Consider the following 121,896-nt stretch of genomic DNA (forward strand, 5'->3'; position numbering starts at 1 on the left):
TCGCAGGCCCTCTCTCCTCTACCATTATCTGCATGTATGGTTGCATTCAGGCGCTACTTCATGGCCATACGTGGCTCCAAGTCAGTTGGTGCATCTTAAAGAAAGGAGAAAGGCCTGCCATCTGCTCTGCGCTGCTGCTGCCAGAACTCCACAGAATACTAACAGCAAGACAAAGCTGAGCTGCCAGCAGTCTCCATCCAGGAAGCGCCAGGGAGTGCGAGTGAAAAGATGCGAATACAAAAACTGACTGTCTGCAAATTGGTTCCAGGAACAAAAAGCTGGAAGAGCCGGGGTTTTGAGGTGCTCAGGAAAGTATGGGTAAAATAAATGTATGCAAGGTTCGCATACAGGTGTGGTAATTCAGTCTATGTAAGGGAACGTGTAGTTAAGTGCAAAGTATATTACTGTTGATATTTAAAGACACAGGTCAAAACTAGAGTTCAGTTGCTGTTTTTTCATAACATCAGCCTTGCTTTTTCTTTCATTATCTTCACCAGAGTTTTCCTCAGCAAACGATTTAGGCATGCAGGCCTGCACATTGTCAAATCTTAGACACGTGCCAGAAAAATCGGTCAATGAGGATGTTCTCTAAAATTGCAATTTAAGTGGCAAAGGGGTGTGTTCGACTTCTATTACTCGTTACTACCAAGCAAGTAAGCTCAATACATCAAACAATTTTTTGTGCATGACAGATAAACTATCAAACAGGGAGAGCATCTGTAGACAGCAGTGGGCCATTCAAGTCTCCAGAATCAGTTCCAGTTGGTAAGGGAGCAAGTAACTCCTGTACTGCTGAGAAATTTTGAAACCTGAAATGCAGAGGTTTGCATAAAGCTCTGGGAGCAGCAACAGTACTGGCAGCAGATTTACATTGACATTCCTAAGGTGGCTGATCTTGTGCGAAAGGAGGAGGTGCCTCAGAACTCCTGACTGCTCGTCCTACTCTAAGCAGCTACAGCATACTGGTATTTTTTTTACTGTATGTTTTCTTATGAAAACAGGTCTTCCGGCCATGGTGCTGTAGTTGGTTTGACACCTCCTCCGGCTCCCCTGTGGCTGTGTGTGCAGCTGAGCATGTTCGTTATGCAGCATTATGCAGGTGATTTTTCTAGTTATGCTCTGTTCCTTTGTAGGGAGAGCAGCGTGGAAGAACAGGGTGGGAAGATCCCTTAAGAAGTAATTTTCTCTACCATCTTTTTCCAAGTTAGGATCAACTAAATCTAAACTTTTCCTAACAGAACAGCTGGCCAAGTTTCCCTAGAATAGTGTGTGGAAAAAATGCCATGGGTTCACACAATGAAGGAATTAAAGATATATCAATGTGAAAATAATAGTGTAAATCAAGATGGATTCCTGCTTCTTGCCATCATTCAGCGGTAGTTTTTTGGAGTGTTTTTCAGTCTGTTTTTCAGAGTGGCAGTGTGTAAGAAGGGTTATATTCCAGCTGTAGCCTTCAGGGACACACCTGCTGTGGGGCAGGAGCAGCTAAGCTGCTTAATGCAGAGAGGATGCTCAATTATCCTTGAAAAATGATCCAAAGAAACTCCTGAAAGAAAGAACATTTCTTTTTCTCTCTGGAAGGGGTTTGTTCTTGTGTAGGCAGGATCAGAATGTGTGCAGAAATCACTGCTGGTTTTATTTGTGCACATGCAATAAGCTAACAAAGAACAAGCTAATCGGACAGAACTGATAAAAACATTGGTAATAATTCCCTGAAAGCTCTGATAAGTGGTTGATGCAAAACTGGAAAGTTTCTTCTTCTTAGGGGCGTTTCCTGTTTGTTTGCAGTCTTACACTTTTTTCTGGTTCCTCCTAGCTTTTCTTTTTGGTTTTGTTTTGGTTTTTTTTAACTTCAATTGAAAGGGTGGCAGCAAGGACAAGGTAAAGAAAGAACAAAGAAGGTGGAGTCCTTTTATGCCTGAGTTCAGGATAAGAGCAGATTTTTTTTTTTTTTCTGTAGACAGTCCATACTTTTCCATTCTTACTTTGCTAGGAAACCTATCGCTCATTTTTAAAGGCCAGTTCTGGGGACAGAAAAGCTTCAGTGAGTTTCCCAGTTAGCTCTACAACCGCAGTTCCATCTGTGCAGCCTGGGATTTCCCAACTGTAACACCCTACAGCTCACATTGCTACATGTGATCTGGTATGCAGGAATCCATTCAGGTCACAGTATTACCTTATTTGTGTGATGTTACATGTTTATATGTCTGAAGTGTAATTGCATAGGGAGGAGTTTTGCATAAGCTTTCTGCTGTCAGAGATTTATTTATCATGAATATTGGCGCACATATAAACAGATCATTAATATTGCCTTTAAACAGAACCCTAATCATGGTGTGCAATGTTTAGAAGAGGAAAACAGGTAAGACGTTATGGCTCCCGAGCTGTCACTCCAGAGTGTGCCAGAGCCATTCCAGTGATTGTTGACAGCTTCAAAGGTACTCACTGGTGAGCGGTTGACTCGATCTTTCATTAAAAATTAAATCAACCTAGGAAAGTTAAACCTGAATGCCTAAACTCAAAAATTTCAAGAGGTCTTGGAGAGCAAGAGAGAAATTCTGAACCTATTGCTTTGAGTGGATTCTGAGCGGATTCTTTAAAGCGGCTTCAGAAATAGGGACAACTACTTCCCATCTAATTGAGGACGAAAATTGCTGGGCAGCTTTTAGAATCTAGCCTTCCTTTACTTTTCAGAGTCAGTGAACTGCTTTATCTTGATGCAGTGAAGGGATGGCAGATGGACTGCACAGAGTCTGTCTGTCCCTGAGAGAAACACACTAAGCCCAATCAGTAGCAGGTTCAATCTGAAGATTGCTGGGAATCATTTTCACTGCAGATTTCTGTCTGGTAGGCCTCAATGATTCAGTAGCCCACACATTGCCAAAAAGGACTCCTGGAAAACTCAGTAAAAAAACCTTGTCCCTGATCATAACTTCCATCAGAAAGATATGAAAGTCAACACTGATGAGCAGCTTAGGGGGGAAGCCTGGACAGAGATCACAGGGTACAGCAATTGTAATAAAATTCTTTGCCGAATGTGCAATAAGAAAGCAGACAAGTTTTTACAGCTAGCAAGAAAAACAACACAAACAGATATCTCATTGCTCTGTAATTCTGATGGGGCTAATCCTGAAGACATTGCTTTTCACAAGGAAAATAAAATATTTCATTGGCTGCCAAGGAAAGGCCTGATCTAGTGGATCCTTGGCAAAATAAATTACAGAAGTATTTTGTTCCTTTTAAGGTAGTAGAGTTAGTAAATCTAGATAATTCTTGTACAATTATGTGTGATACTCTGAGGCCTAAGAAATTGAGGAGAAAGCTAATAAGAGAAATAAGAAGCCCCAGAATCAGTAGTTTTTTATGGAAAGTCTGGCTAGCATGACCGGGAGCAAGTGTGTCGGGATAGAATGAATGTGTAAAGACTTGAGGACAGAGAAGTGGAGGTCTTGGCCTTCTCCAAAAGTAGAGTGCCTCCAAAGTGTTGCGTTGTTCTTGCTACAGGGGCAGGCGGGAATGTGTTGAAGCAGAAGCATCAGAGTGAGAAGGAGGTCTTCTAAGCCGAAGAGAAACAGAAAGAACCTCTTCCAAAGGAGAGGAAGGATCTGCATACTGAAGTCAGTGAGTTTCGATGCTAGACAATAGAGAGACAGCTTTTCACACTTGGGCACGCCACCTGGGGATAAAGACGAAAACTGTCCAGGAGTGATAAGAAAGTACATAGCTTAGGTACTGGAGCCTCTGTGGGAATGTACAATAGATTGTGAGTCCATTGAATCCCCGGGAAGATTGCTGATATCCTGACCAGTGGTCGCATGGTCTCTGGCACCAACACTGCAGGCAATATAAAGGCAGCATTTGCAGTAAGGGAATAGTCTGTCCACTGCCTGATGAGATCACACAGTAATGGATGGGGCAAATGGAGGGGCACCAGAGAAGGTGAAACTCAACTATGTCCCCTTACTGGAGATGCTGGGGAGATACTTAACAGGCACAGGGAGATACCTGTTCTTCAGATTAGGACAAAATGAGCAGAAGCAGGAACTGGCCCATCTCAGAGCCAAGAAAGAGAGTGTGTCTGCGGAGCAAGCTGGCTACACCCTAGATCCAGCCCCGGATGTCTGCAAGTAGCTAGAGAATGTAGAGGTCAAACCTGCTGCCTTGATGAAAGAACTGGAAATGTTCAGAAGGCGAAGCTGTTTCAACAGGGCAGAATGTCACAGCTGGCAGAACTCAAAAGGTCCCTGTTTCTTTACATACAAATACAGTGCAAAGCAAACCCCAAAGCGAACAACCTGGTGAAAGGAAAAGAAGTTAGGCTCTGCAGAGCAGACTGCAGTGTCTTGTAAGTGTGGAAGTTGGCTGGCAATTCTCTGCAGCTCTGGAGAGATTCGGTTTTGAATAGAGATCCTTCGTTCTGCAGTGTGAGTTTGTCTTGATGTCCGGGGACACTCAAGATTTGAAGAGGCAGGTTTAAAGCTTGATTGCAGAAGGTACTTCTCCAGCTGTATGAAGAGAACAAAATAAAAACCTAGTCTCAGTCCTGTCTCTGGAAGAAGTCACTCCTGGAAAAGGAGGTGTAAAAGAGGTGTTTCTTGCCTCCTGGAAAGCAAGGATGGCATGGACACTCAAAAACTCAGTAGTGTGGGGTATCCATGAGCTCGGTAGAAGCTGTGATGGGAAAAGAGAAGGAAATGGTTCTGGGAAAAAAAAAGTTTGTCTTTCTTTAAGGGCACTGTAGTTCCTGGCAGACAAGAGTCCTTCATCCTCCCTTGTCATAGACATGGAGATGCTGTCAGGAGAAGGACTGAGGTACTCTTCTGTCTCCATGCTGGAGGACTGATGGGTACAGAGTAAACAGGAGGAAGCTGCTGAGAGGCTGAAGAGCCTAAAAGCAGACCTTTGCTTGGGTGGAGGCTAGGGAACTCGCTGGCCTGTGCATCACAGTGAGGGTAGGTAAATAAAACCTTCCAGGGCCTGCGGATTGCTTGCTGTGAGTGTCACTCTTCTGTTAAGATCAGAGGTGAGGGACAGCGTACTTTCCTCCACGGCCATACCGGTGCTGAAGCAGGCTGTACAGTGACGGAGTCCCCTCCTCCCTTTCCTTCTGGTTCGCAGGCTGGTTTTGAACACTCGGCTGTGCATTTCCTTCCCTTCTTGATTGTCATTATCTAGTGAAGGAAAAACATCACTTCCTAAAACTGCTCCCTTTGACAGTAAGATTTGCAGTGAAAGCACGAGCTGTCTACAGCTCTAGAACTGCGAGTGAAAGAAGATTTGTTAATCAGGGACTGACTTTATCTACAGTTAAAATTTAGAGGGGGGCACTGCCAGCTGATGCAGTCAAATTCCCAAGCACATGTCTCCACTGACTTAATGGAGCTACTCTAATACATGCTCCCTATGTAAATGTCTGAAGCTTTTGTAGTAATCAGCCCAGCGTAGGGGTCCCTGTTCAGGCAGAATTTCCACTGAGTTTCATGAGAACTGACTGAGTAAGGATTTTAAACAGGCAAATTTTGATCACTCTTAAATCATCATTTAAGAAACCAGAGTACTGCAACTGATGTGAAATGGCATTTGCTGGTCACAAGCAAATTTTGGGAACTGACCATCTTAACTTACATCTCCAGGGCTAAGTTGGTGAAGTTTACAACCTGGTTGATTTCACACCAGTGAAGATTTGTGCATCAGTACCTAAACTGAGGTTAGATAAAACCACATTGCATCCTTGTATTTGGCTTTATTTGCATTTGATCAGGTTCTGTGTCTGCTAGGCTTCACTTCTCTTTCGTGATGAATTTTTGCTTCGTTGTTCCATGCACTAGGGATGTTATCAGCATGAACATTTTTCATGGGAGATGAAGTGCAGAATTTTTAAAGCATGGGCTTTGCTCACATTGAACTTTTACATTCTGCATAGCTATCCATCCACCCACATTGCTTGCACAGAAACCCTGGCTCATGCAGGCCAGTCTATCCCTATAAAAGTTGTCTGGCGATGCACACGTAATGCACACTGAAATATTTCTGAAGGAGTTCTGGTTTGGACTAATTTTTTAAACATAGACAATTGCACAGGGGAAGGTTGAAACGTTAACACAAAAATACATACATGCTCCTTGCCATTATAAAGCATACCTCAGGAGAATCTGAGAAAGGAAGAAACTTAATATAAAAATAAAATTGCTACCTTACACAAGCTTCCAGTATTTTAGTTGGCAACTCTACATATTTTCTTTGCTCTTCAAACTATAGGTTAGAACCACGGTTGGGAAAATCAGCTTATTTCTGGCAAAGTCAAAGAATTTTTACCACCTAAGTATCTGGCTGTATTTTACATCCAACATGTAGTAATTTTGTTAACGGTGAGCCTCACAGCATCTTGCTGTATATAGATAGCTGCAGATGTAATTTGGCTTATATTTAATGTTAAGTATTTGTGAGAAGTGACAAGGCTATGCTTGTGGCAGTGAGCTCTCTTCTTAAAATAACAGCAGTCATTTGGCAACTAAACCTCACAAGAGATGGCTTTTAATTCACCCTTCTTAAACGTGAGCTGTGTTACTTAAGAAATGTTATCTGTAACTGTGTAAATCATGGCTTGCTCATATCTGAACTTCAATATATTTATATTTTATTTAAAAGACTTAGAAGCATCTTATTAATGACTGAAGCATGAAACCTATGTTTATATTGAAAGATGGAGTGGATGAGCGCAAGCTCTTTCACCCCCAGCAGGCACGGGGACAAGCCTGAAAATGTTCTTTGTCTGGAGGGCATGAACTTTCCAGATTCAGTACTTCACATGGCACAAATAAGTGCTTCAAAGCTTTCCCACTGCAGGGCACAGTGGAGGATGTAGGGGTCATTAAACCTTAGCTAGCGCTTCTGTTTCTCTCCAGTTGGAAAAACTACACAACTACCTGTTACCTTTTTTTTTTTTTCTTTTTTTTGTAAATAGAAGGATGGGAAGAGCGTAGCAGGTTGCAATAAACAGCATGATGCAGTCAGTTTACTGACTGTAAACCAGGCTGAAGTGACTAACTGCCCTGTTAGGAAATATAAATTGAAGCTAGGATGCTCAGTGAGAGTTTATGTCGCTGTAAAATAATAACAATGCAATTATTTCTTACTAAAAGTTGGGAAGCTCCTTCCAGGAAGACCTTATGAAAGCTGTCACCATACACTGACTCAGATATTGCAAATCAAGGGAGAGAGTAAAGCAAGATGGAACGGATGCTTGAAATGCAGATTAACCTTCAGTGTGTACCCTAATGTACAATAGTGAGGAATCTTGAAGCTATGGTCATGCTAAAAAACTGTCAAGTAATAGACAAGAGGTGACCAAAGCTCTTTGAAAAGCAATTTTCTGAATAGAAGTATTACTAATTTGCTATCTTTACTGCTTCCTGAACTTAATCCAGACTAGGTCAGCAAGGGCTAAAAAGAGCTTGGATTTCCAGATGAAATATCTCAACAGCTGACTGCAAAAGGTGTATTAATCTGTGGCTTGCTTTATTGCTGAAATGTGTCTTAGACCTCCTCAGTTTATACTGGGGCATTTCCTGATGTGATTGACTAAGCTCACAGTCTTCCCTAGCATCCTGACGTTAGGAGCCATCAGTCTTGCAGGCTCAACAATGGTATGTTTTGCCTTGTAGAAGTTACAAGTATGAGGAAACAACTTCCTCCTCAGCAAGTACACAGCGTGTTTTCCTATTTTCAGTTCCACCCCTTCATTCCACTACATAATGTCTTTTCCATGAACAGCAATTTACATGTTCTCCGACCTCTCAGTATCTCGAGCGGTTACAGTCCCTTTGCAGCTCAGTAGCTCTTCCCTTGTACCCAGCATTGGGTCCTGGTGTGGGCAGCTTGTTCATGCTTGCAAAAGGACATTGTACTGTACTTTGGAAAAGAAGAAAGGATCAAGTCTAATCTGAACGTGCATGTAAAGGGAACTGCGTATTGGGCATAACTGACAGGCTTTTAGTAGCAGGGGGCTGCAAGGGAGGAGGCCATGAACTCCTCTGTGCCAGTCACAGCTGCTTTCAGCCAGCTTTGAAAGGGATGAAGACAACCCACTGTATGCCAAAACCTCAACTAATGAGAGCAGCACATGGCACCTCTGCTCAAACACATTTAGGAAAGAGCAGCAGCCTCTAAGGCAGGAGGCACTGGAGGAGACGTGAGGAGATGGGGGAGGAGGAAGTGGAGGAGACACGTGGAAGGGAGAGAGACAGTCTTGGAAGGAGGCACTCCGTGCCAGAGCAGGGACACTGCGAAGGGAACTGTGGCCCACAGAGCACCAATGCCAGAAGAACAGGGCATTCCTGGAGGGACTGTGGCCCTTGGAGGACCCACTGTGAAGCAGAGGAACAGTAAGAGGCAAGGAGCAGTGGAGGAAAATGAGTAAGAAGCAAGGAAGAGCAGAAAGAAACCATTTCACACTGGACCCCAACTTCCCACTTTGCCCAGTGCTTTGCAGAAGGGGCTGAGCATAACATCTATTGAAAGCAAGGCATGTTGACACTAGGAAGGGGGTAGGAGAGGTTCTTAACTGGAGCTGAGCTTGGGGAGGGAGGAGAAAAAGTCTTTCCCTAGTTGTTTGATTGCTTATGTCTTCTTTTTCCCTCTGCAATATGTGAATCAGTAGTTGAAATTTTGTGTCAATTAGCAACAAATTAAATTAAGCAGAATTCCCTGACTGAAACGGCTTTGCCTGCAAAGACCTGTCACACTTCCACAGGACACAAAAGCCAACATAATGTTTGCTGTGGCTGTAAGACTTGGGAGGTATAAATATCTTTGAGAAATCTATAGGAGCCGCATGTGCTCATCCACTCTGAAAACTCAAGCCACCCAAATATAAGTATATTCAGTGGAGGAGATTGTTATTCTTAGAAACTATTCCCAGGATGACTATTGACTTTGTGTTTGTACAGCCCGGCTGTTGGATCTAACTGTGCCCCCTTCCCTTGTCATCCTTCTTGTACCATTTGTCAGGGCTTGTCTCCTCCCAGTGACCTGATGCCACTGTCATGCGGTCAGGGGAATGCAAAAGCAGAGAAATGCTATCCAGTGGTGCTCTCCCACCATCCTACAGGTATTTTAACAGAGCAAACTAAATTAAACGCTCCATTTGCTTCTCGTAAACAGCTGTCTTATTGGAAAATGTTGTCCCAGTGCTTTAACAGACACCGATTCCAGAATTTAAAAAATCCGGTCTTGTGATGGTATTGGAAAAACTCACGCCTTCCTTAGAGGAGCCTGGTTTAAGGAGACACCAGGAGCAGGACAATTTTCAGCTCTTTGGTATTCATATAGTGCTGTTCCCACTGATGCCAGGTCACTAATTCTTCTGAAAACCCTATCCGGTATGCCCCACTCTCTTTCAGACTCTTTACTATGTGGGATGAGCCCTAACACTCTGCTGATAGTAAACTAAATGTATTCTTTCTTCCTGTGTTCTGACTAAACATGCTGAAATTATTTATTTTACAATTTAAAATTACAATCCAGTAAATGTTTGGAAATTTGTAAAGATGGAAAGGTCCAGTATATGGTGAAAGATGCACAAATGTATTTATACATTAAAGACCGAATTTTTAGTTCAGTTTTACAACCAGATGAAAGTACAACCCAAGTGAATCCATTTAAGTCAGTGAAGTTATGTAGCAGCTACACTGGAGAAATCAAAATCGGAAGCAGGAGCTCTTTCATTTTGTCTAGTCCTGAGCCTTTCTGCGAGCTGATGACGGAGGGAAGGAGCTTGGGTCTCTGCCGAAATGAACATGTCAGCTTTGATTCAGTGTAGAAGGGTCTGCATTATTAATTTGAATATTTGCTGCTGTCTATGATACTCCAGTTCATAGTATTATTTCAGATCACAATCAGTCTGAGCTCCCTGGATTTTGCTTGCAGGTATTTGTGTTTCTATGCCACTCAAAGAAATACAATGGTGGTAGGCTCAGCATGGAAATACAAGTCAGGAAACTTGGAGATACAGTTCCCTCAGTAACCATGTATCATCCAGATTGCTCATAATAAGGCAAAGCATTAACAGCGAGCATGATAACATCAACCACTTCACTGCAGAAGAGCAATGGCAGTGCATTATTTCTGTAGAAGGAACTGTAATTTAGAGTTGCCTGCCTTTTGTGCGTTGCATGTTTCCATTCTCAGAGCAATTTTATGCCTTCAAAATGAACTGCTACGCTTTCGCAGGTTGCACGGCAGGGCTTTTAAGTGCTCCTGCTGTGTAGCAAGCAAAAAATTTGGACAGGGTTGTGTGATGGGTGATGTTTCTAATGAAGGAGCCCTTTTGGGAGGATGAGGAACTGTGACACCCTCAGCCATCTGGGAATTTAATAATTGCTAAGATCAATAACACAGGCCATTTCTCAGGTAGCTAAAACATGCCATCATTTATGGATTTTGTGTTTGGAGCAAGTCAGGTTGGTCACTGTGAACCTTTAAAAATAAATTGAGGGTTTGTTTTTTTAAAGTTCGTGAAAGGTTGTCAGTTTCTCCAAGAACTGACTCAACTGAATTCATCCTTATTTATGGTAAGCATCAGAGCATTAGCTTTCACGGTTCCTTGCCTTTTCCTTCCCATAAGTGACACAGAGGACAAATTCCGGTGCTGTTGAAGTTGGGTGTTATTGATTTGACTCCTGCTGGGCCAGCGCTCCCGGTACGCTCCGCAGCTGGACAGCTGAGGTTGTATCTGTGCCCAGCTTGTCCCGGCTCAGCCCCGAAGATCGCAGGGAGCTGAGCAGGCGCGGAGCTGCGGGCGGTGGGAGCGCGGTGGCCTCGCAGGTGACTGAGTGCCCCGGGCTTCGGCTCTTTCTGCCCGCGGTCCCCAGGAAGGGACGGGCCGGGGAAGATGCGAGGGGCTGGGATGCTCCTCACGCACCGGGGAGCGCGGAGCCCCGCAAAAAGGAAGGCAGTGAGCCCACGCCACCCGTGTCCCGCGGTGGCGGGGGGGGAAGGGAAAGGCCGAGGGCGACATACGGAGCTTGTTTTGGGTTGCAACGTGCACGCCCACATTCGAGTCGCTGCGTCCCCGCCCACCCCCCCCCAAACAGCAGCCGCTGCGGAGGGAAAACAAAAAAAAGAGGGGGAGAAGAGAAAAGGAGAAAGGAAAAAGAAAAAGGGAACGAGGAAGAAGAGAAGACGAAAAGGAGAGAGGACGCCAGAGGGAAGGGGAAGGGGGGAAGAAGGCTCCTGGGCGGCCCGTCCGTGCGAAGGGCGGGCGGCCCCGCCGCGGGCAGCTCCGCGCCGCCCTATAAGAGGCGCTGCGGGGCGCGGGCGGTGGTAGCGGGGCCGGCGCCGGGGCTGGGAGAGGAGCGGAGGAGCGAGGGGCGAGCAGAGCCCGCAGCGGAGCGGAGGAGCAGGGGCCGGGCTCGGCTGGGCTCCCCGCGGGACCCACGGCGGCTGCCGGCCGCGGAGGTAGGGGCGGCGGTGGGGGGGAGGCGCCGCGGGCAGCTGTCGGGGGAGGCTTCCCCGCTTGTCCGCGCTCCGCCCGGGGCGGGCGCCGCTGCGGTGTGTTATTGGGGTGGGCGGGGGGGGAAGGCAAATAAGTGTGTTTATAGTTTTGGGGTTTTTATTCCTGTTTTTTGATTTGTTTTGTTTCCCGGCGTGGTGCCGCTCGCTGTGCCCGGTGTGTCAGGAGCGTGTCTCGGAGGATGGCTTACGGGGTAGCGGGGGGATCGTGGAAGGGCTAATAGTGTTGGGGGGGTGGGTTTGTGTGTGTGTGCGCTTATTTTTTTTTTTTTTGTTGTTAATTATTTTATTTTAGCTTATCCTGAGCGAGGCGACTCTGACTTGGCAGCGCTCGCGTAGGGTGGCTGACCTTACCGCCGCCTCTGACAGCCCTGGTGGGTGCTAGTAGATAACGGGAGGGTTTTTATTCCCTTCACTCCTGCTCCGACTGCTATAGAGTCGTGGGGGCACAGGGGAGGGGACGCGGGGGAGGGCCTTGGGCTGAGGAGGAGTGTAAAAATAAAAAGATCGATCCCGGCTGCTCCTGTGATGGGCAGGAGGTTCAGTTGCACGCAAAATATCCTGCTTCTGCGTGCCAGACTGTTGTTAAGTCCGGACTGCTACATTACAACCTATCATCAGCCTGTTACAAAATACTGCTGCTTACTTCTGGACGTGCACGACTGCCCAGATGGTTAAAATGTATTGGGAAAGATCCTCCAATTCTAAATTAAAAGTTGGTATTAAACAGTATTTTTGCCTGTTTTAAACATAAACCAGGAGTTCCCCCCACCCTCCCCTACGCCCCCTTCCTCCTGGCTGTTGGCTTTGGAGATTTTAAGGTTGTACAAATAACTAACTTGGAGGATCAAAGTTGATCTTTAGTGTGTTGGAGTAGACCTTACTGAAGCCAGAGGGATGTAAACATGTGCTAAACTGAAGCCTATAGATGAGTTGGACTTTCGTGAAAATTACTAACACGGACTAACACATTAAAATTCATTTTGGAGGTGCCTTCGAAAATGAGTTGGTGCTTGTACTGCAGAGAGCAGCCACGTCCTGGGGATGTTCCATTAATAACAGATGGCCAAGCTTGCAGTCGAAAGGCTTTTGTAATGCATCAGTCTTGCTCAGTTTTGAAAGGGCGTCATGGTAGTAAATATTCCGTGCAAATGCTTTTTGTGTTTGGCCCTTGTGGCACAGCTTGCCTTCCTGACAAGTGGGAATGGCAATATGTGCCGAGACTTTCCCGTAATCAAGATTAGCACGTGATTCTATGATGCCCCTGTAGGCTATTAAACTAAATGGGTACTACCTGGGACTCTGCAGTGTGTTACTGATGTCACAGATACAAATGCTGTTGGTGGGTCTTCACAATCCATTGTGCCAATTTAAACTTTAAGTTATGTAAGAGTGGTGTGATACAGTCTGTATCTGGTAAGGTTTGGACAAGTAAGGGCAGGAGTCTGATGCCTTTAGTCATGACATGGAGCACCTTGTTTCTCATGTGATTGTAATTTGGTAGGGCTGATTATGGTCAGAATTAGAAATCCACTCTTAAAATGTGGATAAAAGTTTGGTAGCATGGAACACAAGAGCTGTATGGTAGAAATTAAGTTTAACTTTTGAAGTTGAGAATGCCTGTCTTTAAAAAAAAAAATTGTTTTTTTAAGCCTCACTGTAGGTGTTCTGAGGAGATACCTGCTGGCCTCTGGGTTGCAAGAGATTGTTATTGCTGCCATCTAGCATTGGAGTGTAATAATCAAGCAGCTAGCTCCAACTGTTCACGGTAACTTTCCCCTGAGAAGTTGCTGCTGAAGTACTTAGCCATATGATATTTATGTGAAACTAACACCTTGGGTGCAGTTATATGTAACGTTTTGGCATTTGTAGGAGTCATGGTAATCTTTTGGGTATCAGTTCCGAATTTCCTGTGAATATAGCTGCATAGCAGTGCAAGCAGGTATGTTGAAAGTTTCTCAGTGGTCTCTTCACCCGGTGAGATTGAGGCATGTTTATCAATCAGTTTGCCGCGGGCAGCTGCTGGCAAACCTTTCTTGTAACGCTGAATTTGTTTTCAAAAACAAGTGTAGCTCAATGCTGTTGGTGGGAGCAGAGACTTGATCCAGCATCAAATTCAACGTGTGCCATCATGGTGTATATAAAGAGTGGCTCCTGGTGAAACACTGAACTACAGAAGACAAAATGCCATAAGATTAAAAAAACCCACAAAAACAACAAAAGAAAGCACCAAAAAACCCAATCCCCCCAGAAAACCCATCCAAAACAGTAGAGTTATTTTGGCCTTTGTTCAAGGAGTAACCTTTTCTCCAGCATTCCTTAGGCTGAACTTCCTGCTGGCAGTGCAAAGATAAAACAGTGTGCTGTGATTCAGGAATAAGCCTCAGTGACATGAGGAAAGTGTCTGTGGACCTCCTGTGCAAATTCTGGGCTGGAGCATTCCCATGTGTTAATCGAGTGTGATATACACAGTTCGGAAAGCAAGTCTTCCCTTGCCTTCATCTCTGCGAGCCTGTCGTCTCGCCAGTGAGCTCACCTGGCAGAGTTATACCCACAAAGACAGAGCGAGAGGAGGATCAGTACTGAACTCATCCATCTGTGGCCAGATGCGATCAGCGCTGCTGGTGTTTATCACATGCGTTGCACCATGCAGGCACAGTATTTCTTAGGGTGTGGTTTCTGCAGGACTTTAATCCAGCATAATTGAAGGTTGGTAGTGAGCTAGTAAAGGACCTTCTGCATTTTACTCCAACTGGCTGTTCTCTTTTCTCTCCCTGGCCATTTCATCCTCCGTGCTGGCACTGGAGTTCACCAACCCAGGCTGAGTAACTGAGAACAGGCTCTCGTCTTTTTGCTTGGTGATTGTTTCTGTTTCCTTTTTTCCCCGAGTCCTGTGTTCACCATCTCCACATGGCTTTGTGAGCACTGGTGCCAGCACAAAGATGATGACAGGAGTGGAGCAGAAAGGGAACCAGCTACCGCTTTGTTTAAGTAACCTTGGAGCAAGCACCCTTGGTGTCCATATAGACCTCTTAGGCTGAGCAACACACCAAATCCTGAAATAAGTCTGGAGGCCATGGCTGACCAAACACTGGTGTGTTTCTGTTAGGCTGGTGATTCTTGATGACTTCTGCTGTGAGAGGGGCTAGAGTCAGGGACCTACTGTTTAGTAAAATGTATTTTATACATATGACATTTTCCTTGTTCATCTGAGGCAGCTAGGGACTCTGCCCTCTTCCTCCAGGTCTGACGTGGTAGAAATTCGGTCTCTCTGAGATTCCCTCATATTTATGCCAGCTGAGGATTTGAGTCTTGAGTACTTGGAAGTTTTCTGTGTAGTTAATGAGCGCACACATCTGCGGTTACTGATATTAAGAGTATAGGTTAAAAATACCATGGAAAGACTACTTACAGTGTTCAAAAGATGATCACAACAAAAAAGTTAAAATATTTCATATTCCGTAGCTACATATCTTGTATTTCTATTGGTCGTACAAAAGTCATACAGAGCAACTCAGAAGAATACCATGATTGGACTACTGACTGGAGTACCCCATTCTCTACTTTTTTTTTGGTCTGTTTCTTTAAAATAGGTGACAGCAAAATTAGTCCTGTTTCTTTTAGCATTTGTCATTGGGGGGGGGAAACCACATGAGCTATCCTCAAGGACCGAGAGTGAGACAGAGTAGGATGAAAAACTGTTGATGCAGCTTTCCTGACACAACAGGCTAACACTGTAAGGAAAAATGGGAGCATTCAGATCTTTATTCATTGGGTTATTAGTGAAAAAGCTTGATCATAAATAATAAGAATGCACATCAGTTTAAATGGTGTAAATATCCACATACAAGCTGACCTTTTTCCTCTTCTGTTATTTTCTGGAGGAGTGTTGCTTAGCAGAGCTCTGTCTAATGCAATGAGATCGGTTTGCATTATGCTAACTTTGTTAGGGAACAATTGGTATAAGACAGAAAAAGGAGAGCAAACGCGCTTTTCCAAGACTGTTCTGGTTTGAGCTAGATAGCAAGGTCATGCTCTGGGAAAGAACAAACAAAGTCAGAGCCTCTGACCACGCAGTTCAGAGATCATTCTGGAGGTCTGGTTTCCTTTTTAGCAAATAGCAGGCAGGGCTGGGTGGAAGATAGAGGTGGCCAAAACCTGTTACCACCCTACTTGCTTGGCTCCCTGAAACAATTTGCAGTTTTACTAGCCCATTTCCGAGTGAATGGTTGTTACCGGGAGCAGGCAAGCAAACCGTGCAACTAATATTAGCATTCTTGGTTGTTAGCTTAGTAAAAGCCAAAATTAAGTCCTGTGGAAGGTCTCAGAGCAGCAGCGGTGGTGGTGTAGGTAACAAGAGCAGGACTAGGGACCAGGAGAACTTGCTTCCCAGCACCTGTGCCCTTCTTCCTGTGATAACTTGCCCCTGTTTTCCTATTACCTGCATTCACCATTGTTACAACAATGACATGACAAAAGTTTGTGCTCTCTGGCAGAAGTGAAAGTGTGTTTTTTTTCTCATCTGAAGCAAGTAACACATCTTTCTAAATAAAGACTGTAGGCTGTGTTGTTAGTGCCAGCAACCCGGGTTTAAGTCACAGCTTTTCAGATGTAGTGGCTGCTTTTCCAGGTGAATTTTTGTGCCTTCAAAAGAAACAAGCAAATTATCATACATGTTCGTTTGTCTGAGAGCCGTACTCATGGGGAATATATTGATACTCTAAGGGATCTATTAATGGCTTTTTTCCTTTTCCCCGTATTGTAATTATGCTGCCATAACAAGAGTTTGGCTATGGCTGTTGATAAAAGCAGATTTAGGACCAAATTTGAATGGATTAAAAAAAACCCAAACCTCTCCTCATCTAAACAATAAAGCAGCACCAACTGTTACTGAGCGTAGGCACACGGACATTTCATTCTGGTAGCAGTACAGGAGTCAAAGTTCAAAATCCACTCCTCCCATAAATGAAATGTTCCTATTTAATAAACTAAATTGATCCTGCATTAGTATTTTTGTTGTACCAATGGGCAATCCGCTTTTTATCTAATTTCTTTGTTTTAAAGTATTTTAGATATCTTAATTATTCTCTATTAAATCAGAGTAGCAATTCTAACTGCTTTATTTTTTTCCCAGCTCTCTCAAATCTATATTTAAATATTCATCCTAAAGTAAGCAATATGAGTTTTTCTACTGTCTTTGGAGAGATCTGGCCTTGCAAACTGATACCATCACCTGTACACAGTCTGTTTTCAGACTTCTTCAGATCTTTTTTCCCAGGTTATTTTTTTGTTCTATTAATTGCCGTATCTTCCAGGGCTTCACTCCCAGTTCTTGTGACTTGCTTTTAATATTTCACACCGCTACATCTGTCTTCCCAATTATGTTTATCTATAAAAGCAGACATAATTACAGTCCTACTGTGCTGTCTGTGGAAGTATGCTCTGACTTCAGTGGAGCTTTCTCAGCACCAATAAGGATATCTTAAGCTCAACAACAACAAAAAAAGAGTGTGGTTTAGATGCTGTATACATTAAAAACTTGCAGAACTTTTGCAAATGTATTGCTTTTCCTTTTGGCATGTCATGCCACTTCTGTGTGATTACCTGAAGTGTTTTCTGTTCTGCGTAATTTGGTTGAAATTGAGTAGACCACAGCTCTTCTACTCTTGTGCATGGTCTCTTGAAACTGTTGGAGCAAACTAATGGATCACTGTCCTGAATTGTTCTGCATTGTGAGATGTAGCTTAGGACATGAACAAATGCTGTCTGCCTTCCCTCTGACGTCTGCCTGTGCACGATGTTAAAATAGACATATGTTAGCCCGCTTTGCATGTCTTAACTGTTACGCTGACCCTAAGGATTGGAGCTTCAGCAGTTGTATGGGTTGTACAACTGGAGCTAAAGAACGTGAACTGTTTCCTCTGTGGATCAGGCAAAACAGGGAAGATTGGCACACACTTTCTGGCAGTGCTCCCAGTGTGCTGCCCTGTGCCACACCTGCCACAGCAGGCACGTGGGCTTCTTATCATGTCTGCCAATTATTTTCATATTCTTCTATGAATAGCTTTAGAGATAAGTGGTTATCGAAGTCTGTACTAGTTGCCAAGATTGATCAGAAATTCAGTCCTCTTCATAGCTGATGCTCCCTGCTTTCAAAAGTACTTGGAGATCTGTTTATCACTTTAGTGAATTACTAGCTTCCAAATACATACAGTTAGGTGGTAGCCATGTGGCAGCCAAAGTCTTGTGGCCCGGTCTGTTGTTGGCTTTAAAGGATCAAGCTCTTCTCAAGCTGACAGTGGCTGCTAGGTACTGCTTTTGCCAGTTTATTGCTTTTTTTGACGATGTCATTTCCTTCCATTGTGCTAGAGGCTTTTTCTTGGCTGATAATTTTCTGCGTAGTTCAGGGGTATGTTTGTTTCATCTGCTGTTACTTATACCTATGCCACAGATATCCGTGCAGTTGTGTAGATACCAAGTTTAACAGCTTATTCTTTATGCTGGTGAATCTCAAAGGCACCACTGGGATGTTTTCTACAGTATGAGCGTGTTGTGTTCTGCTCTGTTACTGAACACGCGCTGTTTTATGGCAGGATGGTCCCAGATGGCAAAGATGAAAATAACAGTAAAGTTTCTTTTGATGTTACAGGTCAGGCATACACCTCAAACTGCAGTTTAATCTTGCACTGGGCGCAGTTTGTGTCCTTGTCTTCTCCCAAGATGAAGAGCAAGGTACAAAAACAAGATGTAGGAGAAGACACTCTTTTCCGAAAGAATCCTTATGAATGTGATGGCAAAGCTGCAGGGTTTGGTAACTTTGCTGAATAGAAGGTACAAGAATGCCAGTGATGCTCCAGCCACTCTGCAGTAGGATCATGGATCACCTGTCAGCGTTACACTTTGTTAAACCAGATCTATGGCTACTTCAGCTGAAGTGATTCAATGGCCAGGGTGTGCTGTGGAACAGGTGGTTGTCAAAAGTTTTCTGTCCTAATGCTCTCTGAGCTTGTTCATTTGTTTTCCTGAAAGTTGATGAGGCTGATGCCTTTCTTGGGGGACCTCTGTCTTCCTTCTCCCCCTGGACATTGCTGCCAAGCAGAAAAGTACCTTTTGCAATGTGAAATGCTTCACCCTTTTTCCTAGTGGCAAAGATAATGTCCTTAAACAGGATGCGTCATCAGCTGGAAAAAGTGACTGAGGCTGTGTAAGACAGCTTTTTGCAGGCTGTGTACTGATGATACTTATAGTTGCGCAGAGATCAAAGCTTAATGGCATGAATTGAGCTCAAATGTCGCAATTATTATTTTAGCAGGATGTTCTATTATTTCTAGATTCTACTAGAGAGGAGCTCATTCTTTGAGAGCCAAAAAAAAAAAATGCGCTAATATGGACTATGGATTTTTGGACATTGGCCGTGATAAAGCAAATCAGCTTTTCTGTTTGTTTTTGCCTGGGTGGAATAGAATTTGGCTTTTTTTTTTGTATGGGGAAAGTAGGGGACGTTCAGTGTAATGTTGAAAGTTGAAAGGCTTCATGTATTTCACAACCTTCCAGTAGAAGCTGGTTTTGTTTTTTTTTTTTATAAAAGAGTTGACTGTGTTTCGTATTGAGTATTATACTTGACATTTAAGCAATTCCTCTTGCCGAAGTGCATGCCACAGTCTCTTGCGTGTCCTTTTCTTTGGGTCCAGCTGTGGTGCATGCAAGCTTGACATCTTCCATTGCACTGGAGCTGCACTTGTTTTCACCAACAAGCCTTTTGAACATGCTAGAGGTAATCAGAACCAGTTGTTGTGGTCATTCTGGTAGATAGACATTGGTTCCCTGTGACCTGGGACAGGTTTTCAAAACAGCTTGGCAAGTTGTGTCACAAGGGAAGCTTATAAGACACCAACTATTTCTGAAAATGTGGCTTTGTGTAAATGTCTGAGGAGGCACTGAGGACTTTGGAAAATGTAGTCCTACTTATATTACGGAGTACTTAGTGCTTGACTCCTTGGGAAATGTTCCCTTATGGCTTATTTCTGTTTGGTAGGGATGGGCCCACCTGTGGCCCAGACGCATGTCTTAAGAGTTTGGCTTTGACAGAAGAAGGAAGACGGATACTCTGAAGAGTTTAGGGCCAGGAATTTCAGTGCTCATTTTGTTAATTCTGGGCCAGGTCTTTCAAAATGACCATCCACTCAGGTGTTCCTAGTGCAGCATTCAGAAAGGCTCAGCACATAATGTACAGAGTCTTGAAAAATCCATTTGCTCAGTCCTAGCGCCAAGGCTAAATACCTTTTAGAAACCTCTTGCCATTTAGCCTAAATAGTTGGGAAGCCAGTTTTCCGCCCCTAACATGACATTATATTAGTTCCAACTCTTGCCAGAGCAAGATCCAGGCTCCCTTCTCTAGTGCAGTAAGCAGAGCTTGGTATTGGGCTCAGGTTTTGTCACTAGTTGTTTTAATAGCAGCAGTTAAAGCAGGTTGTGAATAAGTTTTATTGTCAGCCTGTGTGAGAAGGAGTCCTTTTCCCCTGGTTGTCTCCAGTCTTCTGTGAGGCTGGGCTCCCTTAGATAACAAAGGGAAGTCATTTATTTATTGTTTTGTAGCTGTTGTGTGTGCTGCCTTAAGGATCCTGTGGATGAGTGAGATGCTGTGTTGTCTCAGTTTTGTCTGAGTGAGAGGTGGCGGATTGCTAGAGGGATTCCATGAGGCTGTTTCTTCAGATTTCTGATATTTTAGCACTATCCTTTAATATTAGTTTTACAGAATTTGACGTGCTCGTCAAGGAGGGAAAATTAGTTAAACTGGTTGTGGATTATCATGAAGGTGGATCATAAAGCGTCTGTCATATGAATGATTGCTATTTAGAGGGCCGTGGATGGCCATGTTGAAAGCAATGTTCTAGTTACTAGTATTAATAGGAGCTGGAGAACAAGGCCAGAACCTGTTTACTACCTAGCCTAAGTCCAGGTAATCAGTGTGTGTAAAGTGATGTAAACTAGTAGAGAGTCTTGCCAAGAATTGCCACCCAAATATTGTTGTTTGTGGTCCTAATAAAATTTGTGCCTGATGACCCAGGAGCTCTCCAGTAACATTGTTAGCAACAAGGAGTCAATGTAAACCCTGTGACATGACCTGGATGGTTTTGGAGAGGAAAGCACTTCTCACTGAATGACTTTTTAGATGGCATAGGAGACTTGGTGTCCGATATTCATTTGGCAAATGGGAGAGTAACATCCCCTGTGGGGAGGGTATGAAAGACCTGCTTTCAGTGTCTCTGTGGCTCCACTGATAACGATACTGTGTCCCAGGCAGCAGGCTGCAGGGTCAAAGCTCACACCCCCACTGCTGATCCTGCATTGCCTGTGATTGCTACAGAGCCTAGCAGTGCTTAAACCAGGAAGGCAGACGTGTGGGATCTGGTGGTTATATTCTCATCTCAGCCATTGCTTGGCTTGTGGCCTCGGGTGAGTTGTTCAAACTCTTGTGCTGCTGACAGTTTTCACGGCACTCTTTTATAAATTAGTTAAGGCTCTTTGGGTTAAAAGATTACTTTAAAAGATCAATACTGTTATTCCTATAAAATTATCGTTGTTTGGGTGGCAGTTTCCCGTTTCCTAGAGCTCCAGTAGATGTCATATGTTTTTTGACTTGAAAGTTTTAGAGATTGGTATCTCAGATCTGCACCTATGGGTTTTGCAGGCTTTGTTCGAGTTGTTTTGATCACAGAATGGACATTTCTTCTGATTCTTTATGCACTGGCTGTTTCTGCTGTGGATATTACTTCCAATTAGATCTATGACAGCAGGATAAAAAATTGCTTGCATTTGTCCACAGCTGCTCTTTATCTAGCCTAATCTCAACAGAATTGGGATTAATACTGTTTCCCCCCTCCTTTAGCCTCATTTGAAATTGCATAGTTGCAGAGTGCATTTTGCTTTCTGGGAATTGTGGAATATTTGTGCCTTGAGACCTTGTTATGGCCTTGAGCAGTCGTCGGTTGTAGAAAGTGGATGTAGTTGTGTAAGAGTAAGTCTATTGGTTGTAGCTATTATGCTGGAAGAAGCAAAATCCTGGTGCTCTGCAGAGAAGTGGCCAAGATGTTAGACCTTGACTTGGGAGATGTGGGTCAGTTCTGGGCTCTTGTCTTAATCAGCACCTCGGTTACCCAAATGCCACTAGTTCTCTGATGGTTTGTCTTCTTTGAGTTGGAATGTCAGTTCATGAGGCAGGTGCTTCTGTCCTGCCTTGGTGTTCACAACCCTCATGGGGACTTGCTGTCAGCTGATGGCATATGGAGCACTGGGGGACTTTGACCTTGGATCTGGGCTTTGCAGAGTTGACATGGCTCATGATATTGTTTGCTCCACAAAATGCAGCCGGACACTGCCTAAAGGAAATGAAATGGTAAGACATTTCTCAGTGTTTCCAAAGAGGAATATATTTTTGCTGAAATCTGGTGTTTGTGCTTTATTTGTCCCTTTTCTTCCAAAGTGGGGTCTGGTTTAACTTGATAAATATGTAGGCAAGAGCTGTGGGAGTTAAGCGTATGTACAACTCTTTGTCTGAGGTAGAAAGCATATACCGTGTCTGCCTGTGGGAGAGGAGCACCATTGGCTTTAGTAGCTCAAACCTGTACTGTGTTCAGCAAATAATGCCTTTTTTCCCCTCATAAGGGCATCATCTCTAATACTAGATTGGTACTCTGTATGGCTGCTTGGTCTGTGGAGAGCTGCCAGTGGTGGTAGCTTTTGTGATGTGGAATACCTGACTGAGAGAACAGGACAGAGGCTGCTAACTGATTTCATAGGGGGCCACTAAACCTTCATCAACTAGTAAAAGCTTTTAGCTCTGCCGACCAGGACTGGGTTTAAGTCACTGCTGGAGACATAGAGGGTCCATAGCCTCCTGCCAGAATCCTGAAATGTTTCAGTCTCATAAGGCTTGATAAGTTCACTTTGTTCCCTGACTAAATAGTGATTTCTTCTCTAGGGGAAAGGTTTTTTTGCCCCCAAAAGAAAGCAAACAGCTGCATTGTTTGCAGAAAGCTGCTTTTGAAGGCTGTTTTGTGTTTACTTAGTACAGACACTAGGCATGGGGGTGGGGAATTGATTCTCTGCCACTTGAGCTTTTTTCATCTTAAATCTACAGCTGTAAAAATACATTGCTTTGTATTTAAGACAGATTGGGTCTGGAAACTCTTGGCATACCAGCTAATGGAGTTTTCAACTGCCATTCTACTTCCAAGTAGTGGGTAGCACTGATCTAGAAAGACAGGGTTGGTCAAAGTGTGTATTTCACTGACAGCATTTTCAGTGGTTGCCCTGTAGCCTAACTTTCTCTTAAGAGTAATTTTCTGAATTGCGTACTGAAACGGAATTGCAACCCTGTAGGTCTGGAGGCCATGCAGGGCTTCTGCAGTGGGGGAGGCAGACCACCGGGCATGCATGTGGACCCTGTGTTCTAATTGTGCCGTTGGTTGCTGTGGCTACTGGTCTGGGCAAGTAGACGAGGTCCTGACCTGGTGTTAGAACTTTGCTAAGAGCAAAGCAGGAACCACTGACCAGGTCAGAAGGTACATCCAGGTTCTTTGGCACCTCCTGCCCATCTTCTCACGTCCATTCATTCTGCAGCTAAACTTTCATAATGGTAAGGGTCAGCTTTTACCTAGGAAGAGACGGGGGGAGAAATCTATCAGAAGAGACAGGGAAGTATTTGGGTGTCTTTTACTTGATTCTTTATGTGTATTTGTTGCCAGGAATTGGGAAAACTTGAGAAACCTGACAAATAGGATGGTAAGTGTGCACAAGTCTGAGTGGCATGTTGGTAGAGCGTGCAGGGACTTCTCTATACTGGATCCCCGCCATTTATTTGCTGGCTAAATACAAAGCGGCTTCTTAATCCTTAACTTTCCTTGGCTGGCTGGTTAACTGAATGGTCATTGCTCTGTCTATGTGTGCGTAGGGCATATGCCTGGATTCAGGATGTTATTCCAAATGCGCATTATTTGTTTTGGTTATCAGACAGCCCCTTTATTTGTGGTAAGGTGGCAGTTTGAATTTGCCTCTGAGTTACTAGACAGCTGCCAGGTCCCTGAAGGCATAGGCACTATGAGTCTCCCCTGGTGTGCTCATGTAGTCTTAAGTTTTTGCAGTTGTTTTGTATATGTTGGTGAAGAGGTGGAGAAATGCTGATAGCTAGACAAAAATAGATTTCTGGGTGATGAAGAGAAGTAAGCGTGATGCCTCTAGGCTTAAAATTGATGTATATTGCTATCTATCTCTACTGGAAAACTTGCATCGTACACAATGAAAAGATTGGATGTCTTACACAAAGACCTCTCCACAACTAAGTTGCACCATGTGTTGCAGTTGAGGGACTTCTTCCTACTTCCCATGGAGTAAGTGCTTTATAAAAGCAAGAGATTGCATTTCAAAAAGGAGAGGTCCAGTACTGGCAGGTATATATCCCCATTCTCTTCAGCAGAGCTGTGGTACGTTACATCACAGAAAACTTATTCTATGGTGATGAATTCATGCAGCTTTTGTTATTCTGGACAGAAGCAGTATTGGTGCTTTAGACAGTCCCAGGTTAAGTGCCAGGAGTGATCACTGATACTTACTGTTGGCTCAATGTTCTACTTAAGTGAGACATGAAAGCCTGCGTTGGAAACAAGCTGGTATTTGTGTGTTTTGGCACTGCAATGCTAAACGGCAAGTTGGATTTCCCAGCTATGTTGAATTTAGCAGACTGAGGGGGAGTTACAGGTGGACTTCAGCTCCAACTGAGGCGGGAGTGTTGGTCTATCAGTTTTCTGCCTCTCTGGCTTACGGTTCTTGCCTATTGTAAGCTGGAAGAACATCTGAAAAGGTGCTAACCCATTTTCCTCTGAGACTCTTAGTTTGCAGAGTGTTTTCTGATGCATTAGTAATTCAAGTGGTCCTAGTCAACTTGTATCAGCAGTGAACCAAATATGTCAGCTGCTGTGGATCAAAATCAGACAGTTCTAGGCATCAACAGACCTGTATTACCCAGTCTGTTACAGATACTGGGGCAGAGTATCTCTTTTGAAGTCTTTGAAGAGTATGTCACCCTGGCACAGCTGCAACATCTGGGCACGCTTCACGTTCAGGTTTTGTGCTCTTGGCGATTAGCCCAATGTTAGGCCCTGTCCCCCAGTTTAATGTTGGGACTTAGCTGGTAACACCTGCATCTGGGCCGGGTCTCTCAGTCTTCAGGCACAGTCCTTACAAGTCAGTATTTTTGCTTCATTTCAAGCTTGTGTCCAGGCAAACCGTCCTTATTTGAAGGCCAGAACATTTGCTTTGTCCCTGCTAAAGTTTAGTTAGAATTCAAGCAGACAGCCAGAGATGAGCTTTCCTGGCTGCACAGGCTTCTGCTGATCAGCTGAGATGTGTTAAATGATCAAATATGTGCCCTCATCCTGTTATCTCACTACAGTTTGCTAGTGCAATGTGAACCCTACAACCTCTATAAAGCAGTATTTCTGTGTTCTGGATCCCGCAGACTGACTGCAATTACGAGGGACCAGTGTCTGAATTTTGACTGACATAGATTAAACTAGCTACCCCGTGATTAGCTCAAACATCCCACAGGCTGCTTAGAATTTTATTCTGCCTCTGTGCATGGTATTAAGGCACAGGAGCTGGGTGTATTTCCATTGGTAAAAACGCCAAATGTCTCTTTGGCTCTCCCTGGGATCCTTTGTGCGCTCTTCCTGTGGCACTTTATACTCATGGATTTTGGTATTTAGCTGTAATTGCCAGAAAGCATTGAAAAGTAGTTTGTTGCAGAGAGTTGATATTATTGTAGAGGAAGCAATATGGAGTGGGTACTGTAAACACCCTTCTAGAGGTAAAATCTGTTGTGTAACTACCAGTGATTGTAGAAGGCTGTGCAGTGCCTTTTCTTCCTCTGCTTCTGTATGCTGAACTTGTCCAGTGGCTGCAGGATTGGACTCGGGCAGAAAGGCTTATCATACAGTGTGTTGGGTTGGAAGGGACCTTTAAAGGTCATCCAGTCCAACCCCCCTGCAGGAAGCAGGGTCATCTTCAACTCAGGCAGGTTGCTCAGAGCCTCATCAAGCCTGGCCTTTAATGTCTCCAGGGATGGGGCCACCACCATCTCTCTGGGCAACCTGTTCCAGTGTCTCACCACCCTCATTGTAAAGAACTTCTTCCTAATGTCTAACCTAAACCTACCCTGCTCTAGTTTAAAACCATTGCCCCTCGTCCTATCGCTACATGCCCTTGCAAACAGCCCCTCCTCGTCTCTCCTGTAGGCCCTCTTCAGATACTGGAAGGCCACTATAAGGTCGTCTTTGTTTTGCAGTGTGCTGGAGAGCCCAGCGAAGCAAGTGGTGTAGGTCTGTGATCCACAGACCAGTGCCCTTGTAGAACAATGCTTGAAAAGAGCAGTTCTCCTAGTGTTCTGCGAAAGATTTTTTTTTTTTTTGCATCAAGTTAGTGGTCACAGAGTGCCTGTGCGCTATGTGAGTAGCAATCCAGGTTGCTCAGTAGGACAAGTAAAAGCGTTGTTACCAAATCCACTGAATCCTGAGCAGAAACGGGGCAGTGGAAGGGGTACAAAGATGATATTCCCTATTTAGTTTCATGTCTGGGTTACATGTTAATTGGAGCTTTAGATGTGCCATACTGACAGGCAGTGGAGGTGCTGCAAAGGCCCCTGTATCCAAGCCTGTACGCAAAGGTGTGCTTTGGGTCCATGGGCATGCACAGTCCTCAGCAGCCAGGGTTTGCCCTCTGAGGTGGTCTGCAAAGGGCAGGTTTTCTTCCCGCTGTGGATGTGCTGTTCATCTGTCAAGTCCCTCACTCTGACTGTGTCTAGGAATTCACTGTCTACCAGCCAGATGTGCATGCAGCTGGAACGTGTTCGTGTCGGGATGCTCCAACCAGCAGGAAGCACTGGGCAGGGGAGGGAGGCTCTCCTGTCAGATCAGCTGGGCATCCCTCTGCAAAGGAGCATCTGTAGAGGTCATGTCAGTGAATTACAGCAGTACCTACCAGCAGTTAATGAGCCCATGCTGACTGTACACTCAGCTGCCTGCATGCTGACACGAGGTTCAATTTGTAGGGTTTTGTAGGCATCTGTTGTTTGCTTCCCTGTACTGGCATTAAGAAGCACTGTTGTCCTGTTGTGATACTACAGTGTAATTATCTGTAAAACTCAGTATAATGGGTTTAATTGTTTTTGTTAGTCATGTTAGGGAAAACTTTTTTGTAACACAGACCTATATTATTAGAGACAAGTTTTTAATCTGCAAGTCATTGTAATAATGGAATTTACTTTTGGATGAGACTTAAAGGCCACAAGTGTTCATTAACTGAAAGCTCACATCCAGAATTGGCATTTATCATCTAGTCTTACTCTAGTGTAGGACTGGTCAGAGCATTTCTTGAGAAAGTCTTATGTTTCTAGCACAATTATGGATTTTGGGAACCTTTTCAATGCAGTTTGCAATCAGGCATGCAACTCTGAATCATAGGGCTAGGGTAGTGGTATGTGGGACACTAGAATCAAAAGCATGTGTGTTCCCAGTTTTAACAGATGTCGGAGGGAATGGTTCTCTCACTGGGTGTTTGGATTGGCTGGTGGCTGTCGTGTTCACACTGAGCCTGTCAACAGAGTGTATTCAAATATATAAATCAGAATTAATTTGATGTGGATTAACTAAATTCCTGTGTGGATGCTTACTCAGGATGAAACTACTCTTAATCTGAAGTGGCCTTAAATTCAAAAGTAAGTTAAGCTATGCTAAATTAATTCTGGAAAAAAGTTTAATGAAGTTTAATGTGCTATAAGCTCACCTTTCCATTTGATTGAGTCTTCCTGGAAGTCTGTGTGTGCACAAGGCTATACTGTGCAATTATTAATAACCACCAAAGAGATGAATGTGTTTTTTAGCCGTTTATACTTTCTCATGCTCTCACAAGGTGCATCCTGAATACACCCAATTCACAACAGTGTTGGAGGCCAGGTGGTTGCAGGATCTGAATGCTGACTCAACAGCAATTTTCCATTCATTTTATCCAAATATGAATAGCCGCAGGGTCATTCTTAGTGACTTAAGTTCAAGGAAATGGACTTCTCTCCCTTGACTGTTAAGTGCATAGCATTTTCTCCTACAAGCAATGGTGTTGACTGGGCTTCAAAACAAAGACTTTCCTAATTTGGCAACAGGCTTTTCACCATTTTAAAGTAAACATGGAAAGAATATTTTTGTTTTTTTCTTTAAAGGGTTGAGTTGTACAGTTCAGTCTCATTCAGAGGGGTCTCTAAATCGTCTTTCAAACCTATGATTTTTTCCTTGTTCTGGGCTGTTCTTGCACTTGGAATTTTTGGGCAGGAAGGAAAATTGTTGTCCTGCGGGTATTGCATTCTTTTGTGCCTTGGAGCTCTGAGGTAAGAGACATTGAGTCTAAATCTGAGCTTGCTGAGACCCATGAGACTTGGCTGGAGTGCATGGAGTAAGAAGGCAGTGGTGGGGAGTGCCGTGGGGGGCTGTAGGGTTACATGGAGTCATGGACTGCAGCCTCTGCGTGCCCCTGTCTTGTTGCCCTTTCTGTTCTTAACACACAGCTTCTGTCTTTCAACTGTTTTTTTTCTCTCCCCCCACCCCCCCACCCCCAGTTAATGCCCAGCCACGACACCTCTGCTGTGTACTGCCATTGCTGCTGCACGAAGGGAGTTCCTAGGCTTTGCTGAAGGAAGATGGCTTTCTGGACGCAGCTGGGATTGCTGCTATGGAAGAACTTCACCTACAGAAGAAGACAGACTGTAAGTATTAGCCAAAGGGTTTTTTGAGGTCTAAGTTGTATCCTTGTAGCTTACTTTTCAAGCAAAACAGGGAAACATCCTGTGTCTTAATGTTTTACCTCTGGTGGTCCCTGGCAGAGCAACTGGTCTGCCTTTGGAAAGTCCTACTTTAAATTGAAGAGAGTCGTAGGTGAACAGAAACCAGAGGACTTGAAAGTGCTCAAGACTTCTGTCCTGAATCCCAGCATGAGAGAGTGTGAAAGTAATGAAGCACTCATGTCAGACCAGGCAGAGGGAGTGCATGACTGCTGTGTGCAGCAAGGAAGATGTACAATGGAAACCCGTGCTATGACCTTCTCTGCTCTGCAGGTGGGGCATCGCACGGCTGCAGGGATGTGTGCTTGAGTCTAAGAGCTTTCAAATGCTGCAAGCTGCAACAGCAGCAACAAAATTCTGCCATTTCCTGATGGCAGAAGTGGTGGATGCAATAGCGGGCATCTTGAGTCTCTTTAATCAGGGAGAGAAACCCAAGTCTGTTGTGTGACTTTACAACAGGAGGTATAGATTAAGTGGCTGACATGAGACATGTTCTTACTTTGGCATGGAGGCAAATCCAAGCAACTGATGTTTTTCTACCAAGGTGCGTTCTGATTAGTTTAAGGGCTGACCTCACCGTCTGTTAGCAATATGGGAATGTACCTGTCAGATAAACAATATGCAAAAACAGTTTCTCCTTGTGGTGACTAAAGCATAGAAGCATGAATCCAGTATGGTGTTCTTAAAATTCTTCTGCATTAACGAGACTTCACAGGATGCTGTGTCTCTTGCAGACAGCTAAAAGCCAGAGAAAACGTGCTATTTCCCCTCCAGGGATTTAAGGGATAACCATGTTGGACAAGGACATGTCCCGTACAACAGGCCTGTGCAGAGGATCTGTCCTGTTATATCTGACCTTGAGGAGGTATGAGTAGGGAATGTGAAGGGAACATGAGTTACTGAGGTGGTGAGTGGAAAGTGGTCTCTCTGATAAGCTTTTTCTGCACCCTGCAAATGTCAGGGTTCTTGCCAGCTGGTCGGGGCTGGGTTGTTTTAGAAACTCAGAGTCACAAGGGAGGGGAGGCTATCATATTCACCACTGGAGATGGAGACAGTCTCTGAAGTCTTTGCTCAGGTGTCTGAGGCTTGTTTTCACAGGACTTGTGTCCAGTGAATTCGGAGCTGGAATTGGTCCGTTCTTAAATAAAACCAGACAAAGGGGACTTGTGGCATCTTTGGCTTTTCCGATATACCTCTGTCGTTACAGAGCTGCCAGTGATGGCAGGAATTGCTGTGTGGTCTGCATGTTTTTGTCCTTACCCCAGGAGCCTTGGTCTCCCAGGACAGGAGTTCCCAGCTGAGAGGCTGTGGGCTGTGTCAGCTGCGAGGAGCGAGGCTGGCTGCTCTCTGGATGTATGGGCCAGCACCCTCACCTTGTCAATAGCCTGATAAATTAGAAGAATGTTGCAACAGAGCTGGGGAAGGTAGTCTCAAAACTGGCTACAGCTCCTAAAAAGATAAGCAGTTCTCAGATACTGCCTGGATAACCTAGGCTTTTATAGCTGAAAACAGTCCCTTCCTCTCTTGTCACTGAAGATCTTACTTTTGACCTCTCCCAAACTGCCTGTAGCAACTAGGGGAACTCTAGGACATTGATGGATCCTCTGGAGCAATGCTTAAACTGGTTAAGCCAGGAGGATGTTTCAGAGGAGGAGAGTTTTACACTGAGGCCGATGGCTGCTTTTTTTTTTTTTTTTTTTTTTTTTTGGTCATGGTCTTCAGAAAATAATGCGTCAGGTTTGAAGGTTACTTGAAGAGGTCTGAGTGCATGTCCTGTCACGGTAGCTGTAGGCTAGCTTCCTGGGCAGCAGAGGTGCATTTGTATCCTTTGGTGATGCCACAGAAATGTGGTAGGCTAAGTGTGTGTCAGTGATACAGACCTTCCTGCTTGTTTTGCAATGACCTTGGATCTGCTCAGCTGTTTCTTGGTACCTTCTGGCAGCTTCTGTATCAGTTTCCCATCAAGTATCCCAAAGGGTATGAAACTGCTCGTAGTCACTGTTCCATGCTGATATTATTAGTCAATTCACAATGAAGGCTGGAGACCGCTATTTTTTGTGGGGTTCCTGTACGTGCAAGGTTTTTCTCTTTAAGGGTTCCCATTTGGGCTTTACCTGAAGACGTCGAGAGGGGGAAAGGCCACTTAACAGAAAATGGCAGAAAACTGGCAGAACATCTCTTCTCATTCAGCTCTTATCATAGCTGCACAGTCATTCATCTATTTGCTTTACTCTTAGGAGACCACTGTCCTTGACCGGGGTGTGCTAGTGATGGCACTATCCCATTTGTACTTACTGAAGGTGTAGCCCAGAAAAAGTTTGATTCTTCCCACTGAACCCTCTCCTTGGCTGCTGTGAGTTTGGGATGCATTGCGAAAGCTGGGTTCAAAGCTCAGCCTGACATGTGCAATTCAAGTGTTACTTTGTACTGGGTAACTTCCAACAGCACCAGACTAGGGGGGAAGGAGTTTACCGGGGGAGAGGAGGAAAGAAAAATCATGTTCAGGGGTCACTGCGTAAAAACACTTCTCTCTCCCTGCTGTCTTGCGTATGAGGAGACACCTCAAACTCGCATGGAGGGACTGGTCAGCTGCTGGTAGCTCCCTGCATTGAAACTGAACCGTAAGGGTTGGAGAGGGTGGTTGACAGTAAGACTAGGTGATAGTTTGGTTAGTTCTTGCTCAACAGATTTCCTGTTGACACAGTGTAGATCTCAATATTTAATGGTATCCTTTGTCATCAGCCAACTGGTATAAACTGTGCATGCTTCAGGGACTAGCCTCAGTAAAATTTAGAGCAGCTTGTTTTTGGCCAAGTGCTGCCTCTTGAGTTCACCTGCTGTGTGCAGATGGGATGTTCCTCCTTTAACTCCAGGTGGAGCAGGAGTGGCAGAGTTGGAGGTTTGAAGATTCATTTCAGTATTTACCGGGCTGGTCTAGTAGTTGCAGCACAGAAGTGGGTGATGAGACTTGAGATTTTTTTTTTTTCTTTAGTATCTACTTGTTATGAACCTGAGTGAGACATGTCCCCCTTAGTATCTCTGTGCCATCTTCTGCAAAGGTCACAGTGGATGAAAAGCGCTGTCACAGGAAGGTCAGGAAGCAGGAGGGGAAGAAACCTGCTGACTTTTAGGAGCAAAAGGAAGAGAATTCAGTTTTTGTTGAACATCACAGGAGGCTGGCCAGGGAGCGCAGACCTTCTATTGAAATGCTGCTGACACATTGAGCCTGACCCCATGCAAGCCTCTGGTGCAGCCATTGTCAGCATTTCAGTGGCTGCCATGGTGCAGCAGTCTTCAGCTGTAAAGGTGCAACTCGGTCAGCCCAAGCTGTATCCGTCCTCTCTCCCTCCTCCCGGAGCCTGCGAAGTTACACATGGGGTGTGTGCAGAGGCACACTGTGGTACGCATGCAGCCCATGTGTAGCAACTTTCGTCATTGTGTAATTAACCATAATCAGGCATGCAAAAGAGGAGCTACGTGTGCATGTGGCCAGGCTCCCCCTTCAACAGCAGGGCCATTCAGGCACTACTGTCCACTCCAGCGTGGTGTGGCTGGGGCTGATATTTCTCCAAGCAAGCTAGGACTTGATCTCAAGGGTAGCATTTTCTTGCTGGTTCCGTAGCAGTTGCAGGTCTGCGAGCGTCTATCTGGCCACCTTGGTCACCCTGTGAAGCCTCCACAAGCCCAGTTGACACTGCTCTTCCACAAATAGTGTGTAGCGGCAGTCACTCGGGGTGCCTGCCCCTTCCCTACATCCAGGGTGGCAGGGGACTATGGTGTGTGCCAGGGCATGGCCATTGATGCTGGTGCAGGGATAGCTTGTCTTGGTTTCACAGCCACCTTTATGTCAAAAGGAGGAGAAGTCCTGCTATGCCATCCTGGCAACACCTGCGAGGGAATCCTGAAAAGGGAAGGAGTAGACAATTTGTTGGTGTGCCAGCTCTGAGCGTCTCTGAACCCTCTAGCCAGACCACTGTTAAATGCAGAAGGAAGCAGGCTGTTGCTGTTAATGGCTGTGTGTGTGCTGCCCACTGCATTATTTGTTGTGAAAACAGAGAACAAAGATAGTGAGGCACCTTCCTGGCATGTTTGTTAGCATGGTCTCAATGGGGTTTCTTATCTAGTAGCCATACAGTATGTGCAAGAAAATAATGAGTGGGAAACAATATCCCAAACTTATCCTGCAGAACCTGGCACCGTTACCAGGAGTGCCTGGGAGACTCCGATGCTCAATTTTTGCCTTTCGGATAGATAAGCCTTGCCATTTGGTTGGGTGTCAGCCTAAGGGTATCTGTGAAGAACCATACTAGATGGTTTCCTCTGCTGGATCAAATGGCATCTGTTTTAATGCACTGTTTTTACAGTGTGAAGTTTTTTTGAGGTACAGGAGTCACCTAGAAGTCTCACCTAAAAGTTTTCCTGGAGTGCCTTGTGCTGAGTATCAGGAGCCTAATTATAGCTGTTAATGGTGTAACATGGGAAAACACGTCTGTGTGTGAGGCTTTTGTCTCCCACTGGGGTGCAGGTCTTACCCTATCTGGCCTGTAGTAAAAATGATGTAGAAATCTTACTAGAAAAGGCGGGGTTTTCCAGGAAAGAAGGGGAAAAGATTTCTCTTTATTTGACCAGAAAACACTCTGGTTTCTCTCTCCCAAAGGAGGGAAAATGTAAGAAGCGGCAGCATAAAAAGCTTTCAGTTTTTCCTGGTTTTATGGCTTACCTAAAATGCATGTTTATGCAGCCTTTCCAGAGTGGGAAAGGAGGGGTGTGGCTGGTGAAGCTCAAGCCTGGGAAACCTCAGCTTGTGTCTCAGAAGATCCAGGCTGCAGTGTTGCTTTGCCCACATATTTCTGTGGGATGCGGCACATCTCAGTGACTTCTTCTGTTTCAATTCCCTGTCTAAAAGTGCTCTGTATTTAATAGCAGGCCTTTCTTATATTTTTGTCTAGTTCCTCTAAATAACTGATTTCTTTATATCTTTACCTGACGCTCAGTGCCTGTCTGTAGGAACCCTGAACAAGTGGTTGCCTGCTTTTGGGAACAAACATAAATTAGAACAAAACAATAAGTAGGTATGAACTTAATCTTAGTAGCTCTGTTTTCCTGATACCAATATACTTCTGCAGCACTGAAATGCAAGGATTTGGCATAGCTATGCAGCGGCACAGTTTCCATGCCTGATGTGTTAGGGTAGAAGCTCAGTGGTTTACTGTGAGAATGGGATGCAAGTACTTCCCACTACCTCTGAAATATGGGGCCAAAAATTCAGCTCATTGCTGTGAAAATTCATTGCGAGGTTTCTGTCAGTCAGGAGACAAAAAGAACTATAAAAAGAAGCCAAAAGTAGCCTTTAAGCACATCCAGTTTAGTCCCATAACTGGCACATATCAATGAGAAAAGCTTGTAATTCTTTGCAGATTATCCTCTGAAGCTGGAGGAACAAACTTCTTGGTCCTGGAATGCACAGGCAACACCAAGTGAGGCAGTGCTTGCAAAACTGTCTTGTCTTACCAGTGGACTGTCCTGGAACCTCTGTTCTGTCCTGTGTTTTGAATATGACGTCTTAATACTTTGTCTTTATTGTTTCCAGTTCCAGCTGCTGATCGAAGTTGCCTGGCCTCTGTTTATCTTCTTCATCCTGATCTCTGTAAGACTTTCATATCCGCCCTACGAGCAGCATGAATGTAAGTACCAAACACAGCAGCTGTGCACCCAGAATGGTTGTTGTTTCATGGTTAGAAGGTAATAACACAGCTGGCAAGACACAGGGGCAGCAGTTGCATACTTCAGTCAGAAATCTTCAGGGAAGTTTTAGTGGCTCTTTTCCTTCCACCTTAGGGACTGCAGTGTGTTCTGACACGTTAATGTTGCCCCAGGACTGTACACTGCTGTTGTTTTTCTTGCTGTTTCTCATTTTTTGCATTTATAATGTATTAGCTGAGAATTTGCTGTAGTACTGTGACAAGTCTGCAAAACCCATGCAGAACCCAAGTTTTATTTCTCATTGTTGATCTGCATGTGACTTAGCATAAAAAGAAAGCAGCGCTCAGATCTGCAAGAAAGCAACCTCATTTTCAGGCAGTAATGTGGGTTAATGTATCACATTAAAGAGCACGAGAGCAATTCCATTCTTTCTAACTGTTAGACTGTCAGCTCTGTTCAGTAGATTCAGTAGTCATACATTGTGGGGGAAAACTATTCTACTTTTCTCTTTGCATCCTCAATGGGCATATTTCTGCGGTTCTTTCAAAGAAAGCTTATTCTTGCTCTGCAAATGACAATCTTTAGGTCTCTGCTGGTTGCCATTTGTTTAAGGAAGCATGACTTGTTTATTAGCAACATGCTTCATCTTACTGATCAGTGACAGTTTCGTACTGCAATTAGCTGACTGTGGAAGAGCTCTGTTTATCTTTCCTTTGCCTGATTGCTGCAAGGTAAGGTTTAAAGGTCAGTACAACACGATGCTGGAGGTCACTCTGAAGTGTTTCATTCTTAAAATGGTAAAGAACTAGCCCCTACAGCACTTACCCTGTGGTTCTTTGCAGTGGCTGGGGCATTTTATGCTGCTTGCTAGGCTTTCAAGCTAGCAAGGATCCTTTCAAAGCTGAACTGTTAATGTTTGCAGTTTCCCATTACACTTTGGACACTGATGGTCCTATGTACTGCCTAACAGGGTAATTGGAGCTTCCCTAAATTAAATCTCATACTCAGCTGCATGATGTTTGAATTGCCTTTTCTGACTGAATGTTCCAGTGGCATCAGGAGAGATACCTGTAATGCGGACATGAAGCTGAAGAGAAGCCATAAGCAGTCTACTCAGCTGGTACAAATAACTAGCAGCCTCAGTGGTAATTTGTGTCAGCTGTGGCAGTGCTTGTATATATAAACTCAAACCTAGCAAGAACTGCCTTTTCATAGAGCTGTTTAGATTGGGCTTCTTAGTCATTAGCCTCCTTGTAAATCCTTTGCTCTGGCACCCTGGTGTCACAAACAGAGTTTTGAGTCTTTCCCCTGCAGCCCTTTTTCTTCCCATTTATATTGACTGATGTTGTTTTGTCTGCCTTATCCCTATGCTGTCATCAGGAATTGTAAAGTGTAGGGCATCTGGTAACTCTTTAATTCACTTTTTATGGTTAACTTCTCACCATATTTCTAAAAGCTTCTGAGAATAGGTAACTAAATTATTTCATCTAAGTCTGGATTGGTTTCATTGAACATTCATGTGCTGATGGATATGGATGTGTTGTATCGGGGAACATTTTTTGCTGAACAGTGAGCAGAGATAGAAAGAAAGGAACCTTGAGTTCATAGTGAACTCTGTGGCGGCCCTGTGGATGCCTTAAGGGAAACAGGATTGTTATCTGTAGTGGCAGTACTGTATGCTGCTGTGAAATCACTGGCAGGTAATGCCCAATGGTAGCAGTATCAGAGCTGCATGCAAGGGCTTTGTAGCCTCCAGATAGCCTCAGTACTTCAATGGTATAGCCTTTTTCAACAAACAGATAACGGTTTCAGTTCTTTTTCCTGTTAGAGGAGAAGAACCACCAAGGATTGGGCTGTTTCTGTGATCGGACTTTCCAGTCAGGATTTCTTTATTTCTAGCAGTTTGGCCTAGTGTGAGGAACCTTCTTCTGAAAACATGGGGCAAAATTTTGCTAGTTACATGGCTTTCATCAGGCCAGCCACAGAAGACATCTGGGATGCTATTGAGCAAGATTGGTGACTTCTGTCGTGTAGAGCTTGGCTTTTCTTTTTTGTTCTTGTGACCCTTTAAAGTATTCAAAATGCACTTAATTTGGGGGGTGGGGGGGTGGGGTCTGACAAAATATGACTTTAATATCTACTGAAAAGCTAGATGTTTGCAGCAATGTAATTGAAAATAGTATGCTGTTACAGTTTTTTGTGCAACTCACCTGACTTAAAACTGGCAGATTCCTGCTTTACTCTTCAAGAAACGGCTGTTACATTCATCACTGTATGTAAAAAGTCACCATGATTTCTTGTGAGCCCTTCCTCTTTTCACATTGGTTTTAATCTTTGAGTTCTTAGCCATGTAAAAATAAAAGTCATGGGGAGAGAGAACATGATTCTCTGGGAAGTTTTACAAAAGGAATCTGAAAGTCTTAGCGTTCTTCCTCTTGCCACCCACCCCCCAGGCCCCTCCCTCAACCAAGAAGAACAAAAATGCAAAATGAAACAAAAGCCCAAGAGCTCAGGTAAATAGCTTTTCCTTTTTAAACTGAACTGGGAACAAACAGTCCCCTGGGTACTGGAAACAATGAACCTTCGGTTCCTTCACCTTTCTCCTGGACAGAGTCCTTGGCTTTCTCCAGGGAGGACCAATAAGCTCCCCGTCTTCCTTCAGCCACATACATTAACCAGCCTTGCTGTAATTCAGCAGCTTTGACCTCTCTTCCTCCTGGGCCTTTGGCACATCCGTTATGGCTGTGGAGATAGGGAGCCAGCCCGCTGTGTGATTGCAGGCATGCTGTGAGGATGAGGTGGGCACCAGAGGGGAGACTGCATCTCTTGGTCAAAGCCTTGAGTAGCTGTGAGAGATACTGGGGAAGGGGCATAACCTTCCTCGGCACTCCCCTCCCTTGTGTGGGGGTGAGAGAGTTAGTTTGCAGAAAGTAGCCTGACATCTCATTTAAGGTGCAGGATTATACAAAGGCAGCATTTCTTCCCTGTCGTTGGAGGGTAGGGGGTTCACAAGTGCCAGAGTGGCATACTGGTGAAGATCTGCCATGAGTAGTTTGTCACTACTTTAACTCTTGACCAGAACACAGAAGATAAACAGGATGTAAACTCTGGGCTACAACTTAAGTAGGTCTTTAGTAGCAGGAGTTAGACTTCAGCAAAAAGATCTGAAGTATGTCAGGCAGGTGTCTAAATGTTTTGGGAACTCTAAAGTTTTAAGACTGTCTGGAAATCAAGCCAATAAGGGACAGCAGTGACATGCTTATCTCAGGGAAACCAATGTAGGCACCCACCCCACAATTGCTAACCCTTTGCTTTCCCTTTCCAATCCTGCTTGGTGTTTACAGTGTGTGTGAGGTGACCAGATTTTGAAAACCAAAAGGACTGAATAGAAATATTATGGGTCCTCAGAACCCAGGCCCTGACTGGGGCTGTCTGTGTGGCCTCAAGCCAAATCCTTGCGTTAGTTAAGCATGCCAATCCAGAGAAGCAGTGCTGGTTAGAAAGTATGTGTGTGCATGTGCTCACCACTGCCGGGCTTTCGAGTTGCCTGCTGTTGGGCATTCCTCAGCAAGAAGTACTATATCCCTGTAAGCATGGCCAAAACTGAGGCAAAGACGTGAGTAGCAAAGAGCTTCTCCTCCAGGCTTAACAAGGTGTAGTTTTTCAGTGGAGGAGGCCAGAGCTGTGTGGGGAACTTAACATGAGCTCAGCCTTTCTTAGTGTTGGCTGTTCTGCACTCGTATAAGCAATTTGCAAAATCGCAAACCTGCAATTAACATGACCCTTCAAATGCAATGCTGCGTAGTAGTGGATTGTATCTTGCGTTTCTGTCTCCTAACTCCTGTGTTTCTGTTCTAGGTCACTTCCCAAACAAAGCTATGCCTTCGGCAGGAACCTTGCCATGGATACAGGGGATCATCTGCAATGCCAACAACCCTTGTTTCCGCTACCCAACTCCTGGGGAATCCCCTGGTATTGTTGGAAACTTCAATGCTTCCATGTGAGTCAGCCTGCTTTTTCCTCATCTCTGTTTTTGGGGGAACATGTGGAAAAGGGATATTTGGAAGTTGCCAGCCAGTTGTTTAACCCTACACTATCGAGGGTTTTGCTTTTCCTGCTGTTGCTAATGTACCAAGCTCAGAGGGGCTATCAGAGAGCTGGTAGGTGTGTGGTATCCCTGAGTCTGAGCAGACAAACTCTCAGTGAATGAAAAGCTCTGCCTGGGTGAGGACTGAGTCCATTCTCTTATTGGTCGCTCAGAATTTGGCCCATAAAAAGACAAGGCATAAGATCTTTTTTGAGAGAGGCTCTCTCCATGGTTAATGAACCTCTGAGATAGACAGTGCAGAGTGAGAGGCAGTTGAAGAGCAGGTCTGGGGGATACTGCTGACATTTTGTCATTTATTACTAGCTGATGTGTTGCAGAAAGCTCAATTTGTCGCCGGCTTCCTTATACCCTGCACTGCTTGCTGCATTCACACTGTCAGGCCAGTTAGGCTTAAGGCAGAGTAAAGTGCGTCTGCCACCTGGAGAAGCATTTGAAAAGGAGCAAGGACATACTGAAATTATTGTGCTTCTGTGAGGAAGCAGTTTACAGGCAGCAGGAGGCCCTCTCCATCAGAGTCTTAAATAAATGCTTTCAAATGCATGGAGGTTCCCAGTGTAACTTTGTTTGACCTTGCATTAGCAGTCACCTTTTATGAGGCTCTTTGGATTGTCCCAGGGTGGCCACTGAAGAAAGGGTTTATTGTACTGGAGGGGGCAGTGGCATAACTGAAAGGGACTGAAGTTTGGAACTGGGATGTAAAACTGTATCTGTGGATGCTGGCTCACAGAGCTGATGACTGCTGGTTGTTTTTGTGTTTTCCTGTCACCAGTGTTTCCCGCCTGTTCTCAGATGCCAAGAGGTTACTTTTGTACAGTCAACAGGACACAAGCATAAAAGATGTCCAGAAGGTCTTGGGAAAACTGCGCAAGTTCGGAAACTCCTCTGGTTCAGGTAACAGCATGGTAGAAAGAGCCACCTACATCTGGTACTTCTGGTCTGGTTAATGCTGCATGTGTATAAATTTCTGAAATTAATGGGAATGTGTGGGTTATAATTTACAGTTCGTTAAACCCTGTCCAATCCTGCAGAAGTACCTTAAGCCCCTCCTATGTCAGAGCTTTGTGTGCTCTTCAGCTTATTTGGTGGAAGAGAAAAGGGATGGTCTGTAATGCCAAGAACAGCAGCTGTTTTGGATGTGAAATTACAATCCTTAGCCCACTGAAGTCCGTTAAAATGCTCACTTTCTCAAAGGAGTCCACATAGTGCGTCTTTTTGGAAAACACTAGTTATTTTGCTATTTTGTCAGTGAAGCAATGGATGCATTATAGCTACAATTGAGCGCTCTACCCCCTGAACTCCGGAGGGAAGTGTGCTGGGAGAACGCAGATGAGGAAAAGCTGACGTTGGCCTCCAGTTTACAAACCCTAAGCTGATTATTATCTGACAATGAAGTCTCTATTTCCCTTCTTGGTTTTTTTTTTGTTTCCGTATGACTGTTTGGTGCAGGATACTTCATTCTCTGCTATTGTCTGGCAGGGTTTTGAATGGCAGGGTCCGAAAGAAAATTTTTTTGTCTTGGGGGGCTTACACAGCCCCATTTGCCATGAAAAATGAGAATCCTTCCATTTTTAGCTTGCATGAGAAGATCTGGTGTGCCTTCCTGTCCCATGCAGATGAATAAGTCATTAGTGTGAGATCACACGGGAAGCTTGTGGCAGAGCTGGGACATGAAACAAGCTCTGCCCAGTCTCAGGAAATGTGGCAGGTCTCTCGTTATTGCCAGGTCTCTCTGACATGGCAGCTTGTCAGAGTTTTTTTGGGTGCTCTTCTCCGAAAGACTGTTTATCTCGACTGCTGTGTTAGTGATGCATATATGTGTATTGGAAATGATGGGATGTAAGGGTTTAGAAAGAAATACGTCAGGGAAATAGAGTAGCGAATACAGCCATCGAGCGTCTTCACCAACAGGCACGTAGAGCTCTTTGAAAGTAGGTGCTATTTTAGTGTTTTGTGAAAGTTGTCCCTGTTGTTACAGTTGTTCTTCCTAGCTCTCTTCATTTGAACGTGGCTCAGGCAGGCTCCAGGAAGAAAAATATCTGACCTGGTGTGGATACTTTCATGTCTGTTGTGGCCTGAGCACACTTCTAAAGCAGAGATGGTGTTTTTTGCATCCTTTCCTGTGTTGCTCAGTACATGGCAAGTCACTTTGCAATAATTGTATTGTTAGTGACAGGTTGGCAGATGCGTGCTGGCTGCATGTACGGACTCGAACTGTGCAAAGGGTTTGCCTTGGATATATAACCCTGCTCTCTCCCATCCAGGGCTGTGTGGAATTGTGATGCGATCAGATCTGCAGGTGATAACTGTGGTTTCTGACTCTTTGAACGTTAGTTGATACTTTTACTTAGGTATAAGGGACACCCTTCCTTGCTGGGCTCAATATCCGTACTGCCAGGCTCCTGTCTTTTTACTCTGAGAACTACTAAGTGGCGTCATCATGCTTTTACCTAAACCTGCAGCAATCTTAAGGGGGAGAAGGTGCAGAGCAAACCCTTTGTGCAGAGATGGACATGTTACGAACACAGCCAAAATGAGCTAAGATTACTATTTCCCAAGGAGAGGTTTAACACTGTTTCTCATGGAACTCTTCAAACCCTTGGTTTGACTTGGTGGTCTTGCGGAAACAAGCGTGCTCTGTGAGAATGACGGATGTTAGTGTTACTGGATTTTATACTTTGTGCCTGATGCAGTATCTGTAAGTTAACTCTTCCAAAGAGAGTAGATACTGGTGTTTTGTATTGAAACATGCAGCGAACATCAGGCATGGACATTACAAGAAAACTATCGAACCCATAAGCTGAAGCTCTTACTGCTAGGAAGGTTTGAGAGGGAGAGTGATTCCAAGAAGCATTTCACATAGGGAGTATCATGTAAGTCGAAAGTCAGAAGTCTCATGTTTCTGTACACTATAAAGACTGGTGGACTGACGGCAAAAATAAGCCTCAGACGAGTCGTCAAAGATCATATTTCTATAATAAAATATTTCAAATGTGTAATAAAAAATATCAAGCCTCTGTGTCATTAGAATGACAGGCTGCCCATTGTTGGTAAGGCTCATAGGGAACAAAGCCTATTTGTTCTTCTCATGATATGCTCATTTACAAAGCCTCCAACTTGGGGGTCCTGGCTGCCTGATTCATTCTCTGACAGCGTGCATAAAATGGCAAACTGCAGTCTTACAAGTCCTTGTATATTTATGCTTAGCTGTGCTTAGATTCCTGTGCAAGAAAGGGAACTTCAGCTGCTGTTGACAATGAGTTGTGAGAGATGCTTAAATCCTTTCCTCTCTGGGGCATTTCCTCATGTGACTCTGGGGACCTAAGAAGACTGTAGGAGCGGATGTCAGATGTAAGCACACCTCCGAACCTGAAAGCACTGCCTTTCCCCAGTTAGCAGGAGGGCTAATTACCTGATGAGACAATAATTGAAAACACTTGTAATACCACCTCTGTTCCAGCTCTGGCCTGGACCTGAAGCCATATGAATCAGTGGTGCAGGCAGATGCAGCTTTGCAGCTTGCGTTTCCCTAGTGGGAGGGACTGTGTGCTCCCTACTGTGTGATGTGGGCTCTCTGGGAATCTCTGCGGCTCCCTTATCCCCTCTCACGCTGATGTGATGTCCTGCTTGTGTACACACTTCTGACAGCTGGCTGAGGGCTTTGAAACAAGCTTCAGGAGGTGATCTTCCATTCCTAGCATACAAATTGAGGCTGTGGTAGAGATTTTGTTCTAATGTTAGTCATGCAGAGTGTGCGTGTCTATATGTGGCTTCAGATGTTTGAATCTGTTTAGAGAGCATTTGCCCCAAAGTCCTTTCACTTCAAGCTTCTTTAAAACAACCCTCACACACTAATGTTCAAGGTGTGACTGTTAGTGTTGTCTGGTCTGGCACTTGACCCAGCCTGGCCAACAGGATTATTTCATACCATGAACATCACATTCAATATAAATTAAAAAGTTTGCTGAGAAATTCTCTCTCTCCCTTGATGGCGGCGGTCCAGAGAACTTCTTGCCCTTGTGCTGGACCCCTGAGCCCTTCCCTTCCTCCTGAAGCCGCAGCACTCGCAGTGTCCCACATCTGCTGTCTGCTGCTGGGAGTGCACGGCTTCCTGCTGGCAGAATTGAGTATAATCCTTGTATGTTTTATATTATTACTGTTAATTATTTAGTGTTATCCTATTAAATCTGTTTATATTTCAACCCTTGTGTTTCCATGTTTTACCCAGGTGGAGAGGGATCATTGGGTGGTAGAATAACTGTCTAAATGACAACAAATTGTTACGGGTTTTTCAAACCATAACAGGCATGTGCTGAACCCTGTGGAAGGGACACTTACATCAGATTGCAGGGTGCTTACATAGGTGCCTGAAAGTCAGTGTCTTGGTTAAAGACAAGGTAGGACACTAAGATTTTGTTTGGGCAGTGCTGTTCACTCATGCCAACAGGCTTTGTATCTCGGCTGCTTCTTCATGAGGTGGGAGGTAACCCCTCCTAACAGGGCTGTTTGTCCAGGAGTTTGAGGAGTGGCTCCTGTTCTCTGCTGCTCTGAGCTCCGGAAGAGCTCTCTGGTGGAGAGAGGGGAAGGCGTTATCAGTAGGGAACAGCCCACCCTTGCTTCACGGAGCACCTCTTCTGGCCAGGGTGAGGTACTAACTGGTAGTGTGAGTGCATTCGGCACTGGCAGCTGTCACACTGTATGGGTGCTGCTGTCTATCGCTGCTTGCAGCAAGCCCTGAGCAGTGAAATCTACGTGCAGGCACACACATACCTTAATATAATCAATTTTGCAGGCAGGTGCCAGGTGCCCTCTCCTTCCCAAGTGCTCATTACATCTCTGTCCAGCAATGTCGCCAAGGTCTTCAACACTCATGATAAGGCAGAGTGCAAATCAGAACAGAGACTCAAAGACCTTGGTGACAGCACCTCCAAGAGCATGACATGACTGCCACGATTGCCACCTGCAGTAGGCTTAGCTCCCTGCTTGCAGACACTGGATTTGCAACTGACCTCAATGCCATTTTAGCAGAGGATAAAGCATTTGCAAGAAATAAGCTTTCCGCCTGTTTTGAGAAGTGGAGCTGCTGTTGGCTCTGAGGCACTCCCAAATGCTTTGTTTTGTAGTGCCATGGGGCAATAAATCAGCAGGTAAAATCAAAGCCACCTTCTTTGATTGTTGCTAATAGCTGCACATATGAGCCATTCGAGTTGGTATTTACTTCATTGCTCTTAGTTTTCAGCGATCCCAAAGGGCATGTTTCTATTTTTCTTGAAACCATCCCAACTAAACAAAAATGGAGCAATGAAATAGACAGAGGGAAACAAACATCGCCTAAGAAATTGCATCAGATCTCAGGCTGTTATTCCACGTGTGCCTTGCTTTTCCCAGTTGTTTGTTGGATTAGTATTGCTCGTGGTGTAGGAGAAACATCAGCTGGGTGGCATCCTCTGCTGATGGCACCCTGCTGCACAGCCAGATGTTGGGACTGAAGGAGTTTGCAGCACGTGTGGTCAGTGCTAATAGTGCTACTTTTATTTGACAGGTAAAGGATGATGAAGGGCTTGGGCTGAAAAGCAGCCTTGGGAGAGGCTTTCTGGTGGTGTGTGTCCTGCTGCGTGATTAATAAGGGTGCTCGGGAAAACAGGATGTTGTACATTATCTGCTAGACGATGTTGAGGTGATAGCTAACTCCCTCCTCAGTGTCTTCTCCCTAACAAAAATGACCCCACGCCCTCAAGCTAAACATTCAAATGGATTCTTACACCTGCCTACCTCTCCCTAATTAAGCTGGTTTCCTCCCTGGCCTCCCTTGGCAAGGAACCTAGCAGAAACCAGCCAGGCTAGAATGAGGACTAACAAACCATATGTCCAGGTGGCCTTGACCCCCGGAAACAGCTGCAGACACCAACTGCAGCAGGGTGGCATTCCTGCTATTGCACGTAAATATACAACTGGGTTTCCTGATACCGTGCGCCATAGTGGCGTTGGCGTGCAGGTCCTTGCCTTCCCTTCAGGCCAGGGAAAATGTTGCCAAAAACGCTGCCCTGTGGTATCAGTAGAGAGATCTTGACTTGTGTGGGCGAGTAGAAAGGCTGCTTTACCTTTGTTTTCAGTACAAGTTACTTTGTGTTAGCCCTCAGCAGAAGTCTCCAGCAGGTTCCTGGGCTGCTGCCGCCTCTGAGCCCAAGTCATCCAGCCAGGAAGGAGGCCTGGGACTGTGTGGGAATCGGTGTGATTTCTGCTTTGGTCAGATGTGATCTATGGATAGACCAAGTGGAACAAGCTGCCAATACTGGGTACTTGGATTACACAGAGGGTTTTGTAGTGTGCCATGTTGATTGGGCAGTTTGGAGATTCAGGTACACAGAGCAGTTTTACCACATTTACCTAATGTATTTTTTTTTCTTCAAATCACTGGGTTGCTGAGCAGGCACAAATTGAGTGTCATTAAATATTTTTTTTTTCTAAGTGAACATAAGTTGTGCAGGCAACTGCAGATCTTCTGGAAAAACTATTCCAAAACATTGCGGGAAGGGCACTTTAAGTCCTTTAATACAGGTAGTGGACAAAGTCTCTGTGTGAATCCAATGGACCTGTTATTTTTTCCATCCTAAACTGAAACTGGGAGGCTGAGAGTCAAGAGATACGCAAAGGTAAAGAAGACTTCTTATAGCAGCATGGGTCCCAACTTGTGTGTTGGTCAGTTAGCTATGCAGCTTTTATTAGTGAGGTGGCATGGTATTTGCTGAATTACACATTTGCACAGTTACCACTTTCAATAGAGTCTACTTCTGCTTTCCTTAATATTTTGAAGCCAAAGATGAGATTAAAGTAATAAAACAATGTTGATAGAGCTTTAGACACAAAGGTCTGCTGCAGCACTGAATCTGTTACCAGGAGAATCATACTTGTTTCCCATGGGGCTGTCTGTGAACTTTCAGAGGTTTCTTTGTCTTATTACATGGCTTTGCTTAGAGGCTGAGGCGGGTAAACAGGTACAGCATAATGTGCATCGCTGTTTTCTGATTCTGCAGAACTGGGCTTTGGTGCCTAGTTTTGGTCTGAACTTCCCTTCTGCTGAGATGCTGTTGAAGTGAGAGTCTTAGAATTACGCCAGCTCGGATTCTAGGTGGGTGTGTATGGATGTGGGAGGGGAAGACTGAAACCTCTTTGGAAAAGCATCTCAGAGAATCCTGTTGCGGAAGACTGCGTGAAACCAGTTAAAAACACATGAGGAGAATCACAAGCGTGTCAGCATTGGTCTGCACTAGTGAAGAGCTGCACAGGAAATTTGGTTAAGACCAGCTAACCTGACGGTTCTGGATAATGGTTTGACTGCATGCAGGGAAGCCAACAGTGCCCATATCTACCATTAGCAACACTGCTATTCCAGCAGATACCAAATCACCACACCTTAAAGGCACTGTCTTTATCTTGCTGTTAACTTGTCTAGATAAAGACACAATGGTAAAGAAAACAAGAATTGCTTACTGTGCTTGTCACAGTGTAAGTAATGCTGGCACGTGCTGCTGAAGCAGGACAGTATTAAAGATTCTGGGTGCTTGCTTTAGTCTCCTAAAACTCTTCAACCTGGTCCGTCAACACTGATTTTTATATTGAACCAGTGAATAAAATAGAAAGTGTTAAGTAAACAATTTCACCTTTCATACTCTAGTCCCTATTTTTGTATGCTTATTATCAGTACAGCTTGCTAATACCAGCACTATGTTGCTGAAAACTTATGCTCAGTGTTAACTTCAATTTGCATTTATTTTCTGTGTTTTCCACTCTGACACAGTTTCTGGATTTGTTCTCAGTGACTTCTAATCTCAAAATCCCAATAAATTGCCTGATCTGTTGAAGATTGCATTTGGTTTGTTTAAGCTACAGGCTGAGGTCGGTGGAGAGAGCGGGACAGAGACTTTTCACATTGAGTTTGGTGTTAGTAGTCCCCTAGGAAATTTGTACCACTGTCATCTGGTGAAAAGTTCAGCTTTCTTGGGGGATTTCTGTGGGGCTGAGCTCTCATGAGAGCGGCGATTATGAAATTGCTGCAGTTGGAAAAAGCCCTGTCCGCGTCTGTGTCTGACTTGGTACTGAGGCCAGAGTGCCTGGTTTGGATCTGACTTCCTCTCAAGTTAATATTCACCTTTGGAGCCTTCTCTCGTAACAACAGATTTCATCTTCAGTGTGCATTACGAACTCTTAACTACCTAATTTTTACAGCATTCCTGTAAGCTAAATAAATAAACAGCTGCCAAGGAACTGGAGCCCTCACTCAGAATCGCAGTAGGATGTGGCAGTTTTCAATGTAGTCAGGATGCAGTAAAAGGTGATGGCTTTGAAATACTGTTGATGTTGAATCAAAGTTCATTTTTACCCAGGCAAGAGGACAGAGCACTGCTTGACTGAATTTTTTGAAAATCCATGGAAGTTCAGTTTTTGTAGGCAGCCTTTTTCATGGGAAACAGATGCTGTTCTATTTAAATATTTTTGGTCATAAAATAAGTGAGTGTTAATGCCAGGATCTTGGCTAAAATCAAACAACATATTCTACCACCTGTTGCTAAATTTCTTTGCAGCTTCAACAAACTGCAACATTCTTCACTTCCAACCCTATGTTCTGGTGTTTGGGTTTTTTTTTTTGGTGCTGCTGTGGTTTTATCAAGTACTGGTTGTGTCTTGTTTTGAGATGTGTTTTGAGTTCAGGTTACAGTTTTATGCTTGTATCATACTTTGCATATGTTTGGTTTCCAAAATTCTGGAAAAATCTTTTGAAATTAAATGCAAAAGCTGCAGAATAAAGAAGAAATTATACATATTTTTGTCTTAACTAAGTGTTAATAACAAACTGAGTTTGTTAAAACTGCATATTGCTTATGCCTGCATGGCATGAAATTCTCAGATGATGAAAAATTGGTCTAGCTCTGAAAATTTAGCTGAAGGTAGCTCATCTATTAGCTGAAGATCTTGCCTTAGCTTTTTTTTTTATGCTGACCTGGCAGCATGAAAGCTATATGCGGAGGAGGCTCAGGCTGATCTGTGACACACATCCTCTGTAAACAGCTAAAGTTTCCTTCCCCTTCTAATGCTGTTTTAGTTCTAAGGATGGTGCAATAAAAGACCCTTCTAAGGGATTTTAAATAAAGACACTTCCCTATGGATTTTTTTGTTTGTTTCCCCCTCCCTGAACACTTATGTTCTTCTAAATGTATCTTTTTTAGAGGCAAATACTGCCTGAGTTAGTCTTAGATGCATTTTAGGTTGCCAATGGCGGAAGGTTTGCATGACTACAGACAGCCATAATAACTTAATAAGGGTAAATGATTACATCTCAGGAGATCCTTTCCTTGTAGTTCTCCATCTATTTTAGCAAGTGCAGCTGAAACACAACTGGACCGTATCTGAGACCGACTGCACATACGTATATGCCAGAAGGAGACGCAGACAGCTTATGGCAAAGGTAGCAATATCTCACGCCTGAGTGCTTGTTCTGACTTGTACCAACCAGCTGTTTAGGAAAGCAGCAGCTGGTGTCTGCCCAACAAAATGCTACTTCAGAACCGGGGGGGGGGGGGAGTGGGGGGGGGTGGGGGGGTTGCAAGTGCTTTGCCACTTGAGACAAGATACAGACATGAAAGTGCTTTGTCCCAAAAACTTTCCTCACAGCTGTGGGACAACATGGCCAGCAGCCATCGGATATCCCTGATCACCTATGTTATTACTCTGGTCTGTTCACACACTTGTCCACGACCCAGCAGGAGGGGAAGAGTGTGCTGTAGAGTCACAGAACAGAAATCAAGACAATGGAGCAGCCTTTTAAGACCACAGGTGTCTTCACCTACCTGGTCTCTTTCCTTCCATTTCATGTTGGGGCCTATAAGAAAGCTGGGGAGGGGCTGTTTGCAAGGGCATGTAGCGATAGGAGAAGGGGCAATGGTTTTAAACTAGAGCAGGGTAGGTTTAGGTTAGACATTAGGAAGAAGTTCTTTACAATGAGGGTGGTGAGACACTGGAACAGGTTGCCCAGAGAGATGGTGGTGGCCCCATCCCTGGAGACATTCAAGGCCAGGCTTGATGAGGCCCTGAGCAACCTGCTTGAGTTGAAGATGTCCCTGCTTCCTGCAGGGGGGTTGGACTGGATGACCTTTAAAGGTCCCTTCCAACCCAACACATTCTATGATTCTATGTTCTCTCTCACTGCTACCTGAAGAAAGTGCAAAGAATTTTACCAGTGCATCCATATAATAATGCAGAAGACTTCTCCAGCAGTACACATTCAATTTTCTTCAGGTTAGCTGCATGCTTTGGGACTCTGGTGTGCAGGACCAGGTTCCTAAAGCAACAAGAGGCACTACCCTTTTCTGTGTCTACTGGTAATGTTCCTGTCCTCTGTGTAAAACACAGTGGACACTGATACTGGTGTTAAGTACTCCAAGGTGTATTTTCATCCAGCAAGTTACAACAATACTGGAGGGAAGGAATGATTAGTATATTGACAGTCCAGAAGAACACCAACCTGAAGCATGAGTTTCTCAGCCTACCAAGGCGGGGTCTGTTTGGAGCATGCTGATGTGAACCAGCAGTATAGTGTCGCACGTACGATACAAGAGATATGATCTCTAGCCAAGAATTCATGTGAATTTGGGCCATCCATATCTACTAAGCATCTGCTTTTCAGTCTTTCCCAAAGATTGAGAAAGTTCTTTAGCTATTTGGAAGTGCTGTTGCTCAACAGTCTGATTTATACTCGTGAAGGGGATGAATGGTTGCAAAGGTTGCCCTAAACTAGGCAGAGAAAACATAATCTCTTGTTTCAGTGCTGAAGCTTGATTATTTTTTTTTCCTTTGCTTTGGACTTGAGCAAAACCAAACTACTATCCATAAGGATAACTTTCCAATGACCAACTAAATTGAAACAGGGAGCAATCATGGGAGGTTGAAATAATTTAGCTGTAGGTATGTTTTCAGCATAAGTAGACAGTGTTTCTGCTTGAACTAATTGGACTACAATGGTTGGCTTATCCTTGATAATCTTTAGTGGGTTTTGCTACATCTTGGATTGATCTGATGCTTTGTTCTGGAGGTGGCTTCTGCTGTTTTGTGCTTGATGGAGGGCATTAGGACTTGGCACTAAATCCAGAAGTGACAGGTCTTTTTGAACATAGGGGAAGCAAGAGTCACTATGATCTGCTTGTTTTGGGGCTTAGAAGCGGTTCTGAAATAGGTGTCTTCTGTGTCCGTTTGAACCAGCAGTCTCACAGATGAATGCCCATGTAGCCAGCTCGTGAAAACCCTTCTGCTGTTAGTAATGGTCATTTGATTAAAATGTCCAGTACTGCTTTTTCCTGTGACTTGAATTTCCACTGAGTTTAACGTCACTTGCTCAAGTGCAGGGAATTCTGGATGGGGCCCTCCTTCATCACAGCTTATACTTTCAACTTCTGCTTAGTTCCATTCTTTTTAATAGTATAATGTCATTGCTTGTATGCCCACACCAGTATTTGCCATCAGAACAGTGGTGTGTGGCGGGATGTGACCGAGGCCTTCAGTTTTTAGTCTGTCTATTGATTATTTTTTTTTAAAATGTATTTTACTGTGTCTGAGTTGATGTTTTGAAATATCTAAAATCTGTGTTTTATCTAGGGCATGATGTTCCTTGTACGGTCAAAATCCAATCTTAATAGCAAACCCTTACTTTGTGCCCCTTTAGAAGCACTTCTCTTTCTCTGAGATGGATTTGACCTTTAGAGACCTTCTGCATAGCCCGTACTAGACCTAAATGTGTTCTGTATAACACTCCTGAAAATAATTTTGTTGCAATAATAAAGTATTTGGTCAGGTCTGACATCTGTCATCTCTGTGTCTGGCAAACCAGTTCAAAGGCAGAGAAATGTGCAGTTTGTCCTTATTTTGGAAAATCAACAGGAGAATTTTCAGCCAGTTATAACTGCCATGTGATTTGGAGCTCTGCTCAAGATTTCCTCCTTAAAGCAATTCAATGAAGATAGTAAGGATGTTTCCTTTAAGCCTGCTTCATTTTTTTGCTCTGTTGGGAGCCTGAATAATTTATTTTTTTTTTATTTCTTCATTGGCAAGCTGTATTTCACAGTTGTCTGTGCTGATAACAGAACTTGGCTTGCAGCAGGAGAAGACGTGAGAATATATCATCTGGGGCCTAGGGGGCTGGTTGGGTGCATCCCTTCATAGACAGAAGCTCTGCAGGCTGCGTTTTCTGGCAGGACTGCTGGTGACCAGCCTGTGGCTTTCGCTTCTGTGCCTTGTGTCTTTGCTTTCTGATGCAGAGTCTTTCCATCGTCATGTGTGTCATACAGGAGGGGAGCCTGATGGCATTTGGGACTTAAAAGTACTACCCAAAGAGAGGTATGAGCCTTGTGTTTGCTGATGACTTTCTATGCAGGGTGGAGGTGGGATCTCAGGTGGCTTAAGTGGGCTCTGCATCCTTGAAGCCAACACATCCCCAGCGAAGGCTAACCAAGGACTGGTCTTGTGCATGCACCAGAACACAGTGTCAGCTGTGTTTTCTGACTGAGTGACTGTACTGGCCACTTCTTTTAAAGTTCTTCTAAGCAAAAACGGTGACTTGTAGAGGAATGGAGATGGTCGCAGTGTCTGCAGTCCCAAGATGAGAGGGACTGTCGCACAACACTTCCCTTTTTCCCAGGAGAGATCTTAGCTGCTGGAGATGGATGGTAGGCTGCCTCCTCTTTACTCACATCACCCTTTGGCATGGCAAATATATGAAGATGAGGGGATCTGGTTAAGTAGGTGCTCACTTGCATATGATCTAATGTCTGTAGAGGCAGCACTGTTACATGGCTGATGGAGCAGGGAGCTGTAGCCTTCCATAAAAACAGATCAAGCCATGGCTGCAGAAGGAACAGCACTTCAGCTGCGAGCAAATTAGGCTTGTATGTTCACACTAGCGTAGCCGACCCTGCACAACAGGCCTGCTGAGCTGCTTGATTTCTTGTCAGAAAAATCAGGGTATGGCTGTCCAGCTTGTTCAGAGGACAGTTTTAGCTCCTGCCAGTATAAATAGGGATACAGGCAGCTCTGAGAGCTGTTCCCACCACACAAGGGGAAGAGTGCCTTACAGGAAAAGGAAAATTAAAACACAGTAATTGCTTAAAAAAAAAAAGGCACTTAAAAAATGTTATTTTATCATGCTTTCCGGATGTGTTGTCCAAAGTTAGGAATATAATAAAGGCAGATGAAAATTTGCTGCCTTGCCAAGCCCAAAACTGGCCTATATGAAAGGTCTGCTTTTCACATTGTAGATCCGGGTCATTGGCTCAGTAGGTTACAATGCTGTAGCAGGCTTCGACATTAAGAGATCTCTGTTTCCTCTGGATGATCAGCAATTCACAAGTCATTCAGTCTTCGGTTCCACCGTTGAACTTGTTTGAAAGCCCATTTTTATTTTCATGGGAAATTGCTTCAGACACCTTTTGTCTATAAATAGTGATGGGTAATGGGTGTGAAAATCAGGCGAGGCGTTCAAGTGCACCAGTCATGTATTCCTGAGGAATACTTCCCAAATGCTTCATTGAAAAATTAATACAAAATTCCAGTGTACAAGGTAATTCTGCCTCAGCACTTAGTTTGCCTGCCCTGGTCCTCTCACCATGTGATGGTTTGCTGAAAGCCAAGGCAGGTTTCTAGGCAGGGTCCTGGTAGCGCTACCAGTAAATATTTTCAGCTGCCAGAGCTGAAGCTCCAGCTCTTGGTCTCAGCTTCAGTCCCTTCATGTGGCTTGTGTCTTGCAAAAAGTCCTGTTGCTGGGAGTATGACCAGTGAACTGGGTCACCCTGGGTGAAGCAGGCCTGTGTGACTGAGGAGCCTCATGACCTTGTCCTCTGGTCGTGCCCCGATGCTGTGGAGTGGTGCGGCACAGGCTTGTCAGACAGCTGTGTGGTCAGGCTGGTGCGGGCGTCTGAGTTACTGCCCTGGTGCGGGAGCTTTTCGGAGGTGCCGCACACCCACCTCCCTTGCTGTAGAAATGTGGTTTTACCTGAGTGGGGGACCGGGAGCTGTGAATCTGAACTCTGTGCAGGGTGAAGAAAATGCCTTATTTGCTCACTTGCCACTCTTCCTTGCTTTGCTCCTTCTGTTAACTGGTGGAGACAGGTATTGTGCCGGGAACCTGCTTGTCTGTCTTGTATCCTTTGGGCCGTTGTGGAAACCTGCTGACTTTAAAGAACAAAGTCATGCCCCATCATGCCCTTCTCATGCCCCATCCTGTCTCACTCTTTCATCTTGCTGTGATGCCTTAATGCCGCTGTTATGAAAATGACTGGGTTGCCCTATGAGCAGTCCCTGTGATGAGAAATGAAGGGTCATAATTTAACATCAGCTTCTCTGTTGCCTTGGTGCTTGGAATACAGGCTTAGACAAAGGCTAATAAATCCTGCAACTGCAATGGATATACAGAAAATAACATAATTGTTTTCTGCCTTGCATGTTCCATCAACATGTTCCATCCACAGAAATCCTGTGAAGATATAGTCATGTTTGTAGATGGGACACACTGCCCTGCTTTCCTCTTAGCTTCTGAATTAATTTACAGCATGATTTCCCTTCTCCCTCTTCCTTCACCCAGTTCCTTGTAGGGACTTACAGCATGTGAAGCTGGGAAGTAAACAGTAGATCCGACTGTCATGTTGTTTTCACTGAGCTTGTTAGTTTTAAACGGGATGAAAGACTGGTTTATTGTCGATTATGGGCACAAACCCTTTGGGCAGAAACATCACAAATTGAAGTCAGACCTGGTGAGCTTTGTACTCTACGGTGGATTGAGATATGCTGAAATACTCCTTGCGTGCCTTTTATTTTTAGAAGGCAGTGTTCAGGATATGAAAACTGTAGCCACAATTTCCGTGGGGTTTTGTTTTTCTACCCTATTGTTTAATTTTAAAAGACACTGCACCATTAAGTTTCTGGAGGGAGGTATGAGACCTCTGTGCCTCCAAGTGAAGCAAGGAAGAATGAGAGAGAAGTTTGAGGACAATAGTCTTGCTCTGTAACCTGTCCCTGCAGGCTTTTTTGTCCCACTGGTCTGTGGATCTTCCCAGTATTGCTGGAAAGGTTGCTTCTTACTGTGAGACCTGTCAGGGTCATACTTGTAGTAAGATCAGCAGATTAAAACTGCTTCCCAGCAGTGGTTTGTCTTCCTCTTTCCTGGATTTGAGCTTGTGAAAGTAACCGGGGATGTGTTTCTAGAATGAGGACACTAAAAAACTCTGGCTGTGGAGAATGTATGGACTACGGACACTTTGTTCACCACACAATCAGTGCCTCAGTTCTGATGTGCATGGGATGGAGACCCCACATAGCACTGAATTGCTCTTTTTTATAATGATCATTTTTTTGGTTCAATTTAACCAATAACATAGCAAGCGTGGAGGTTCTGGATTGTTTTTTTTTTTTGCTAATTACATGGATGTCTTGAGCTCCTTGAGTAGGCGTTCTTTTTCTATTGTCACAATGATTTGATTCGAAAGCAAAGGATGATCAGCCTAGCTCTGTGCTCAGGCACGAAGGTTGAAGGCACTGGAAAAGGTTGAGCTGTCAGGAAAACGCACATCTTAAAAAGATATGTAGGAGATGTCTTGCACTCTGAAAATCATAATTTCTGGTTTCCATGCCCAGAATTCAGCCCCCAGGGTTGGTTTGAACTGTGTGGAAACGAAGGACAGCTGTGCCCCTCATAAAGTCAGTATCTGTGAAATGCTGCCACGTGCCGTTGTCTAATCCTGACCTGTGACTTCAGAGAGGAAGGGTGGTTTTGTGGTTAAGGCACAAGACCTCCAGCTCTGGGAGCTTGCGGTTCTGCTGGAGGCTTCCTTACGTGAAGTAGGGAGGACCTTTCTCCCTGCCCCATGTGGGAAATCAAATTTCTGCTCGTTTCATGTGGATGGGGACCCTCTCCTGCTTTACAGTGCCTGAGCTGGAGCTAGGCAGTACAAAAGCATTTCAGCCCCACTGGGCCTGCTGGCGTTGGATGTAATGGGTGTAGTTTATAAGCAAAGCCTCTGTTTATGTTCTCTGATGTTCTGTTGTTGCTTCCTTGGGGTTAGGACTTAAACTGTAAAAGCAGTCTACAAGGAGGACAAGCTACCTCAGTATTTCTTCTGGAGATGTTCATCCCACCACTGAATCAGTGACATGGTTTGCATCGGATCTGACTGTCCTTTGAGTGTGGTTGCTCACTCAGACCTCAGGTTCATCCCCATATTTGTGCTGGGGCTTGTCTTGGTTGCTGGGACCTGAGGTTTCAACCAGGAGGCTGTAGCCTGTCGTGGTGGTGAGGGGAGCCTGCAGGACTGTGGCTCCCCTGGTTTTCTGTTGAAGATGAGGAGGAGAGGGAAGGAGGAGCTGCACATCCGTGTCAGCAGAAGTATGTGGAGAGATTTCTCTCCGATGTGCTGTCCGGATGCTGCAGCTGTGTTGCTCTGCGCCAGCCAGCTTGCAATAGCTGACCGTACTGTTGCTCTTGGTCAGTCTTGAGTGTAAGAGAAGATGCCCGAGTTAAGTCATGTTTGAGTTGCGATATTTTGCCTCACGTTTTTTGAGGAACTTGATAGTGTGTCTGAGCTTTTATGGCAGGAAAATGCTGCAGCAGTAGGCCTCTGGTTGTAAAATGTGTTCTTCCACTCCAAATGTTTGCATTATTAGGTAATCTTGGTATTAGCCTTCAAAAGACCCGCTTGTTTCTTTTGTTTTCTATTTTTGGAGGAGTTCTTTTAACTAACACTCTTGTATTTCCTTAGGCCCTAGTGGGCAAGCAGTCTTGGAGGATAATGGTGTTTTCAAGAGGAAACCTCTATTAACTCTTGTCTTTTTGAAGTATCCAGGGCAGGAATTTAGACTGATTGCAGTGCTTCGTGCTCTTCTGTGGTTTCATGTGCAAATCATTATGCATGCCTCCATGATTGAGGCGGATTGCATAAGACACTGAGCCACAAGTGCTGGAAGCAGGACCAGAGCTGGGGTGGGGGAAGAAAATGCATGGTAAGAAAGGCTGGCTCTTTGCTTAGGGCACTGCAGCAGGACGGTGGTGGTGGTATTTAGTCCCTTGGTCTGGCAGAGCTTCCACGTGTGGTCTGAGGCAGACAAGAGAGAGTAATGACCAGTGATCACGGGTTGTGTGACCAGCTGGCTGGAGGCCAAGCATTGTCCCACAAGCAGTTTTGGTAACTCTACGTTCTGTTCCCTTCGTGTTTTCCTCCAGATTGTGATGAAAACTCCTTCAGACGTTTGTAGGAGTTGCCTTGGAAGGCGGCTTCGATTTTCAGCAAATTCTAGTGCTGAGCAAGTCTGAATATGCTCAGCATGACAGAAAAGCAGGGGAGAAATGCCCTGTTAATGCTGGGCTGGTTAATTACAGCCATGGAAGACGGCAGGCTCTTTCTTAACTCCCATCATGATTACGGACAAGCCAGCAGGAATCGCCCTGTAGTTCAGGTTCCTGCGATTACCTGTAGAATATGTCCCTGACCAAGAAAATCCTGTTTCTGTATGGCAAAATAAAAAACCCAAACCAAGCCTACAAACAAAAAAGCCTTGGCAAAACCAAAAGCAAAACGAGACAACAGAAAAGTAGGAGAACTATAGCTTGTGTAGTTTTGTGGGGGTTTTTTGGTTTGGTTTTTTTTTTTTGTTTGTTTGGGTTTGTTTTTTTTTTTTTTTTAAGGTGTGTGGCCCTTTAAGAAGAGCTTGGGAAATATTTCAAAGGGGGGACAGATTTAATGAAAAAGCTTGCAAACATCTGATCTCTGCATGCCAGCGTGCCTTCAGCCAGTTTACCCCTTTGCCCATCCGAGTTTCCGAACCGTGGATGATCGCACCAAAAAAAACCCAAGCTGCAGAAAGTGTTTAGGGAGTCCAGCGCATTTAGGAAATGACCAAGAAATCGGTGTGTGTGTGGCCGGGGGGGGGGTGTGGGTGGGAATTTTTCCTCCGTTTGCGGTGAAGCTGTGTGCTCTAGCCTCTGCTGGAAAGAAAAAGGAGGTTTTTATGCGATTGCGGGAGCCGGCTCTTTCCCCAGCCTTTGCCCGGGCTGGGAGAAGGGATGGGGGCCGGTTTTGGTGACCGGGTGCAGTGGGGCATTTGCATGGCGTGGCCAAAACCAGTATATTGCCGGCTGTTTCTGATGGTGGTGGGGGGGGCGGGGGGGGGGGGGGGAAGGGGAGAGAGGAGTGCGAGGGAGGAACTCTCGTCCCAGAGTAACCTTCCGCCTCGCCTCAGCAGAGGGGGGGTGATTTTTTTTTTTTTTTTTTTTTTTTTCCCCTCGTGGAACAAAAAGGCGAGAGGGAATTTGTAACTGGATCTGTGGAGGAGGGAGCAGTGACCGACAGTAACCCCGCGGAGCGCGCGGCTCCTGCCCCGCCCCGCCTGCGCTGCCAGACACACAGTGACACCCCCCCCCCCCCGCCCCCCCCAAACCTTGCACACACACCCACACCCCCCCCCTCCAGCCTTGCACACCCCCCCGGCTTTGCACACACACACACACACCCCCAGCCTTACACACACACAAACAGGAAAGAGGGGTGGAAAAAAAATAAAATACGTTCCGATACAGCTGTTCCCTACAGGAGGGGGAAAGGTACGGACTCCTGGGGGGGCTCCCGTGCATTGCTCTCCGTCTAGAGCTCGTTGTTTCCCGCTGTTTGCCTTGGGCTGCGGCATCCTGTCTTCCTAGAGGGAGAGAAAGCAGGGTGACGCCCAGCTGGTTGACTTGGCTGAGCCTGGAAATCTTCAGCCTGGTAAATCCAACAGAACTTGCCCTCTCGGCTCCTCCTGGCATAGCTGCTTTCCTCATTGCTGCTCATTTAAGCTTAGTAAAGGTAGAGTTGTCCTCTCTTTAAAAACAAAACAAAAAAAACCAACAGCAAACCAAACAAAACAACCCAAAACAGCGTGAAGGTCAGTTGCTTAAGCTTAAGCAGGTTTGTGAACTTTATTAGCGTGGATGGACTATAATTTCCAGATGGTTCCCCTCTGCTGTGACGGAGATGTAAATTTGTTTTAAAATCAAGCGCTGAAACACCAATGGCTTCAGAAGGTGAAGTTTTTGGGAAAGAAAATGGAGTTAAAAAGCATTTGCAGAAATTTTGCCGTGTGGTTAAGATTGCTTCCTAGATCTGTGTGTGATTCTGTTTCCTACCTGTGTGTCTGCATGTGTCAGACTTTGAAACTTATGGTAGAGTACATCTACTGTTAACGTAATTAAATACAAGGTAGTAAATCCCTTAGTGGTCCATGCACCAGCCCAGTCGTGTGTTTGGTTACAACGCAGGGATTAAGCGAAGCTGAATCTTTGTGCGAGGCTACTGCTGCAGGTTTCACCCCAGATTAGGGGAGCAGTTTGGTGCGCCTTGCTGCTTCGGCGTATGTGCAAATTGAGCTGAAATAATGGTGTTAAAGGGAGGTGTTTTTAAAAGTGTTTAATTATTTTTTTCTTGAGATCAAGACTTCACGGATCGACATCTCTGAAAGCTGCCAAGTTTCAGAGCGCTTTACCAGCAGCTCCTCTTTTCCCTTTGTGCTATGGTTTGTGTAATTCCCTCTTCCCCGTTTGTCAGCTTTGCTTTTCCTGTTCAGGGCTCTCACATGAGTTTCCTTTTGGCTTTGCCCTGAGCAGAATGTTGCTTGTTTTGTTGCTTTGCAGACTTGAAACTTCGGGATTTCCTGGTTGACAACGAGACGTTCTCAGACTTCCTGCACCATAATGTGTCCATGCCATCATCTGCAGTAGAGGAGCTACTGGATGCAGAGGTCAACCTCCAGCAGGTAAAGAGCACTTTCAGCCATAAATATAATGCTTGTCGATTGTTTGTTTAACCGTAGTGCCAAGATCGACAGTGCAGGACCCCTCTGTGCTAGGTGTTGTACAAACACAGAGGAAAATTTAATCCCTGCTGCTGTGTTCCCCCTCAATTCACTGTCTTGTTTGGTTGGAAGCTGTAAAAGGATGCTGAGACCCACATGCAAGTGGTTTGATCTGCATAAGAAAATAGCCTAGTACCCTAAATTGAATTTCTTCTTTCCTGTTTTTGGTTTGGGTTTTTTTTTTTTTACCCAAGTAAAACATTAATTGGGTTGCTAGTGCTGTTCCAACTATTTTACTTTGATTAGAAATAAAAATGGGGTGATTGTTTGATCACTCGGCGTGGAGTGAAGTAGGGTTTCTTTGTGTTGCTCTGCCTTAGAAGGATGCATGCTTTTCAGCTTGCAGCCAGCTCTTCAAGACAGATAGTAAACTTGTATATTACGTAGTTACAAGAGAGTTCTGATCTCAAATGAAACTCCTGAGTCCTTCCGTGATTGCCTTCATAAACATAGGGAGCGATGACAGTGGGCTGGAGCCCCTGTCTTGGGATGGCTGTCTGCCATGGTCAAGCTCAGAATGCTTTTTTTGCTAGGCTGGATGAATTAGTCCACCAGCATCCTTTCTAATGCAGAAGTCAGAACTGGTTGCTTCAGACGTCAAAGGAAGACCTGTGGTTCTCTTCAGGCAGTGCAAAAGGAGGAGGAAATCCATTCTGCTTCTCAACTCTAGATCAGATCTTTTCTTTGAAGTAGACTTGATTAATAGTCCTTTCAGACTTCATTTTTGTGTGCTTACAGATGCTGTCCCCTTCACATACATTGTCTCATTCTTCAGCGAATTCTGTCAAGCCATCTGTTTTAGTGCAGTTTGATAATAAATCCTGCAAGTTATGTCCTACTAAAAAAAGTAAAGTGGGGAAAAAAATTCTTACCCACTTCAGACTGCAAGTTTTACTTTACTTGAAGCTAACTTGCCTGAAATTCATGCTGGATTAAAACAGAATTGTGCTATGGATGGTTCTGCAAGGATAACTAGAAGGCTTCAGCAGCAACAACATAGTCATTCTCCCTAAGCTGATGGAAAGGCAGAAAGATTTTCTGGGGTTAAAATGTCTCTCTGACCTTATGTTGTGTAGCTGACGTATTATCAGTTGTATGTGGCAAAGCCAGTGGAAGAGAAGAAAAGTTTAGTTTTTATCTACATACTGTGTCTGAAGGGTGGTGAAGGGGTAATCAGTTGGCTAGTTCTTGCCTGAATGCTTTGTTCTTGTTTGTGGAATTCTTGTGCTGATTCTGCCAGGACACTGGGAGTGGTGGTGTTTATTCTTAATAGCAGTTTGTGCTCTGGGATGTCAGGAAGAGCTGATATAAGCAACAGGGCAGTAAGCTGCAGAGGAGGGCAGTGGCCCACCAAATCTTTCTTTGAGAACTTTTCTAATACAGATAATAACCGACGGGCAGAGCTCTCTCTTTCCGCTGGATGACTTCATCTGACTCACAAGATGGACCCCTTTGATTTTGCTGGAGATGTGGGGTGGAGATCTGACCTCACTACTGAGCTGCATAGTGACTGCAGTATTCATAGGCAATAGTTGTTTGGTCCCTGACTGTATGAGTGGGTCACAGCTTCATTCACAAGGCCACGTAGAAGGGCCTATTCAGAGTATGTAAACCTCCCACGGCAAATACAGCCTTCTCCTGGAGTCTGTTAGTGTCCTGCGGTTGTTCAACAAGCCCAGAAGTTGCGATTTGCAAGTAAGGAACTGAAATCACGTGGGACTGTTTTTCACTGGCGTTACTGCAGTGACAGTACTCCAGCATGTCAAGCAGGGTCGTGTATCCAGCATACTGAACATAAAAATGGCCAAAGCCTTGTCTTGATGGGCACGTTGCTTCCTGGGGCAGAGTGGCTCGACCTTGTGTTTCTTTTGTAGTGGCAGGTGTGCTCAGGGGTTTGGAAGGAGCCTGGATGAGCAGTGGGCAGGCAGCTGTCTAATCAAGTCTCGTATGCTGTCAGTGTCCAGGTGTGGCCAGACAGCTGTAATTGTAGCTTGAATGGCAGGAGTAGGTCCTACCCCATGAAAAGCTGCAGGGGAACAGCAAGGTCCTGGGCCAGGGCTGCAGTGTGACACGTTGAACGGCAGCGAGGAGTAAAAAACAATGACCAGGGCATACACTGCCTGGAACAAATCTCCCTTGTTTTGTACAGCAGGGGACAGTCCCAGGAGAGAATGATGTGACCCGTGAGCACAAAACAGTCACCTCCGACTGCTTTCAGACATGAGCCTGGCATTTTGAGTGCTCTTAGGAGACTTAACCAGTTACTTAGAGTAGTTTTCTATTTGCCTGTTGAAGACACTGTGGCTTCAGGTGACTTGAAATGGTTGCAGAGAATTGGCTTGGTGTGATTGGGTGTTTTAGTTTGGGCGGGTGGGCAGGTCATGTGCTATGGACCTCACTGTGTTTGGAAAGAGTAGCTTTCCTCCAAAAGAATTTAAAATCTAAGTGGAAAAGGTAGACAGACACAGGGGATGGTGGAAGGATTGTTCACCTTCCCTTTTTTTGAATGAGCACCAAGGCACTGGAAGACACTGGTTTTCTGTATGCCCACATAGGGAAGCTGCTTTAAGACTGATCCCAGGTCTCCTGAGTGTCATTCCAGTGTGACAAGAATTTTCCCTTTTCAGCATGGCTGCAATGGTGGTAGTACCTCTGCAGGCAAAAAAAATCACCCAAACTTTCTCAAAAGGCCAGCCTTTTTGATGCGAGAGCTATCTGATTTATTCAGCTGAGTGTGCAGCATGGAAACATCCTATTTTTGGAACATGGATGCAGACTAAAGTTAAAGGTTTGCACAAGTGTTGCATTATAAATCTCTTCCCTCTCCTGTCAGTTCTATCTGCTTGTTTTCTGAACATAGCGCACTTTTTATCCCCAGATTGTTGATGCCCTTTTGGTTTTGAAAGACCAGAAAACTTTCAGACTTACCAGCATGGTTCAGTAACTGTTAACTCTTCTGCGATGTAGATCAGTCCTCTTAAGCTGTTGCTGGAAGTTGGGCAATGCACACTGGGCATTACAAAAGACCATAAAGAAGAAATGAATTGTACAGCTGTTGTTACCTGTGTGTTTACAATAAAATTGTTCCCTCTGTCTAGCCCCAAGGCAAACAAAAAACTCTTTCCAACAGAAAACTCTGGATTTTCCTTGTGTTTATCACCTTTATGAGGCGTGCCTCTGTTTGACATGTACCTGTTCCTTGTTCAGCAAACCAAACTCCTGCAACTGACCTTATTGAAAGAAACCAGGTCATCAGGTTTGAAAGGGACTGGTGATAATTCAGTGGGATTTTTTGCATTTATTTCATTAATAATGTGGTTGCTTGTGGATTAGGAAACATTATTGACAAGCAAACTCTCACCTTAAGTAAAATACTCCCGTGAAAGACTTGAGGATCTCATCTCTCGTTTGTTGCAGCCAGTAAGGTAATTTTTTTTTTTTCCACTGATACATTATCTGCCCCAAAACACTGCAAAACGTTTCTCTCGGCAGTTAGTAAAGAGATACTTCAGAGCTAAGGGAGGTGATCCTGATCCAGAACAGTGGAGAAAATGTGGCTGGCGGATACAGCTAAGGAGTTTGGGACATAGGTCTCTTGCCCTTCACATACATTTGCCAGACTTGTGTCTGGTCACAAGCCCTGTTTTGTCTCTGTGGCTCAGTTCCCAGAAGACTGAAGATTAGGCAATGCACGTACCCTTGGTTGGAGGAAATGGCTGCTGTGGAGGACAGGATCTCTGCTGCTCTGTGTGTCTTTGTGGAGAAGTGGAGAGACCTGCCTCCCCCATGTACTTAGCAGGGAAACATGTTTTTCTTGGAACTGAGTTGTGTGTGGCTCAGGGCTGCGCAACCTGTAGAGAAGAATGCCCTCTTACCTCTCTCTGGAAATGTAATGAATGGTTAGTTTTGTCTAGGTGAGAACCAATTTTTTGCTATGAATCTTACACAAAGGGAGACTTACATCTTTCCCTGCTTTTTCAGGTCATTGTGTCTGGTTACCGAATGCGACTGCGAGATCTCTGCAATAGCTCAACGCTGTCTGAATTTCTTACAATCCATAATCAGACGGCGGCCATGGACTCTGAAGTCTTTATTTGCACCTTGCCAAAGGAAAAACTCCATGCAGCTGAGCAAACCTTCCGTGCTAACCTGAATCCTTTGAAGCCTCTTCAGGTGAGTCCACTGGTCCCACCTGTGAGAGGTTATTGTTGACACAGTGACATTTTCCAGGGCTTTCAGTCTAGGAACTAATCCCTGCACTTCCAGAGTGAACTGTTCATTGGCAGTAAGAAAGAAGAAAGATGGTCTTTATCACTGGAGCATGAACAACGTTGCTTCTTCCTGCCATTCTTACCCTTCCTGTTGCACTGTGGTACTTGTGGAGCATGAATGTGTGTGGTCTGCAGTTCAATTTGTCAAGAGTAAAATATTTATGCTGCATAGTTACAAACAGGTTCTTGGTTGTCCCAGTGTTTTGGTCAGATGATGTGTCTTGGCTGGAATGAGCCCAGGTGTTAGACCAGCCTGTGCTGAGTGCTAAAACCATCACCCTCTGTCTTTACGATGGGGCTACCGAGTGCAGAAGTTTTCAGCCAGTGGCGAGCCACCACCTTTGAGCAGAATTTAATTTATATAAAGACGAGTCAAACTTTAAAGCCCTGTTTCAAAGGTTGATCAACCAGTTTTGGGGCAAAAATTCACTGAACATCAGGAAAATACATTATTTAGGGGGTGATTGGAAAGTGGAGCAGACGTAGCTGTTTATCTAGGAAACCCCAGTGATGCTTTGTTATAGGTCCTCAGTATTTGGTAAAATAAAAACGTTTGAGGAAGTTAGTGCTGCAAATATCAGTATAGAGAAGAAGGGACCACAGAACCCACTCTGCTACCCACTAAAACAAACACTCTATTGTTTGCTGTGGAAGAAATAAACGCTTGGTCTGTGCGAGTTTCCAGGTTGATGAGACTTTCAGGACTGAAAGTCATGTACCATTTGCTTGGTTTTGTCCCCAGCCAGAGAGGGTCATTATCGAGTACTGAAATCATATTACTCTTCTTCACAGTACATAGTGGTCAGTTACTTCTTTCCACAGCTCATCTTCTGTTTTCCATGTGTACTCCATCTACATTTTTTTCTTTCCTGCTGGAAGAGTGAGATAATCGTGACCATTAAAAGATGAGGTAATGACACTAAAATTGTCCCTATAAGACAGATGGGCTGTTGGAAGAGGTATGGCTGTGAGTGGTTTCTCATGTTGAATTAGATGTATATGTGTGCATTTACTTTAAATCATTCAGAGATGACTTTGGGGTCCGAAGGTGATGGAAATAGCCAGCTATAGTACAACTCAGTATTGGTCTTTGGGCCCTTTGCAGACTCAGTCTTTCTCATTTATGGAAGTCTCTACAACATAGCTGACAGAAGCAGGTACTGAGTTGTATCTGTGTAGTTACATCTGTATTGTTTGTTAGTGAAAGAAAGCAGTCATAAACCACTCTGTGCCACTTGGCAACAGCAAAGTTGATTAAGACATTATGTGCAATTTTGAAGGATTTCTGAGAAACTGGCTCATGATCTTGGCTTCAAAGGAAAAAAATCTTGAGTCTGGAAGCCAGCAGACCTAAACCTGCCGTGTGTTATACACTGTCTTGTAAAGGTCTGCAGTTTTCCTCAGAAAAATATCACAGCCTGCCCTCTAGTTTAGCTGCTGTAATGCATCAGTGAGGGAAATAAATACCAACTGGCTTCAATGTGGCCAGGCGAAATGAATAAATTAACTCTAGGATCACAACCAACACGTTTGAAACTTAGTGTCTTTAAAGACTAAGAAGTGCCTTGACCTGCAGTAACGTCTGTGAACAAAGAGGGAACTTTTTGTTCCTGAACAAAGGAGGCTTTTGACATAAAAGGCACTGTAGGTCAAATCTTGGACATGCACATTGAAGATAGCGTGCACCATATCTACTGTAGAGCCTGTAAACCAATGCCAACAATTTGCCCAGAGTTTTGTTTTTATTTATTTTTTTTGTTTAATCCCCTTGATGTACTTTACAGCATGGCATTTCAGTAAGTAAAAGTAAGGGCCAAATCAAATGCAGGTACAACAGGAATTCAGAGGCAGGTTTTTGGGTCATTTAATGGGACCTGGGCTCCACTGGTTGCAGAATTTCTGTGATTTATGGAGAGGCAGCATGTTAATATGATTAGGTCAATGCAATTGGGGTGAAAAGGACTTGCAGCTGTGTGCAGGAACTGTGCAAATTCAACACCAAGGGCTTGAATAGTAAAACTGGAGTTTTTGCCACTCAAGTATCTGGCCAGTAAAGTGGCTACAGTTTCTTGAACCATTTTAATCCAGAAAACTCAGGCCAGCATCCACCTGCTTGTTCCTGCCCCTCTACTTTGCCGTTTGTTTTTCCCTCTGCAAGACGATGCAGTAAATTACATCACAGAATTGACCGAGATTAAAAGCAATTGACCTGATTGTGCGTTTACACAAACGTTTGTGCTGAAGCACGAAGAAGGGGAGGGTGCAAGATGGAGAACCCTGTGGTCAGGGTGTGCGTGTGTGTGGGCTGAGATCCTGATATTAACACCTGCTTCTGCTGGCTTAAAGTGTGTGTGCCTTTGCAGCCTGAAGGGAAACTATAAGTGTTCTAGGTAACTCACAACAAAACAGTAGTTATTAGCAAATTATGTACAGAGTACATTTTTAAAAAGGAAACTGAAGTGTGCGCGTGGTTAAATGCTCTAAATGTCACAGCACTGTAAAGGAAGTTTATTTTAAAAAGAAAGGCAAAAAGTAAACTTTTCTTTACATACCTGCTCATCAGTTCTATCTAGAAGAGCTTGAAGGTTGCCCACAGTGTAATGGTACAGTTAAGACAAAGAAGGACTTCTAATTATAATTTTCTACTAGGATTTCTAGCTCTGCCACTGATCCTTTGTATGACTTCAATTTAGCCTGCTCTGTAGGATGAGAAAACAGAGCCAAGCACATAGAGGCATGGTAGGGACGTTAAAGTGTGTCTCCTTATTCTTTTTTATGTAAGAACCTATTCGGGGTGGGCTGTTCAGATCAAAACCCAGCAGAATATCTGGGAGTGATCAGAGGGTGCCAAGGCAGAGGATCAGATCTCCTTCTTGACCGAGTATTCACTCCACTAGAAGCAAAAAGTGCTTAAAAAAGTCAAATTCCCTTTTCCAGGACCCGTGTCTTCATCCATTCTGTGAAGCCATTTGGCCAACAATAAGTACTGTGGGGCACAGGACACCTTGTATAAGCCCCTTGTGGACGCATTTTTAGTTTTTGAGGTTTGCCTTGCACTGGGTATAGTCAGTGAGACTGTGAGGCAGGAGAAGGTAGTTTGAGGACAACAGTGAAACAGTATCTCTAATTGCATGCACACAAATTTCCTCTTTGTCTTTCTCCCTGTGCTAGGCCACCATTTGTCCCATGGAACAAATGTCTGTGAAGGGTTACAGGCAATCCTGGCAATGGCAGTAAGCCAGAGGTGTCTGACTGAACTGGTGTTGTGATGGGTGGTGGCTGTCTTGTATCATAAAAGTATCTGTGGTGCAGCTTTCCCTTTGCAAATCTCCCCCAGTTTGAAAATTAAATGACGAAGATTGAAAGTTAAATGACGAAGACAATTCAGATTGGTCTTGTGACATTTAATCTCTGCAGTGCTGCCTAAGAAGGGCTTTCCCACACTCACTTCCAGTGTTGTTGGTCTGTAATAGCCATAAATATGTTGTGACTTATGTACTACAATGGTCCTTGAAGGAGTGTGGGCGAGCACGTGAAAATCCAATTGTTTTTTTTTCCCTTCGTAATATGGGTGGTATTTTGTCATATGGTTAGCATGAACTAAGCATTGAATAATAAATGCATTCCACTTGACAAATGGCTTTAGAAAAGGTCTCTTAATGTAAATAAATGCTGCAACTGAACTTGTGGCTTTTCTTGCTCTTTTGGGAGTGTTTTCAGTCAAGCACAATGATACCGTGCTTTTAAGCAGCTGTACTTTGGGACTTCCACTCCCAGGAAACAAACGCAGAAGTTTAAAGCATGTGATTTTTCTGCAAAGTTCAGGGTAATATTTCTGCTAAGATCAGTATAAAGTTGTAGGAACTATTTCAAAGCAAACATGGCAGAGTGGTCTCTTTAAGCAGAAACAGTTAGCTGTGTGATGCAGACAGTGACTGAATTTTGCTATGACCTCCCAACACTTCAAACACGTGCATTCTCATGCATGTTGAAGAAACAGAGTTGTCCATCCCTTCTAGCAGAAGCTGACAGATGGACTTATTCACGGCTTGTCTTGACTGTGCAGTCAATTCCAGTCATCTCTATTAAGTCTATTTTGAGTCTTATAGCATGCACGTAAAAGCACACGGAGTCCACTCAGTGCAGTCTGTACCTCAAGAGTATTATGATGTTGGCTGCCCCAAAAGAGAAGCCTAGATGAAGGCATGACTTGGAAGCCGCTAACACAGTAATTGTACAGGGCAGCTCTGTTCAAAACCTGCTAGAACTTTGTCACTCCACAATATCCCTAGAAAAGGCAGGTGATGTTTTTGCATTTCCCTGGACATCTTCCCTGCACTTAGCATTTCCCTGGAAAATGAATCACAATGAGCCCTGCCCCGCTCCTCCCCCCACAATGTAGTTCAGACACCTGCTAAAGACACCCTTACAGTGGGGACCGATCTTACTGAAGCTGCCATGAATCTAGAGGGCTCTTATGAATGTAACAAACTACTTAATAAGCCACTGCAAAGAGTTTTTTTCCAGGGAAATTCATTATATGCTCACCTGCACAGAGAAGACTGGCCACTTGACTGTTTTTTGTCATTGTCTCTGGACATATAACTTGTCAGAGGCTCCCTGAGTGGTCTTTAGGGTGCAAAGGGTGGTGGTAAAGAAGCAAAATTCCCTCCATAGCAATGGCGTCATTGCAGGTTCTGGTGAGAAATGATCTTGGAGTGCTGTGAATCTGTTAGGGAGGAAAGATGAGGGTGGTAGGGTGTGAAATGATAGGTGTATTCCCCTCACAGTTCAGGGTAAGGTTTGCAAGCTCCTTGAATCACCTAGGACTTGTACGCTGCGTCAGACCACAGTCCTGTTCAGCTCCATGTCCCCCAAGTGCTAGTCAGCAATGGCCCATAATGGAGGCATGTGAAAGAATGCAGCCATAAGGCAAGTATACGGTAACATGTCCTCAGTGTAATGTCCTGCTTTTCAGTAGCTTGCAACTCAGACTTTCTCATCTAGTGCCGTGATCTTGGTGTTTCATAGCATTTGGTAAGCTTTTCTTCTTTAATGAATTCTTCTAAGCCTTTCTCAAATCCACGTTAACTTTTGGTACCTTCAGCATCACATAATACATACTGAATTTCTCCATTTTGACCAAGTTGTGCATGCAGTAGCTCCTTTGGTTTGTTTTAAACTGATCTTTTCACTGGAAGCTCTGTAGCTCTTTATGATGAGGTGCAGGGAGCAATCGTCCCCTGTTCCCATTATTCATCCCACTTGTAATTCTACAGAGCTCTCTCATAACCTCTATTTGTCATTACAGGTCCCATTGGAAGAACTGTTGTCTAGTGTTCTTCCTTCAGAAGCCATTCTTCTCTTGAATCGTACTTGAGGCCTTTTTCTTGTACTCTGTTCCTTCAGAGATGTAGGACCCAAAATTGCACGTAGTACTTGAGAACACTGGATTTATATTGGTCTTGATCTATCTTATCATTGTAATTCTAAGATATCTCTTTCTGAGTGGCAGTAGCTAATTCAGAGCCATTGAAGGTTATCTTAAGGTAGAACTGTCTGTTCCCTATGTGCTTTACTTTGCAGCACTGAATTGTTTCTGGCACTTTGTAACTGTGTCAGCATGAGGCCTTTCACTAATCCTTTGCAATTGGCTTTTGACTTTTCACTGGTCTGAACCAATTAGTATCATCAGAAAACTCTTCCTTATCCACCTTGTCCCTGAATTGCCTTTGAGTACAGTGAACAACACAAATCTGTAAAGCTTGGAGAGGTATATGGAGCTGAACACGTTCCATATGCTGTTATGCGTGAACCTAGGATTTTCTACCTCATCTTGTTGCTAAAGTGGTAGTGCAGCTATGTAGCTTTGATATTTGCTGATTATATTTCTTTAAATATGTCTTGGAGGTGGGGAGTATATGTGTGCCTGTGGCAAGTTTTAATTGCTTCTCTTGATGTGTTTTGATTTATCCAAACCTTAAGAACTGCGTTTAGTGGTGATGTGGACTCCATAGAGGTTAGAGGGAACCTCCCTGAATTTGCAACTGCCTTTGGAGCAGCCACTAACTGTGGACTCAGAAAAGTTAGCTGGGTCTTAAATGCCCCAGCAGATCAGTGGAACAGTGCCTGTTTACACCTACTGGCATTGACCAGGTCTTACCACCCTGCAGCAAATCACAAGAACAAGTGAAAGCCTCCAGACTTTGCTTCCAGAAATTACTCCATGAAAGATGTGAAAATTAAAAGCTTCACCCCAAAAGATGTGTGCTGAAATCAAGGGCCTTGGCTATTCCTCTGCGTGTCACAATGCTGTAACTTTAGCATGCTTTCAAATGCTGCAATGTGTAGTTGCTAACATGAAATCTTAAGAAATTATTTTAATCCTCATTCCCTTGAAAGAAGGGTTGTGTCCAGTGTTGCCCACGTGCACAGAAGGGAAAAACAATGCCACAAACCAAAACCCAGACCCACTAGTTACATGTAGAGCAGCTGGAAACAAGGAGTTGTCTTTGGTGCAACTCCCTGCTAAAGCAAATAGTTTTCTAAAAGCTTTGCCTTCCACTTCTGGAAACCTGTTAGTCTTTCTCCTGTGATGGGGGGGAGTGTCAGCTGTTTCATGGAAGCTGGTTGTTTTAAAATATGCCCTTGGTTTAAATAAAAAATGTCAAGGCCTAATGTGAGGACTTGATTGATGAAGATGATGTACACTGCAACAGGAGTTCTCTGAATCTGAGCTGGTATCTGTGGAGTCCCATTAAAAGCTTGTGTCTACCAACTGGTCTTCTCCTCCCTTATGTAGACTTTGCAACCCCTTCTTGGCACTGACTTGCAGGATTTCAAGTCTACCCACATGCTGTCCTGCAGACTCTGCTTGTATTGTGTGACCTGGAATGCAAGCCATCCTTTGCACTGGAAGTGTACGTGCATGCATTTAGCACTTCATTTGGGTGGTTCTGGTTACTTGCATCTGTGTACCTAAGCTGTGAGGAAGGAAAGGGGTGACCCCATTGCAATTGGGCAGTGCTGAAGCCCATGGTATTTTAAGCTCAAGGGTGCGCAGGAAGCCAGCTCTGTCTTCCCCATCAAGCACTTTGCCATGTGAACAGTCCTTACTACTCGTCTTCACAAGAATGTTTACAAGTTTAATTTCTTTGTTTGTGCCTTGCAGTAATTTCTAGTTTCCTTTTTTTTCCTGTTCTTGCAGAGACGATTTTCTTTCAATTCCTCCTTGCGGGATCTGTCCGAAACTGTGGAAACTTTGAAAGAGAGCATTGGGAATCTTGTTAAAGAGGTAAGGAGTGCCTTGATGTCAGGAGAATGCATCACCATGGTTGCTGCCTTAGCCTGCAGTTGAGTACAAGAAGCACGAGTCTGCTTGGTGCAACTCAAAGTCAGATCCTTGGCTTGTTTTGAAACTTCCCCCACGTCCTACAGCCCTTCCCCTGTGTCAGTAGTGGCAGCATGCACTCTTTAACCCCTTGGCACTTCACGTTACAAACACCATAGGAGTTTATCAGATGTGTGGCTAGACTGGATCCTCGTGGGAGGAACATGAATTCATATTCTGTGGGGTTTGCCTTCTCAGCAGTGGCACAACTGTTGGGCTTGCAATACGTAACACTGCCTAGCAGTGCCTTAAAAACTGCATATGGGGGCTTGCTTCCGTTCTAGTTTTACCACTCAGTTGCTAACCGCGTCAGGGTTGTTACTTGGTTGTATCTAGTAGTCTCTGGGTGTGGTGAGGCTATGTGGAAGAGATGTTGTGGCTGTCCTAATCTAAGTAGCTGTAGGTCCTAATCTGAGTAGCTGTAGGCTACCGTTTGCTCGTTTGCTCTTTGTCTAACTAGCTTTTGGGGGCAGAGATTGTTTTCCGGTCCTTGTGGGGGACTCAGTGCAATGGCATCACGACACTGGCTGAGAGAGGCTCTGGCAAAATATAAATAGCGATTTGCAGAGGCTGGGTGATATTGTAGAGACTGCAAGTATTTGTTTTTGCAGGTGAAACAATGGATTAAGAAAAAAACCCTGCGTGCCTAGGATGAGTCAAAAGTCCAAAACTGGGGAAGGGATTTTGAGCCAAAAACGTATCTTAGTTGCTTTTTGTCTGGCTCTGACTTTGAGGTACTGCTACTATGCAAAAACATGCTCTCCCTGCAGCAGAAATCACAACCATCTAAACTAAACAATGCCTCTGCCACCGCCGCCTCCTCCTCCCCTTTGCTAGTCTTCCGTCTTTGCATCAGCGCAAGAAGAGCTGAGCGCCGTGAACGGCAGTAACCTCTGAGAGCACGCACAAGAGCGGGTCACTTCGGGTTAGCGCAAGCTCCACTCCCACGGAGGGACGGCTGCCGGGAGCCAGCGCCGTGCCAGCCAACAATTCCTGGCGTGCCTTCCCTCCCCGAGTCCCATAACCTGCTGCCGGGTCCCATTTACAGTGAAATTAAGACGATTCCAGGATCAGCTTCAGTTAAAGACCGTGGCAGAGCTCTTGCTGCTAACAGGGAGGCTGCCCTTCAGAGTTTGATTACAGCTGTTTCCCGTTACGTCACTTAAGCTTGCCTTTTTTTTTTTCTTGTCTGGGATAAAAATAATTGAAACCATGTGATATTCAGTTTGCTGATGTGGCCGAAAATGTCCCAGGGTAATGTGCCTTTTGCTTGGCAGCTGTTTTGGGTAGGACTACCTTTTATTCTCCCCTATTGCTGTGCAAACAAAGGCAGCTTTTTCCTCTGCGTACAGCGTGAGCTGCTCCAGATGGCTTGACCGAAAGTTACTTCTTATTGTCTGGCAGGCTGATTTCTGTGTGAAAAGGAGGGACTTGCTGCCTCGTTTCGAAGGGCAGCAGCTTGAAGGGGTGGAGAGAACTATTGTTTGTGCCATGTCTAGGAGCCTTTCTAGCAAGGAATTTTAATTAGAGAATGGTCTGAACAAAATATTTGTCTTGGAGTACAGGGATTGATTGCATCTGTGTCCCTGGGCTCTTTAAATCAACCTAGGAGAGCAGATGAAACACCAAGAGCAAGGGCAACTCTTAAGAAACACTTAGAGAACCAGGTCTGGTGTTTGGAAGAAGAGACAGTTCAGTAACCCTTCGCATGTGAGATACTTGCTTCCAGTGGGGCGAGCAGAGCAGCTCTGCATGTCAGTTGTAAAGTTGCTGGTGCCAAAGATGAAACAAAGCTTCTTGCTCAAGCCTGTTTTAAAATTATGTGTAAAAATGTATTTGCTAATGCAATCCCTCTGGAAGGTGGTTAACACCTCATACAGTCATGGGAATTAGTTGCACATCCTAATTGTGTACCTTTGCTCATGGTAGGGAATTTGTGATACTTCAGCTAAAGCAGTTGACTTTTCGGTACCTTAGGTAAAACAGCTGATTTTTCCTCAGCAGAAGCTCCCCAAGGGAGGGGTCCCTTCGAATTGAACACTCAAACTGTCACACCTGAAATGCAGCCTTGGCATTTTGGGTGAGGAATCATCAAATCCAGACATCCACGTGAGCAGATCTAACAAACCAAATCTGCTGTGTGACCTTTTTTTTTTTTATTCATGTCCCATGATACTAGTGTCCTCTCGGTCACCCTGAACCTGTGGAGCCAGATTGAGTGGCACTGGGGTACAGACAAAGGCAGCAGTGACTAGTGAGGAAATGAAAGTACACTTGAAGCAGTCACTCTGGACACATGTACCGAATCCCCAGGCTTTAGCTGTTCTCACAGCTGTCTTCCATCATATCAATGTGTCGTGTGTTTTCAGGCAGCTAAAAATAGAGGCTCCTTGTGTATGTGACACACATAGTAGCTGTTGTTTAGCATCAAGAATTTTTGTCCAGATGTTAGTACATCTAAAGCACGCACGGTGCTACAGATGAACACAAAGGGTTGGGTTTGCCTCCCAGTGTAAGGCCAGAGATTCTGGGTGTGCTTTCCTTGGGTGAATTTGGACTGAATTGTTCCAGCACACCATCTTGCTTTCTGCATTGTTGATGGTTGGCTTTGCCAGCTGTCCTAGACTTTGATTGTCTGCATTTTATTTAAACAAAGGTGACAAAATCAATACACGGTAAGCAAAACTGGCAGATGGTCTTTGACGGACTCTGTTATTGTCTCTGAAAACAGGGCAGTTAGGCCACAGCATCTAAAGTTGTTTCTGAGATGCAGCTGATGAGCAGTTACAAATAGGTGTCTCACAGCTCTGTGTGCCCTTATTAGTGCATGTTGCTGTTCTGGGCAGCACAGCAAAACCATCCAAGTTAACGTCACCTTATATTTCAGTAGCAGTCAAGAAATCGGATCAAATGCTAAAAAAGATTTAAAAAGGGATGGAGAACCAGCTGTAAGATGTTACCATGACACTATATAAAACCGTAGATTGCCCTCCTCTTTGATACAGAATACAGATCTAGGCCCTTTCTCTGCACAAAAAGGGATAGCAGAATGGGAAAAAGCTCAGAGAAGGGCAGTTGGGACATTGGGAAGTGGAATGACTTTCTCACAAGGAACAAGGGAGTAGGCTGGGACATGGCAGCTTGGAAAAGAAATGGTTGGGGATACGGTAGAGGTCTATAGAGTTGAGTGCCCCCCCCAAAAAGAGATAGGAAATGAATGTTCACTGTCTCTTTCAGTACAAAAAACATGGCACCAAATGGAGCTAACCATAGCCAAGTTAAGGAGAAGCGAGAGGAGGCTGGATGTTAAATACTTGTGGATGTTCAAAACTCCAGGAGTTTACTGTGGAAGAAATTCATTGAGGGTTAGGAAACAGAGGTTCCCTGAGCTGAAAATAAATGGAAGCTGGAAGGTTACCTGTGGGAAGTACCCTACATTCTTGCCCTTGCCTTATTTTTTGCAAACATCCACTTATTGTCACCATCACAGAGGTTACTGAGATAACAGACTTCTAGGTTGCATGGACACACCTCTGCTGATGTTCTTACATCTCCAGACGGGGAGTCCGAGCGCAATGCTTGAGTGTAGTGTGAAACCAGTGCTTGCGGAGGTGCGTTGCTTTTTCTGTTGTGGTGAGCTTGGTCGTGCCTCTTGACTACGGCGACATTAATGCAGTGGGTGTCTCGGGCTGAGTGCCTGGTACTTTTGTTCATGACATATTGCAGGTAGATGCTTGTGCTAGGTACCAATCCTCCTGGCCAGTTCTGCATTGTCACCTTGGGCCTGGTGTCAGGCTTGCTGGGCAGGAGAAGGCTCCTTGATGTGGCTGGCTACGTGCACAGCTTGTGCTGCTCAGGCTACAGCTGGGCTTGTTTCAAGGGTTTTCTGGGAATGCTGTTGACAACAGGGCAGTGAGGTGCTGGGGCAGGGACAAGCAATATGTACCTAGGAGGTCAAACAGCCTGCCTGCTGTAAATCAGTGGAGGCTTGCTGACCTTGGTAGAATTGTGCCAGGTGATACTGCCGGGGCCTTCAGTTCATACGGTCTGTATCCCATGAGCTGCACTCACTTTATGTTGTTCCTTACTCCCTCTTCTGACTCAGTGCACCCACCCTACCCGGCATGAGGGGGCTACACTGGAATGTGAGCTGTGGTGCAACCGGGAGGACAAGCAGTGTACCTTCCATGTGAGAGGGCAAGGAGGGCAGGAACCACCTACAGCACTGGAGGAGAAAACTTAAGAGTAAAGAGCTTGGCAAGGGCACATTCCTTGTGCGTACGCATAAGAGACTTCTTTCTACGTTGTCCCACTGTCATGGGAGTAAATATGCTTTCCCTGGTCTTCACTGCTGATGTTGTGTTCAAGGGGATTCTCATCTGTTCAAAAAGAGATGTGTCATTTGAAGGAAAGTGGCAAGATCTTCTTTCACTAATCCTGTTCCTATCCCTGCTTCCACTCTCTTCTCCTACCTCCCCTTCCAGTTGCTAAGCATGAAGAGCTGGAGCGACATGAGGCAAGAGGTGATGTTCCTGAACAACGTGAATGCCTCAAACTCCTCTACACAGATCTACCAGGCTGTGTCGCGCATTGTGTGTGGCCATCCTGAAGGTGGAGGACTCAAAATTAAATCCCTCAACTGGTATGAGGATAACAATTACAAAGCACTGTTTGGAGGCAACAGCACTGAAGACGATGTAACTAACTTCTATGATAACTCCACAAGTAAGTGTAACCGTAGCGTGGCCTAAGTCCCATCTACTTGATGGTTGTCATCGCTAGTGTTTCGCAAACTTCCACAGATGAAACCAGGTGGTCCTAAGGGAGAGCATACCTTCCGCTGTTTCAGAAAGGTATGTACATGCCACCTCCTGCCCAGGCCCTTAAGGCCAGTGAGGATATCACTGTGCAAGGGATTGGAAGGGCCTTGTGTAGAGTCCACAGAAGTCTGTGCAGTGGACCCTCCTTCACGGGGAGAGGGAGCACAGTCATGTGCAGCCTTTGGAAATCTGGGCTTTTCTGGACAAACTTTGCTCACGCCATGCAGCGGGGTTGTGGGAGCAGTACAGGACTAGCAGTGTGGCTCTGAGAGGAAGCTGGAGGCTACCTGGGTGCTCCATGCTTGCTGGGGAGACTGTGGAGGCTTGGACTGAAGGGGGCTTTTTGTGGAGCTTTGCAGTAGAGAAGGGGTTTTCTTGTCTGACAAATGCTGTGCTTTCAGCTGTGATTGTCCTTTAAAGCCCACACAAGTTGGGCATATGCCTTCTGCAGTTGTCACTGTGCTGTTCAGCCACTCACCCTTGTCCTCTCCTCCTCAGCACCCTACTGCAATGAGCTGATGAAGAACCTGGAATCCAGCCCGCTTTCCAGGATTATCTGGAGGGCTTTGAAACCGTTGCTGATTGGGAAGATCTTGTACACTCCAGACACACCAGCTGTAAGGAAGGTCATGACTGAGGTAACTCTAGCCCTATCCTCTGATATGTAGGATGAGGTATGTCCTCTGGCTGGGCAGCTTAGCTGCTCTGTGTTAAATTGGGCCCAAACACAAGCCTAGAAAGGACTGTCTGCAAAGCACAGCCTCCCTAGTCTCTCACCTCCCATGCCTTTGCTGTTGAAGGCTCAAGGAGAAAAGGCCAGGCTGAACTCTTTTTCTAGACTTGGCTGGAAGTGGCACCTGGTGGTGCCTTTTGATTATCCACAGGCTTTGCATCTCTGATGTGGGATATGGGAGTGGGGAAGACCTTGATAAGCCTTCAGGTGTCCTTCCTCTTCTCCACTGCAAGCTGGTCAATGGATTCTTAATCATTTCCGATTGTGGTTTACCTAATGTGCTCTCTAATTCCCCAAGCTCCCTCAGCAAGACTCTTCCAGCACGTGGGGAGGGGCTGCCTCTGTGTGCCCTTCATCTCCAAGGCAGAGTCATTCGCCGCCCAGCCTTGAAAGGCAGCGCTCAGCCACAGGCATCCACAATCCCTGTTGTTCTTCTTCTCCAAGTGCACTTGATTTTCCCTACTCTGGTCCTTGCAGAAGCTGAGCTGCTGTTTGAATATAAGCAACACTCAGTACTTCACTTGACAGGTCAATGCACCCTCTTAGCATGCAGTGGATCGCTGCCAGTTTTTGGAAATAACCTTCCTCTCCTCTTTGCCGACAGGTGAACAGGACGTTCCAGGAGCTGGGTGTGTTTCGTGACCTCGGGGGGATGTGGGAGGAGATAAGCCCGAAGATTTGGACGTTTATGGAAAGTAGTCAGGAAATGGATCTCATTCGGGTCAGTATGCTGTCCTTGCCAGAGCGACCACAGTTGTCTTCTGCAATAAGTGATGAAATATTTATTTTAGATGGTGCTTCAGTGCTGAGCTGGGCAGCTAAATAGAATGGATGAGACCCACTCTTGAAAACATGTGATTGTTCCGATCTTGCATTAAACTTGGCATCACCTCCTTCATGTAACAACCTGCTGCAAACAGGAGCAATGCATGTTTAACACTAGTTTTTAATCTGCCCCTGTGGGCAAATGGGCTGTTTCTTCCACAGTGTTGCCCTAATGCGGTATGAATATCTGGCTTGGGTTTTTTTTGTAAACTGGGGGCCTGCGGGGTTGCTGACATGTTCAGCTCCCTGTGTTGTGCACTTTTTCACAACAGTGCTCTCGTGATAGCAGCAAAATGAGTGGTCATATGTCTAGATCAGATCCTGGAAGGTGTAAGGTGGCATTGGGCCCCATTGGGTACAGTAGGAATTGAGTGGTTATCATGCTAGAGCTGAACCTAGATGCCTGGCAGTAATCTGGCACAAATCTTGTTTAAAAAAAAAAACAAACCAAAACCAACCAAACAAAAAAAACCCCAATTAAAAAACCCAGCCAAACAAAAAAAACCCACCCCAAAACAACACAAGTTAATTTGGAGTTGGATGGTGTGCTTAATTTAGTAATACCTGGGAGAAAAGCAAACATCACTCTGTGGCTGATTGCTTCATAATGTACCATGAAGAAGGGGCTCGGAGTCTTGTTTGGATTTGACATGCTTTCTGCTAGCCTGTTGGCTCCATGGAGCTTTGTGCCAGCTGTTAGACCTGCATTGCTGGGGCATCATCTGCTTAAGTGGCTGTCCTGGTTTGAGGCTTAGTTCACTGTTACTTCCCTCAGGTGCAGTTCTGAGGGGTGGGTCTCTGCATCCCATGCTGATGCCTTTGGCAGCACAGTGATGTAAAACTGGGATCACGCAACAGAGAAACAGTTGTAGAGTAGTTTTTCCTGTTGTGTCTGCAAGGCAGCAGGTTGGGTGTCATAGTGCAGACCTTCCCAGGTCTTTTAAGCCTTGAAGTTCCTTCCTTGTTTACCCCAATGTAATGCTGTGCTGTATAGTCTCTGACCTGCTCTGTTGTCAACATGACATACTAGAGGGTCAGAGACATCATTTTCATCACTCCTGTGCCTCTGTTGGCTTTGTGAGTTAATTCTGTAGATGTTGGCATCAGGGAGGTGAGAATCAGGGCCACCAACTCTAAACTGAACCATTCGCAGAGAGTGCAGACAGAAAGTCAAGGTTTGGATATTGGCTTGTTGTTGTGTCCTTTGAAAACTAAATGTTGCTGCATTATTTTTTTTTTTAGTTTTTTTTTTTTTTAAATGAGCACTGGGCTTTTCTGGTTTTGTATTTTATGCTTCTTGTTAACCCTGATGACTAGGGTGGTTAGTTCTCTTCCTCTCTATGAAGGAGAGGAAAGTGCTTTGCTTGCCTATCTTGGCATTTCCAGCTTGATGGTAATGCAGCTGCTACCTTCATGGAGGGACAACATGTGGCCCTGGAGTTACAGAGCTTTAGTGTTGCTGCTTAATGTGATGAGGCTGAGCCCCTTCCCTGCAAGCATGGCACCCTTCCTGCTGGGGATGGTGGTACCAACCACCAACTCCACCAACCACCAACTTCCAACCTTGGAAGACCAAACGCAAGGAGAGCGCACTGTAGATGATCCCCGTTTGCTTGGATTTCCTTTTTGCGTGTTCTCCTTTACCAGCTTGGCCTATTCTGTTTTCCCAGTTCATGATGCTGTTTTTGTAACTGTGTGACCCTTACTTTATGGTTTGCTGGTAACAGCAGAGCGTGGGGAAGCTCCTCACCTCTCCGCTTCATTCTGCGTTCTGGCAGAAAGTCCATTTCCTGTTTTTATTGGTCAGGATTTTTACAGTTTTCTCTCATGTGTAGGCTTTTTTTTTTTCTCCTCTACTTCAGTTCAACTGTTTCCTTTACAATTAACGCACCTCTCCTGCCTGCCTTTATGTTTTCTGCCCAGAGGACTGGTTTCTGCTTCAATGCCAGGTCCTTCTACCTGGACTGCGCGTGTGTGGGTTGTTGTGCATACACATAGTGGGGCAATAGCGTGTCCTCAGAAATCTAGCAGTTAAAACAGGTGAAGAAAGCACTGTTCCAGATAGGAGAACAGAGAGGCAGGACATCATGGCTGTACAGGGCTGCTTCAGCCATCCCTGATGGCACAATAGCAAAATATATAAGAAAAGCCACCTGGCCTCTAGCGCTGGTATTTCTGCTCAGCACTGTGACGGTTCGGTCTCCAGCCATTCTACAGCCCCTCTCCATGCCAGCTGGGAGCGGAGGTTTGTTCGGGAGAGGTGGGTCTGCGAGGCGCAGAGCTATGCGTGGCTCTCTGCTGCCCTCTCCATGGGAGAAGGGTGGCAGGACATGGTGGCAGCCAGCCAGCCTGCAAAGATAACACCGATGGTGTATCTGAACTGAGGGAGGCACATCCTTTGCAATGGGAGGGTCAGAGGAAGGCACCCGCCATGCTGATCTTCTCAGTATGGCAGAGGCGTCTCCAAAAAACTTTTAAAAAAGGCTTTTTCCCCAGTATTGCTTGCTTTCGTGGTGAGACAGGAGATCTAATATTGATTCTCAACAACTATTTCTCCTTTGAAAATAAAATACCTGCAGACGCTGCTGAAAGGCAAGGCTCTATGGGACCTGCACTTGCCATCTTCCAACTGGACAGTGGAGGATGTTGCCCGTTTCCTGTCAAACCACCAGGAGGACTTTGAGACAGCAAACGGCTCAGTGTATACCTGGGTGGATGCCTTCAATGAGACAGACCGGGCTATCCAGACCATCTCCCGCTTCATGGAGGTGAGATCCTGCTAGTGTGGGCACGGAGCTGGGGGAGGGCAGCAGCTTGGTCTCCACTCATGTGGTGGGGTGTTCCTGGAAAGGGAAGATAGATGTTCTATCAGTCTATTTTCTGTAAACAACCAGGCTTTAGTAGGGCTGAGTGCACTGCATCTTAGAAAATATCATTTATTCAGGTGCCTAAATATAGATGTAAGAACCTAACTGTAGGCCTTGTTCTTGTAGCTCTCACTTTGGCCATTGCATGTGGTTTCCCACCCTGCTGTTACTGGGGGACTCAGAGCTGCTGCTTGCTTCGGCAGTGTGACAGCTCATATTTCGATCTGGGGTTTTAGCTGGGGACTGCAGTGAAGCTAGCAGCTGCTTTAAGCTGAGGAAGACATAGGAAGTAATGAAATTGGTTCTACTTGTTACTTGGTCATCTTGGCAGATGAGTGAAAACAGAAACGGGCCTTGGCCTGTCAGGGGCTTAGCCCAAAGGCTTCGGGTCTCTACACTGATTTTTAAAGCTTTGAATCAGACATAGTTTATTTATAACAGAGGAAATAAGACTGTCTATGGAAATGGATACCTGGATGAGATCCTGTAGCTAGAACTGCAATGCTACCTAAGCTCTTGTGCAGAAAATGCTTTTGCTGGTGTATTTCTCAGTGATATGTTTGACTGGCAGGTCAAAGCAGGAAAAAACGACATCTCTAGCAACTTGCTGGGCTACCATGAGTCATTGCAAAGCATCCAGTGCTGTCGTGTTTTCTTGGGCTTGGCATTACCATTGCAGAGTTCTCCTTTTTTTTCCCTCCCAAATGTTACAAAGTACATTCTGGTTTGGTAACTTACCACATAAACACTTTGAAATCTGCCCTTGCCTAGTGTGTCAACTTGGATAAACTGGAGCCTGTGGCCACAGAAGTTCGGCTTATAAACAAGTCCTTGGAGCTTCTGGATGAAAGGAGGTTCTGGGCTGGCATAGTCTTCACTGAAATAGCTCCTAACAGTGTAGAGCTCCCTCAACATGTGAAATACAAGATACGCATGGACATTGATAATGTGGAAAGGACAAACAAGATCAAGGACGGGTGAGTCCTGACATCTGCCTTAGAAACAATTTGTTATGCGGGATGTGGTGATGAGAATTGCTAATGGAAAGGTCTTGCCCCCTCGGTGCAGGTACTGGGATCCTGGTCCCCGTGCTGACCCCTTTGAGGACATGCGCTATGTTTGGGGAGGCTTTGCCTACCTGCAGGATGTGGTGGAACAGGCCATCATCAGGGTGCAGACAGGCTCAGAGAAGAAGACAGGAGTTTATGTGCAGCAGATGCCCTACCCATGTTATGTGGATGACATGTATGTATGCAGGCTGCTTCAAAAGCTCCTGGGATGATTGTGGTGTGGGAGGCATGGGCTTTTGTCACTCCTCAGGCATGGTTTATGTCCCTCCTATCAGTGGGGGAGCAATTTCCTTAGTATTCTAATCCCTGGAATTAGGGCACCTGCATGGAGGATTTGGAATATGTAATGACTTGCATAGTCCTTCCCAGGAGAAGGAATGTCTGTACAGGACGTTCGCATACAGAGTACATTCCTGACATGTGACCATATCCCCAAACCTGATACAGGCAAAAATAGCACTGGGAAAAAAAGCAGAGACCTAGGCAGAGGAGAGTGGAAAGAGGACAGTTGAGAGCAGTCACCAGGAGAGACAGGTCTTGCACCCACTCTTCCACTGAGGGACAGTTGCAACTCCATTCCCATTCCGAACTGGTGATGTGCTCTAGACCCATCAGCCTCACCTCATGGTGAGACACCTCATGGTGATCCTGTGTCATGCTCAGCACATTGACTGCTTTGTGCAGTGTAGCCTTAGCTGTTGCCATGCTCCGCTAGTCCTGGAGTGGTGCCTGAAGTTGCAGTCGTTTTTCTAACTCTCTTCTCCTGGCCACTTTCCTTCCTTCTGTCAGATTTCTGCGTGTCATGAGTCGCTCCATGCCTCTCTTCATGACTCTAGCCTGGATCTACTCTGTGGCTGTGATAATTAAGGGCATTGTGTATGAGAAGGAAGCCCGGCTGAAGGAGACGATGAGGATTATGGGACTTGACAATGGCATCCTTTGGCTAAGCTGGTTCATTAGCAGCCTCATCCCTCTCCTGATGAGTGCAGGTCTGCTGGTGCTGATCCTTAAGGTGAGTTGACTGGTTTGGTCTCTGGCAGCAGAATGTAGAGCCTTGAGAGCCTGCTAAGCAGTGGTCTGCACTGGCACACTGGGGAGGAGTTGGTAAATGGTTTGGCCAGCAACTTTTTGGGAACAGGATTTTGGAACAAAATGGGGCTGAGTGACTGAAAACAGCAAGAGGGGTTGTAGTAGATTCATCACTTTTGAAAAGGTACCTCTGGTACTGCCCTACTTCTGGGAAGGCTGTTGAGTAAAGTGCACCTCCACAGACCCGCTTGTACTGGAGCCATCTTGGAGAGCCCTTTTAAAGCCTGATGTACGTGTTTTTTCTCTTGCCAGATGGGAAATCTGCTGCCTTACAGTGACCCTAGTGTGGTGTTTGTTTTCCTGTCGATCTTTGGTGTTGTGACCATACTCCAGTGCTTCCTCATCAGCACTGTGTTCTCCAGAGCCAACCTGGCAGCTGCCTGTGGGGGCATTGTCTATTTCACGCTGTACCTGCCTTATGTGCTGTGTGTTGCCTGGCAGGACTATGTCAGCTTCTCACTCAAGATTTTTGCGGTGAGTCTTGAGGAAACTGTCTTGGGTACTGGGCCTCCACCAGTGTGGCACTGGGCAGCTCTCTAGCTTGACACTGACAAGAAGCGGGGGGAGGTGGCAATGGGAGGTTAATTTTCCAGTTTAAAGAGGCCATCAAGGCTGGGCTTGGTGAAGAGGCTTGACTGAGCCTGTTAGGAGCTGCTGGGAGGGTTTTGTTGGCTTTGGTAGAAATAATTCACCGAGACTAAGCCGCCTTGATCTCTGTATGCTGTGATGCTGTACCACCAGCTATGCAGGCTGAAGGGACCAGCTGCCCTTCCTCTGCACAGCACTTCTTACTTGTTTGGAGAAGGGTGGCTGTTAGTGATCTCCTCCCTCACATAAAAGTCCAAAGAGCAAGGGAAAGAAAATAGGGAAACAAACACTTCTGGGTGGTGGTCTAGCAGAGACTTCAGGCCTTGCTTGCTGGCACCAGCACTGAGGCTGCCACTCCCTCTCTGCAAATAAGGTCATGCTCCTTGGACCTTTGCCTTTTCCTATAAGGCTTCTGGGCCATGCCCATAGCCTTATGCTAGAGCTGAGCTACCCAGGTGGAGAGTAGTTGTGAAAAACTGAATGCATGTTCATGCCTCCCGTTCGCAGAGCCTGCTGTCTCCGGTAGCCTTTGGCTTTGGTTGTGAGTACTTCGCACTGTTTGAAGAGCAGGGAGTTGGTGTTCAGTGGGACAACTTCTTTGAGAGCCCATTGGAAGAAGATGGCTTTAGCATCACCACATCTGCTGTCATGATGTTGTTTGACACCTTCCTATATGGGGTCATGACCTGGTACATTGAGTCTGTCTTCCCAGGTGAGGTCTGCTTCTGCTTCACGCTTTTAAATAGATCCTTTCACCCTCCTCATTTACCAAAGTGCAAATTGGGCCCATTTTTGAGCAGAGCTGTAGAAAGGTCATGGAGGAAAAACGACAGACCAGCACCACAGTAAAGCTGTTGCTGCTAATAGCAGTGACTTGCCCAGCACAGAGGCTGTGCCCCATTGTGGCAGTGGCTGAGCTGCTCCCAGAAGCTTTGCTGCACTTCAGCTGTTCCTTTCTCTGAGCTGCTAAGTCCACAGATCCTGCTGCAGAGGAGGAGTTGGGAGTATCAGCACCACATGTGGCACCTTAGCACCTTCCAGCACAGGGCTTTTAACCCTGAAGTGAAGTCTGGGGAAAGAGATGTGTCTTAGCATCTAAGTCTGGCAGTCTCTTCATCAGGAAAGGTTTCTTCTTAGTCCTGCCAAACCTAGAGGCTAACCGGGGGTAAAGTACTTCCCTTCTTGTCCTGAAAAGTAATACAAGAAAAGGGACGGATATAGTCAGGCTTATGTAATGCTTTTCTCTTCAGGTCAGTACGGGATTCCCAGGCCCTGGTACTTTCCTTTCACAAAGTCCTATTGGTTTGGCGAAGAACCACAGGAGAGGCAGCACCCTCATGCTGACCAGAAAGGGTCTTCAGAAGGTAAGTGCTGGACACAGAGCCTTTCTGCAGTGAAGCATTATGGTCTGCCTCTTTGAAAGGAGAGTCCAAAGACAGCAGGACTGGCATGGCTAAGATGAAATTCGTCATTCCTTTGTTATCGCAGTTTGGGTATGCTTATCAGGTGGGTGTATCCAGATAAACCCAAGGTGCTTTGCCCACTTGAGAGCAGATGGGTACTCCAGCCTCATGGAGTTGAGAATTCCTCCCATGAACCCAGTAGAGACAAAAGAGCTGAAGGACAACTTCTGTGGAAGGTTCCTGTCCCTCAGGAAGAAATGTGGTCACATCTTCATATAGCTCATTTCTCGTTGGATCTCCACAGACTTGGGGGAATGTGATATTTATTAGAACTCCGACACATTTGCTGTTAAAACCTACCATATCTCTCTCTGTTTTCTTCCAGTCTGCAAGGAGGAAGAGCCTATGCATCTGAGCCTTGGTGTTTCCATCCAGAACCTGGTCAAGGTTTATCGTGATGGCAAGAAAGTTGCTGTAGATGGTCTCACCCTGAACTTCTATGAAGGACAAATCACCTCCTTTCTGGGACATAATGGAGCAGGGAAAACCACTACCATGTAAGAACAAAATAATGCTTTTAAGACAGAAGCGGAAGCGACTCTGAATACTGCAGTTGCATTCAATATGGTAGAGGTAGCTGTACAACTGCAGTATGCAAGCTGGTGCAGACTCTGATGATTTACCCTAGTTGTGCAGCTGCCTCAGAAGGTGCACAGGTATAGGGGACTGAAACCGGAGGTTGAGGCTCTGCCAAATGAATCTGCTGCCAGCACTTTTTAGTAATGCCATTTGTGATTCTGACTTAACAGCGTAAGGAAACGAGTTTGGACTGAAAGGATAAGAAGCTTTTAGAGGAAAAATTATTTCCTTCAAGCAGAGTCATGTGGGTGTGTTAAAAACATTGGAACAGTTTGGGGTTTTTTTTTATCCGTTAGTGAGATGTTTCTCAGACTGCTTTCCTGATGTGGGAGTTCCCCAGGGCTTCCCCCCACTCTTTGTTCATCCTGACATGTGCAGCAGCCATTTTCCTAGTGGTGAAACCTGCTTATCTGTTGTGTTTGTCCTTCAGGTCCATCTTGACTGGCTTGTTTCCCCCAACCTCGGGTACAGCCTTCATCCTGGGCAAAGATATCCGCTCTGAGCTCAGCACCATCAGGCAGAACCTGGGTGTCTGTCCACAACACAATGTGCTGTTTGACTTGTGAGTAGCATCTGTGAGACATAGGTCTGGTGTCCAACAGACGTTTGGTTTCTTTAGGAGACAGTAGTGTGCTTTCAGCTAGAGCAGTCCTATCTTTATCTGTGCACATGGTGCGAGACAGCAGGATGATGTGAGATTGGTTCAAGGACATTCTATTTATTAGCACATTCGTATGTTCCTGTGAATTATCAGCAAGAGCCTATGCTTTCATCTTTTGCATCTCCTTTTAAAGAAATCTACTCCATTAACCTTAACTAGGCCAAATGTTTCCCCATTGCCTAGTGATTTGGGATGTTAGGGGTACTCTGTCATGCACCCTTAAAGGAGGATTATGTACATTGGTGATGAATAGCCACACTCCGAAATCAGGCCCAAGCTGAGCACACCCAGTCTGTAGCTCCTTCCTGACCTCAGCCTTAAAAGATGTTTTCCCAAGCAAACAAACATGCCTGCTGTAAAGCTAATACAAGGGATGAATCCCAGCATGGTGCTGTCAGCTGTGCCCTGAGCCTGCTCATGTTCCCTAGGCTGACTGTGGAAGAGCACATCTGGTTCTATGCTCGGCTCAAAGGGCTGCCGGAAAAGAAGGTGAAAGAGGAGATGGAGCAGATGGCAGTGGATGTTGGTTTGCCTCACAAACTGAAAGCAAGGACAAACAAACTCTCTGGTAGGTTCAGCTGCTTTTACATTTCTCAGCTGCTTCCTCAGCTCTGGAAAAGCTCTCTTGGGTTTGACATCACGGACCTTGGTTGAATCCTCCAGTTAAATATAGAGTACCACACAATTAAGCACTTAAGGAAATCATTTACTTATTAAGTACCTAATCAGGATATCTTAGTAAACTTAACCATCTTGCACTGTCTTGTGCTATCTAATGTCCGTAACAAGTCACTCACTTTCTCTGAACGTTTTGTGCTTGTTTCCATCACTACATAGTCCAGCTACATGTGATACGTGTTCTCCAAATGATTACTAATATGTTTGGGTTTTACGGGTTTAGGTGAGAGTGGCTCAGACCATAATCTCCCAAGTCCCTTGCTGTTTGTGGACCATATGTGCATTTCTTATGCCGATTTACCTTTCTTCAGTTGGTGTCCTGGAGTACGCTTCCCCTTTGTTCAGGAGCGGCAGGATTCCTGTATCAGTCTGCATGAGATAGTTGAGGGACTGAGACTCCTTTGTCTCTGACACAACTGTCAGCACAGCCTGTGCATTTGACCTTGGGAAGGGAGAGCAGATGGCCACAGGTTGGCTTTAATATTGAAGAGTGTAATATAATTCCTTGCTGCTGCATCTGGCACACTTCCACAGGAAGGGGGGGGGTGTCTCTTGGGGACCTATTTCTGCTGCTCAGTCTCCGGAGACCTGTGCTCCAAATATGGTTAGGCCTCCAGCCTGGCAACTTAGTACTGCCGATGCTGAGATAGTATGATTCACTTATGGAAAGGCTCGTAAGGTGTGGTTTCCTGCAGTAGGAGGAGAGTTGGACTCCACCGAGAGAAGACCATCCAGATGAATTATCCCCTGTCCTGAAAGTGATGGGACCGTAAACGCCTGAAACAGTAGCAGTGCTTGATCTTAGATCTCAGTATGCAATTCTGCTTTCTCTTGGAGAGCTCATTATTCACTGTTCTGCTGCTAGTGCTGTTCCCCTCATCTCTGCATCAGCCTGAACACCTCTTTCTTCTTGTGCCTGTCAGGTGGCATGCAGAGGAAGCTTTCAGTTGCCTTAGCCTTTGTTGGTGGCTCCAAGGTTGTCATTCTGGATGAGCCTACAGCTGGGGTGGATCCCTATTCTCGCAGAGGGATATGGGAATTGCTTCTCAAGTATCGGCAAGGTATGTGGTCTTTTTCTGTACTCCTAACGAATGTGTCATGGAAAGCAAAAGAAAAATCAATCGTGATTCATGACTGTTCTCAAAATAGCAACGTGTCTCTGCAAATCTATTGTTGCCTGCACTGAGGAAGGAATAAAGAGCGTGCTGGACAAGGATGTTCTGATCTCTCATCTGTCCTCCTTTCTTATCCTATTCATGTCAGAGCTCATGAACAAAGCTCCTCACTGCGTTGTGATGGCAGTTAAAGTCAGAAATTCACCCTTGGTTGCAGCAGTGTCCTGCTCTGCTCTGTGCAGCCAGCCTCGCTGATGTGAAATTAGCCTGCCTTTGAGCATGACGAGGGCCTGCAGAGAGTGGGGAGAATAAACCCGTGACGGCAATTGTGAACCTCTTCGATACTGCTAGCCTCGTTCAAAGGAGCCTGAGGTTGTGGCATCAACCTCCCATCTAACTTCATGGCAAGATCCAGATGAATGCGGCGTTAGCTTGGGAACACGACCATGGTTGACTTACCAGGAGTGTCTTCCCTTGCTTTCTTCCAGGCCGCACTATCATTCTCTCCACACACCACATGGATGAGGCAGACATTCTGGGGGACCGGATTGCCATCATTTCTCATGGCAAGCTCTGCTGTGTTGGCTCTTCTCTCTTCCTGAAGAACCAGCTTGGAACAGGCTATTATTTGACCCTGGTCAAGAAGGATGTGGATTCCTCTCTGAGCTCCTGCCGAAACAGCAGCAGCACAGTGTCCTATCTGAAAAAGGTACAGCTGACCCTTTCTGCTGATATTCATTCTTCCTTCAAGAAATTTTAGGCTTATGGGAAGCAACAGCTAAGATTTTACATGGCAGAAAGTCTCAAAGAGAAATCCCTTATTCTTTAAAATAAGTGTTACTTGCTTTTATAGATACTATGCCAGATCATGTCTGGTTAAACTGTTGCATGGGACATGCATCTCAATTATAGTTTCTTCCAATGCCAATGATACAAAGCTGATTGGAGAGATACAGATGAAGTGAACACTTCTGTAACACACCTATAACTGTGACCCCTTACTTGTATTTCTTCCCTTTGCAGTGGTATGTCACTATTACTTCCTGACTCCTCTGTGGAGTATCCAGCATGTTGCAGCATCTGATTGGGGTTACCCAGAGTGTAGCATCTTGTGGGCCCCTTCTTGATTAAACGGCAGGAAACAATGGTTGTCTTCTCTTTTGTTACCAGGATGACAGTGTCTCCCAGAGCAGCTCTGACGCTGGCCTTGGCAGTGACCATGAAAGTGACACACTGACAATAGGTGAGGCTCAGAAAAGAATGTAAGATTCAGTCTGAGTGTTGACCTTGTGCTATCTTTGACCTTGGACAAGTGCCTTAACCTTGTGCCCCTATGTAGCTACAGTCTTGGGACAGCTATTAAATTCACAGAGATGGTATTTTTAAATCTGTAAATATTGGAACATTTTTCTTTAGTGAGCCATTTTGAGTTCAAGCTGTCCTGAGATGTAATAGCCAAAGATTATATAGATGCTAGGCCTGTTAGCAATGTGTAGTATTTGCTGGTGAACTCTACATCAATGGCTTGAAGAGCTGCCAGTAGCACGTAAAAGCACTCCCCGGTTCTGCAAATAAAAAGAATAGCCAGGCTTGGGTCCAGGTTTTCGTCCAAACTTGTGTTAAATGTAAAAAGAAACCAGACTTTCCATGGAAATGAGCTGCTTTCCGGAGGTGATCCATTTCCCCTCCTTTCCTTATGGCAAGGTTTTTCACACTGAGCTCTTCTTTCCACATAATAAGAAGTAACAAGATGAACACCATCTTTTGCTTCTGGTTTTTCTAGATGTCTCTGCAATTTCAAATCTCATTACAAAACATGTTCCTGAGGCCAGGCTGGTGGAGGATATCGGCCATGAATTAACCTATGTCTTGCCATACAAGGCTGCTAAAGAGGGAGCTTTCGTGGAGCTGTTCCATGAAATTGATGACCGTCTCTCTGATCTTGGCATTTCCAGCTATGGCATCTCTGAAACCACCCTGGAGGAGGTGAGTGAGCTGAAGATTGTCTTTGACTTAAACTAGGCAAAATTAATCATGGCAGAAATAAGAACGAGATGGAGTCTTGTCTCTTCCTGTACACATTTATTGTGGAACAGGCAGCTTTGTGTTCCTCTCCAAAATGGATTGTCTTCTGCCCTGTTCAAGTGTGTGCTCATAGAAGCGTGCATTAAAAACTGAAATGTAGTACAAGCAAGCCCAGGCAGATCCTTTGTACTCAGTTGTACTTTGCTGAGATGTCACGTGAAGGTTGACCCCTAATTTGGCTTCTAATGACTGTGTAAATACCTTTGAGGTATTTTTAGGGATGCTTTCTGCTGCACTTAACTGAAAACATACATTTCAGTACTGGAGACCATATTTTACAAAATCCACTTAGATGTATGCCCCTGTCAGGGATGCTTTTAGAGTTTGTTCCTTGTGGCTGTGTTCCAGCTGACAAGCCTGCCTGCCTTTTATCACAGAAGTGTCAGGCATTTTTATCCCCTGTTTATGTGAAATGTCCTTTTTTTTTCTTTTTTTTTTTTTTAAATGATGACAAGAGAACCTGAACTGGTGGTGTCACTTATTGAGGTTGCCCTGTGGGTCCTCCCACAGCTGTGAAGGTCTTAGCTACTATCTGCAATTTGAAAATGTTTTTTCTGGTTTGTGAGTGTTCAGCTCCACAAAGGTGCCTATTAAAGCATGAACAGGAGTGTGAGTACTGTTGAGTAGGAGGAAGATGAGATTCCCCAAATTTAGTAAGTAGTCTTTATGTGAGACATGGGAAAGAACTTGTGTTTGAGATGCACTGAAAACTGATATTGGAACGGGGGAACGGCTGGTGTATGGTTACAGGCTCGTTTCTGGAAGCTGGAGAGAAGCCACAAAATCCATGTTCCCATCACACAGGGGATAAACCCTATGTCTGCTGTTGTCATGATGCATCTGTCAGCCTTGTGCTTTCTTTTGGCATCTCGTGACACAGTCCCCACAGTATTGCTCCTCTTCGAATTTTCACTGACACTTACCATTGCTTTTCAGATCTTCCTAAAAGTGGCTGATGATAGTGGTGTGGATGCAGAAACCTCAGGTGGGTGTAGTTGTCTCCCGTGGAGTTGAAGGGCACTTCCTGGGGAGGTACCGTTTTGTATGGTATTTGTGCTGCTTAAGCACGAGGCTGACCAAACCTAGATGTTTTCAGGAGTAAAATCTCGGTGCAGGGCTTAGTTCCTAGGGAAAATAAAGGGGCTAGTGGGTATCTCAGGTGAGGAGTGTTCTTGGTCTCACCAGCCTTTGGCAGGTGAGTGGCATTTGTGTATGGCAGGGCTATACAGTGACACATGCCAAGCTGTGACTGGCCCTATTTCAGACTAAACTGCAACTCAGCTGTGCTAATATTTTTAAAGATCTAAAATAGCTGTTCTTGGTATACTTAATGTGTGCTTTATATACTATTAACTTATATTGATTCAGTGGCAGTGTGTTTATTTTGTAATAGCGGAGAGTTTCTACTGTTTGAGTATATTGTGAATTACTTGACTGACACTGTTGTCTACTCCGAGGAATAGGAAAAGCTCATGATGGGGTCAGCCTGTAGTAGGGATCAAATGACTTTCTCTTTCTGAGAGCACCTCACTGCACTAAATGCTCATGCCACCGTTTCCTGATAAACTCGTGCTAGCAAACTGCACTTGAAGTCATGTGCATATTAAGTAAGAATTTTCTTACAGTGAGAGCAGCCTGCTGTTTTTCTGTGGCTAAATGAAAAAGGTGTCTAGCGCACTGGAAGAAGCTTCTAAGCACACAAAAAGTGGTGCATAAAACATGTGACCCTTGCAGAGTGGCAGTCTTGGTTTTACTTTTACCTGCATGGCAGTCACTCCAAATCAGCTCCTCAGTTTGCACAGAGAATGCATGTAAAATGAAAATGATATTGCTTTGGTTTTTCTGGGGCTAATTGGAGATTAACTGAAGCAGTTCAGCTAATCATGACTGCATTATTTTTAGATGGGACATTGCCAGCCAGAAGGAACAGGCGTGTGTTTGGAGACAGACAGAGCTGCCTTCGTCCATTTACAGAAGATGATGCATTTGATCCTAATGATTCGGACATAGATCCAGGTATTGCTGTGGCTCAGGCCTGTTTTCTTCTTGTGAACACTCTTTTTATACTTTTTATATTATAAACACTACAGATCATAAGGCTGACACTGCCAAAGGGAGTGGTGGTTTATTTGCCTTTAGGAGTAGTAGGTGGTGCAGTATCTGGAGCCTACTCAATGCTTCCATCAAGGCTCAGAGATAAGGGTGGAAATGCATTTATGTGAATTTCTGTTGCTATCTCTGCTCACCACTCTCTTTTATTTTTTTGATGAGTGAGAGTAGCTGCTCCAGCTATCACCCTGTGTCTCCAGCACGGAAGTGCCCAGAGAGCATCTCTGTGAGCTTTTGAATGAGGGTGATTTCTTCTTGCTAGCAGAATCCAGAGAGACAGACCTCCTCAGCGGCATGGATGGGAAAGGCTCCTACCAGATGAAGGGCTGGAAACTCACCCAGCAGCAGTTCATGGCTCTGTTGTGGAAGAGACTGCTTATTGCCAAGAGAAGCCGGAAGGGCTTCTTTGCTCAGGTGAGAGCACCCAACATGTGCAGAGTCTTTCAGCAGGGGCAGCTCTGAGCCATGCATTGTATTCAGAGGTAAAGGTGGGCAGAAAACCTCAAAGGAATACAGATAATGAAAACTGGTCTTCACATCTGAGCAAAAGGGGGGCCTGTGCAAGTGAAAGGAGTTACAGGATAACCAAGTGGTTAGAGTATTCTTGCACAGCAAGGATGAATTGAGGTTCAAATCCAAATGTGGCCTTGAGGGCAGAATTTGCAGGCATCCCAAGTGAGTGCCCTGGTTGAATGCCAGGACAGGTCTTGCATTGGTGTCTAGCAATGCGTTGTTCTAAATAGCATAGGCTTTCCTGGGAAACTTTCTCAAAGTTTTGATACATTAAGTGACTCACATGTAGCTCTTCTTGCCTCTGGGAACACTTGCTTTAAAAAGGGTTTGCTCTTTCCTTGCCATTTCAGATTGTACTGCCAGCTGTCTTCGTGTGTATTGCTCTCATGTTCAGCCTGATCGTTCCTCCCTTTGGGAAGTATCCCAGCCTGGAATTACAGCCCTGGATGTATGATGAGCAGTACACTTTTATTAGGTATGTTTCTTGTGGCCTAGAAATGGTGCTGAATCCTACAATTCTGTTCTTCTCTGCAAACTTGAGTTACTGAGTTCTTTACCAGGTTGTTTAAATTTGTTTTCTGTGCTTAGCTCAGAAGCACATATTAATGTAGTCCTGGTAGTTTCTTTTTTTGACCTTTAAATGCCAACTGCAACTACTGGCAAGGCCATATCCATTTCTGAATGGTGCTATGACTCTAGTAATATTATGTACAAAGACCTGGAGTGTATGTGCTTCTAGACCAGACACTCTTCAAAGGGAAATCTCTACCCATGTCCTTTTCCTGAGCTCTTTGTCAGTGTGCTCTTAGCCTTGCTCTGCTGCTGCTTTTGCTGTGTGCATGTTACCCCACTGACCTGATAGTGTTTCTCTGCTTTACCCATAGCAACGATGCTCCAGAAGATGCAGGCACTCAGAGGCTTTTGGACGCCCTTCTCAATAAGCCTGGTTTTGGGACACGCTGCATGCAGGGACACTCCATCCCGTAAGCAGAACTCTGGACTGGGAATAGGAAGCCCAACCCTGGCTTCTGGTTACCCAGTATATTCCCTGGCTTTAGGGAATGATAGTTATTCGTGGCCAGAGCAGGATTTAAGTCAAAAGAGTTGCAATTACATTCAGTTTTTCTGCTCAGGACCTTTTAGAAAGTTACCAGCCCTCAGCATGGTGATGGAGTGAGCAAGTCCTTACTGACCAAGACAGAGAAGAGACAGTAGTCTCTCAATCAAATTACTGTTTGGTCCTGAACATGGAAAAGGACCTAGTCATGTTGCTGTATGTTGTTGACTGTAGCTATGGCCATTCTACAGTCCTCTGTTTCTAGCTGCACTAGAAACCTAGGTTAGTATGCCCACAAACAACAGCAGAAAGAGTGGAGAGCCAGACAGCATTGGTGGTGTTTCCTAGCTCTGCTGCTAACTTGATGCATGGCCTTGAGCAAATCACTGAAGTCCAGGCCATGAGTGCAGAAGGGGTATATATAGTCCAGGATAGTGTGTCTAGCCCAGAAGAACTGCAGCTCACGTTCACAGGATGATGTGGAGGGAGACGAGGGGACCTAGACGAGGGGCCTTATATGCTGGCCAGTGGTGGAAAGTAAGCTGTATTCTGCAAAACAGACACAGGAACTGGGTTACTCCACCCATGGGGCACAGGGAGGAGGCTGCCCACTGATGCTGCCCACTGATGCTGCCTTGGGGAAGGGCAGCATTCTGGTGTTGCAAGGGCAGAAATCCAAGTCATCCAAGGAATGACTGTCTGCCATGATCTTAGAATCACAGAATATCTTGACTTGGAAGACAACCATAAGGATTGAGTCCAACTCCCTGGTCCTTGCACGACTACTTAAAACTAAACCATATGATTAAGAGCATCATCCAGACGCTCCTTGAACTCTGGACTCTATGTGTGCTGGGACTGACTGAAATAAAGCACTCACGTGCTGCAGAGCAAATGAGAAGAGTGGGGTGTCCGACACTAGTTGGTGTTGGCCAACCTCAGTCTCTGTGTCGCTGGGATCTGCGAATCTTTAGATTAGAAGCTGCAGAGCCTGGTCTGTTGCTCTGAGCTGTTCAATTCAGTGAGGTCAGGCTGCATTGAAGAGCAGCCTGCCTCTTCTGAGGACTGTGGTGTCTGGTATTTAGATGGCTTGTAAGCAAAGACCATCGTAGTTGTTCTAAAAACTGCGTTTGCCTTGCCTCTTTCCTGACACAGAGACACTCCTTGCACCGTGGGGCAGATGGAGTGGACCACCGCTTCAGTCCCAGACTCAGTCCTGGACATCTTCTTGAAAGGCAACTGGAGCATGGAGAACCCTTCCCCGTCTTGCGAGTGCAGCAATGAGAAGATCAAGAAGATGCTGCCTGTGTGCCCCCCTGGTGCAGGCGGGCTGCCACCCCCACAGGTAGGAGAGGGAGCTCTGTGGTACTGCAGTGAGGGATGCTGCTGGAGAGCAGAGTGGCTGGCTGTGATTCTTACATGCAGCACTGCACACAGTTTGTTCGACTCGGCATCTGTGTTTTCTGATGGGTGTTTATCTGTGTTTTCCTCGGTGATGCCAGCGCGAGCAAGACACTGCTGACATCCTCCAGAATCTGACAGGCCGCAACATATCGGACTATCTGGTGAAGACCTATGCACAGATCATTGGGAAAAGGTAGCTATTGAACATGCCTTCTCCCTTCCCTCCCCACCAAATGCTGCTTGTTTTATGGGGAATGCTGCACAGATGAAGTGAACAGGCCTTCACCACCCAAGCTCTTCAGCAGTGGGCCAGAGCCACTCAGCTCCTGATGTCCTAGTCCACAGCTGAAGTGGTGTTTCTGCTTTATTAGTGGTGCTGTGGCAGCTCTGAGAGAGGAGTGTCCTGAGCCGTGTAGGCAGAGTACAGGGAAAGTCTGGGCACCAATCCTAGGTGGGTGTGGGCACCAAAAGGAGTGGTGGGACATATGCCAGATGTGAGAGGGTAGTGCACTCTTTTCCCTGGTGGTGTCTCTGCAGCGCTAGTGGGTCTGTCTCTCCTCCTGTACATAATACAATGTGTTATACATTGGCTTTCTTTTCTGTCTCTACAGCTTAAAGAATAAGATCTGGGTGAATGAGTTCAGGTGAGTTACTGCCTTTTCTCTGGCTTGTACGTGTCAGCTGACCCTTACGCACTGTATTAAGCAGGACAGATCCACCCTGCTTTGCAGTTTGTTTTCTATGATTCTTAACTGCCAAATGTTGAGGGAGCATGTTTAAGAATAAACTGGGAAAACCCACATCACTGGAAAGCATGCCTGCCTTATGTGGAGAGCAATATTGGCTTGTAAAGATTTGCAGGAAGAGCATACTGAGTAGTCATAAGATGGGTATTTAATCCCAGGAACAAGGAGTGAGAGACATCATGACTAAGCAGCAGTGTTGGAAGATCAAAGTCATCCCTTCATGTAAGAGTGAACACGCTTGCCTTGGATATAGAGCAGGAAGAGGAGACATCTGGGGAGGGAGGAGGAGTGGCATTTTCTGGAGGTTAGTGGGTAATCAGGTCTTAGCATCACTTTCTGTCTGAACTTTCAGGTATGGTGGCTTTTCCTTGGGAGCCAGCAGTTCTCTCATGCTTCCTCCGAGCCATGAAGTCACTGATGCCATTAAACAGGTGAAGAAGATCCTGGAGCTAGCACAGGTGAGCAGCTTCCCCCATAAACCCAGGATGCACTAATGTCAGAGCTCTGTTACTTGTTAAATGACTTGGAAGCCATAAAATGTGGCTCATGTGTATGTTAGCTGTGTCCAGTGGCTTCTCCCCATTTTCTCTGAGCTGGGGTTTCCCAGGCTGTTGTCTGGGAGCAGTAGAAGACTTGGGGACACACTCAGCTGAGGCGTACACAGCCCACATTGCTGCCGTGGGCTCTGCCCAGCACCGGTTGCAAGCCAGTGGGGATTACAGGCACCTCTCAGTGTTCTGTGGCAGGACAGGGTGGAGGTCTGAAGGCAAGGATTTAAAAAGTGGGTGCCATCTCCTTCAAAACCTCAATTGAGCCCTCCTATGCTGAGTCTGCCTTGGGTTAGAAGAGAATTTTGGCCACTGCTTTCTTCTCAGACTGCCTGTGGGCTGCAACATCTCTGAACATTGGTTAATACTTGGTTAATGCTGGGGAAAAAAAAACAGGTCTAAGGCAGACCTCTCTTACCGATGGGACTGCAGAAAGGAAAGGGGAGAGGAAAACTGCAGTTTTTCAGCCTTCTTACCACCTCTGGCTTGGCAGATACAGGCTGCAGAGTGGAAAGAAAACTGTCAGAGATGTGAAAAACACAGTGTGACATCCCACCGCCCTAGACTCCAGGACATGAATAAAGGTACTCTCAGAGGTGAAGTAACTGTCTCTTTGCTGTTTGCAGGGGAGTTCTGGAGATCGGTTTCTGAACAGCTTGTCAAGTTTCATGAAAGGCCTGGATACAAAGAACAATGTGAAGGTAAATTAACTGGTCTTCACCTGTGCCTACTATTTGAAGCTCTGGTAACCTGGAGTTATTTTTAGTTAGCAAAGTTGCAGCAGTTTGCCTTCGGACAACTATGCAGACCAGAGCTCTCTGTATTTGCTAGTGGAGGAAATAAATGCAGCTTGTATTCTTCTGTGGATTTCCCTAAAATCTGTTTCTCCCTTGGAGTCTAGGCCTAAGGCCCAGAAGGAGTTCAGTGCTGGATCAGTTCTGTCTTCATCAGCCTCTTGTGGTTATTGATCAAACTGTATGTTCTGTCCCTGAGCAAACTAGCTGGAAGGATGTGGAAAGAAATTATGTGCCCTCAAGGAATGGATGTTCTGCAGCGCTCAGGAGCATGTTGGGTAACTGACGTACCTGGTGCCTTTCTGATGCTGATGTTGTCTCTTGCAGGTGTGGTTCAACAACAAGGGCTGGCATGCCATCGCCTCCTTCCTGAATGTGATCAACAATGCCATCCTTCGGGCTAACCTGCAGCAGGGCAAAAACCCTAGTGCTTATGGGATCACTGCCTTCAATCACCCACTCAACCTCACCAAGCAACAGCTCTCTGAAGTGGCTTTGTAAGTCCTGGCGTGAATACAGATGAGTTTGAACTCATCAGCTGCTGACTACTGGAAACAGGCAACATGGGAGCTTTTAGCCTCACTGGTGGACACTCAGTGGCCTGTGACATTTAGGTCTTAATGTGCTGGCCTTATTTTCTGTGGTGTGGGCAGGTGGCAACATGTGCTGTTGAGCACTTGCTGTTGAACAGCACTGCTGTGCGAGTTTTTTGTGTCTCTCAGTCCCTGGAAGCTTCAGTTTCTAAGAACCAGTGTAATCTTGAGACCTTCTGCCACGTGGGAAATTCCTCTCAGTAATATCCAGAAACACGGCTCACCATGAATATGGTCCTTCTTTTGTCCCAAGGTGCCACGGTTTGATGAGGAAGCATTGATAGATGCTGTTCAGTTTTGCCCACTGTCTCAACATGGGGGGCACACAGTACTACACGGGGCTTAGTGCACTGAGATATTGACTAGTCCACTACTACCACAGTCAGAGTCAGGGCTCAAGCTGTCAGCAGATATATCCTTCAAACCTTAGAGCGGTGGCAGATGACAGTCAGATACCTCTGAACTTTTAAACAACACACACACAAAAAAAGACAGACTCCCAACAACCCCAAGAAATGCACTAAGTTGGAAACAAAGTGGTGGTGATAAGGAAGGCAGAAAGCAGTCTATTGGGCTGAAGTTTCCAACCAATTTGCAGGTTGTGGTGTTGTCCTCAAGATGCCAGCAGGCTGTGTGTGTTCCCTTTGTTATGACTGGAGAAAAACTGTGCAGTTAAGACAGCCTGATGTGGTCTTCCTTTGCCCTGCAAAACAGGGACAGAAAGAGAAATGGTTTCTGCACTGCCCTGCGTGAGCTTCCTCATTTTTATCTCAAAGGAGCCAGCACCAGCATGCAAACAGTTCGCTTTCTTCTTTTTATTTGTCCAGGATGACCACCTCCGTGGATGTCCTAGTCTCCATCTGTGTGATCTTTGCCATGTCCTTTGTTCCTGCCAGCTTTGTGGTCTTCCTTATCCAGGAACGTGTCAGCAAGGCTAAACACTTGCAGTTCATCAGTGGTGTGAAACCTGTGATCTACTGGCTGGCCAACTTTGTCTGGGATATGGTAAGGGCTTTGTGATTGTGCTTAACTGTCCTGCATTCTGTGTTTGTAGTATGTCTGTTGCACTGAAATGCAAAGTGCAGTTAGGGCCGGTGGGCCCCAGTTGTAATGTGTTTGTAGTTCAGTGAATAACAACTGTGCTTAGGACTTTTGTGTTTACTCTCTTGGGGCAGTGGTTCATCTCAGTGGGACAATGAACACTGAACAGAGGATGGGAGGGCAGCCGTAACCTCAGTCATCAGCATCTATTATGTCACTTTAAAATAGCTACCCCCAAATTTTTGCTTTTGTAGTCCCTTGTTCTGCTCTGCTCAAAGCATGTTTTTTCAACCTGTGGTGTCCAGAAACTGTGAGAGTCCATTGACTACTTCTAGAGGGACCAAGAAATGTAAATTATAATGTGTACTACATTGTAGTTCACACATGTGACACTCCTAAGAGTCTCCCATTGGAAACAGCTTTGGGAGCGCTGAAGAATGTTGAAGAGCATTTGTTCAGAGCAGAAAGACACCTTTCATTTCTTTGTCATCTGGAAACAAATCTAAAGCCATATTTTTCACATTCCAGTGCAACTACATTGTTCCAGCCACGCTAGTCATCATCATCTTCATCTGCTTCCAGCAGAAGTCCTATGTATCCTCCTCCAACTTGCCTGTGCTGGCTCTCCTTCTGTTTCTCTATGGGTAAGGAATTTCTCATCAGAAGGATGACTGGGAAGGGTCTTAGACTTGGAAGGTGCTTACCTGATGTTGCTGCCTTTTCTCTTGCCAGGTGGTCCATCACCCCTCTCATGTATCCAGCCTCCTTTGTGTTCAAAATCCCCAGCACAGCATATGTTGTGCTGACCAGCGTGAACCTCTTCATTGGCATCAATGGTAGCGTGGCCACCTTTGTCCTGGAGCTCTTCACCAACAACGTATGTTTCCCCAGAAGCTCCTCACTGTCTTGCGCTGATATGATCTAGTTCCATGTTGGTGCTCCGTTGCCTTTAGCAGCTAATTCTCCAGAAAGGCTAGCCCCCGGCCTGTACCCATTAGCTACTGCAGCAGTTCAAACACAGATTCTGGTGGAAATGCGTTAAAACCCACCTCAGCAATGTTCACAGAATAGTTAAGGTGGGAGGGGACCTCCTGAGATTGTCTGGTCCAACCTCTGAGTAGGGTCAGCTAGAGCAGGTTGCTGAGGGCCATTAGGTTTTGAACATTTGCAGGAATAGAGACTCCACAGTCTCTCTAGGCAACCTCTTCCACTTCTCAATCACCCTTAGGGCAAAAAAAAAAATACTTCATATGACCAAATGAAATTTCCTGCGTGTTCTTCATAAGGGGCAATTTCTATCTACTACAGGCCATTTCAAGCTTTCAGGCATTTAGTTGCTCTCAGTTTTGCCTCCTGTGGTAGATACCTCTCTAACTGTATTAAGAACTTAGACACCTTGCTTCAGTTTTCCAAAGCCAGATACCTATTGGGGAAGGTGCAAATTCCTCTCATGCCTATATGCAATACAAGATGTCTTAGAGGGCCCTGTGTGACCCACACTGGTGTGAAGCGTTCCTTGTGGGAGGAGGTTGAGGAGGCCCTGTGAGAGTTACCTGTTGATTGTACCACTGCCTGTGGGCATAAGGAGGCAGTCCTTGATGATGGTCCCTTTTATTACAAGGCCTGTTTTAGCTCAGGAAAAACAATGTATGTGCTTGAAGATAAGTGCCTGGCAGAACAGGGGTCTTTCCTCAGGCTGTTGTCAGTCCAGTCCATGGGCTAAGCCAACTGAAAGGCAAGAAAAGAAAAGGGTTAGAGCCTCTAATATGGGATAGGAAGGGGATGTCCACAGCCACTGAGATAACCAGTTTGTGCAAGCACAACTTTCCTGTCTTCTCAGCCTTTAGGCTTTCTGCGTGTAATCATTTACAGACACTGCATTTTAGACTGAGTGTTTGGACGAATCTCTCCTTTGGTACAGTTTGCTTGTATTAATAGCATCTTGAGCAATGCAACAATACTGACTGTCCAGAGGAGCCATGGCACTGGCTCTTGGGAGAGCATTTCTAATCCTTGAATTTCTGTGGGGTTGCAGTGTTGGGGGAGGGAGGGGGTGAATCACAACATGGGTTACACTTGGCAGGTGGTGGCTGCTTTCTGCTTAGATGGCTCACTAGCACTTGATTTTTTATTAACAGAAGCTGAACAACATCAATGACATCCTGAAGTCTGTCTTCCTCATCTTCCCCCACTTCTGCCTGGGTCGGGGACTCATTGACATGGTGAAAAACCAGGCTATGGCTGATGCTCTGGAAAGGTTTGGTAAGTGAAATTTTGTTGTCACAGGGACAGTGGCTTGAACTGAACAGGGAAAGCTTGAGTCTGCTCCAAATGAGCATCCTTCACTCCTCCGACTTTTCAGGAACTGAAAATTCACAATTTGCAGCACATATCTGATCAAAACCGGCGGGTCTCCACAGCTGTCCTCTTTAGGTTGTTACAAGGATTGAAGAGAGCCTGGCAGATAGATTCCCAGAGTTTTGAGTTAAATTAGAGTTATTAAATAAAAATGTATAAAGCCAACTGTATGGAGAGGATCATTAGGCCAAGTGTAAGGAGTGGCTGACATCCTGGAAAGCTGGAATTTTTTTTTCCGGGATGCAAATGCCAGGCATGAGTCACTCTTTCTGTGCTTCACTAACCTTTTGGGAAGGTAGGCCAGCTCTTCTTTGGCAAACTGAATTCTCTGGGCCCGGGTCCCAACTTTGCTACAGTAAGAAATGTGCACACAGCCACAGCTAGCCCCTTGTGTGGTCTATCGCTTCCCTCCTCCCACTGGCTGCTCTCCAGTTGCCCTGGTGCCCAACTTTGTGAGCTCTGCAGGAAGAAATGCTAGCCCACTCTCATTTCTCTGAAAAGATGACCTTGCTCTTCATCTCGTTTTGTCAGGAGAAAACCGTTTTGTGTCTCCTCTGTCATGGGACCTGGTGGGAAGGAACCTCTTCGCCATGGCAGTAGAGGGCGTTGTCTTTTTCCTCATCACAGTGCTCATCCAGTACAGATTCTTCATCAAACCCAGGTAGGTTATCTGCTCTATTTCAGTACTGCAGGCAGGTCAAGTTTTCATTGGTGTCCCCTGTGAAGTGGGGAGAATATTAACTGTGGAGGTCCTGGCATCTTCTGCTAAGGCTTTGTTGCTCATGTTGCTCTCTCCAGGCCTGTCTATGCCAAGCTGCCTCCTGTGAATGATGAAGATGAGGATGTAACCAGAGAGAGACAGAGGATAATTAGTGGAGGAGGACAGAGTGACATCTTGGAAATCAAGGAGCTAACCAAGGTGAGAGAAAAGTTCTGCATTCCTAAGATTTGTTGGCACAAGACCATGCAGTTCACCAGAAACCTCATTCAGAGGAATTTAGTGGGGTCAAAACCAGACTGTGTTTGTAGTGTTGAATATGTATGGCTCCAATTACAGTTCTTCTTGACCTTGTCCTTCTCATTCTTTTTCTTCTGTTTTCAGATTTACAGAATGAAGCGAAAGCCAGCAGTTGATAGGATCTGTGTTGGAATCCCCCCTGGAGAGGTAAGCTTATTTGTCAAATTCATTGCTTTGCTATTACTGCAGTATTTAAGAGCAATAGACAGCAAAGGATAAGGTAAGATCAGAAACAGATGATGTTCAAGTTACCTCAAGGGAAATTGCCTGGAAGTTGAAGCAGTTTCTGATTCTGTGTCTCTCTGCCTTTGAAAAAGATACTGAACTCTGTGTCTGGGACCAGAGGCCAAACTCTGGTACCTTCCAGGGTTTGGCACAGGTACGCTGTGGTGGCAGCGCACCAGGTTGACACCACAGTTCATTCATTTTCATGGCCTAAAGATTTATACTTAAAATGAAAGTCCAGAATTTTTTTCCTGAAACTGCATTGAAGAGTCCCTCCAGCTGTCCTGAGAGTCAAGTTTGCTCCTTCTCGTCTTGTCAGTGCTGAAAATGATGCAGCCGAATCCCGTTCTCAAATACACTGTGCTCATCTGCTCTTTTGTATCCCCAGTGCTTTGGACTCCTGGGGGTAAATGGTGCTGGCAAGTCATCCACTTTTAAGATGCTAACTGGTGATACAGATGTGACAGGAGGAGAAGCTTTCCTCAAAGGAAACAGGTGAAAGACCATGCATCTTTCCTCTGCTTTGTGTCAGAACAGGTTCTTTTGCTGCTTTTTCCTCCAGCTTTCGCAGTCTTTGTTCCACTTCCATCAAGTCTAAACGCTGCCCCACTTTTCCCTTTTTTGAACTCCTGGCACCTGTTTCAGCCCTTTGCTGAGTCTGGTAAAGCACTTACGTGGCTTAGGAAAATTTAGTCTGGTAGTCACTTCTGAATAACTGCCCTCATGTGTTTAAATGTCATGTTTAACAAAAGAGCTGGGGGGATGGTGAGAGAGAAAAAAGAATTTAGCCAAGACAGACTTCTAGGATCCTGTTGGTTTTGTTAGTTCAGTGATTCCAAAACCACTGTTTCACTTTCCTCCTTTTTAACACCTAAAATAATAGCAGTGTGTACTTCTGAAATCCTAACAAAGGGGTTTTTTTTTCTTTCACAGTATTTTGTCCAACATCCAAGAAGTCCATCAGAACATGGGCTACTGCCCACAGTTCGATGCTGTTAATGAACTGCTGACAGGGCGAGAGCACTTGGAGTTCTTCGCGCTTCTGAGAGGTGTTCCAGAGAAAGAAGTCTGCAAGGTAAATCAAACACCATAGAGCTCACCCCAGTGACCAGCCGTTCCTGCTTGCATACACCCTCCCTGCAACACATGCAATGCCATGACATGAAGCTGCTGAAATTACTGTACGGTGAAATCTTGCCCCCCTTTCCTTCCAAGTCAAACTAAAGTTGCTGTGGTTTTTCAGTGCTGCTTAGAAAAGGCTACCAAATCGAAGGGCAGATACTTTGGGTCCTGCGTTCTCACAGTGGATGCACTTCTCCACTGAGTGACTTCTTTCATCTAAGAGTTTAAGGGTTGTGGAGCTGCAGGTTTTGCAGAACCTCACCTGCTGTCAAGAGTTAATTCTTCAAAGTCCCAGGGCGCAAGCACTCTACAGCTTAACGGAAGCCTCATGCTGGCTGTTACATCTTTCCAATTGATCACACTGCATCATTAAAGTGCTGCTATTTCAGCATTCAGAAATGGGGTTACACTAAGAGTTTCTAAGCAATTAATGACAGCTGCCGGTACCATACAGCACCCTTCTCAGTGCTGTTTCCTTGAGTTAACAGCAGTTTTCACTGTGTGTCCTGTAGGTAGGAAGATGACATCTGTTCCCAGTGCTTTGGATAGGGCCAGATCTAGTGTCCAGGGTATAACCAGGTAGCTCGAATCCCTCTATGGGAGTAGTGATGATGGGTGAAAATGGCAAGCTCCTTTGAAGGTGACCGTGAGTTCCTCTGTGGGATGTTCCCACCAACCCCATATAAAAAGGGACCCAGTTCTGGGTATGATCCGAGCAGTAGCTGAATCTCTTCCCCCTAACACTTTTTAGTCTCCAGGGCAACATTGCCTCCTATTGTCTTCAGTAGTAGTACTCCTGAATTATAAACCAGGTCCTTCCCGTCTGCCTGAAGGGCTAAGATGCACAACAGGGGGATTGCTGTGTGTCAGTAGTGACCGTGTGCCTGCTGCAAGCCCACAGCAACTGGAAAGCTAGCTAAAGCCAGTGCTGCTAAGAGCACCACACCAGTGGTTAACGTGGCTCGGCTGATGCTCACTGGCTGCAGCCATTTGGTTTTTCTGGCCTTCCAGGGGCACCATTGCATATATCCTCATCTAGAGGTGAACAGGGTGTTTAAAAACCCATATCTATGCCACATGAGATCCTACCATGAGTGGCCCTTCTGAAAAATGTTTTTAAAGACAACAGTCATAAGGAAAATCTTGTTGTGTAGGTGTTGGTGTGCTTGATTCAAGGTGGTTTTGTGCTGTCTTTTGTAGGTTGGTGAGTGGGCAATTCGGAAACTGGGCCTTGTGAAATACGGAGAAAAATATGCTGGGAATTACAGTGGAGGAAACAGGCGCAAGCTCTCCACAGCCATTGCCCTCATTGGAGGGCCACCTGTGGTGTTCCTGGTAAGTCTGCAACCTTTCTTTATTAACGTTTTCCTTGGAAAACGGAAGAGTCAGGTTCAAATGAACACTAGATGTTTCCCAGCCAACTAATGGTCAAATACATCAATCACTTAAACATGAGCAAACAGCACACGGAAATAAAGATTCACTGTTTAAATGTAGGTGCAAGCTATAATGTGTGTCTCGGCTTCTAAATCTGAAAAATCACAGGGGAAGCAGAGGTCTCAAACATGATGCCAAACTGCCAGCTGTGTAGCATCTTCACCTGTAGTATTGCTGCAAAGATACTGTACATACAAACAAATAACAGCCTTCCTGCTGGACACAAGTGAATCTTACTATGCAGGAGAATCAGTCCTGTGTTTTTTAATAATTCAATGAATCACGGAATCTTCAGAGTTGGAAGGGACCTCTAGAGATCATCTAGTCCAACTCCCCCGCTAGAGCAGGATTGCCTAAAGCACATCCCTCAGGGCTGCATCCAGGCGGGTCTTGAAAATCTCCAGAGAAGGGGACTCCACAACCTCCCTGGGCAGCCTGTTCCAGTGCTCTGTCACCCTCACTGTAAAGAAGTTTTTCCGTGTATTTGAACGGAACTTCCTATGTTCTAGCTTGTGCCCATTGCCCCTTGTCCTGTCGCTGGGAACCATTGAAAAGAGCCTGGCTCCGTCCTCCTTAAACCCACCCTTTAGATACTTGTAAACATTAATCAGGTCCCCCCTCAACCTTCTCTTCTCCAGGCTAAAGAGTCCCAGCTCTTTCAGCCTTTCCTCATAAGGGAGGTGCTCCAGTCCCATAATCATCTTGGTTGCCCTTCGCTGGACTCGCTCCAGTAGTTCCCTGTCCCTCTTGAACTGGGGAGCCCAGAACTGGACACAGTACTCCATTTGTGGCCTCACCAGTGCCAGAGTAGAGGGGGAGAGTGACCTCCCTCGACCTACTGGCCACAGTCTTCCCTATGCAGCCCAGGATGCCATTGGCCTTCTTGGCAACAAGGGCACACTGCTGGCTCATGGATAATTTGCTGTCTACCAGGACCCCCAGGTCCTTCTCCTCAGAGCTGCTTCCCAGCATGTCCGCCCCTAACCTATACTGGTGTTTGGCATTCTTCCTTCCCAGGTGCAGGACCCTACACTTGCTTTTCTTGAACCTCATTAGGTTCTTCTCTGCCCAGCTCTCCAGCCTGTCCAGGTCACGCTGGATGGCAGCACGGCCCTCTGGAGTGTCGGCCACCCCTCCCAGCTTGGTATCATCAGCAAACTTGCTGAGGATACACTCTGTCCCCTCATCTAGGTCATTAATGAATATATTGAGCAAAATTGGTCCAAGTATTGACCCCTGAGGGACACCACTCGTTACAGGCCTCCAACTGGACTCTGTGCCGCTGATCACAACCCTCTGAGTTCTGTCACTCAGCCAGCTCTCGATCCACCTCACTGTCACCTCGTCTAGCCCATACTTCCTCAGCTTCCTAATGAGGATGTTATGGGAGACAGTGTCAAAAGCCTTGCTAAGGTCAAGGTAGATGACATCTACGGCTCTCCCCTGATCCAGCCAACCCGTTATAACATCATAGAAAGCTATCAGATTGGTCAGGCATGATTTGCCCTTGGTAAATCCATGCTGACCACTTCCAATAACTTCCTGTTCCTCAACGTGTTTGGAGACGACATCCAGAATGAGTCGCTCCATTACCTTCCCAGGGACAGAGGTGAGACTAACCGGCCTGTAGTTCCCTGGGTCCTCCTTCTTGCCTTTTTTGAAGATTGGAGTGATGTCAGCCTTCCTCCAGTCCTCAGGCACCTCTCTTGTTCCCCATGACCTTGCAAAGACAATGGAGAGTGGTCTAGCGATAACATCTGCCAGCTCTCTCAGCACTCGCGGGTGCATCCCGTCAGGGCCCATGGATTTATGAATGTCCAGCTTGGCCAAGTGGTCTCTGACCCGGTCCTCCTCAACTAAGGGAAAATCTTCCTCTCTCCAGACCTTCCCCCTTGCCGCCAGGGTATGGGATGCATGAGGGACGGCTTTATCAGTGAAGACCGAAGAAAAGAAGGCATTCAGTAACTCTGCCTTCTCTGTGTCTTCCACCACTAGGGCACCCGTCTCATTCATCAGTGGACCTATATTTTCCCTAGTTTTCCTTTTTCTGTTGATATACTGGAAAAATCTCTTCTTGTTGTCTTTAACTGCAGTGGCCAAGCTGAGTTCTGATTGAGCTTTGGCCCTTCTGATCTTCCCCCTGCATAGCTTTGTTATATCTTGATAATCCTCATAAGTTGCTAAGCCCCTTTTCCAGAGAATGTAAGCCTTCCTTTTTTTCCTGAGGTCCAGCCAAAGCTCTCTATTTAGCCAGGCTGGCCTTCTTCCCCGTCGGCTCGTCTTTCGGGACATGGGGATGGCCTTCTCCTGTGCTTCTAAGAGCACCTGCTTGAAGTATGACCAGCTTTCCTGGGCACCTTTGCTCTTCAAAACTGCCTCCCAAGGGACACTCTCAACCATGCTCCTAAACAGGCTAAAGTCTGCCCTTTGGAAATCCAAGGTGGCAGTTTTGCTGGCTCCCCGCCTCCCTTCACCAAGAATTGAAAACTCTATCATTTCATGGTCACTCTGCCCAAGACGACCTCCAACCTTTACATCCCCCACAAGACCTTCTCTGTTAACAAACAGTAGGTCCAGTAGGGCACTTCCCCTAGTAGGTTCCTTCACCAGCTGTGTTAGGAAGTTGTCTTCCACACACTCCAGGAACCTTCGGGACTGTTCCCTCTCTGCTGTGTAGTATTCCCAGCGGACATCTGGGAAGTTGAAATCCCCCACAAGAACAAGGGCAGATGATCGCGAGACCTCTGCCAGCCGCTTATAGAATACTTCATCGGTTTCTACATCCTGATTAGGGGGTCTATAACAAACTCCCATCACGATATCTGCCTTGTTGGCCTTCCCCTTGATTTTTATCCATACACACTCAACACTGTCATTCACACTATTGAGTTCTAGACATCCAAAACCGCCCCTAACATAGAGGGCCACCCCACCACCTCTCTTCCCTTGCCTATCTCTTCTGAAAAGCTGGTAGCCATCAATTACAGCACTCCACTTGTGTGTGTCTTCCCACCACGTTTCTGTGATGGCAATGAAAATTAGAAATAAATACTTCAGGATTCGTTAGATTAAAATCAAGGACAAACCTTAGGACTACTAAAGTTCATAGTGCAGGAGAAAGCCATCTAGTGCTCTATTTAAACAAGCTAATTGACTTTAACTTATTTTAGAACTGGATATTTCAACATCTTATAATTGCAGAATAAGCAGTACTTCTCAGTTCTGAAAAAGATGTTTGCTAATTCAATATTTGGAGCATAAATTATTTTCTTATTTTAAAAAATGGATCAAACTTGCTTATTTTCAACATTTCCAGTATGCATAACCAGGTTGGACAGGTCATTTCAGAGATGAGGTATTTGTCAGTAGAATGTAATAGTGTAATCTGTTTTTGTTTATATTCTGCAGGATGAGCCAACAACAGGGATGGATCCCAAAGCACGTCGTTTCTTGTGGAACTGCGCTCTGAGTGTAATCAAAGAGGGGAGATCAGTGGTGCTCACATCTCACAGGCAAGTAGCAGCCCAGTTGTATCGTGCTCTGGCTTTTTTGTCTACCAGCACTGGATGCTAAACTCTGCTTGTATGCTCTGCCCTTCGCTGCTGCTTGCGGTGCTGATGGACTTACTTCTGCCTTACAGCATGGAAGAATGTGAAGCCTTGTGTACTCGAATGGCGATAATGGTCAATGGGCGATTCAGGTGTCTGGGCAGCGTCCAGCATCTAAAGAACAGGTAGATATTTTCTTTTCACTTACACCACAGAGTTGTCTGCATTTTTCGTCAGACTTCGTTCCTCATGCAGCATTCACATTACTATTCTGGCTATGGGAAATGCTGCTGGATTTTAAGTTGCACTTCACTTTCAGAGGCACATAACTACTGTGCTGGCCCTCTTGTTTACAGGTTTGGAGATGGTTACACCATAGTGGTGAGAATTGCAGGGGCAAACCCAGACCTGAAGCCTGTTGAGGAGTTCTTTGGGCATGCCTTCCCTGGAAGTGTCCTGAAGGAAAAGCATCGGAATATGCTGCAGTACCAGCTTCCCTCTTCACCATCCTCCCTGGCCAGAATATTCAGTATTCTCTCCCAGAACAAAAAGAGACTCCACATAGAAGACTACTCCGTTTCTCAGACCACACTTGACCAAGTAAGCTTTTAGTAGCCTGTCAAAAGCTTCTTTGTGCAGAGTTAGCAATAAATCCACCAATTTACTGGACCTATCTTTTAAGGTCATTTCAGCAAAGAGAACTGAACTGAAGGACTAGTTCAGGAAGTCCAGTGTATAAAATGCCCTGAATTAATGAAAATCTGGGGAGATGTGTGACATGACCTTTTTTTTTCTTGTAGGTATTTGTAAATTTTGCTAAGGACCAAAGCGACGACGACCACACTAAGGACCTGTCATTGCACAAAAACCAGACTGTGGTAGACATTGCAATCCTTAATTCCTTCCTGCAAGATGAGAAGGTAAAAGAAAGTTGTGTGTGAGCCAATTTCAGCAAAGAAATGATGAGCAGAATGCGAACTTCCTTTTTCTGGGATAGGATACTCCCAAAGAAGAAGCTAGAGGAAGAGAAACTGGACACTCTACTGATAACCATTCAATGCAATGCAATTCAATGCAATGAAAACAAAATTCCTTTACAGGGGCAGTGCCTCGTGGAGTCGTCTTGTACTGTTCTCAAGTGAAAGACTTGAACTTAGCTCATTACAGTATAACTCTGAAGCTGTGGTAAAGCACCCATCAGATGCTGTGGGCTTTCAACCATACTGTATTTTGTCCTGTACAGTATGTTTTTACTAGGGTTGCAAAAATAGTTCATCGAGGAATCATGGCCAGTGGTTATTTATAGATATTTTAGACATGAACGTTTTAGTCTTTTAAAACAATCGTGTCAGGAGTGGGAATTTCCTGGTGCTACATCCATTGCTGGCAATGAATGCACCAAGACAGTCAGTGGCAAGAAGCGTCACCACCAGTGTTGTAGCCTTAGGTTGTGAAAACTTACCTGACCAGCTGCGTTTCCTAGACTGGTGCAGGTCTGTTGGTGACAAATCTGGGGCCACAAAGCAGTACTTGCAGATGGGATGGCAAGAGACAGGCCATCATATCCATGCATCTCCATCAGTAAGTGGTGATATGCAGAACTGTGAACCCTGCAAATGCACAGGATTGTCCCACCAGCATCACAACCAATAACCTACTCGACTAGGTTTTTGTGTAGCTAAGTACTCTCCTGCTCCTTTGAGGTACTGCAGCAGCTGCATGAACACCTAGTAGGAGGAAGTGGGTGAGAAGCAGACCTAGGGTTTAGACCACAGCAGCAAACTCAGTAGTTGTACAAGCTGCTAATGCCAAGAGCAAATTCTAAATCATGAGATGACACTCAGATATGTAATATCTGCTCTTTAACCCCTGCTTTGCACCAGAAAGGTACCCATCATCTGAAGTTATTGCTTAGCACAAGCATGTTGCCATTTCTGGCTTTGCCAGATAAAACTAGAAATGAGATGTAGATTTTTTTTTTTAACAGTATTATTTATGACTTTAAATAGGTAGGTAGCATAATTAGGGATTGAAAGTGCTTTCAGTTGATCTTTGTAGCCACAGTATTTCTTTACGTTATGCCTGCAATGCTATGCTCTCGTTCTATCCATTCAGCAATAGCTACATTCATGATCTGACCAAGTTCCAGACTCTAGTAATCAGCTGCTATCTGCAATTACTGCAAGTTGTTCACCTAAATTTTTCCCGTTTGGAAACTGATATAGTGTTAGATTAATGTGTAAGTTTCTGCTTCTGTTGTGCAGTGTAGTTTCAGTCATTAGGTGATCCCTAACTGGAGAATACACCTTTGTTACACATGTGACAGAATCACAGAATGGTGGGGGTTGGAAGGGAGGGACCTCTGGAGATCATGCAGTCCAACCCCCCTGCCAAAGCAGGTTCACCTAGAGCAGGTTGCACAGAAACACTTCCAGGCAGGTTTTGAATGTCTCCGGAGACGGAGAGTCTACAACCTCTGTGGGCACCCTGTTCCAGTGCTGTGGAAATGCTTCAGTAAAAATCCCCTTCAAGAACAAGATGGTTCAAAATAGTAGCGCTACATCAGTCAATAATTTTTACAAGTGCAACAAAGTTTTACAAAGCCAGAATAATACTAGAGGGGATGGATGATATATGGTAAGAACAACCAATTCTTGTTCACATTGTACAACAGTCATAGGAGAGGATGCTTCCATTAATACACTTACAGGCCCCTCTGTCTTGCTTTTACATTCAGAAATAGGTTCAGTAATGTGGTTTGAACCCAAGTGCAGTTCCTGGGCTATTCCTGTATGTCATGCCTCCACCTTAAATACCCATTCAGGTTCTGCACTAGTTCTTGATGCTACTCAGCCATGAATCAATCACGGACCATTTTCTTCTGTGAATGCCCATAGCAGCTCAACAAACAGTGAAAAGGCTGGCATGAGCCTGAGGAAGGCTGATTACATATTTCCAGGTATGCTTGGTAACACTGACCAATTCAGCATTTTTAATACACAAACAGTTAAGTATTTAGCACAAGTTCCCAGATCCTACTATGTCCTGCCTTGGGATGAAGTAAGAGCTTACTACGTGCTCTGCTGAAGTGCCTTTTTCATACTTTTTTTTTTTTTTATCTGTATAATACATTGCTAAGGGGATTGAGAAAGGAGTGTAATGGGGATTGGTATACCTCACTTAAAACATGCTTTGTCATTACCTTTATGGCATCATCACCCTATGGGGATGAGTTACAGGGTGATCAATACACCAGACTTCCAGGTGCAGAAAAACTACTAAACAGCTGAGCTACAGCCATGAGTTCTCTGTAACAGGCTGCAGGTATGTCGCGGTATCATTGAAAACAAATAGCATGTATTGAAGGCTTACCACTGCTAAAAATCACTATTACAAATCAGCATTAAGTCACCGAAGTGAAGGGCTTAAGTTTTGCATTGCGCCAAAGTAGTGCGTGCAGAACTGGAACGAGTTCTAGGAGGATGCAGATTTGGTCCTGAAGGGGCTGTGGTTTGCTCTTTGTAACTGCTCATGTAAATGATTAATTTAGCAGGAAACAACAGTTTGATCGTAACACTCTTTCCTTAGCCCACCAAAAAGAGACTCTTGATTCTTATTGCCCTGTGAATGTCCTGCTTATACAGAGTCTGCTATCTGTGACAAAATGTTACCGTAAACATGGATGTAAACTGAACTATTTCATAGCGCTGATCTGTCTTGTTTGCACTGAACAGACAGCATAATGCAACCCTCACGTGAAAATTTGTCATGGAATAAGTTCAGACAGCCACTAATTTACTCTCTTAAGCGTGTGTTGGGGAAAAAAATCACTCTAGGGTCACATACAGTATATGAACCACTCTTGATAATGAAACTGCACTGAGGTGTTAACTTATTTTAAACTTTATCACTATCGATATGTTGCATCCCTCTTTGTAGTACAGCTGTATTTTAGTAAGGAGTTGTATTTTCCCCATGGTTAAACCACCACTTTGTGCTTATCCTTCCCTCCTGAATTATAGTTGGTCCTTCATTCCAAGCACTTTATGCTATCTGTAATGGGATCTATTTTTGCACTGGAATATCTGTTAACTTTGCAAAAATCTAGAGAGATTTCATAACTGAAATTTCTAAGTTAAATCCTTAAATGGACATTTTCATTAAAAGCAAAAAAAAAAAGTATATATATTTGTATTTGCTAATAACTGTTATGTGAAGTATTAAAAGGCACTCTAATTGCCTTGCATTAAGTAAAAAATAAAGCTGTTATAGCACCATTGGTCTTCAAAGTGTCATTTTTGCGTATGTTCTTTGGAGGAGTGCTGTTAGCAGCTCTTGTTTTGTCGTGTTTTGTTGTGAACTTTAATACAAGTTCCAGTATCTCTACAAATTGGCGTGAGCCACATACTATTTTCAGGTAAGTGAGGTGAGACAAGGCTTGAAAGGCAAGTGCTATTTTAAGCTTCTAAAGTTAGTAAATGGAAAGGTCTCCAGCAAACCCTGAAAAAAGTGCTCAGTGTAACTGTCAAATCCAGCTGCAGAGCGTAACAAATTTACCTCGAAATCCCAAGTCTGGTACCTGCCTCTGAATATTTCCATTAGAGGGATGCAGAAAGCTGCAACTATTGATAATTGTTCCTCCTCTTTGCTAAAAATACCCTATACTTGTTTTCACTGACAAAGCAAAATGTTATGTTGGAGCATAAAGAATCTGAAATACCCTAAACTGAGCTAGTATCAAATTACAGGAATATCACTCATGTTAATACTATGTCGATTTTGAACAACATTTTACAAATGAAAGCAGAATAATGGTCTGATTGCTCAAAGGAAAACTGATTTTAAAATTTTACCTTCCTACTGCCTATAGTCCCACTGTCAACCAGTTAAGTTCCAGAATCCAACCAGTTCTTGAAGTTACACTCATTAAGGAAGTTCATCTTGAGATTAGAAGCCAATTAAAACATCCTGGGTTTTCTGTTTCAATCCATTGCCCAGCTGGTGCTTTGGCGACTGTGCTTGATTTATAAATCTCTTGTTAGAGGACAACAAACTTTGGGATAAAGCATGCCTCTAATTTTTTACTCTCTTTATATTGTTTACTCTCAATGCTGATGACAAGGAAATAGTTTTACTGAAAAAAAAATGGGTTTGGTATACTTACTCTCTTATTTTTTTTTTCTGGTAAACAATAAAACAACTTTTTTTTTCCCCACCTGAATGCAAAAATTGTCCTATTAATTCCCTGTCCCATTTTTCAGCTGATGTTCTTGTTACTAAGAAAAAAAGGTCCTTCTTGGAGTTAACTGCCATAAAGCAACATTCTCAATCAACTAATAGTGATAGTTTATCAGCCATTTATATTTTACAAATAAACTTTTTAAGACAGTGGTTTCTGAAGTAGTGGTTGTTCCACCCAAGAGTGCTAAAGCTGCCTCCCTTAATACAGCAGCTGCATCCCATCCATGCTCCTTTGACACAAGCATAATAGCCTACAGCTGATTTTTTTAGTGCCTTCCACGAGACTTAATGCACTTCAGGGAAGCAATAATCACCATGAGGCAGACTGCACGCAGATACTTCAGTAGGGTTGTGAAATCCAGTGCTTATTGCAAGCCAGTGATTAACCTGTGGAAAAGCCTCCCAAGTGCTCTGCCAGTTAGTGACCTCTACATTGCAGAAGAGGGTGCTCCATACCACTGCGCACCCAAGTTTGACTTGACGTGCCCTCTGCCCTGCTGCTATTCACTCTACTGCCTCTAAAGCAACTGGTACCAGACTGTTGTTGATCTGCTGAATGCTTCATGTGGGGAACAGGGTTTATCATTTCACTGTTTAAAACAAGAGCTTGAGCTGTAAATGCTAAAAAAAAAAATCACGCTTTATCCAAATTTATTTGGCTTTTAACAGTCTGGCAAAAAGTATTTCAAAGAATGTAAGGACGTGTTGATCAGCTGAGTTTGACTGCACAGTTGAAGAAGGGCTAATCCAATTTCAGCACCCTAAGAAATACTAAAATACATAAGGCAAAGCATTATGTGTCTAATCCACAGTTTTGAGGAAGCATTTACTGAACAAAAAAGGAAAGGGCTGAAGTGAACTATAACAGAGGAATAAATGCTCTTCCTGTGGCAGAGTTCACTGAGACCCACTACCTGACCAGCTTCACTGCAGGTGCTCCTAGGGCAGTTCTGGCCACACTGACGTTCTACATTGCTCAGAATTAATATGCAGCATCCCCGTGAGAAGTCTGATTAAAATGTAACTGGGTAACAGGTATGTGGGTGCATTCCTTCTTAAACCAGTATGATGTGATAACTACAAGAGTCACAAAAGTACGTTATGAAATTGATACCAGCCCTGAGCTGTAGGGTCGGAGAAGGACAATGGAAGGTTTGATAAGTGATCTAGCTATGCAGAAAAGCATTAGGAACTGAGAGGTTAAAATAAAAGATAGGTGAAGGGTGGTTCATGCCATAAGTGACATGGCTCAAGTTCTTTTTCCTGGGGAGGTAGGAACATCACTATAAACTTCCGTTTAGCAGTTGCTATCAGGGTGCAAAATTTTACTGATTTATGTTGCTAGCAATCAGCGTTTTGCATCCATTTATTGTAAACTGAAGAACAGTTGGCTCAGTTCAAGAGGGTATGATGATCCATGTGACGGCACTTGCTGACAGCACTTCCATCTTGTCCTTTCTCCCGTCAGTTGCATCCTTTAGAAGGTTACTTCAGCGGCGAGCACTGCAGCGGAATCAGGAGCATATTTTTCTGGGACTCCAAGAATCTGACGCTGTCCCGCACTGAAATTAAATGCATATTTAATTAAGACAGTAATACAATCGGAAATAATATTTTTCTCAGCATGCATGCAGCTGAGGCTAGTGAGTTCTCTGGATCCATCATCTCTTACCAGCTGCTACCACTCTGGCGTCTTCATGGGCACTGTGCCTTCCCGCTGCCCGGTGATCTGGGCTCTCGTTCCACCAGATCACGTGGACTGAGAAAACACAAATAGTCAGCTGAATGCTGTTATGCTGCAATACAACATGTACTGTAAGTCCTAGCACTCTCTCTTCACCCATTAGATGCCTTGCAGTTAGCAGAAACAATTCTCCACTAAGGGGTGGGATGATCCTTTGCTGAGCCTTTAAAAGCTTTGACTCTTCAACATCAGAGCTGAGAGGCTTTTAAGATAGCAGCACCTGGCTTAAGCCTGTAACCCAACACACAAAGCTGGGTTCAAGGACTGTTTACAGGACTTTGGTGATCCACAGCGACATTTTCATCAAGCCGGCCAATCCTGATCCAAGACAGGGGCTTGCCCCTCTCCCTCTGCCCCTTCTCATGCCAAAGTCTGTATCAGAAATTGAGCAATACCTGTGTTAAGTAATCCATACTCTGTGTGGAAAACACCAATCAGCTTGGTGTAGCCTGTGTTGATGTGAGCATTGATAGCAGCTCGAAACGCTTCCCCCCACAGTGCTGGCCCACCAGGCTTCATCTGGAAGGTAACCCATTCATATACTCCTGGAAGAAAAGGAAAAGGTGGCCTCAAGGAAGGAAACACAAATTAACATGCTGGTTCTCAAACCGTGTGTCATGGCCATAACGTATTTATCGTGAAACCAGTACTGCAGTTCCCTGCCATTTGGGGTCAGCAGCACATGAAACTGCCCCTTCATCCCAGCTTGTACAACATCTCACAGCACCCAGGGGCCCACGAGAGCACACCAAGCGGCTCGCTAACTGGAGCTAGTTCAAGTGCAAATGTAAGTACCAGGGATGGTGAGGAACCAAAGACCTCACACAAAGCCCAGCTTACCAATTTCCAGTGTTGCCTGGAAATTTGGGGAGATTGAGACTGCTTTGCAGCAATCGCAAATACTTGTACATGTTCGCAGGATTTGGATAGCTGATTGAACAATGCAAGGTCGCCTTTCCTAAGACTGGTGGTGTTTTCTGGCATTGAAGTGGTCTATGACATTACAAACCCCCTTTGACTCCTGGCAGTTGGTCACAGCAAGATCTAAAGGCATGACCAACAGAACAGGACTAGTTCAGCAGCTCTGCTCTGCCAAACAGAGCTCTTCTCCTGTATCTCCCTTCTTTGTAGAAAAATGGCATCTTTTGCTGAAAAACTCTAGTCCTGTTTCAAGACACATTATCTGTCTCCGTTCAGGTAGTTACTCTAGATTACAGTCACTCACACTTTAATAGAAAGCTAGACACTTGCCACATGGCAATGTACATCTGGTCTCATTCTCCAGCAATGGGCTGGAGATAAACTAAAATGGGAACAACGTGTTTGAAAAGTCAGCTCTCCAGTTTTAAAAGAAAACTGGACTGCTTTCAAATTGAATTGTTAACAGCATGACATTCAGGATCACAGGGGAACAAAGAACAAGGATTACTCTATGTATGCACATGCTGAGGGCTAAAGCAAGGCCAGTTTGACATCACTCCAGGAAACAAAGTCTGCAAATGTTCATAAATTGGGTAACAGTCAATATTATTAATACCACATTTGCTACAGAGAGAATTAAAATACATCAGGACAGGACAACTACACCTAATCTAATGATTGTTACAAACTATGCTTGACTTGCCTGTATCTGTAAAAAGTAGGGATTATTTTTGGTTTTATTCAAAACCGTCATGCGAAAGAAGCAGTAACATCAAAGCAAATAGATAAAAGACGAAAAACCTCTGTGAAAGAGAATAATCATTGTCTTTAGTGTCTCCAGGAAGTGCCCTCTCAGTGATAGATCATAGAATCATAGAATGGTTTGGGCAGGGACACCTCCCACTAGACCAGGTTGCTCAAAGCCCCATCCAACCTAACCCTGGACGCTTCCAGGGATGGGGCATCCACAACTTCTCTGGGCAACCTGTTACAGTGCCTCACCACCCTCACGGTAAAGAATTTCTTCCTGATAGCTAATCTAAATCCACCCTCTTGCAGTTTGAAGCCATTACCACTCGTGCTACCACTAAGTGCCCTTGTAAAAAGTCCCTCTCCAGCTTTCCTGTAGGCCCCCTTCAGATACTGGAAGGCTGCTGTAAGGTCTCCCCAGCGTCTTCTCTTCTCCAGGCTGAACAACCCCAACTCTCTCAGTCTGTCCTCATAGCATATGTGCTCCAGCCCTCTCACCATCTTCATGGCCCTCCTCTGGATCCAATACAACAGGTCCATGTCCTTTTTATGTTGAGGGCTCAAGAGCTGGATGCAGTACTCCAGGCGGGGTCTCATGAGAGCAGAGTAGGGGGGGCAGAATCACCTCCCTTGCCCTGCTGTCCACATTTCTCTTGATGCAGCCCAGGATACGGTTGGCTTTCTGGGCCGTGAGTGCACACTGCCAGCTCATGTCAAGCTTCTCATCCACCAACACCCTCAAGTCCTTCTCCTCAGGGCTGCTCTGAAGCCATTCTCCGCCCAACCTGTATTTGTGCCTGGGATTGCCCCAACCCACCTGCAGGACCCTGCACTTGGCCTTGCTGAACTTCATGAGGCCTGCATGGGCCCGCCTCTCAAGCCTGTCCAGGTCCCTCTGGATGGCACCCCTTCCCTCCAGCGTGTCGACTGCTCCACACAGTTTGGTGGTGTTGGCAAATTTGCTGAGGGTGCACTCAATCCCACTGTCCATGTCACCAACAAATATGTTAAATAGTACCTATCCTAGCACCAACCCCTGAGGGACACCACTCATCACTGGTCACCACTTGGACATTGAGCCATTGACTGCAACTCTTTGAGTGTGACTGTCCAGATAGTTCCTTATGCACCAAGTGGTCCATCTGTCAAATCCATGCCTCTCCAATTTAGAGACAAGGATGTTATGTGGGACAGTGTCAAATGCTTTGCTCAAGTCCAGGTAGATGACAAAGCAAGTCCAGGAAGACTGCTCTGACCACTACTACGGCATTGCCATTTCGCATGTTCATTTAGGCTATTCACACGTCTCTTTACAACCTTAACAATCAGCGCTCTAGTCAGTTAGTGATGTAAGTTAGTGTAAAATCCTTCTTAAAAACTTTGTCCCTCATCTGTTATGTCACCTCTTTCACATGGGTGTATGTACATGCACTTGTTACATAAAGGGTTATAAAACCATGGAATACCTCATTTAAACTTTAAGCCATGTTTTGTTAGTCCGTCAGCATCAGTAACTTGAATCACCAAAAGAGAAGATAAGCTCACCCCCTTCTTTTGGAGGCTTCCCAAGCTGACACCAGGGTACCAGATAAGCAACCTCATTGTGCTGCTTTTCCATCAAGGGGAGAGCTGCGGAGATGAATTTTCCCTGCCAGTCGTTGTCATTGGCTAGTGCATGCCGGACTGCTGTTCTTTGGGCAAAATTCTCTGTAAGAAAGGAAAAAAAAAACCCAAACCCTATGAAAATTGCACTTAATGTCATATCACACGTAATCAAAATGTATAATTACAAGGAGGCAAGATGCACTTACATAAGGTTGAAATTGATCTTTTTATACAGCATATTAGCTTGAAGAAGATGTGGTAAGTTTCCTCTAAATTCTGCAAAAATCTTTTCTTTAGCTCTCAGATTTAAATGGTTTCAAGCTAAACCACATTTTCCAAGAAAGTTTATTAAAAAGTTAAACGATGTTACTGTTAAGAAAGATTCATATATGGCACCCGCAGGGACTCCTGGATGTGGCAACAGTTACTGAGGAGATTCGGAGAAAGCACAGTGGATAAGGAAGTGAAGTGTGAAAGAAAATTCAGAAGGAATATTAGCCTACCAAGAGAAAATGAAGAAAAACATGAGTTTTGGTCTATATAAAATGACATTAAAATTACAAGTGTAGAAGTAATGTTTTTTTGTTCAGCTACATAAAAAGTTACTAGATACCCAAAATCCAGACCTTTTCCACAAATCCACTGAATTAAGAGTGCCTGAACTTCAACTGGTTAGGCTGCAGTGGCATCCTAAGCAGTACGTTTATTCAGACAACTTTCAATAATACAAGAGAAAAATCCAGCACCTGAGAATGGGAAGAACCTTGAGAAATATCGTATCTCGGGACCAAGAGAAAAATATACCCATTATTTTTAACTATTAAAAAGATACAAGCAGAGGTCTGATGAATCAAGGAGAAAAGATGTGGTACCTTACACAGGCAAACACCATTGGGAAACAAATAAAAGTTTTAAAGTTTTTCCTTAGTTTTTCATTTTAAAATTTTCTCACAGAATTCTAAAAATGGGGTGGTTTTTTTTTTTAGAGAAAGAACAAGGCAAAAAAGTTCTGAGAAGCAGGACAATTTATAAACCATAGATGGACGTAAACTCATAATATTCCTGTCCACAGATGGCTGGTCCCTTCACTCCTCCAGGAAAACAGGGGTGACTCTTTATTCTAAAAAGGTACTGTGACCATGCTGGATTTCATGAGCAGACTGAGGACTTCAGAAATAAACCCCCTCTATCTCAGCATACAGATATACCCTGGACTGCTGCAGGTATACAAAGAAATGATACCAGTGTCCGTAACCCAAGCATCAATTTCCCTCAGGCTTGGGGAGCACAGCCAGCACACCTAGTTTATCACTAATTGTAGCTTTTCTTGGCTCACCAGCACCGTCCAGGTCAGTGCTGACTCCAACAACGTCAAAAGTTGATTATACTGCAAAAAAAGCCTGTTGCTACCAAGGCTGAAGCAGCAACGAAACGCTTCATGTGCTTGGGACATTGGGGTGGCTGGAGTGGCTTCCGACCCCAGCGCAGTCCAGCTGCAGAAGCAGTTTAAGCATGCAAACTGCGTCCTCGTTTGTTGTAGGGGAGAGAATGGTTACACTGAACTAAAACCTGAGAACAATTATACGTGCTTATAGACATACTGAAACTGCACATAGATTATCTGCACTTACACGTATTGTACTACTAAGGAGACCTCAACCTTTTTTCAATCCATTTTGAAATTCTGAAGACATTTGTGATTCAGGAACTGGCCCTAAATTGAAATATTTACCATGAACTGCAGCACTCTGCTGCAATTCCTCTATTATACCTGTTTTGAGCAGAGACCGCTGTTTAAGAACAGTTCTAACTCATCCCAACATCTCAAAATTGTCCTGACAGGCTCTGCAGTGTTCTTTTCAGTAATCAGTACAGGAACCAATTTTTTTTTTTACATTTTCTTACAGTAAGAGCAACAAATAAAAGCCTGGCAAGCATTCTCTTTGCCTTCTTGCCTAGGAGACAGGGAGCACAGAGATAGCAGAGCAGCGCAAAGGGATGCTGAGCGTACCATACTTCCAAACGTGGACAACCTTATTCATCGCTCCCAGCTCCACAGACCAGAATCCCACCAGCTCCGAGTGAGCTGTGCGAAGATGAAAGTACTTGTTGACCATTTCCACAAACTCCTTCATCTTCGACGGCTTAATGTCATATGTGCGAATTTCGTAGAAAATGCTATTATTTTGTCTGGGCCCTGTAGCAAGGGATGCGAGTACCTGTGAGAAAATATTAAGAAAAATAACTAAAACTAATTCTCAAGCCAGAAACCCATCTTCTGCCTAATTTCTAGACTTTTTAAAGAACAGTGAGACTCTATAGATGCCATTTTTTTTACTGGGGGCTGGAAGAGGGAGTAAAAAGCTCCAATGTGCATTATTTCCTGCAACTCCTTTTGGCAGTGCAACAGACCGTGACGTGTCTTTTACTTGTCACACTCAGTTGTTTAATTATTAACCCATAACAAAGCAGGATTTTCCTTTTCTCATACTCTTTCCTCAGGAAACCAGCAGCAGGATGCAAAAAGTCAAGGCAATAAAAAGAGAGTCGGCTAAACACGCTACTCAGAGGCGAGCCTGCTGATGCCACTGATGCATCACAGGGGCAATATCAACGTCAGCCTGCGTTGCCCTTACCCGACCAACTCAACTCACGCTCCTGGAATGTTTTCTAATTAAAATCTTAAACCAGTATTAGCAAATAACATGTTGTTGGCAAAAGAAAGAAAAAAGATACCCAACGCTCGGGAAAAGATGGATTCCTTTGCTAAAGTGCGCATCCTCGCCCTTCACTGGCTGCTTCCCAAGTCCCGGAATATGCTAACTTTTGCAACTGCCTCACTAACCTGGAATGGTGCCACTCACCTCTCAAATAAAACCAGAAAAACGAAGGCCAAACCAAACCTTTGGCCTTAGCCTGTATTTGCAAAGAGGTGGCTGCAGGGTGGATTTTGGACGTGACTTATTCCACGAGCGTCAGCAGGCACACGTACTGTACAGCTCACGCCACAAAATGGCCGCCGACGGCCACTGATGGTCAAAACCAAAGGTCTTGTTTCCCAACGACCCCTCGGAGTATTACACATCTAGTTTTGGTTGCTATGTGTCACAGCTTCACTTAGCGTTTTCAGTTTCTAAGCGCCCACAGGATGCTGAATGAACATCACTTATGGCGGGCTGTCACGACAGCAGTCGTCTGTCAGCGGCACGTCCAGTGCCGAATTTCTGCAGGAAAAGAGATGCCGAGACGTTTTCTGACACTCAAGCAGTCGCTGGACGGCGGCAGGGCCACCCTCCCGCACAAAGAACATGTCGCACGGTTCTGGAGAAGTCCCGGGGCCGACGCTCAGCACGCGGCGTGCCGGCGCTTGCAAACAGGCCCCTTGAAGAGGTTGTCACGACAACGACAGCGACAGCCCCGTGGGCTCCAGCCACGGCCGGGGCCGCCGGGCACCGCCCGCCCCACGGCACAAGCCACGCCCCCTCTGACCCAAACCACGCCCCCTCCGACCTAAACCACGCCCCCTCTGGTCAAAACCACGCCCTTCAGGGCCAAACGACGCCCACCCGCCCACCGCCCCCGCGGCCTGCACCGCAGCCCCGCCGCCGCCGCCGCGCTCGGCTCCCCCCGCAGCGCCCGTTCGCTACCTGAGAGCGGGCCCCGGCCCGGGCCAGGCGGGCGGCGGCGGCGAGGGGCCGGCGGAGCGCCCCCGGGGGCAGCATGGCGAGCGGCAAGCCGGGCGGAAGGCGAGCGCGGCGGGACGCCGTCGGTTGCGTGGGAGGGCGGGCGGGCAGACGGACGGCCCGGGGGCGGGGCGGCCGTTGGGGCGGTCTCGGCAGCCCGTCCCCCGGCGTGGGTCAGCAGCGAACTGAACCGCCGCGGAGGGCGTGGGATTCCTGTTTTTTCGTTGCGCGGGAGTGGGATGGGGTGGGTGGATGGACGGACGGATGGGTGGGTGGATGGATGGACGGATGGATAGATGAGTGGACAGATGAGTGAACGGTTGGGTGGATGGATGGGTGGGTGGATGAAACGGGAACAACCACCAGGAGAAATCCAAGATCATGGGGATCCTGTATCCTTCCCCCACCAGGCAGAAGGCAGTAGGAAGGAGTCAATGGGGGCAAGTCCACCTGCTCAGGGCAGCTGGTGAACCCCCTCCATGTCTACTTCACCTTCCAAAGTGCCTCTGTACAACAGGTCCGAGGCTCTGGATGTGAAGGCCAGTCAATGGATGATGATGTGGATGATGGGCCATCATCAGCTGAGGTGCTGACAAGGTCAGAAAGGCCTACGCCCTGTGTCACGACCACCTCCACAATGACAGAAAAATGGATTATAGTTGTAGGCAACTCCCTTCTGAGGGGAATAGAGGGTCCGATATGCTGGCCAGACACTCCTCTTAGGGAAGCCTTAGGAACGCTGCTTGAGTCAGCGTCCCTGTACTCTTCCCAGGATACCTGTCCCTACTTCCACTGCCTGTGCCTCTCTTCCTTGCCCTTTAGTTTGACCAGCAGGTCTCAACTCAGCCATGCTGGTCTCTTGCCTTCCTTTCCTGATTTCTTACACCTGGGGATCAAGAGCTCTTCTGATCTATAGAAAGTGTCCTTAAAGATCTGCCAGCTCTGTTCTGCTCCCTTGTCCCTGAGGGCAGTTTCCCAGGGGGTCCTACTGACTAAATCCTTGAAGAGATGGAAGTTTGCTTTCCTAAAATTCAGGGTCCTGACTTTACTCTTTGCCTGACCCATATTCCTCAGGACTGCGAACTCC

At 45.2% G+C, this 121,896-nt stretch overlaps 2 protein-coding genes across 6 annotated transcripts; one reads left to right on the top strand and one right to left on the bottom strand.

Annotated features, from left to right (window-relative positions):
• The first annotated feature begins 11,115 nt into the window (after positions 1–11,115).
• Positions 11,116–111,140, top strand: ABCA1 (ATP binding cassette subfamily A member 1). 4 transcript variants are annotated; one of them, XM_054185632.1, is made up of 51 exons: positions 11,116–11,457; positions 11,807–11,885; positions 28,172–28,318; positions 33,984–34,077; positions 37,955–38,096; positions 38,974–39,095; positions 57,898–58,019; positions 62,100–62,291; positions 69,597–69,683; positions 74,264–74,504; positions 75,098–75,237; positions 75,937–76,053; positions 78,737–78,925; positions 79,796–80,001; positions 80,093–80,269; positions 80,884–81,106; positions 81,436–81,657; positions 82,279–82,483; positions 83,022–83,135; positions 83,560–83,731; positions 84,244–84,375; positions 84,903–85,042; positions 86,076–86,213; positions 86,756–86,976; positions 87,438–87,510; positions 88,051–88,253; positions 89,289–89,337; positions 90,255–90,368; positions 90,724–90,875; positions 91,325–91,449; positions 91,859–91,957; positions 93,187–93,376; positions 93,534–93,628; positions 94,047–94,079; positions 94,534–94,639; positions 95,356–95,430; positions 95,851–96,020; positions 96,944–97,121; positions 97,686–97,801; positions 97,890–98,034; positions 99,296–99,419; positions 100,047–100,176; positions 100,314–100,434; positions 100,618–100,680; positions 101,147–101,253; positions 101,692–101,833; positions 103,081–103,215; positions 106,726–106,829; positions 106,958–107,050; positions 107,222–107,465; positions 107,666–111,140. In XM_054185632.1, exons 3-51 carry the CDS (start codon positions 28,253–28,255, stop codon positions 107,804–107,806), a joined length of 6,789 nt encoding a protein of 2,262 aa, XP_054041607.1. In that variant the 5' UTR covers positions 11,116–11,457; positions 11,807–11,885; positions 28,172–28,252; the 3' UTR covers positions 107,807–111,140. The 4 variants fall into 4 exon arrangements, with proteins under 4 accessions (XP_054041607.1, XP_054041605.1, XP_054041608.1 ...); XM_054185630.1 differs by lacking the exon at positions 11,807–11,885; XM_054185633.1 differs by lacking the exon at positions 11,807–11,885 and having other exon boundaries at positions 90,727–90,875.
• Positions 111,141–112,725: 1,585 nt separating this feature from the next.
• Positions 112,726–120,901, bottom strand: NIPSNAP3A (nipsnap homolog 3A). Of its 2 annotated transcripts, none has more exons than XM_054185642.1 (6): positions 120,774–120,901; positions 119,138–119,345; positions 117,067–117,228; positions 114,246–114,395; positions 113,779–113,865; positions 112,726–113,668 (listed from the first exon to the last, which is right to left on the bottom strand). In XM_054185642.1, the coding sequence occupies exons 1-6, from the start codon at positions 120,846–120,848 to the stop codon at positions 113,592–113,594; spliced, it is 759 nt and encodes a 252-aa protein (XP_054041617.1). In that variant the 5' UTR covers positions 120,849–120,901; the 3' UTR covers positions 112,726–113,591. The 2 variants fall into 2 exon arrangements, with proteins under 2 accessions (XP_054041617.1, XP_054041618.1); XM_054185643.1 differs by lacking the exon at positions 120,774–120,901 and adding an exon at positions 119,991–120,335.
• Positions 120,902–121,896: the final 995 nt, after the last annotated feature.

This window comes from Rissa tridactyla, chromosome Z (genome assembly GCF_028500815.1).
Source record: "Rissa tridactyla isolate bRisTri1 chromosome Z, bRisTri1.patW.cur.20221130, whole genome shotgun sequence".
NCBI classification, from domain to species: domain Eukaryota; kingdom Metazoa; phylum Chordata; class Aves; order Charadriiformes; family Laridae; genus Rissa; species Rissa tridactyla.

Excerpts from the sequence above, each read along its gene's own strand:
- NIPSNAP3A (XM_054185642.1), bottom strand. The coding sequence starts at position 120,848 with ATGCTGCCCCCGGGGGCGCTCCGCCGGCCCCTCGCCGCCGCCGCCCGC. Across the intron at positions 119,346-120,773 it reads GGGCCGGGGCCCGCTCTCAG|GTACTCGCATCCCTTGCTAC; the intron begins GTAGCGAACGGG and ends ATTTTCTCACAG. Across the intron at positions 113,866-114,245 it reads GTATGGATTACTTAACACAG|TCCACGTGATCTGGTGGAAC; the intron begins GTATTGCTCAAT and ends GTGTTTTCTCAG.
- ABCA1 (XM_054185632.1), top strand. The coding sequence starts at position 28,253 with ATGGCTTTCTGGACGCAGCTGGGATTGCTGCTATGGAAGAACTTCACC. Across the intron at positions 81,658-82,278 it reads TCTCACTCAAGATTTTTGCG|AGCCTGCTGTCTCCGGTAGC; the intron begins GTGAGTCTTGAG and ends TCCCGTTCGCAG. Across the intron at positions 90,876-91,324 it reads GGAAGGGCTTCTTTGCTCAG|ATTGTACTGCCAGCTGTCTT; the intron begins GTGAGAGCACCC and ends TTGCCATTTCAG.